We start from the raw sequence: 115,403 nt of genomic DNA, 5'->3' as shown, positions 1-115,403 counted from the left end.
GAAAGGATTTTAAAACACATATTTAAGAGAAGCAGAAAGAAAATAGGGAGAAACATTAAAGATAACAATAAAGGAATAAGTGTTCGTGCAAACAAGTAAGACAAAAAGTGCAAGTGTTGATACAAAACAAAAAAACGTACAAGTGCCCTGTCGGTGTCCCGCTCGGTGTAGTGGCGCAGGTAGAGTCGATGTCTTTACTCTCTTCGGTCTTCACGCGATGAGGGCTGCACGTGACCGCTGCCGCGGTGGGTAGACGCTTTTTAAATACGCGTCTAATTACTTAAATTCAACAGGCCCCGCCCTCAGATGACACGCGCATACAGAGCAAACAAATTAAACTAGCCCAAGAACGAATGAAGGAACGATACTACATGCGGTTTCACCATGTGACAGAGCGGAAGTAAATACAAAGCGATTTCTCAGTTTAACACAGTACTAAAACTCAACAAGACACAATTTAAATACACTTACACAGTTCTGTACGCTTCTGCTGCTAAATTGCTTCTCCAGTATCTACAGTATCTTTGCCTTGTCCTTGTGGATGTTGAGGCCTACTTCCGACGATGTGGCTGCCACTACTCTGCTCTTCTTTCCCATAGCCGACAGCAGATGCAAGAGAAGACAAATGTCGTCAGCGAAGTCCAGATCATCGAGCTGGCTCCACAAAGTCCACTGGATTCCGTTCCTACGATCGCTGGTTGACGTCTTCATGATCCCGTTGATGGCGAGGAGCAAGAGGAAAGGTGAGGGCAAGCACCCCTTGTCGGACACCAATTCGCACCTGGAAGTTGTCTGTGAGCTGCCCTCCGTGGATAACTCTACAGCAGATGCCCTCGTAAGAGTTCTTGATCAGGTTGACCATCTTGGCTGGGATGCCGTATGCCGGAGGAGCTTCCAGAGGGTCTCCCGATCCATGCTGTCGAACGCCTTCTCGTAGTCGACAAAGTTGATATACAATGGCGAATTCCATTCCAGGGACTGCTCGACTATGATGCGGAGCGTGGCATCTGGTCCGTGCAGGGTCTGTTCTGCCGAAAGCCAGCCTGCTCGTCCTGCTTCCTGTTCTTCATCAGGGTGATGGCCTTCCTGATCTCTTCTCTGGTGGGTTTCTCACAGTTGATATATCAATATGTACAGTACAATTATATGTTAGAATGTTGCATGACATTTAATGATGTGACCAGTAGGAAATACTTGATTTACATGTCTTGTTCTATTTATATGGTAAAACTGAAATAGAAAATCAATAAAACATAAATGAATGCATGAATGCAGAATAAAATTACATAAAATAAAACCAATGTTTTCAATGCAGGGCAGAAGAAGCATCTTTTCGATCCTTTAGAACCATTTTTCGTAAGAGTGTACAAAATGAGCAGTATTGAAACTAGTACAATGCATTTCATTTGCATGAAAGCAAAATATAGAAAAACAGTGAAAAGCTTGTTGTTTTTCATTTGGAGTGTAATGTATCAGACTGCACGCCACTTTTCACTCACATTCTGTTTTTGAAATTAATTTTATTTGGTTGGGACACAGGTAGAGATGCAGTCACAAATGAATGCAGATAACATTAAAAAAATCTCCATTTGAATTCATCATAAAAGTAAACATTTTTAAATTTACATTTATGCACGAGACGTGCTTTTATCCTAAGGAGATGTGTTCTTTGGGAACTGAATCTATTACCTTTGGAACTTACAGAATACTCAAGAACATTTTTAATGGAATAGGTACATTTCCAAGAACATTTTCGAAATGTTAATACACAATATTTTTTCTATACAGGTAGCATTTCAGAGTTTTGAACGATAATGTTCAAAGCTAGTTTCTCATGTGTCTGTGACCATCAACTTGAAATTGCATTGAAAATTGTTTGTCTGTAACAAGCATTTTTCCTCATAAGAAATACAAAAAAATGAAGGAATACGTCTGGTATGTATTTTGAAGGCAAGTAAAACTACGTGGCCTACCGTTGTGTTTACAAAAGACATTTCTTCTGAAACACAGACATTATATAAACTTATGTTTTCGTTCCATATAGGTTATTTTTAACACAACAGCGACACTACGTGGACTTTATAAGAATTACAGCGAGAAGGCATGCAGGAGGGTTTTATCACTGCAATGTTATACATTTCAGGCAAACAAACAATCATGGCTTGATTCATGGCAGATGTTTTATTTGTTGTTACTTTTAAGTATTGATTAGACACTAAGTTCAATTTTGTAAAGCTAGTCTATTTTAAAAATATATTCAGAAGTACATTTAGAAAACACATGACAACAGGAATGAAATTAGTGAATGCAACGTACACATAAAGCCTATTTGTACAACCTTTAGAATCATGGTACACCTAAATATTGTAATATCCTAAATGTGCCTAAATCAGCGAATCCGAGCCGTTTTCCACTGTATGTTATGTTATATTAAATCCCAAAAGTATCAATACACCCTACTACCCCTCTCACCTGTGTCAAACCTCTTCAGAGAGGCTGCACCTGTCTGCGGTTGATAAGTGACGCGCGCGCACGAAGGTACCTTGCGTCACACGCACAGGCGGAAACGCGGAAGAAGGAGCGCATTCCACGTCACTCGAGGTGGATTTGCGCGAGCTAGCCAAGAATCTAACATGAGATTTGACTCCTTTGACTCTAAAATGCGCCGGTTGTGATGCCACGATCGTTTCGGCTTCACGGCGAACGGAACAGCAGCGGGTGACCGAAGAATTCAGCTGAAGGTACGAGGTTTGTACGTTAAGCTGTACTGCGGGTGTATCGCTCTATCGCCGCTTTGATTGGCTGTTCGGCGTTTCACGGTGTTTTCCTGACGCTCGCTGTCAGTGCATCAATGCAGATGATGACAGCAACGGCTGGTAGCAAATCCAGCAAATCCATGCTTGAAAACCTAATCAGCGGCATCAGGAAGCGTTTTTTTGAGGCACGTTTGGAGTCAGATGTTCTACGATTGTCGTAATAATGCGCGAGCCCGGTCTAAGTTAGATGAGGCATAAAATGCAGCACACAACGTTGACATGAGACTTGTTATGATAAACATCAAGTGTGATGTCGTCTCGGTGGCTTTGACGTGTAGTTTAAATGCAAAACGACAATTTAAGAATGAAAAAGGAGACTAATTGTCAATCTAGTTGAATTTAGACGACATGTGCATAGGCCCTTGCATTGATTCACTGAAATTCGCATCTGACTGAGTGTCACGTGTGAAAATTAAGGGATTTACTATTGTACTGTAACTGAAGTTTAACTACAATATTTGCTGTAAAACCATAGTGTCCACAAATGTTCCCATGTTTAACTATAGTAACTTATCATGTTTTTAATATTATTTAAAGTATTCTAGTATATTGTATTGTTTAAACATTAAGTACTAACACTACACTTGCTAGTTAAACTGTCCGAAAAACAACAACATGCCTTCATGCATGGTTCATTTGTACTAATACTTATTTTTTGTATTATTCAGATTCAAAGATCTTTCGTAAAACAAATAACACAATGTATCCGTAACGGAATGTATTGCTTTATTTCTTTGGCTTGCATTAAAGTAAAAACATTTGCTATGGTGTTTGTTTACACGATTGTTTATGTCAAACCAGTTATAATAAATACACAAAGTTACTGTCATGGATGTATCTGCAGCCGTCACACTGGGGTGTGTACATGTTTTTGTTGTCTTTCATACTGCCGTGCCTACAATGTGATTTTAGTATGACATATTATTGTCAACCGGTCAGCAGTTTGTTCTTAAAGGAATGGTTCACCTTCCAACTTAAAATTCATAATTTACTGTAATCATTTGACCTGTTGTCATTCTAAACCTGTGTGATTTTTTTTTCTTTCTTTCGCAAAACAAAAAAAAAGAAGGTATTTTGAAAAATGTTGGTCCCCATTGACTTCTATTGTATGCATACAAAACCCATGCAAGTCAATGGGGACCAACAGTTTTGTGTTAACCAACATTCTTCAAAATAACTTCTTTTGTGTTCTGCAGAAGAAAGAAAGTCATACAGGTTTGAAATGACAAGAGGACGTGTAAATAATTACATAATTTTTATTTAGAAGGTGAACTATCCCTTTAATATGCTTTATTCATGTGTACCCTGTAAACAGTAATGCAGCCCTGCTGGATTTTCCTCTGTCAATCTAAATCACAGTGTCTGTTTATTCACTCATGCTAATACACGCTAAACAAATCTTTATTTATGTTTACAGGGGGTCTGCTTTGGTGCTCCATCTTAATGGGTGAATCAGGGACACGTCGCTCCACCCTGGTCTCCAGGCTTCCCATCTTCAGGCGCAATGCGAGCAAGAGACAAGACTCGCTCCCTTCCTCTCCTTCCTCTGGTGGGGTCAGCAATGGTGTCCACACCTCCTCTCCCTCCAGCACCAACTCCAGCTCTAGCAGCATGGGCAAACGGCGCAGCATTTTCCGCGCGCCGTCCATCAGCTTCCACAGCAAGAGGAACAGCGACCCGATCCAGCTCAACTTGGACAATCAGCCCGAAACGGCCCTTCGAGATGGGTGCAACCAAAAGATGCGGCACTCGTTCGGATTTGGCAGGCACAGGAAGAAGATCACGCGTTCTCAGACGGAAGACCTTGAGAAAGCCAACCGAAGCATGTTTATAAACTGCATCAGCTCAAGGACGAACGAAGGAGATGATTCGGGTTTCCATGAGGATGTGAGCAGCAAGAGGTCTTCCAAACATAAGAAGCAGCTGCTGCCCAAGTCCTTCTCAACTCACCAACGGTTTTCAAAAAACTCACCCAGTGAAACTGAACAAGCTATAGGTCAAGAAGGTGCAGAGGAGCCGCCTAAAACCGCAACCCCGGGTTCCTGGCCTGGTGAGCTAGTTGAGAGTTCTCTGCAGTCGCCTATGATTTCTGAAGACCGTACCACAGCTATCACACCTTCTGATTTTGTTCAAGTCACCGAAGATTCTGTGTCCGAGGTGGATGCGCTGCCTGCCCCCAGCCCGGCTGCTCCACCGGAAAACTTTAGCCAGGCTGTTGCTACCTCACAGGTGCCCTTCACGCAAGCCCAGGCCACCACAGATAAGCCCATACTGCCAGATACCAGCCACACAGCCAACACACAGTGCGAGAGCACTACTGCCCATACAGAACCAGTAATGCTGCAGACAGTGCAAGAGATAAACCCCAACACTAACCTGAACTCAAACACTAACCTGAACCTAAACCCTAACCCGGATCAGTCAGAAGCCAGTGAGAACGAACAAGCTCCAGAACTGAGCGAGGACAGCAGCTCCCATCCGGTGGGGCGTGAGAGGCGGTCCAGGAATGCTTTTCTCATTCAGCGAGCTGGAAGATCATCCTTCCAAAGCAAACTTGACACCAGGCCGAGCCACCTGAGAAAGCCACACACAGGTAATTTCAGGAAAACCCTTTAGTACGTCTTGAAAAGGGAGGCTGTTTTTGTTGAATTAACAAGTTTTGTGGGAAATTACTTGCATACTTGTTCTCCTGACAGAAACAGTGCTCAGGTTGTAGTATCTGATCTTAAAACTTGTTTTTTCATGTTAAGATTTAATCTCTTGTGAAGATGACCTCATGCTAGTGTGTAAGGAGTCAGATGGCATTAGTGGAGATAAGTTTATCTTAATGTTGCTCATTTAAAGCACCTCACCTATGACAAACCCAAATCTTTTCATCACTCTCAACTAATGAGCTAATGAGTGTATTCAGTTTATATTACATGATAGGGCTAACTGCATATTACCCCCTTTAATAAATTATATATTAAGTAAATTACAAGTGCACTTAAAAATGTGAAGTTGAAATTAATTTGATTATACGAGGAGACTGCAGATGAGAGATATGAAACTAGCATGTAGGAATTGAGTTGCTGGTGTCTGTTATTCTCTTTAGAAAAGATTTTGGGTCAATGACGTACAGTATTGCATTTTAAACCGTACAAATTTAAATTAAAATATATCTATTGCAACCATACAAACATTAAGGATGTGATCTACACATAAATGCAGATTAAAGGGGCCATGCAACAGTGTTTCATGACTTATTTACAGTATTAAACCTGTGGTCTTCTCATGCTTGACATGGTCAACTTGTCAAAAAACGAGTAGGATGTTTTTTCCTACATGAAAATTTGTTTCTTAACAACTTTTCTTAGTCCCTAATTGGGCAATTCTCTCGGAAAACCGCGCCCAGGGCAAGGCGAAAGCAATCGCCCGCCTATCACCAACATTGGCTGCACTGTGGGCCTGCAGCGACTGCTCGTTGCTCTTGCAATAGAGAGAGATGTCGAGGTGTGTTTGTTCACTGCATTTCAGTGATGGACGTATTTAAAGTGTTGATGAACAAAATATTTGCATTTTTTTGCGTTTTGGTAGTATTGATCTCATTTGTGTTCTATAATTTCAGAGTTGTCTTATTTTTCTTGAAAATAAATCACATACAACCAATACAAATGTTTTAAAAAGCACACTTCGAGTTGTTCCAAATCTGTATATATTTATTTGTTCTGATGAAAAGCAAAGAAAGATATTAGGAAGAATGCTTGTAACTAAACAGTTCTTGGCAGCCATTGACTACCATAGTTGGAAAATGACTTTGTATATTTTTGTTCTGTTCATTACCATTGTATTTTTGTCCTACTATGGTAGTCAATAGGGTCCAAGAACTGTTTGGTTACAAGCATTCAACCAAGTATCTTTCTCTGTTCATCCAAACAAAGAAATGTATACAGGTGTGGAACAACTAAAGAGTGAGTAATCATGACAGAATTGACATGTTTGGGTGAACTATCCCTTTAATACAGTTATTGGTCACACTACATGATGAATGGTCATTTTACGTCATTGACTCTTTCACAAAAATGTTTAACCATAAAGTTCTGTGATGTCAAAAATATATATAAATAAGGAATTTGATGTATTTATTCAGTCATTATGTCCTATACGATGTTCACTGTATACTATTAATTCAGTGACGCGTCGCTTAATCTTATTTATTAAGGCAGTCGAGCATCACTAACAACTGAGTTGTGAGTAATCCGCTGTTTATTGATCTACTCTTTGAATTTCCACCGTAAAAGCAGACCACCCAGGTACTTTAAAAAGAGTCATTTCAACATACTGTCATTTGGGACATTCTAGCTTGAAAACTATTTAGGATGGATAGTGTGTGATGTGAATTTGAATGCAGGGAGTGGTTATATGATCCACTTCGACTGCATTTTGTTATAGCCTGTGTTTTCCATTTTGAAAATTATACTGTTACATCACAAGAGCTTTCACTCCAGAATGCCTGTGGCTCAGAGGTTTATGGGAAACAACCCATGTTCTTCTGTATTGAATATCCTCCAGTGTGACCTGATATTGGCTCTTCTACTATTTTACTCTCTCTTTCACGGATCAAATTGCAGGGGCGAGTGAATTCTATACTCTCTGGGTGTTCATTTACAATTACAGGCTTGTGGGGATCATAAATATTTATATAAATAATTAAACTCTTCTTTTAGTCAAGATGTTATACCGTTGGTATCAGGGCATTCATCTTACTTTATTTCGCTTGTCAGATCTGGTGTTTTTTGTTATTGATGTTGGCAGCAGATTAGTATGAATAAACAAAGCGGGAATATTCAGAACCCCATTTGTTTTAATTGAGATGTGCCTGAGACTTTCCCAGTGTTTGTTTTGCATATTGATGAATTTTGAGTATATTCCAAGTGACTGGTATTATTTCGCATATGACTGAGTTGGTGACCGCAGGTTTGGGGGGTCTCGTGGAAGATCAGTTTAGTTTATGCGGTTATGTTAAGCAGTGTCAGCATGGTCTTGGCTTCTGAAGCCGTATGCGTTTCATGCAAATCTCATGCAGTGGGTAATTTTTAGGTTGTACCCTTGGTTTGAAGCTTCTCTCGTTTTGTGTATTCCGTATTCCACATGCATTCATATTTATCAGATTTTGACCGAGCCTCATTGAAAGACCATTATTTCTGTTTCTATTCATATAGTATGAACTAGCAGTAAGTTAGGCCTGGCAACATGGTAGCTTCCATATTTTATTTTTCACCCACTATTTGAATATTGTTTTCCATAGACATCTATATCCACAGTTAATCTCTTTCAGTTTAAAAATATTCATAATGGCACTGTATTTATTTATTTATTTATTAACTCTTTATACTCTACTTAATGCATGTTCAAATAGTTATGTCATAAAAATTATTTTAATGTAATTTTTTAGAGCTTTTATTTGAAACTAAGGGGCTAACGCGTTTTCTACACCAGACGCGCCGTGACAGGACAAAAGACAATTGAACGCATTCGACCTAATTATAATTCTGTCCATTTAAACAAGCCGTTTGTCATGTCGCTCAGGATGTTAGCTGTATGATCTTCATTTCTTTATCAAATAACAGTGTTTTTATTTATAGTATGTGTTTTCTGTGATGTTAAAATAGTGGCACATTCTGCCTTTTTTTTTATAGTAACATTAGCTACTGTTCATGTCTGAATTGTGAGAGTGACTTGTTTACTAGTATTTGCATGGTTTACAGGGGTTGAAAACGTATAACAATTCATTCATGCTTTGCATTGAATATCGTAGTTTTCAGGCTGTCATATAAGTGCTATAATTTTTATGCAATGCAAATTAAGAAAAAAAATTTGGTACAAAAACAAATTGATAAGGCAAGTAAAATTCTAGTGGCTATACTGTACCAGGCTTGCACAACAGATGCTTAATGATGATCCCTCTATTGTGTCCTTCACAGTGTCCATGTGCTGCAGCGTGAGCCCCTATCATGAGGTGATGCGTATGGAGAGACGTCTGCGGTCGGCCTCTGAGGGGGCCGGAGGTCCCAGACTTCATCTAAGCCTCAGGGACCCCTGCATGGAGCCCAACACATTATTCAAACAGCGAACCAGCTCCTCCTCTTCCAAACTGGGTAGCCTGGTAAGGCGGGTCCATTGCTTTAAAACACACAGTAATATTATTCCAATTCAGCTCAGTCAGTGCCCCAAAAGTAGTTAGTTTGATGTGGATCTGGATAAAATAACTCTGAATACATATTGATAACTGCAAGACATCAGAGAGAATCAGTGTTGATATTGTAATTCCACATACATTTTAGATTAGATGCTTCTTAAGATCACATTTTAGTAAATCGGTCATGTTTACAGCTGATTAGGAAACCTGGTGTTGACTCTGGTTTAGTCTCTCGCTGCGTCCTCTAAGGAATTAAATTCCCACCCGGCGATATAATAACAGCGCTTAATGAAACAGACAAATCCTCCAACACCTTTTTATCAATTGATTATTTTCCTTCTGCAAAAGGTTTAAAAGTCTAAAACATATATGTCCTTTTGATTTATTTGTTTCTTTTGTGAAAACAAATATAAAGCAAAAAATGTCAGCTTCTTGATCTCACCCTGCGATGCAAGCTTTGTGGAAAGGTTTCCCATTTCTTCATTATTTGTTGTAAGTAATTTGAAAAATTCACACTTGCATTCCTTTCAAGATCATGATAAACATATAAGTGATCCTAAACGTTTGTTCATAACTCGTAAAACAATTTTGGCATTTCCTTTGTTTTTAAATGATGTTGCTTGCACCTGCAAAGCTTCGGGCCAAACTAATTGCTCCTGTTTTCCACCACAGAGAAGGAAACCTCCACATCCTGTGTTATTGTTCCTTTATGCTCGCAAAGGTGCCACTGCTCATTCATCATCAAATTCTGTGGCGTCCAGCATTTGTGATGAAGTTTTCGGTAACCGTGACTGTAGGCTGACCTAAGCTTTCCCGTTAACATTATTCTGTTTGGCAGTTGTTCTTGGAAAGAGCCGTTTCCTGAGGACAGCGTGTCTGATGAAAGGTTTGTCAACAGAAGTAGGAAATCATAAGAAACCTACGCTGCAGCATGTTTTGGGTGACACTTGCCCTGTTGCAGTTTTTTTTATGCCGTGCCCGATACGGATGAAACATGCAAGCCCACATTTTAATTGCAGGATGAAATGGATTTGACTTGATCAAATACATTGTGGAGGCAGTACAAATGTTTTGCGGTCGACTGCAGTCAGAGGCGGGGCAGCGATAGAACCTGCAATAATTTTCAAACCTGGATGTGAGGTTTCACAGATGGTTGGTATCTCTGTGACCTCATATCGGCGTCTTTAAATTACGACAGGTGACGTAATATAGCACGAGACCGTTTCATAGTGTGGATTTTCTGTTTGGAAGTTGACCTCAAACAAATGTTAGTGCTCATGTACTTTTTATAAAGGTGTACATTTTTCCTCTGCAGTTGGATTTGTGTACCTTGAACACATGGCACGCGAGAAAAGGGAAGTGTTCTTTTGTCAAAGCGAGAACTTGTAGTCATGTTTACTGCCCTCATGGGGAAGCTTGCCATTTGGTGCTCTCTGTATTCCTCAAACATCACTGTTAGAGGAACAGCAGTTCCCCATTTCTGTAATCTTAAGCCAACACTCTTGTAAACCATGTAAATTTGGCTTCTGTGGCTTAATTTGCATAAATATGTTACTTGTTTGATACAGCGTAATTGTTTTTAGCTTGCAATCAACCTTTCTATTGTTTGAACAGGAGGCTTTGTCTTGCTGATGAATAAAACGTTAGGCAGAAGCCGACTCTGGTTAACTGAACATTCTTACAGACCCATGCGTTTCATTATGAGAGCGCTTCCATATTGAATTAGGTTCAATGTGTTTCCGTGTTTAGACCTGAAATAAGATATTTGCAATGAGGAATTATTGTTAATATATTGTTTAATTGTGTGCGCAGGCTCATTTAAGGACTTGAAATCTGTACAGACCGGCTGTACCACTAATGCAAACACATGGTTTGTTAAACCGGTTCCATACTGTTGCGCATGACTGGAATGTAAACATGTAATTGCATGTTTCGTTTGGTTGCGTCTACTGTAAATAGTATCGGGCTTATTATACAGCGGCCCTTAAAAAGTATTTGCAAACTTAAGTACACCATGAAACATCTATTGCATTAGATATTATATATTAATATTAAATATTAAACTAAGTGGCATTTATATTACAGGATCATGGCACACTTTCTGGACAGGAAGTTTAAGTTTTAAATGAAAGAAATCAGTAGATGTGTCGTTCAATATTAAGGCAAAGTTTTCCGATTCATTCTGGTTAGCGGTACGTGTCCAAAATGAATGTGATGAAGTACACCTGTGTGAACTTGAGAAGTGCTTTTACAGTACTTCCAATGAAAAAGACCTTGGCTGAGACAGCTGCCCAAACTTTTTGACTTTGGAGAGTTTTTTTTGTAAAGGTCCCTTTAAAAGGTAACTTGTTGGGCCTGCAAGGTACCAAAACAGGACCTTAAATGATGTAAATGGACCTTAAATGTTCGTGAAATAAGCATTGTTGTCAATAAATATTTGCATGGTTTCTGCTGTCAAAATTAACTGACATTATAAATAATGATGCATTTTCTATAATGACTTTTTATCTATAATGAATTTTCATTTGCTGCTTCAGATGCCTTATTTTTATTCTATGAATTTACACACCGCACACACAGGATTATGGGATATGATGCAGTGAAGGATGCATTTACTGTATGCTGGTGGAGGAAGTTACCCCAGTCGACAGGATCTGTCACATAAATTAGGTTCAGACAGGCTTGATGCTTTTCTATCTGTGTGTAGACTCTTAAGGTTGTAAGTAGCCGTTACGACTAGTTGGTTACTAGAAATTGCTCAGAAATGTTATTTTTGAGAAGTATCATTTTTTCACACTAGGTTTAACAGTTAGTGTATCTAATGCAGCATGGATTAAGTGTTCAAATCCAGCATGGATTAAGTGTTCACAGACTTTGTGAGAATTGTGCCAAGATTTTTGCTTAACATAGTTGCTACCGTAATATTTTTCTGGATCTTGCATCAGTAAGATGTGAGCCTCCAAAATACTGTAATAAGCCATGGTACTGATGATTTAAAACACAGGAATGAGAATGAGCATGGATGGACGAACAAACAAACAGACGTACAGATATTTATGCAGATGTGTTTTCAAACATCTAGTAGCAGATTCTGAAACATCTAGTAGCAGATTCTGGATAATTATTCATATTTATATTTTATATAATCTGATAATGCACAATCAAAAATGGTTCTTTGCTCGTAATCATTGGGGAACATTGTTTAGTGCTATATAGAACCATATTTTGGTGCTTCAGTGGTTCTTTAGGTTCATATAGAACGGCTAAAGATCCATACGGTGCAATATGGCATCTCGGTCATCCCAAAGAACCTTTGAAGAACCGCTGAAGCACAAAGATATGGTGCTTTATAGCACTAAAAGTGCTTCCCCTAAGACTACGAGCAAATAACCACTTTCAGTGCTAAATAGCATCATTTTTTTCAAATTGTGTGCAATCCTCCTGAAATAAAGTTTTTCTGTGTATTTATTTCTTGCAAGCATATGTTTTAAAGCCATTTTAAAGATTTCTGAAATACCAAGGAAGAGGAAGAGTTTTTTTACATTCATTTGAGCTGTTTTGACCTTTTTTGACATGGGCCTAAGGATATTACATTAATGAGCGAAGCGTGTTTTCTTCCAGCACCGATATGAAAAGATCGGGAAAATCAATCAGAACGCCGGGAGATGAGTGAGTCGCACCAATGATCACCTTCTTTATTCCTCGGAAATAAACGTTTGAGAGGAAAAGACCATCACCTCATCATCTCCGTTTTTATCAGACCCCGGCAGGTTTTGTCCTCTGGGGTCCTGCTGTCATGATCCGTGTATGACCAGATTGATCGAGCCCATTAACTTGATTATGCGCAAACACAACCTGGCCTCACATATTTTATGTTTACAAGGACATTTATGAATCATTACATGACACCGTTCTTCTTTATCTAAATAAGGAGCTATGAATAAAGGCCTAACACTTCATCTATATTAAAGTCTTAATAAGATCATTATGTTAGTGATGCATTATGTTCATTTTGTCACTTGGCATTGTAATAATTCACATAGGAAAAGGGCTCACCGTTTCACATCCTGGGAGTCTTAATTAGGTGCCCAGCGACCCTTTAATTTCCAACAAAGTCAAAGTCAAGGCACTTTTCTCTTGTGATACACTAGCCGGTCCTCCGCTGTGTCCTTCCTAATAGGCCGCAGAGCTCTGCTTCTCCACTTTAATAGGACATAATAGCTGCTCTTTTGCCTTTTTGTCTTTTACATGCACTTTTAAATAAGATTATCCTCCGAATCGCGTATTAAGATTTTGCTGAGTCTTCTCTGTGTATGTGAATACGCCAACTCGTTTTTATTGTTTTTATTTATGGGCTTTAAATCTCAGAAGCTGTTTATAACGCACACTAGATGGCAGTGTGACACTTTGAAAAATCTCTCACGGGCCCTGGGATACAATTTTGGTTTGAGCGATATGCAGATTTTGTTAGATTTTTAGCACTGTTTAGTTGTATACGAAGTAAGGTTACTGTGGAGACGGTGACTTTGAATCAAGTGAAATCCTCTTTTGTAGTCTTGGTCTAACAAAGAAGCCGAGATACGCAGCCGGAGCTTGGGTTGAATTTAAGAAAGTCATTATATGGCAAAATAAAGGCTTTCAAATTAAATCTAAAGGAGAGACCTTGATGAAATATATAGTCTTAAGAACAATTCAAACGGGTATTTTATCAAAAAATTAATTTCTGTCTTCACTAAAACACAATAGAGGTAAAATAATGATAGACGTTCACGATTTGATCTGACTTCTGCATGATTTTTCCTCCTTTCAGGATTTTTTGAATAATCTTGGCTCTTCCGAACTGGACGAGGATGACCTGATGCTGGATCTCGACCTTTCTGATGACCAACGACCTCACCATGGTATGTTCTTCCAGACCAGCGCCGACTTTTCCTTTTACCTCACACTCTCAAACATGCATTCTGACATTTGTCTCTCATTCATATTCATGCCATTAAGCCCCTGAATATCTTGTTGTAGTAATTACACATTCTTGTAATGGCTGAATGGCTTGAAGCAATGATTTCCGCCGTAGATTAAAAAAGGACTAGACCTACTTTCGCTCTTTTTAGCTCGAGAGGACTTGGGCAACCTTTTAGATTTTAATACCTTGTAAAATATTACAACACAAAGTTATGCACTTGTGCGATCGGGCAGATTAAGCTTGTAGTCATCTTAAATTTTTAAATGTTCTGCTCTTTCAAGAGGAGTTACATCAGCTCATACGGCGCAGCGTGTTAATGTTCACCAAAGGCGACACCTCTAGACAGATAAACACTGCGGATGTCATTGCTGATATTTGCTCAAGCAGTTTCATTGCATGGGAAATTAATATCGTAGTGCCTGTGAATAAAGTTATATAATGATTTTAACCGGAACTGGAGCAACTTTTTAACCTGTTGTGCTTCAGGTGAAGGTTGTCATGATGGACATTAAAATGTATTTAAAAAAGTTTAGCGCATGATAGTAGAAGATAACATCTTTATAATTAACAATAATACAATTATTTAATAATTGCACGAACCGTACTTTGACCTGTGTAGTTTTGTTCAAGGTTTGAGAAGGAGGGCATGTCCGTTTTGTTCCAAAATTTTGTAAAACAGTTAGGACGCCCAGCCTTTGAAGTCAACAACAAAAGATGGAGATTTGGCTTCTATTTAAAAGCGGATAAGCCTATTTATTTTGCCTCAATTACAATGCACAATAACGATTAGTTATTTTTTATTATTTTCATTTTTCACTGCACTCTGTGATTATATCCCAACCGACGAGTGACCTATTTTTAGTTTTTGACCTGCCAGTTGAGAAGTACTGCCCTCTAGGACCCTAAAGACCCATGAGAGGAGAGCTAGATTTTTTTCACAAGGTTTACATTTAAATACTCTCTTAAGACTTTCATGTGCTGCGGTTTATAGTTTATAGTGCTGTGAGTTTAGTTTCATATCTATCTGAAACATTTCATCACATCATTAACAAAACAGTTGTTCCTGTGCAAGCGTTGAATTCTTGTTTCAAAGCAAAAGAGGAAATAGTTTGACATGCAGATCTTGCATTGTTGAGGTGAATGTGGTCACCTTTGGTTTGTTTACTCACAGCCTCGCGGGAGGACTCCAGTCAATCCCTCGCATCGTGTCTGAACCTACTGCTCTCACCACTCGAGGCCCCCATGGAGCGGACCCCAGGAACGGAGCCCAGGGAGCCCCCCCACAGGTATTTGTGCGACTACCGAGCTTTTCTTTGAACCACTCAATTTCACAGATAGACTACAACAGGGGTTTTCAAACTGTGGGTCGCGAACCAGTTGTGGGTCACACTGTGACCAAGTCACTTGGCTGCTGCTAAATTTATGTTATGGTGAAAGAAACAACACCAGATAATGAACAAACGACAATTAAGAGACGATTCTTTTTTCAAACAAATCATTGATCTTAAAACACATTCAGACACACACAAGAATCTGAAGTCTGAATCAACACAAGACTCAATTGAATGAGTTAATGAATAAATCATCTGATTAATTTGTGTTGAACTGTCACGTGTTCGCATCAGTAACGTACGATGCACTACAGCATTCAGGCAGCGCCAAACAAAACATTCTGCATACGCCAACAAAGGGCGATCTTATTTTCTTGCAAAAAAAAGAAGAGTATCTTCGTCGGCGACGACAATCAAAGGCACAACCAGCGTCCCAGGAATGAAAAGGTTTGGGAACCCCGTGCACTACAACATGAGCGTTTGACAGGGAGCAAAACATGCCCACATCAACGACACAGTAATAATGTTGACATAGATCAGGGGTGGCAACCCGTGTCTCTTGAGCCGCATGTGGCTCTTCTGCCCCCCTGCTGCGGCTCCCTGCAGTCTTTATAAGGCCCTGTTTATGCCTGGTATTAAGATGTGTTTTGGTCGATCGGATCACATGTGGACAAAAGAGGCACACACCCACTTACACCTGCTGCTGTAATCCGTCGTGTAAGAAATGGAATGGTGAGAGAACATTCTGCTCGGTACGTTTTTGTTTACAAACCAAACTTTTAGGGCTTTAGCCGCCATAGTTAAAATCCTGTCTGGCGAGCGCGCTTCTCATAATGTTTACGCATGGTGTCCGTATGCAGAGAGTAGGCGGTCTCTTGTGGCTGTTCATCAAACGTTGCAAAAACAAAAGTTAACAGAAAAAAGCTGAATTCGAATTAAAGCCGAACTCTACTCTCAGCACTTCTTGCTGGGACAAAAATGTATAAATTGTTTACATCTAAATAGCATAAAATCGCCCTATATTGCCATCTAGGGGTGCAACTTGGTAACTACTACCATATATGCATAACCTGTGTTATAGTAACTGAAAGGTTACATATATTTTGCGGCTCCAGATACATTTTATTTGGTTGGAGAGGGCCCCAAAATGACACTTTTGGTCGCAAAGGTGGCTGACCTCGGACATAGATGCGGATAAGATCAAGATGAGAGTCGTCTAAGAATAAAATCCCTCTTGCTTAACAGGAAATTAATAGAATGCAGGGTTCAATGAGGAGTATTTTTCAAGACCTGCCACGAAGAGCTTATTTTAATATTTGAAACAAATATTTATAACAAATAGTTCTATCAAGTTTTAATTTGCAGTAATTGAAAAATATACTTCTATAAAGCAACTCCATAACAGCTATAAATAGCTTTAACATTTTTGGCAGAAGTAGCTGTAACTGTTGGGTAACCATTCACACCAAATGCCTTTTGAAGTTCTGCTGTAATTCCTCTAAATTCTAAAAATCTTTTATGCATAAAAAGCTCATGAACCTTGCTTCCTTACAAGTCTGCCAGTATGGATAATTATATTACAATAGAATCATGATAATTTGCTTGTATTTATGTAAGTTAGGAACTGTAGGCATGCGTGCCAGCATTTGGCCCGTTGGAGGGTAACCATTGGCATGTGAGTGAATGAGATTATATGTATAACTTTAACGTATTTAGCTTTTGTTTTGGAAAAGGTTTGCAATCTATCCTCTTTCTCACAAAACTAATTTTTTAAATTGCATGTGAACTCATGACACCAAACGCTGTATAGGTGTGATGAAAAAGCAGAGCGGCAAGGTGCGGATTGGTCGGATTTTTCTTCATGCATTCAGAATAAAACTTTTAATTGAAGAAGAAAGCAAATCGCATGTTTTTTTGTAGATATAACTATTTAAAAAATACAGAGAGGTGGCCTACTTTATTTACAATTCAAAAGCAGTAAAAAAGTCATTTTTGATATGAGATATGTAGACACATCTGAACATGTAGATCTGTGAGATCCAGGTGAAGAAGCTAGAAGAAGATAATGTTTTTGTTGGCCCTGCTTATGCTTGGCATTACCATATGTTTACAATGCTTGTGTGGTCCGTATCCAGATTTTAATTGATCAAGACAGTCGGACTGTTACATAGCACACTAAGATCACAACAGAACACATTTATGAATGGAGCATTTGAAGCGTTTCCATGAAAGGAGTTCACAAACTCAAGTAAACTTTTGCCCTCTGAACAAACCGGCTTGCTTAAAAATATCCATGATTGTGTTGACATGAGATTATCTTAATTTTTGTTTTCAGCGGATAGCCGTCCTGTTTGCTTCAATGCTTTCTGTTTTCTGAATTTTCAGACTTTCTCAAATACATCAACATAAGTGTTGACTGCGCAGGCAGTGTGTATGATTTGATAATATTCTCATCTCGGACCGAAACTAGGCTCTGACTGGCATTTTCATCCTTTGCATAATGACAGTGGAGTCATTTCAATTCAGCTGAATCCCACATGGACGCTGAGCAAATTATACTACCATGGAAATTAGCCTAGAAAATTGAATACATTTTCTGACCTTATAATTATTTGTACAGTTTTTAGAGCATACCCCAAAATAGGCTAAAACTCTGCTACAATACATCTAAAACTTGATTTCATGTTCCTGTTTTTCTTCACAGACAGTTTGTTTAATGTTTTAAAGCCTAAGTAAAGCACCAGCATTCAGCAGTATTACCTTGTAAAAAGGTTATGAGAATTACATTTTCAAACCCATATTGTGATATGACATTTTATCGTATCTTTGAGCTAGCGAAGGCCTCATAAAAGCAGCGCTGCTTTCAGAGCACGTATTTTCGCCTTGTCAGCAGGTAGTGATTGAATGACCTTGTCTTGATATCTTTGACATAGTTTTGAATGAGATTTCTAACCGAGTAGCCTTAGGAGTCAGTTTTATTTTGATTTATGTTTTATCTGTTTCTGAATTTATTTTCTGGACCCCAGGACTCCGTCTGTCTCATCGTCATGTTTTCACAAGTTGTTTTCTTTCCTCTTCTTTTCTGTTTTCTTTGTAATATTAACCATATATTATATATATTATTATTAGGTTGTTAACAGTTACAACATTTGATTTGAAATGCAACTAAGTACTGCAAATTAATATGAACTAATATTAATAAAGTATCATTTATTGTCAGTTTATTTTAGCTAACGCATTATAATAAGGTTGTATTTGTTAACCAGTGTTACCAAACGTTTTGAAGAAAATTGTTTAAACCTGCGGCAGGCACTGCCCATTGTTGTATCCAAATGCAAAACATTTCAGGTCCGCAGTGGAGGGAAACATCACCAATAATGCCTTTTGTATTCTTGTTTCTCACATAAAGCTGTTATATGGCTTCTAAACAAACCATTTATTTAAAAACAGCTTTAAACGTAGCTGGAGAAATAATTCACCACGCTTTGTAATATAATGAACCTCAGAAAAGTAAAGTAATTGGCCTTTTCTCGTAATTGTTAAATGCATGGGAGACTTTACTTAGAAATTACTTGAAAAGATACACAGGATTGCAGCGTAGTGTCATTATGGTGGGGATCTGTCAGCCAGTATAGATGTCTTTAATGGACACTGGCTGGGAGGCCTGTTTTCAGCTGTGAGTCAGCTCAGCTAGACTTGAAGATGCACTGTTTGATGGGCTATAATCCTACACCCTGACTAAGTGACAGGATATTTTGTCCCAAGGCAAGATCTTGGCTGTTGGTGTGGAAAACGCATCAACCGCTGACAAGACACATGCACCAAGGCTCAGTGTTGTGCCCTCTTCGGTTTTTCGGCTCTGGAGAAAGGCAGAAGGATGAGTTTTGCTTTTTGAAGAAATACATGCAGATGAAGCTTTATGGAGAGCTTGAGGGAAAGTCTCAGTCTGTGAGGTCAGAGTTCAAACTAAAGGAGAACTACAGTACTGTTCTATATTAATGGGTCATATGATATTATTTTTTAAGTTCTGTGAGGAAAGATTTGACCAAATATTTTTTGCAGTTTGTGCTGATAATACTTTTATAACAAGGTCACCTGAGAGGAAAATTTGTAAGCCTTTAAAATACAGTTATTTTGCTTTCCTTATTTTTAATGCACTTAGTAGGTTCAGGCGGTTGCATAAATGTAAAGAAATAAAACTCAAGGAAAAGAGAAAGCTCTTTTGTTCTGCATGGAACTCTCATGGGGTTGTTGTGTCCCCGTTAATGTTGCACTGTTTGTATACTAATATAAACAACAGCAGCAATAATTTTACTTTTTATAGAGATTTCCCAGCATTTAAGACATTTGATAGAACATGAATATTAAAATTACAATAATCCAAACAAAACAAGAAAGCCAAGCAAGCAAGGCTTTGCAACAGCCTTTAACAGTCAGTCAAGAGATAAGTAAGAGGATTAATATATAAGAGAGAGGTGATTTTTGGATTTAGACGTGACCACTTCTATCAGCCAAACCTTGAAGCTTTAATGCATCCATGCCAATAGGTGTTGTTTTCTACAAAGTCAGCACAACCTGAACAAAACCTTAAAGGTCCAGTGTAAGACGTTTTGCGGCATCTTATGGCGAGGTTGCTAATTGAAACCAACGGCTCACTCCTCCACTCACTTTCGAAGCACTACGGAGGCTGACAGAGGACTACGATGTCGTCACTTTTTCACGTCTTTCCTGAAGGAGATAATGGGTTCCATTCATTACTAATTACGTAGTTTATTTTTTATTTTTATACTGACATTTGAACCTCCCTCGTCACTTTAGTCAAAGGTAACCCATCTGACGCTGTCTTAAGAAGCGCTCTAGCAAATAATTCAGAGTGTGCAGTCCTCAAATCAGTTCATACGCAATAAAACGCCATTTATACAGACATGCAGTTTACGGAGTTCTCGTTAGCAGGCTGTAAAAGCGCTGTTATTCAGAGAAACCTCGCAGCTCAAGCCATAGTCTGTCGCAGCTTTTCTTGCTCTTTCACTGTATATGGTGAAATAAATTGTAAATTAAATATAGATCTACGCATATATATATATATATATATATATACATATATGTATGGCTAGGCCACTCCAGGACCTTAAAGAGGTCCAGGACTCCATGTTTGACGGTTGGGATGGTGTTCTTGGGGTCATAGGCAGCATTCCTCCTCCTCCAAACACGGCAAATGGAGTTGTTGCCAAAGAACTCGATTTTGGTCTCATCTGACAACAACACTTTCACCCAGTCCTCCTCTGAATCATTCAGATGTTCAGTGGCAAACTTCAGACAGGCCTGTACATGTGCTTTCTTGAGCAGAAGGACCTTGCGGGCACGTCAAGGATTTCAGTCCTTGACGGTGTAGTGTGTTTCCGATAGTTTTCTTGGTGTCTCTTGTCCCAGCTGCCTTGAGATCATTGAAAGTCCTCACGAGTAGTTCTAGGCTGATTCTTCACCATTGTCATGATCCACGAGGTGAGATCTCGAATGGAGCCCCAGACCGAGGGAGACTGACAGTTGTTTGTGTTTTTCCATTTGTAAACTGTTGTCAGCTTCACACAAAGATGATTGGCCATAGTCTTGTAGCCCATTCCAGCCTTGTGTAGGTTCACAATCTTGTCCCTGACTCCTTGCACAGCTCTTTGGTCTTGGCCATGGTGGAGAGTTTGGAATCTGATTGATTGATTGCTTCTGTGGACAGGTGTCTTTTATACAGGTAAAAAACTGAGATTAGCACTCCTCCCTCTAAAATACTGCTTCTAATCTCAGTTTTTTACCTGTGTAAGAGACACCAGGTAGCCAGAAATCCTTCTGATTGATAGGGGATCAAATACTTATTTCACTCATTAAAATGCAATTCAGTTCATAACTTTTTTTAAATGCATTGTTCTGGATTTTGTTGTTGTTATTCTGTCTCTCACTGTTAAAATAAATCTACCATTAGAACTATAGACTGATCATTTCATTGTCAGTGGGCAAACATACAAAATCAGCATGGGATCAATGCCTTTTCCCCTCACTGAAATAAAAACATAACGCTTCATTATGTAAGGTCTTTATACACATCTGAACACATAGTTTTGTATATTATATTGCATTTCTATCATTACTTCCTCCAAAAAGAACAAATTTGTAGTTTTAACCTTTAAACTCCAGAAGTCTCAAGGATATAGCGATCTATCTCTCTCTCTTTGGTTCTGGTGTCCATCAGGAGCAGGTCTGTTGCAGCAGGGGGCAGAATCCTTAGCTCTCTGTGGTCCTCTACAACAGAAGGCTGCATGTCTGGCCTTGTGCTACTTTGCATGGACTCCTTATCCAACTGTCTCAAGGTGATTCAAAGAGAAACCGCAAGGACTTAGGAGAAACTCAGGTGTGACGACAGTCTGAGCATAACTAATTACCGTGAACCAGTCAGATGTCTTTTTTAAGTGTGGAGATGGGGGTGTGATTTATTTATTTTTTCTCCTAACCTTTGATCACGGTCTCAGTGTGGCGTCATGTCGATTTCCTTCGTAGTCAGTGCATCCGGCTCAGGGAAAGTCTCATGGGCGTCTGGCTGAGTCACAGCGGCAGAACCCATTGTTGTCAATGTGCAAGGAAGCCTGTGCCATCTCTGATTGGACACAGAGCCATCGTTTCAGAGCCCAACAGCCTTCTCGCCTAATGTGCGTCCACGGCCGTGAAATATTGGAGGTATATTTCAAATGCGAGCAGCAGTTAGTCATAAACGCAAAATGGATTCTTTCAAGATGGTTGTTAAATAAGATTTTGACTACTCGTGATTCTATTAAAATATATTTTTTTATATTTAAGTCAATAAAAAAAAAGAATGAAAAGCCACTACCTGAAGGAGAATTCTTGAAACCGAAAAATATATTACCATTTAATGCCTGCATTAAATACATCAGTAAGATTGAATATATCCGGCAAATTTTCTACTTTTAAACTGACCCTGGACATTTAAGACCGGTTGAAACAAATGACTCATCCAGGCATAAATATTTGATCAAGCAGAAAGATTGCTTTAATGTCAACAAATTCCTTAAAAACACTGCCGCGCTGACATGACGCGCTGCTTGAAAAATCAAATCACAATTACGCCAGAAGGGATGATGTGTAAGAAGCAAAATCAACACTTTTATGCATTCCAGGAGTTTAAAATAAACAAACAAGCAAGGAGAGATGATGTCATCACCGAGGTCGCTGATCCTGGCCCGAAGCTAGTCGTCATTATAAAATGAGTCAAAACACAAAAACATGCTCGAGGAAGATGGTTTATGGCAGTGGAAAATCGCGGACTTTTAAACGCTACCAATTTTGCCAGAAATGCTTGTTTTCATTGGAATTTAGCAATTTGTGGCTGTCTGTTAGGGTTATGTTAAATTATTGTGGGGTCAAACAGGATGGCCAATGGACGTCACATAAGAACTATAAGCGAAGAAGAATGGTCTTAAAGTATTTGACTTTGAAGGTTTTAGTTACAAAAATTACAATAGCTGTTGAATAATAGTAAATAGTTATGAATAATGCTACTGCAAATTCATTAAAAGGTTCAGCGTAATTTATCTCTATATTGCCATCATCTCTATATCACTTATCTAAGGTCATGCCTGCAACAGTTTATTTACATTAGGTCTCTGGAACCCCTCGATTTCAATAATGACTTTGCAAATGCAATGTCATTGTAAGTCTTTACATTTACACAGCAGACACTTTCATCCAAAGGGACTTACAAATTTGGTAAAAAATAAAAGCAATTCCTACAACACAAGGACAACATAGCATGCGCAATGGTGAAATAAAACTTGTCCCAGGTAGGCTACCACAGTATAAGAAGCAATTTTTTTGTAAGGACAGAAAAAGATATGGAAAAGAAATAGAAGTCCTGTATTAATGGGTCAGGTGTAAAGGAGAAGATGTGTTCCTGTGTTCACATGTTTTGTTTTTGGGATGGCACCACAAGATGTTGTATTCTCTTAGCATTTCTCTCATCTTTCTCCTGAAAACCAAGCGTTCAGAATTATTATATTTCGACGACTGTCCAGCAAAGTTGGGTAACACAGAAACATGGGCATAACTGTGCTTTTCTTTTGAGGAGTTAAAATGTGATTAAAGAACACAGGGCCGGTCTTGCCTAATGCTAATAATGATGCTAATGACTTATGAGAAGACGTTGCTAATAGCAGTAATGCGGACCGGCAACGGACCTGAGGGAGTCTTTTAAATCTGACAGATGCCAGTACAGTACGCCAGTGCTTTGCCTCTCAGCAACCTTAAATAACACACAGCCTCTGAATAAGAGCTCGCACAGGGGGGCGTCAAACCGCTAAGTAGAGGTCATATGCATAAAAGACCCAAACTACAGTAGGATGACAGTACCGTAATAAGATAATGGCCAGATACAAGGTGAAAATGGATATTGTGTGGTGGGGTGACATAAGTGACTCAACGATTAAAGCAGAATACAGTGTGTAGGTGTTAGTCTTGGTGTAATGTGGAGACAAAGCTGTAACAAAAGCAAATTTAAAGGCCATGAGGTCATAAGTTTTTAGATACAACTTGGAGGAAGAACATTTTACAGAAATCTGATTAAAATGCTATTGCGTTGTGTGTTATGAACTGTGTTGGTGTCATAAATAACACACACTTTAGGCTCGCTTCCAAAATCTAGTGAGGTTCCTACTTAGGCAACACACAAAGGCTCACTCCCAATGCTCAATATCTCAAAGGCTGTTCAAAAATGTAGATGGCATATTTCTTTAACTTTTTTTGCCAAAATTCTACCGTAATACCACACATTTTTCCTTTTGGAGAAGACGGTCCCATAGGGCGTTGCTATGAGATTAACCATTCAAGATGGTTTACGTATTAGTTTTAAACTGCCTTCAAGGGTTAGTTCACTCAAAAGTGAATTCTTTTGAATTTCTCACCCTAATGGCAAATTCAAACCTGTATGACTTTCTTATCCAGGACAATACTTTGAAGAACGTTGGGAACCAAACAACATTGGGCCCATTGACTTCCACTGTGTGGACACAAAACCACTGAAACATCGAGTTTTAAACCACAGGAGGGTGAACAAATGATTTACCCCTTAATTCATTTAGTAGCATTTGTTTTAAAATCTAACATTTAAAATGTAACAGTGTTACAAAATATGTAATTTATGGTTAGCAGAGCACTTCTATTAACATCTATTTATTACATATGTGGGGTTTCTGTTATGAATGTGATACTTTGTCAGTTTAGAATTATTGTAGTTATTGTGGTTATGTTGTTAACGCTGCCCGGCACTGCAATATTAGCTCAACCAATTGCATGAGTTCGGTGAGGGATCTTCTTTTTAAATTTTTGCAATTCCGTTTTGTTTCCTCGAGGCCCAGAAATGACACACTTCACCTTTAGGTACTATTATTATGGAGACCAATCACACTGCCTGTTAAACCGAATTACATTACGAGGCAATGAAACGCAAAATTGTGATTGTTGCTTGAATCCAGATAATTACCAGATCTCCGCCAAGTAAATAACATCTAATACATTTTCAGACAACATGGCATCACTGATAGTCGGTTGACAGGAGACAGCGTTTAACACCAGGTATGTGTCTGTAATGTGTATGAGAGAGTTCATCTTGAATGTCAACATGGAGTTCTTTTTTCTGTCTAATGTTTCAAAATGGTGTTAACGGCCTGGGGCATTCGAGTTTGCACTCACTGCTGCAGTCTGATTTCCGTGTTAAGTTCAAATGTTGTGTTTTCATACTTCTGCTTTCATGCTTCATGTGTGCAGGGATCGATTTGTTATGCCACGCTTTGACAAACACATCAATTGACTCATTGTCTCAAAAGACAAAACAATGTGTTGGGTGTCATTGTCAGTTCTCACGGGGAGAAAGGAAGAATGAATTGAGATTTGCTGCTGGCTTTTTGCTCAAACATTGAGTTACACATGCTCTAATACTTTAATGAGTATTAGTTGAATAAGCATGTCTTTTCTTATGGCAAGTCTCAGAAAGAAAAGCATGAATAAGTTATGATCCTACAGTTTATGAAATCGTTTGTTAAATTGCTGTAGAGAAACAATTGGATGTGTCTTTTAGAAGGGATATTAAATTGATAGTTTACTCAAAAATGAATATGATGTCATTGTTTACTCACCCTCTTGTCAAACCTGTATGACTTGCACTGATTTTGTGTCCATACAATAGAAGGAAATGGGTACTGTCGCTGTTCGGTTACCAACATTATTTGTTTTGCCGTAGAAAGTCATACAGGTTTGAAATGAATAAATGATAACAGACTTTTCATTTTTGGGTTAACTATCCTTTTAAGGTTCAGAGTTTAGCTGGTTAGTTTACTCCTCTACCCCTGCTGGTAGATTTCATAACCAACCGCCTATTGTAACTGGAAAAAAAGCTATTTTCTGAGGGCATGATTTGTTTTTGTAGGATCTTAAAACTGTGGAATTTAACATTCTCTCTAATTTGCCTGTTCTTGATGTATGTAGCCATATCAGCTTTGTCTTGCTTTCACGTGGCATTTATGGCTCAGCTGATAATACAGCGGGTTCTGCACCGGCCAAGAAACTGCCATTGAGATAAAGGGGGATGCTAAAGAAGGACTTTCTCCAGGTATTATGGTCCAGTCGATCGTATAGATTGAGGAACAAGAGAACATATCCCCATTTCTCTGAACGATGTTTCGGGAGGTGCGCATGTGTGATAATAATGGACAAGTTCGAGATGGAAAGCTTGTAACCTGCCATGAAGCAGCAAAGTAAAATTGCACTTTCCTCTCTCAACTCCAAAGACGTTCGGCACAAAAGGCTCCGAAATAAACAATGCGGTAATGAAAAACGACAACAAAAAAAAAGACGGGCAGTGTTAACAGACCGGCTCGCCTTGACTGTGCAGTTTTCCCATCGGAGAGGTTACCCGGAATGGAATGCGTAATTCTTCAAAGGCCCTGGAGGTTTCTTTTGATGTTCTGTTATCTCTGTGCCTTTGAAAAGCATAAATAGTTAATTATTGTTGAAGTACTCCGATTACATTCGATCTGAAACTCAGAAACGTATGAAGAAGAGACCGAAGCCGGGACGAGATCTCTCTGTTGAACAGAATCAAAGTGTTGTAATTAACAAAAAGATTCCCTGTGTGTTTTGTGTAGAGCTGTCAATAAGAGATTTCCATTGCTCTAGATTCCCTCTGCTTCCTTTGAAGATTATCTTTCATATAAGGTATAGATGGGGACTTAAAATACAAATTAACTAGAGATTTCATTTTAAAGAAAATGTTCCTTGGGTGTCAAGTCTTTGATTTCGTGAACTGGGATGTTCTTTCCTTCATATCCTGATATACTGTAGATCCTCTATTGGAATGCAGTATCATTCCCTTAGAACGTAAACCATTTAGAATAAGTAATGTTTTGTAACCTCTAAACTGTGTAATTGCGTGAGCGTGTATATATAGATTAGTATCCTCTTTAACCGAATGAATGGCCTTGATGAAGCGGGTATGACTATCTTCTCAAGTGTCTCTCGAGTGTCTTTTCTCCATGCTGAAACCTTGCCTTTCTGTCAGTGTCGAGATGTTCTTTTAATCAGGTTTAATTTGATCTCATTCTGTTCATGAATGATTGATCTCATCATTTGGCCAGATATCTGCATGTAATGTAATGAACGAATAAAAACTAGGTTACTTCTCCTTTAAATCCTAATCTTTCACATAATTGATTTTTTTTCTCAGAAATTGATAATGTCCTTGCATTAAATGCAATTATATTACATTGTATCACATTAAATGTCCAAAACATCTTAGCAAAGCATTTTTTTACTGCTGGACTTTTGGTATTATGACCCCAAACGGATTCTTTCATGCAGTCGTTTCATCCTACCTGTTTCCCGCTTACAATATCATTGTTTTATGACTTTTCAGAGAGCAGCGGCCGCTGTCACTCTGCCTGTCCCGTGATGATGAGCCTTTGGCTGGGCTGGAAGCGTTGCCGTTCAGACTGATGCAGCAGGACTGCACAGCTGTGAAGACTCTGCTGCTGCGTCTGCGCAGGACCCTGCAGGAGGTAACGTTCCAGTCTGACAGCTGATTCATGAAGCTTATTTTGGTCGTCGTCATGTGTACATTAGTAAGGCTGGATGAGCCCAACTAGATTTATAACTCATTCAGGTCACTACATTCCTCACCAGGAACATCACATTCAGAGGAGTCAGATTGTTGACACAGGTGAAAAGTGACTGGAAATATATTACACTGTATTGGTGTGTAATTGGATCTTAATGGGTTGCAAAAATTTGAGACTCAGCAGGTAAATACATCGTTGTACATTATTTTGTACGTCATATTTAAACTTTGAATAATAATAATATGATTATATAATTAGAAATGACTAATTATTGGTTATATTAAATATTATTAACAATAATAATATGATTATATAATAAGAAATTACTAATTATTGGTTATATTAAATATTATTAACAATTATTAACCATAATTATTGTTATTAAATATTAACACAATTTACAATGATTATTTAATAAAACTGTATACACAATTTTTCAAAACACTTACTCATTAATTTATTTTGGTCACATTTTAGAAAACTTATTATTATTATTATTATTATTATAATATAGAGTACATTTATCTTAACTGCCATAAATGCTAGTCACAATTGTAACTGTACGAATTCATTTGTGACTAGCAATCTTAAATAAATCACAACTGAATACTAGTGTTTTCATAGTAGCCAACCTTTGCCTAGAATTTGTCATCTATTATGGCCTTCTTATTGCTTGCTTTCTTTTTCATTATTTGGTCCAAGTCTTCTATTTCAAAAATATTTTATAATTTTTTCTATTTATTAAATTCAAGTTATTTATTTATTTTTAATTATAATTTTTTAATGAAATGTAATGGACGCTTAGACAGTCGTCCTTTTATCTACACAATTATTTTAAGCATTTAATCTACACTTTAAGATTAAACAATTTGTTTAATTTTTAATCATCAAGAATTCAATCATTTCTATAAAATACATTTGTGTGCATTTCAGGTTTATGTTGCATTGGATTTAATTGAATACTAAAGTGACCATAATCCCCTTTAAAAAAACCTCCTTGGATACATCCCACACTGATGAGAGTAGTAATTCTGACCCAGCTTTATTTTCTTTCTCCTGTGCAGTAGCTGTGTGAACATTCTACCCCTATAACAATCATTTTCTTCAGTGAAGGTCCAGAGAACAGCTCACAACAGAGGAACATGAATATTAAAGAGGAAGTACTTTGGCCTCTTTACTGACTCCTCTCATTAACATGCAAATTAGCATCCATCAGCATTCCTAAATCACAACGCTACAAGAATCACAATGACAATGGTTCATGTGTGATTTTATTTGGGTTATTTTAACTGGTCATTTAAAACCTCATTTATTTTTTATTTTTGCCAATGCCGCTTAAACCAAATACTCAACATATAGTCAATGTGATATGCCGTCCTTCACACTTGGTCCTCACACAGGAAAGCTCCAGGCTGGCTTTGTGAATCATTTCAACAGCGTTTGACCTCTCAGACACAGTTATTGTTTAAATGATACCTTGGTTCGAGTATCTCTTGTACCTTTTAATATCATGTCGTGGCTGCTGGCATTTAGTACCTGGCCAGACATCCTGCGTGAGATTAAACAGGCTTTCTGTTGCAGCGAATCCTGTCTGGTTCATCTGCATAACTATTGCCATGTGCATACACAACCATTTTAATAATTACCTCAATAACAGCAGTGCTTTTAGTTTCGTTGTTGCAAATGCTAAGCTCTTGGGCCACATCTGCAATTGTGAAACATTTATCTTTGTTTTGCCGTTTAACCTTCTTGAAAACTTCAATATATCTTCAAACTTTTTTCAATTTAGAACAATTATAGATATAATGTAGTTTTTTTACATATTTGTTTTTAAATGTGTATTTAAAACCGTTTATCAACAGGATTTATACAAGATTATGATAATTCTGTCAGTTGGATTTTGCACTTTGAATTGTGGTCTGCGTGAAAATGCTGTTGTTGCCTAGTTTAACTAAATGAGTGCAAATGCTATTCTGAAGGCTTTGGCAAACATGTTCTTATAGCCATTGGCGGTGTCTTTGGTCAGAAAGGGTCACATAGTTGAAAACACCTTTTTATATTGTAATATTATAACCGTGTCATGGAGTGACCCCGGAAACAAGTCAGCTGAGAGCGGAGACAGCAGAATGATATTTATTATTCGTTTTATTAGTCATTTTCTTTTGAGTGCTCATTATATATTAAGATGTGTATGATCTTTGTCTTTCAGAGCACCGAGATCAGTCCTGCGAGCAGCCTTCACTCTTTACCCATAAGCCCTTGCAGTGAGAAATCGCTCCCCTTAAAGGTGAGATTTATGCTCTGTTTTAAGGATTTGTTGGAATGTGTGTTTCTGATCTATTTTATAACCGGTTATGTTACAGGGACACAAAGTATGACAATGTTTTTGGACCATGGATTTAATTTTTAGTCAAAAAGCAACAATGTAGATCGGATGCTGCCAAGTCAATCTAATAATCCTTTGCGATTTGGCTGGCACCAAATGACATAGCCGTAACAAACTCTTTTATTTGAATAGGTTAAGAGGGATAGTTCACTAAAAATGTTCAGTCATCATTTACTCAATCTCATGTTTTTCCAAATACATATTACTTTTTCATTCTTCCGAACATCACTTTTTTTTGTTCCACAGAAGACAAAGAAAGTAGCAAAAACAAAAAGAAGCAGCATTAGTATTGTTCTGAATCGCTCATTTTGTTGTACAGAAGAAAATATAATGCGTGTTTGAATTGACTTGAGGGTGAGACGTCATAATTGTTTTGATAATTCATTGAATGAACATTTATTAAGGTATTATTTTTTAGGTGACACTTAATAAAAAACACATTTGCTTTTACTTCCTTTAAGTTTTCAAAGCCCACAGATCAAATGTAACCACGGTGCTGAATGACCATTTTGAAACGGATCTCTCTCTCTCTTTATCGACGTAGTTAATTTTCTGGCTCCATTGTGCCTCTTCTAAACACACCATGTTCTTTTCATCCCAGCCTGCGTCTGTGATAAATTTGAGTTACTCTTTTCTCTACCATCAATAAATTTCTCCACTAACTTGATGAGATTTTGTTATGCTGCCTAATCTTTCAGAGGTGGACCAATGGCCGTCATCGGAAAAGGTTTATGATTTTGTGTGCGGAGCTCTTTGCTGATGGAAGAGGATTTTGTATTTCATCAGGCCTTTTTTTTTTTGAACTGCTCCAAAATCTGGTTGAGTTGAAAAACGAGGTCTGCGTCTTTCTCTGTCCTCCTTACTGACCTACATGGAGCACTTACAGAGCGACAGTTGCGGTGGCAAATCACGTGACGTACCGGCTCATCCGCATCCTAGCGGCACGCAGCGGGAAAGAGAGAGGCTCAGAATAGGAGCCTATACATTCTGACATTGTGTTCAGCTGACAGCTTAGGGGTGGGACTTGTCCTGATTCATTCCAGGGGAAAAAGTAAAAAATTCCCGATTTTAAAAATAAAGCCCCAGAATCCACCTGAGACGAAACCGTGTCACTTCTCGTCCTACTTTTAACAGTAAACTTCTCGCACCAAACATTTGTTATCCCCACCTTCTCAATAATTAGAGCCTGTGGAAAGCGTTCTCCTGCAGCAACAGCATGGCGCAGGTCGAAGAGATGGAGAAGCCAGTCTTACTTCATTTGTATTAATAACACCCTGTTAAGTGTGAATTTGATCCCCCCCGTCCAAAGGGTGTGCTGTTTTAAATACGTAACATCCCAAGTCACCCTTTACAGGAATAGGTACTTATCAGTCATGATGACTCCTCTAATGCCCACCCTCAGAGTATGTCACTTTTTTATCGAGTTCATGTCCAACTGTGATGAAAGACAGTTGGATTTAATTCTGTCATCATTTACTTACCTTCATGTCATCTCAAACCTGTATGACTTTCTTTCTTCTGCATAAGACAAAAGAAGATATTTTGAAGAATGTTGGTAACCAAAGAACATTGAAGAGATCAGATTTTTTTTTACCAGTGACGGAAAAATCTGAAGGCCAGCTGTCATTTTGACGGAGTACAACAAGGGCAATTTGTTATGCTCCGTTCTATAATTTCCTTTCATCAGAACATTATCGTGATTGTGAATGGACCGAACGGGACTGTGAGCAGCGGGAGGTAGGCTACATCCCCTGCCCTGTACGCAGTCGCAAAAGGGTGTGTGTTTCCCATTCATTAGCTTACTTGCAAATGCCTGGTCTGTTTTGGAAAACGTGTGTAGTGATGCAGTCTTTACGGAGTCATTTCCCTCAGAAAAGTGACTAGCATCTTTTTGAATAAACATTAGCTTTCAGTGAGTGGAAAAATGTCTCTCTTGGCGTCTTCTCTGTTCAGTGTGCGGCAGAAGCAGGCCATTCATGACCAAGCCGCAGCTTGTGAGTGACTACAAAACACCTGTTACAGGCATCTGTCATTGTTACTGACTGGACATGTGAACATAAACATTTGTCTATAATTATTATTTTATGTCTGACAACCGAAACATTAGATATAAATGAATATAAACAACAACGGCTTTATTGGGCATTCAGTTCTATAAAATATAGTAAGTTCAGAGAGTGAACGAAAGTTCAGCGTGCTGACTTGACGAACATACAAGTTAGCATGTAACACCATCGTGCACCATAGTGACGGGTAGTAATAGATTATGACAGATTTTTTACGACCCTGTCCGTCAAAATGAAAGAGAATAAAAAGTTTTGCGCACCCTCTGATCTGATCCCATTGACTTCAATTTTATGAACACAAAAATATATTTTGAGAAATGACTTAGTGGTTTTGTGTTCACTAGAAAAAATAGTGTTAGATGATGACAAAATAGTTCTTTTAAATTGAACTGTCCCTTCAAGTATATTGCAGTTACTACAGTAGTTAAAATATTAAAAAGGACAGTATCTTTTTCTCAGTTGATACTCTCTGTATAAGACAAGAGAGTGATAAACAGAAAGACTCTACATCCTTTCTAGGACGAGGCTTTTGTGATACCAGAAGATTCTCTATAAGGTTCTTTGTCCTTTCTTTGCCTCTAGTATTTAATCTTGGACGGACAGATGGAGATGCCCCTCATATGCAGCTCTACAGCACGGGGTAAAGGCACAGCTCTCTGTCCTGTGTCTTGCGTATCAGTGCGAGCGCATGTGCACACAAGTGTGACCGAACCCCTCTCTAGAGGTCCTTCATGGCACTGCACAGATAAAGTGGCTCATGTTAAACCTCTATAATTAAGAAACCATTTAAATATTCCCCACAGGCAGAGATTTTGGGGGAGGTTACATTAAGCCTGTCTGCTGCACACGTTTCTGAGGACGTGACCTTTTGCGATTTAACGTGAGTGGGAGAACCAATACAAACAAGGCTGAGAAAAATGGGATGTTATGTAGTATATGTAGGTGCAAAGTTTAGTCGGACTATTTATGTTGCCATATCCCGGCAGAAATTAGCAGTGAAACTTCGAAGATTGACAACGGCTCCCTTGAGATGTTTATATAATATCAACAAAAGTAGCGTATCCAAACCAAAGGCATGGAGCTTTCAAAGTAAGTGACATTGAAGCTGGTAATCCTCTTCTGATCTCTAACTCCAGTGTCGTGTCCAACCTCTTTCCCAATGCTGCCTCATCTCCAAACACAGGTTTTATGAAAAAGGTCTCTTTTTTTAGGGGGCGTCAGTGCTTTTAGGTTGTTCGTCAGGGCCGTTTTACGCTCTCGGGCCTCTCGGTCCTCCTTTACTGCCCTTGAAGCTGCAGCGTGTGCATCCCTTCCCCCAGCCTCACATAATGGATGCCGACAGCACAAGGTCGTGGGAAAGTGCCTGCTAGTTCAGGTGAAGTTTATGGAGGAGATTGAAACCACAGCACAAAAAGCACACCTCCACCTCTCAGCCGCTGCGCTTCTACACCCACACAAAAGGATGCAGATTTAAACCAGAGGCGATGGCTTGAATAACTCCGATTGACTTTTTAGAAAATATAATGTTTGTGTGTGCTTTGTGTTAAGGATCCTGGGAGAGAAGAGAACCTGTTCCTGCAACAACAGTTGAAGGAAAAAGACGAACTCATTCTCCGACTGCAGGCAGAGCTGGTGAGGATTCAGAATTCTTAGATTTCATAACCAGAGAAGCTCTTTCTTTTTTGAGGTCATAAACCTAATAAGCCTTCTGAAATTCTTTAAGCAAAACAAAGGTTAAACACCTCCATTCTCATTTAAAAATGATCTTCATGAACCGTTAATAGCGTCAAAGGTAATAGATATTAACTAGATTCGCAACTTCCATTAGCCTACTCTGAATCTTCAGGGAATGCAATGCTCAACATGGCCACTCTAGTGAGGGAAGTCCCGCCTTCCAGTAAAAACGACCAATCCTTAATCGATAAAGACTGATGATTCTCTGATGGGTGGAGCTCTTCCCCAAGTCAGAGCTGTTGAGTGAGAGTTGCGACAATGGAAGTAAACGTTTTTGAGCGTCATGTGATTCATGGAGCCTTCAGATAGCTCCAGGAAGTTGTGTATTTCTTTTAATTGTTTATTTCTTAAAAGTTTATTCATTAAACGACTTTAAAATGTTTACCTCAATTGCACTATTTAGCCGCAGCTCCATGCATTACTAGTAACTTCCGGAAACTTTTGAGAGGTTTCATGAATCGCCATTGCTTGCTCTCGCGAGGCGCTTGCCAAACTGCGCATATGTAGTAGCTGAAGTGTTTCCCACCCAATTTTAGCTTAGGAAACATGAATTATAGTATAGTTGATGTCAAGTCTAATTGTTTATCGGAAATATGCTATTTAGTTGTGAAATTTGCTCATATGGAACCTTTTGTTCTGTGCAACTTTGTTTTGTTCCACTCTCATTAAAATACCAAGATATTTTTCCATTTCATGTAAAAAACAGCTTACAGATTTGGAACGAATTGAGTATGAGTAAATAAAGATGCCATTTTTGTCCTTAGTTAAACCGTGCCTGTACCATCCTGTTGGTTTCACGCACCTTCCCTCTCCCAAGTCTCGCATTATGTGGGAAGTTATGGAGGTGCCGCTCAGCAGTTCCCTCTAAACTGAGATTATATTTGATGGACTCACTCGCTGTGCCGTAAACAGCTCATCGCATGCTTTACATGCACTGCGAGACGCATAACGTTCCCAGTTCTAGCAGCAAGGCGAGACAAGTGAAGGAGAAATATGACAGGTCAATCTCAGATTTATAGACCAGCGGTGTTGAAGAAAGGGATTGGATGGTGTGATGAGTGCAGAGGAGGGGGTAGGACAAATAAAAACGGTAGAGGGCACTAAAGAGGTTGTAAAAGCAAAAGGACAAACAAAGCACAGAGCTCATAATGCTTCAGATAGTGCCTGACTTTTATTTATGATGTGTATGTTTCATTTAGCACTGCTATCTTCTGATTGGACAAGAGAAGTTTAGCAAGGGGCCTTTAAAATCTGAGCTCAAAATGCATTATGTAATTGACTGCTGTATCCAATTGTATTGGGTGGCGGATCGCTATCTGTGCTCCCATTGGTCCGTAAAGCTTTCAATGCTATTGCACATAACGGAGGAAAACGTCAACTCACTGAAAATGAATCACCTCAGGTCACATCTATGTCTCATGTCTTTATTATTTCAACCATGACGATAAATCGCTAGTTTAAATGATCCAAACCTACAGTCTCTGTTATAGATTTTCAGTGAAAAGATTTTCCTGTCTCTCAGAATGTAGAAGTCTGCACTGCTGATATTGTTATCTATCCTCTCTTCTAAATTCAGAAAATGTTTTCGGCACTCTCTGAAGGTCACACTTCTTTTTCTGTGAGCTTGTTGGTAAATACCAAAGTGCTCGCCGCTGTTGCTCTGTTATAAAAGAACCCAGCTTTTCATACTCCGTGTGTGATGTGAGTTTTTGCCAGAGGGCTCCAGTGGTTGTTTCCCCTGTAAAGGTGGCATACTCTGTTTAATGAGCTCATTATTGGACATATGTTTAAACAAATGTGTAACGGGAAATCCGGCCAACGACGCTAGAGTGGATGGAGCGTTGGCCATTGACATTCCTGCATTAAAGATTCGGCCGCCCAGGAGACCTCATGCTCTATTTTTAGCGGGAGAAAAATCTGCGGCCACAATAGCTTAATAAATCACGGCCAAAAGTCATAAAATAATACTCACCGGTGAAGCTGGCAGCCTGCTGGCCAGGCTCGTCTTGGTCAATTTTTACTGTCTTTATTGAATGTCATTAATGAAGTATGGCTGCCCTAAATTTTTCTGCACCATATTTCTTATTTTTATTAGTCTTTCTGCCGCGTTCGAGAGTGGGATTAAGGCTATTTGATATTCAGAGTCGAAGCTCAACATTTTCTGATGATATAGCTGATATGAATGTTTCCCGAAATGTTTTGATGTAGTTATTCGGCTTTGATATAAAGGTGCCGTTTAACAGCTCTACCCTGCTGAAATAAAAGTGCCCTCAACTGGTTTAAACTGGTCTTTCTCAGCGCAAACAAGCAAGGAGCTCTGACTATCAAACGGTGTTTTTTTGTTTTCATAACATGTAATTCAGGGTCTTACAAGTAATTGTCTTTTTATTTCCATAGGAAAGTGTCCACGCTGCTCAGAAATCTCTTTGCCAAAAAGCTGACAAAACCACTCAGACAGATCTTTTAGTCTCAGAGGTGAGTTCCCATTAAAACACGCTACGCAAGCTCCTGACGACGCTGCTAATGTTCTGAGGTCATTGAGCTGGATCTGTTTTTTTCTAATTGAATACCGATCGTACATCTGTCTTTTTTATTTCACTGCCTTTTAATAAAGGGCACCGAAAGTTAATTCTGGGTTTTTGGACGAACCATAACAGTGGAGATTGTGGCGTCAAATGTTACACACACACTTTTCCATATCAGGTTGTCTGCAGTTCTTTTCGGGATCATTTAATCTCAGCCCACACTTTCTCACCCCCTGCCCAATAATTCCAACACTCCTTATTATTTGTTTTAGTTCTTAATTTTGGATAAAAGTAGATGTTTTCTAGTTCCCATAGGCACCTCTTAAAACTTGTCGATGTCGATGCTGCCTTATTGCAGTGAGTCAGCAAGCTGTGCTCATTTAAGTGCATCAAACTTTAAGACTCATTAAACAGAGATTAATGCAAAAGCATCACATTTTACAAAACCCAGCATTTAAACTGTCCTCTCTGTTAATGTTTTTTCCTTTCGAGACACTTGCTTATAAAAACACAAAATAACATTTGATGGTTTGGTCAAAAGCTCTTGAGAGATGCATCAGTTTTCTTATATATATTCAAGCGTGTGTGCGTTTATGTCTCTCTCAGCGTTTGTGGTGTTTGTGATGAGCTTATCATCGCTTTAATAAATTGAATTTGTTGACTCGCTGATGGTTGAGTTGGTAGATTCTCTTTTGAGGTTTCTGTCATAAATTATGACCCTGGAGTTGAGGGGACCTGACAGCGGCAACATCAGTATTCTTTCAGTCCCTTTACAGCCAAATGGCTTTCAGTTGAACCACTGCAGCGACACGGTCCATTTTCCCCCCTGGCATTTAACATCTCTTCAGACTTGCGCTTTGTATTCCAGCTAATATGCGTATGTGATGTGAATCCGGATGGCTTCTTCGTATTGCTCGGCCACTCCATCAGACCCCGGCATTGCATGCTGTTGATGAAAAGTGCTCTAAAAAGCTGAAATATTAGAAGGAGTGCTCATTATGTAGCCGACGCATTAGATAAGCGGCGTTTTTGCAACAAGCCAGCTTTTTTCTGCCGCGGTCCCAAAAAGACCCCATGTGGAAATGGTCGTGTGGGAGGATGTGGGTGGATCTTCGTCCTGTCTGCCTCAGATGTACCGTCGTTGGATGAGCACACGTGAGCAAGCACGAGACCCTTCTCCGCAAGAGATGAGTTCTGCATTTTCACCCTGCGCCACGTAGGCTACGCCCGCTATATGGGTTACCGCATTGAGGACGCGCAAATATCCAAAAGTGTGTCTACAAGTGGGCCAGCTATTTCTAAGGCTTCTTCAACAGGAGGAGGTCATCTGTTTCCTTTTTTTAACTCATGTTCTTTCTCTTTCGTCGTTTTTTCTGGAGCACCCTGCTTCTCTCACCAGCTGAGCTAATTAGCTGAAAGCGAGAGGAAGAGAGGCTTCTGGTGCCCGCTGTTGAGTCACAGTGCACCAGGGGGCCCAAATGGCCTCTTTCAGAAGCGCCGGACAGTGATACGGATCCGCTGTCTCTCTCGCAAAAAGTACTCAAAGTCCCCTTTGTCTCTGCAGTCCTGATGCGCAGCGGGAAGGAGTGGGTTCGTGCGGAGGGGCTCCTGTCTGGACAAAGAGGCACGGCGTGATGGACAGGTGCCAACCTGCTCATCTGTCCAAGAGCAGAAGAAATTATGCGTAGTATGGCAGAATGATGGATAATGCTGCTGTGCTGTTATGGAGGCAGTCGTGGTGGCGACAGTCGTGGCCTAATGTTTAGAGACTCGTACTTGTAACCCAAACGTTGCCGGTTTGAGCCTCAGTACCAGCAGGGATTGTAGTTGGGGGGATGATCAGCACTCATCTCTACCTTCAATAGTGAATACCGGTCCCCCAACTGCACCCCAGGCGCCACCAAACAGTTAGATTCAATGGAAAGTTATTATGCTTCTTCCGCCGCAAGTATCTGCAGCCGCCTGACAACAGCAATGCATTCTGGTTAGAAAATGTGTCTGACTTTCATCACCATTGCAGCCACCTTACGATCACGTGTGCCATTAAAGTAACGTGAGAGCAAACAAGACCAGCCACCTAGGTCAGGCACTGCAGTTGCTCAAAACCAGCTGCGAAAGCCTTGATGATGACCCACTTTATTCTGATTGGCCAGAATGTTCACGTGTATATATATGACATGTGTTTATTCTGACACACTCGGTTACAATTATACTCACACAAATGATATCACGTGTTATGTTGATTGTACTGATCTTAATGCAAAAACATAGGTATTCCTATCATATAATTTTCTTTATCACTGATGAAGTGAATGTCTCGTGGTCTGCTGTAGATTCAGCTCCCTATGGGAAGCACGAAGTGTCCGACCTGACGGCTGTTTTTTTCTACGCCTGCAACCGGCAGATCTCGCCAGTCTGGTGGCAGGCTAGTATGGGTCAAATTCGAACAAGCATATTGAATTGTCGCTTTCGGAAACCTCGGATGTCCAAATTCGCGGAAATGAAAGACATTGTGCTTTTAAAATGATAAAAAAGTGAAATTTTTAATAATTTTATTGGTTAGATATTTGCAAAAAGGTGATCTCTGTTCCAGTTTCACACTATTTTTCAATAACTTGGATTTCAGCATTTCGAGACTAGAATTTTCCCCGACGGATGTGATGGTCGCTGAAAGGTCTTTCGTCTCCCGTGAGATGTCTCTCTCTGCTGTTATGTCTGTTTACACTGCTTTATTATGCCGGCCTAAGCCAGTTAATATTAAGCTCTGCCCTCCATACCGCCGTTCAGCTATTTAAATGAAAAAGCACTTAAGAGCTCATTTGCTCTGGCATCCCTCCCTTCCGCAGCAGAGATATGAAGTTTTATGGATTAGTTTCTGTTTTTTTGCATTATTTCCCTTAGTCATAAATCTTTTTTATACAAGTGACAGTTCTTATTAAAATGCTAGAATATTTAGCCAAATGAACCCCCTTCCAGCCAGAATAAGTTAAATTTTGCCTGCCCAAAACTGTTGGATTCATACCAGTGAGGGAGATTGATCAGTGGTCGGATTTATATAGCTGGAGGACACCTGTTAATGGAGTTTACTGGACATCTCCCATCGTTCTGCTTTCCAGCCTTGATTAGAGGCATTTCAAGCCAGTTTTGCAAAGAAAATAAAACTACAAGCAATCTCTTTATTGTTTCCAATGTATTTCATTTTGCTTATTTATTTATTTTGATACATTTGCACATTAGGGGTCCACCCTGTTTCACAGAGTCATGCAGGGGCCCATCTGATCGCTTGTGCGGGGGACCTGTTATGCTAAACTCTCAACTTCATTGCTCAAAACGGCATGCTTATCTCTCTGCATGGGTCAGAGTGTGAGCGCAGAGCCTCATAGAATGTCACACCTGCTGGGTGGTAATAGCTTCCTGTTCTGGTAACATTGATAAACAAGTTAGATATTTTGTTTGCTGTTTTTTACTATATTTTCATTTAGTTTTTAAATCCTTTGTAACATTGGAAATGTTGTGGAACCCTCTTTACCTATTTGGTCAAATGCACTAAGGTATCTAAACATTTCATGCTTCTTGTTCACCTTTGGATGCAGTGCTCTTCATGTTTCACCTTGTCCTCTCGCTTTTGTATAGGCCATTCAAATCCGTGCTTGCTATTATCTTGCATATCTCAAGCTCTGTGTGATCACCTCTGGTTGGAAAGTGCCCGAGGCCATTGAGCTTCTGAATAGTGAAGTCACCCTTCTTGGTTTTACCTAGACCGCATCTAGTTTTACTGATTTTGGCAGCATTCTAAAACATCTTTTGTGGATTTAGTGACCTACAGAGGCAATAGATAAACAGATAAACTTGGGCCAGTGCATTAATGAGAGACAGTAAGCAGGTGAGGTGAATTAATGATATGTACACAACCTCAGAGAGAGCGAGGTCTGCCTCGCTGGCCAGGTTGACTGTTGCTCTTGTTTATGTGTTGTTTGGTTGTCTGCAAACTGTGCTTCAAAGACCTATGCTTTGCTTTCAGGGCCATTCTCGAGGCAATGCTTCTGCAGGTTCCTCTTGCAGGAGGCCATGTGAGTTCACTCGCTGTCTGTTCTGAGATGTTTCCACCAGTGCATGGCATGATGTTCTGTCACCCAGGGTTTTGTACTCCCTTACCTTCACTCTCTCTCCTTTTGCCCTGTTGATTCTTAACCCGCAAACTGTTCCTGACACAAACCTGTGCCAATGCCTGCCACTCTGACTTAAATTTTTTCGGTTTATTGGAAATATTACACGGCTCTTTTGAAGTACGTCTTTCTGATTGGTAATTCACTGCATATTCAGAAATGAATGTAATCTACTGTAAGCAGTCACTATACGGTACAAGTAGAGTTTACTTGGAAAAAACAACCTTTACGTTGCTTGTATCTCTTATTGGAATTTGCTTTGTTTGAAATACGTTTTATTTTCCATTACATGTTATATTTGCCATTGTAGACATGCAATTCTGATTGCAGAAGACTAAATAAATGTGATCCTCTCTATAAAATCCAGGCTGCTGCTGCTGTCAGACTGAAATCTTATATAAAATGAATTTTGAAGAAAGCACTGCATGTTAAAACACTGTGTTGTAAAAGTCAACAAGCTCTTTTAAATACTTTAATAGTTCATATTGCAAAACCCACAGACAAACATGAAGGGTGACCAATAGTTTTGATTTATGAAAAAAGGTACAAGGTTTCAGTCTGACAGTGATGATTTGAGCATCAAAGTAGTCATAGAGTGCGTTTACATGCGCAACATTAACAAATATCTATCAAAAGCTAATAATTCACGCGTTTAAACGCATATTAGTAAACCGGCCACGCAGCAAACCGCATTTACATGGAAAATTGAGACTTGATTTGACAGATTTCTTGCGTGCAGTTATGTCATCATCGATGGTCCGTCTAGTATTGAAAAATGAAGCGGGAAATCGATCTGAAGCTGTATTTTAATATTTCCTCTTGTCTGCAGAACCCGCAAATGCAAGAATACATTTTCATTTAGCTGTTTCTACATCAACTGCATTATTCGATAGGGTACTTTTACGGGCCGATCAGACAGAACATGTTTTTTTATTGACACTACATCTGCTTATATTTGAAGAGTTTGGTTCCAAAAATGAGAACTCAAGAATCATGTTTTTATTATGTTAGTTAGCTGTATTTTCTTTTGTTAATATGGCTTAAAACAAAACAAACCAACTGCAGTTTGATTGATATTAACTGTAATGCGCAATCCAAAAATATATTTTTATGAAGTTATCTCATTTTGGAACTAAACTCTTCATTTATATGATATATATGGTTTATGTAGAAAACTGTAAACCCCCAAAAAATGATTGGCTATCACGGATCTGGTCATAAATCGTTTTTTTAAGTAAAAGGAAGGTAATAATTTAAACTTGAATCAATATTTAATATCCCTCTATTTCTTTATTGATTTATTTGGAACGCAGTCGTGTAATAAGTATTATAAATCACAAAATGCAGGATAGTTCAAGACCCACCTTTATGAGTTTATTTTGGGATAATGACTGTCTGAAGGTACTTTCTTCTCTACTTGTTGCTTGCCTGTTCTTATCTTTTTGTCTGTTTATCTCAGTTCCTTCCACATCAGATATGTAGCACAGGTTATCACTGTGCGCTGTTGAAGACTCTGAACTTGGAAGTACACCAGCCATCCTGTTTGATGGCCGCACTCACAAATGGCACTCGAAGATTGCTTCGAAATACCATCTGCAGCCCAGACACTTGTTTTGCATATTATCTCTTTTGTGTTTTTACTTGGAGCTCTCTAACTGTCCATCATGTATTACTCATATCCAGCCTCAGCCAACTCTTTTTATCTAACCTGCAGCCAATGTGTGGTATTGTGTGTCTGCCTATTTTGAATCCATAACTTATTAATCCCCAAAGCTTGAAAGAAAGTTTGAGGAAGCACATAGAGCCACTCGAACGTGGACTGCGTGCGTATTGATGTAATCCACGTATACGGTAAAAGAGTGGTAACTCATCATTTCATACGCCCGGGGCGACCGGAATGGGAAGATGAAAGCTCTGTGTTTACTCAGGTGGGGAAGCTTTCTGCAGAGAAGCAGAGAGAATCTGACGCTTTGATCCTATTTGTGTGTTTGTATTGATGTGTACAATTGCGTCTGCCGTAATGCTTTACAGAGTGAAAAAACATTGTGCTGAAAGAGAGTATCTGTACTGTGTTTCTTTGCAATATTGACCTATTTGTTAACTGCAAGAGGAGCACCTGGGATGATACTGACACTGTTCCAGAGAATGCAGGCTGTGTGAGATCTGCAGGCCGTGGAATGAGATTCGTTCTTTTGTTCTGGCGTTAGCGTTTAATTAGCAGAACACTCTCTCTTAGCAGTTGGGCCTTTTATGTTTTTGCCAAAACTCTTTATTTTATTTTATTTACGAATACAAGCAAACATACCAGGGGCCGACATACCGTTTCTTAGCCCAACCAGCATTGCGTGATATAAACTGTAGTGTGTCTAGACTGATGCATCGTAGTTTTATGTATAGTTCGTTCTCTCCATGATAAACACCCCGGGGAGTTCACGAGCCTGTGATGGTGAGAGAGCATTTGAAGTGTTGCTCGGTTCATAATTAAGTGCGGCTCTGTGCCGTTACACGCGGGATAAGATTGAGATAAGTGAGCTGGACAGATGCCAGGATGTAGTCGGGTGGTCAGAGCACCAACATCTCTCTGTCTACTGGTTCTCATTCAGTGTATTTAAGATATCATCTAGGGCTTGTAAGTGATGACAAATATTCAATCCATTGCTAGTTTTCCTTTGATCTTGTAATCACTTTTCATTTCACAATGTGTGTATGCCGAAGTAGCGTGAAACAATGACCCGTATATGTTTTAATCCACTGCACTTGTCATTGTTCTGGTTTACAGACTTAGGTTTGTAATATATACAAACATGACATGTAACTACATACTGTAAATATTTTGGGATAGTTCACCAAAAAATTTAACATTTATTGTCATTTACACACTCTTATGTCTATCCAAATCTGTCTTTCTTGTGCAGAAGAGAAAATGAGATATTTTGAAGAATATTTATAACCCAAAAACATTTTGCCCAATTTCCATATTTCAATTGAATTTGCAAGGCTAGTTTATGAACTTGCAAGACCTTTCTCAAAATATATTATTTTGTATTACACTGAAAAAAGTCATATTACAAAATTATCCTTGCCTCATTCAAAACGTGCATAAGAACTATCGCTTTATGGTCAATGGATTGAACAAAGCCGCACATTTCAAGGCACTTCAGTAGATATGTACTTAAGCTCCTCTGATTCATTGTTGTTGCATTTGTGTATAGCAGACATCAGTCTGTGATTGGTTACAATGCTAAATCACTACCCTTATGCGAGTACAACTTTCGCAGCAAGTAAATAAAACAATATTGACATTTTTACAGTTAAATTCAGACTCTGGAAGGAAGTACAGATGAGGCATGGAAGGCAGAAAAGAGGAGACCTGTATCTTAGTGACCATGGGATTATGTGACGACGAGAAGAAGAGAGAGGGCTGTGAGCGAGTGGCTGAAAGTCAGCCAAATAAGAGGCTGGATTAGGTTTAACACAAATACGATTTAAGACGTGAGAACGTGGATAATAGAGACAACACATGAGGCTGGTTGTTACAATGGCCCTCCATCTGGACTTTCATTTGAAGAAGCGTCAGGTGGAGTGAGAGTGTGTGGGTGCTGCTGTGGCGTTAGAACATTCACCAGCAGGAAATAGTTAAAGCTCTAAAACACAGTGGGAGTGTGCGAACATGAGAAATATTGATCTGTCAGGCAGTGTATAGAGGTACGAGGATATAAATCTTACTGTTGTTTTTTAAATGAAGCTCAAGAAGTCCCATCAAATTTTGTGTCAGCATCAGACAAACCAAAGAAAGTATGCAAAGACAATTTACTTTGTCTAATGCAGGTCATAGACTGTTCTTCGGTTTAATGTCATGTGTTCACTGTCTTTTTGAAATGTTGTTAAAATAAGTCTAAAGGAGGTTAGCAACAGTTGCAAGTAGTTGGGTTGCTGAAGCATTCAGTATTTCATCTGACCACGAAGTCAACACACGATTGGCGATGTTTTTTTCTGTATTATCTTTAGAACAGAACGCTCTGCCATAATTTAAATGACCTTCCACAGAGAATAAACTAGAACATGCGCCAGACTTAGTCAGCCTTATTACGCCGATAGTCAAAAGTCTGGCTTGCGAGACTACGTCTGAATTATTGAGCAAAATTACAGCACTGAATAATTTTATTAGTGACGAAAATTACAAGGCATGAAAACGTAGTGAGAAAGAAGAGGTGATAAACATCCAGGGTCTGCCACTGGTTCCTGTGACTAAATTTCACAATCCTTTGCATGTGATTTGTCGGTTGTACCTTGTACCTCCTTCAGATTTACAGTAGGTGGTACGGTATTTAAAGGAACAGTTCACCCAAAAATGAAAATTCTGTATAAGTTTCTTTGTTCTGATAAACACCGAAAGATATTTGGAAGAAAGCTTTTAACCAAACCTTGGAACAACTCGAGCGCGAGTGAATGATGGCAGAATTTGTTTTGGGGTGAACTGTCCCTTTCTAGAATAATTCAAAATATTTTTTCTTTCTCAAATAGTTTGTCGTTAGCATCCTGTCCACTGAGGAAAGGAGGCCACCTTTTGTGTCCTTCCACCGTCCTTTTAAAGCTTCTCTTAAAATACCTTTTCTCGCTCCACTATCCTGTATAAACATGACCATGATAACTTTGTCAAGGTAAAAACTGTGATCTTACGCCCCGACAGAAGGTCTGAGTCCCTGTGGATACGTCCGACTGGAGACTGCCCGCAGGGTGTTCTCCACCATTAACAGAAGGTGAGAGCTGGTCCAGCCTATTCGGACCCCTTCAGGGCTGCTCTAATAGAACGCACAAGCAATGCCTCACTGTGGACAGATGGCCGTGAGAGGCAGTAACGGTGAGCCACAATAAAGAAGTTCATAAATAATTATATAAACGGTGACATTCGGTGTTAATGGAAATCAGAAACTCACGTTTATTTTTATCATAGTCGCTCTTCAGCCGTGCCTGTGATTTGTGTGATGTCAGGAAGAAAAGTCACATTCCATAGCACGGGCTGCCCAGGAAACAAATTAGATTTTTGCACAACTCTCCTTTGGAATATTTATGAGATCCGGGTGTTGCGCGCAGCCCACAGCAGTGGTAAATATGACGCAACCTCTTATTTGTGTGCTTATTTGAGGATCTGGTGGATCGATCATTTGCTGCACATAAGTTGAGTTTGGTTCTTTTATTCGTCGAGGAAGGACATTGTGATGCTGCAGGACGGGCCATGCCAGACCTACATAGGCTTCGGAATTCAATGAATATATTAATTTACTTCCCTAGCAGGGTTCAAAATGTCTTCATCTGGATTTCACAGGCAATAATTGATGGACCCATATCGCCTTAGCAGAAATGCCTCAAATGTTAATAAAAATACGCTGTTTTCTTTGCATTAATATATCCTTGAGCCTCGTCTCTTTCCATCCACACCACACTTTGACATTGTCTCCCACCCACGGCCTTCAATAGCATCTCCCGTCTTACTTCCAAGCCTTTCCATCTCCCTGTCAGACTCAAAGCCTGTTTCTTCACCAACCGCGTTACCAAGCTTCGCCCATTACTGTTTTATTAACCTGTAAAACAATCCAGATAACAGGATGAGCAAACCTAGGAATTATACATTTATTTCTCAGTCTCTCACTCTTCATTTTCTAATATATATTTAAATGCAATTTGCTCTCTGCAGCATGTAATTAGGTCTGTGAAAATTGGTGAATTGGATTTGACTTTGTTAAGCGTCGATTAGTGCAGTCGGAGCCTCCTTAAAAACACTTTGTCATTTCCCGTTATCATAATTAAATTTTTAAAAACAATTCCTTTTTATTGTAGCAGATACCTTATCGTGAAATAGCGTACGAATGTCGCAAATTGCATGAACCCATTTTAGTTGACCCGTTGCACCTGACATTTTGTTTGGTGCTTAAATGAAATGTAGTGAGAAATGCTACAAGAGACGGACTTCTATCCAATGCAGCCTTTTGCTCCCTGCCTTCACAGTCTAGTTTGATCCACACAACGTTTTCATCTTCTGTTTATACATACATAAGCACTAATGCACGTCATCTTCAAACTGCCACAAGCCATTGTTTTTGTTATCATGTAGACCTTTTTGATTTTCTCTCTACTTCAGTTTTTTTTCTTTTCAGTCATTTGTACGCACCATGTTCATCTGTCTCTGTGTTGTTTTGTTCCCCCTCTCCCCTTTTCTTCCCATGGGTGCAGTAAACAGAAGCAGCCCGCGCAGGCAGCACGACGCAGGTAGGGTCGTTCTCTCTCTCTCTCGTTCTCTCTCTCTCTCTCTCTCTGTGTCTCTAATCAAAGGAACGCTGCTTTTCTTCACCAATCCTCACCTTGGCTCATTACTGGAAACCGCAGAGCTTTTAAATTGCATCAACAAATAATCACACGCAAATGTCTTAATTGCTGTGGAGCCGTATATGAAATTACGTTGATTGTTGCGTGCTAATCTTATCAGCTCTGTCCTAATCGTCTCTGCTGGGGATCTGTTGATTGCTCGCTTTACTCAAATCCACACACGGCCGAAATCTCTCGCAGCTCATTCGGAAAAGTTTTTCGGAAGGCTCCTGTTGGTACTAGGAGGCAGGCTCTCTCTTTATAGATGCTTCAGATCAGAAGGTGCGTTGTTAGCACGACGTCGAGGACTGCGATAAAACAGGAAAGATTGAAAAACATCAAATGTGAAAGGGATGCCAGGAAGTCATTTAAAACCCAGATTTGTGGGGGATTCGGGTGAAATCGAGGAAGACACGCATATATATAAATATATATATATATATTTATGGAGCGAGCCTCCGACGCTCTTTCTGAAAAAATGTAAATAAGCTGCAAATCACACCTATATTTATTTCTGCTATATCTGCTGCTTGTAGTGGGTGCGGGGAAAAGATAGACCTTGCTGCTTGCTCTATTAGCTTTTTATTTTAGTAATGTGCGGTTTTAGTTTTTAACGGTAGTCAGAGATAATGTGAACGTTCTGTTGCTGGGATCGAATTATTGAGCTAATGGCATATTGTGCTCTGTGATGTGCGGCACAAATCCTCTGACAGTAATATTTTGGCGAGTAATGAAGTTGTACTGGATGGAAAGTTACGAATACGCTTTGTAGAGCAGTTTGTCCGTTTGGGGCTACTGCAGAAACAAAATGGCGAAATTCAATGTAAGGGGACCCGCGCGATGTACATAGATAGAAATAGTGCATTCTTAGGTAAGAAAAAAAAACGTAAAGCGTAATTTTGTAATACACCTCTCAAGACATAGTTGTGTATATTATATTGCATTTCTGTCAATAGATCCTTCAAAAGATTACACGTTGGACATTAAACGAATCTGAATATACAGTATATGTTTTTTTATTAATTTGACGGGTTGTTCAGTACATTTGTTAAGTACTGTAAACCTATTTTACACACATTTTATTGTATTTAATCTTATCCCAGCAAGCGTGTCAAAAGTGAGCTGGGCCTCTTATATCGGAAAAATTGGTTGATGGCAGCACTGTGCAGAGGTATGCAGGGACAACTGTTCCATAAATTCAGGAAGTTGCCCGTGAGTCCTGCTCGCTGGCAGTCTTTTATGGAGAGATGCCAAAATCTGGCCTCTATTGATCCACGGCCTGTACCCTCCTCCACAGGTAACACGCCAAACCACAGGAATTAGTGCTGCTTAAAGTACTTTACGATCTCCAGGCTTTTACGATACTCCCGCTGTCAAAGCTCAAGGGCACATGTAATGGAATTACATTTATGATATCAGAAACTTGGCATTTGGTATTAAATATTGGGTTTTTGTAGTGTACTAAGAAAAGAAAGAAGATGAGCAATCATCTCGTAGTAATATTGTACAGAGTTCCACAGATTTGCCCCGCAAAAGATGACTGACAGGGTTTGTCAACCCAAGCGATAGCATGAGAAATATAACTGTGCCATTGAGGTAATAGCTGACTAAGAGTGAGGAAAGTGACTTGCAGTCATGCATTTAAATGAATATTTAAAAGAGTTTGGACAGTGAAGTATGAAGCCCTGTTTGTCGAGTCAAATGGTATCAGATACCATTATATCACATATCATGTGTCTGTCATTTTAAATAATACATAGCCACACACTGAAGTAACTTATTGTGAAATATTGCTGTCATACGCTGAAATATGCTTCATATGGATGGAATACATTGCTTTTATTGATGTGGAGTACTTTTGATCAAATACACTCTCTGTTTACTCTGTGACTGTCTGTAAAGACCGAGAGAGTCACATGATCATGACTCAGTTGTGAATTTACTCCTTTTATTCAGCTCCATTTTATAAAGTAAGATACCTGACTGTCTGTAACTGTCAAACACTGCCGTTTAAAGTATCGTAATTGCAGTTTCTATTGATTTTAACCTAATACTAATAACTTCACTTTTCTACTATGCATTATTGTCACTAGTGGACTCTTACTACCAATAGTTCATACACACGTGATTGGCTTTATTCTTCTCATTAAATTTGAATACTTGTAATGACTTTATTTATTGATTTTCATGTTACAAAGTAATAACAATATGAATGACTCCGTTTCCAGACTTTTGACCTGTGCACAGTCGCAAATTTGAATTCGAAGCATGTATAGACCACTTCACAAGACATAAACACTGGTCCAGAAGCTCTTCCGGTGTCATCTTATATTTATTTTATTTTTAATCTTACTTGTATATTAAATCTCAAAGATATTCGTTTAAGGTTTTGATTTGGTAATAAATGTTCTGTTTGTTGTATTTTGTTCAAGCGTTTGTTTAGTGTAAAAGATCTGAAACAGAAAGTTCTTATGGACCAGCGCTGGATCAGCATTGCTTACGTTTTCTGAAGTGGCCTAAATAAACATTTGAAGAGTTCATTTGCAAAAACTGATAATTCCGTTTTAAAAAGAAATTGTATTGTCCATTCCATGTAATATCAATCAAATTGCAGTAAAACATGATACGTATTTACTATGGTAACATGAATTTTTCTAATTGAATCCGTTTTTGCAAATAAACTCTCCATTTATTTACTAATAATTCAGCTTGCCCATCAACACCTTTGTCCTCAAACTTTTAGTGGCCAAATGCTATCGGATAAATAAAGGAAATGGTAACATTAAATTAAAGCTTAGCAAGTGACAGATGTGTTTTCATTCTGCACCCCTGAGGAAATGGTCTCTTGCCAGGATTGTTTCTTTTAATAACCTTTAGTTGAAGTGTCGAAGGTCTGTGCTGCTGTAGTAAGTTTTTTATACAAAGTGGTTTTGGGATTTTATAAAGTGATTCCTTTAAAGAGGAAATGGAAGCCCTGCATACATCGTTCAAAGGATGGGCCGTAAAGTAGTTGATTTTATGTGGGTTGTTTAAAAAAAACCTTAACAATACATTAAAATGGGAAGTGTTCTGTGAGCTTTTCGGCTTTTTGCACATGCATACAATTGATGTCATTATATTATATTGATGTGTGGATTGTAACAGAGATACCTTCTTGGTTAGTGTGTAGTATTCTTGTGTGATGTAACTCAATCTTTCACTCATTTTCATCAGTCTTTGATATTCCATAATTAATATTAATTCAGAGTGGATTTGGCTTGAGCCGTACCGAAAAAATGAACCCTACATTTACCTTATGCCTTTGTGCGTTTCAAAAGACTTGCTCTCTCTCCTCTATCATTATTTGTATGTATTTTGTACATATTTCAATATGCATATTAGAAATACAGCAACATGATGTATTGATGTTCTCCCCACCCCTAATGCATATTATATCCCGTCTCACTTTTTTGAGTGAAGGGTAAACTGGTGAAAAATGAGTTTAACTTTACGTAACTCGTCAAGTATGGAAATTCCTCACTGATGATCCCTGAAATTGCTAGTGCGATGGCATGCGCGTGTGTCAGGAACAAAAGAGTTATAGCTCGTCGAGTTATTAGTCTCTGTCCTTATGCAATCCTCATGCAAAACTTTACTCCTGATTATTCATGAATTCAGCGTTTCGTGTGCCGTTTTATCATTATTTTAAATTGCCAGGATCACTTTGCAAGTCCCATGTGTGTGCATTTATTTATTGGTGAGTTTATGGTCTAAATCACAGCCATTTGCTGTTGTTGTTTCTCCCCTTATGTGTAACGTCCTATTAACACCATATCCGAGGAACAAAAACGAGCCTTTACACTTTACTCTCGCTCTATCTCTCTCCTGCAGTCCTTCAAATCTCACCCAGGTGTATTGTCATCCAGAGATGTAGCGCACATCTTTGAGATTTAAACGAACGGCCGTGCTGGTTACCTGTCTCCATATGGATCCTATTAAAACCTCACGCAGCCATCTGTAGTTTAACCACGCTGTGATATCTCAAAACCGCTTTCCTTAGCTCTGCTCCAGTCTGCCAGTCAAGCACGTGATCCTCTCTCAGTTTAGATTGTACGCAGGGAGGCGCGGCCCATCTGTATCGCACCACTTCCGTGTCCCATATGCATTTTCATCAGTCTGGGAAGGTAAGCTTGAGGAACTTAAGTTAACTCTAAATTTACATGTTGGATTTAAACTATTATGTGGGCTGTGCTCGGCTCATGCCTCCAAGCACTATCCAGTCTTGCCATATATAGAACATGACCTGCTGCTCACTCCATACTGCTCTTAAAGCTTGCCAGTATCTTACGAGGCTAGTCATGTATGAAATGCTGCCGATGCATCATTTTTATTTATTTATTAATGTTTTAGAAACACTTATGTGAATGGGTGTAGCAAAACATAACTTATGGTGTTTGAATCTGTCAATTATTTGTTTAATTTGTTTGTGTGCCTACGTATTAATTCGGAAAATGTAATTTTTGAATATGGTGGATTTGCCTGGACCTCATTTTAAACAGGATTCTGAATTGCTAGGTTTGCTTCTCCATGATGTTGTCGGATTTGTTGGTTTTCTCTAAATGATCGGGATGCACTCCTGGTTATTCTCAAACCAGCGTTGGGTTGGCATTTTATTCAAATTTTGTCATGCTGCTGCCTTATCTTAAACTTTCTTACATTAATCTACACTCCATGCACAATAATGACAAAACAGAAAACAGATTTGATACAGCTTTGCAAATTTATTCAAACTGAAAAACTAAAATAAGTATTCGTACCCTTTTCTAGGACACTTAGCTTAAAAGCATTAGTTTTGCATGATTATGTTGCTACATTTCAATTGGAGTTAACCTGTGGCTGGTATGATCTGGTGCAACAACTGAAAATGCATATCAAAGTAAAAACCAAGACATGCCAGTTGAGCTTTGAGACAAGATTGTATCAAGACACAGAGAATGGGGAAGACTTCTGAAAACAATCTGTTCTATTGAAGGCTCACAGAAGCACATAGCCACCATTATCCTAAATGAAAGAGGTTTGGAACCACCAGATCTCTTACTTGAGCTGACCTCTGGTCCAAACTGAGCCATCGATGGAGAAGGGTCTTGACCAAGAAGCTGATAATCCCTCTGGTTGAGCTCCATGATCATATATGGAGATGGGGGAACGTTCACTGCAACGCCAGTGGCCGGACTCGAGCCTTTGCTCAGTGAAGACCCATGAAAACTTGAAATATGTACTTATTTTAGTTTTTTAGTTTTAATAAATTTGCAAAGCTCTTACGAATCTGTTTTTTGTTTTGTCATTATTGTGCATGGAGTGTAGATTAATTCAAAAAAAAGTTTTAAGTAGTTTAAGACAAGGCAGAAGCATAACAAAATGTGAATAAAATGAAGGGGGATGAATACTTTTGCAAGGCACTGTAGATGAACCTAACTGGTGGGTTATAAATTACCTTAGCTGGGTTGTTTCAACAAACATTTCTGGGTTGTTTTAATTTATTTAGGGTCAAATAAAAAAAAATTCCGGGTAAATGCGCAGTTCTTCCAACAAACATTCTGTCAGATCTCTGAAGGATGAGCTTTGTTTGGTTATTTACATTCTTCCAAATAAGATGAGACATTTTTTACAGGTTTGGAACAATCTGAGGGTGAGTGAATGATGACCGAATTTCATTTTTGTGTCTACCCCTTTAATTTAATCCAATGGTTTTTGACCCAACGCTGGGTTGAGGATAAACCAGCATTTTTAAGAGTGTGGATCTGGCTGGTAATCATAATCCAGTTATGCTGGTAGGTGATGTACTCCTTAGAAACACGTTGTGTAAAATACATAATTTTCTCTGTATTTGCTCTATAACATGAAAATGTTGAGAAAACTGATCAGATTGTTTGTTGTTCCCTTTTAAATTCAATTAGTGATTGCTATTTATAACTCGGGAAATCAAGAATCCATTAGTTCGAATCATAAATGTACAACAGAGTTCTGGTGTGATACTTAACTGACAATACTTTGATGCTGTTATTTTTTTGGAGTGTCATAATTTAAATCCACCGCAATCGGCACATTCATCAAAAGGGTGATTTTGGGTTTGAGAACAGGCTGTATTTAGAAATTAATTAGCATTGTGTTATTCCGCAGACTACAGTGAGACGAGAGCAGAGGAAAAGTTGGGTGGCAGAATCTCATATGCATCAGAGAGACGAGAGGCTGGGGCAGTGCTGGCCTGTTTGTGTTTCAGAGAGGAATCTACTTTAACTGACCTGTCTAAGGCATTGCAGTGTGCTTTTGCTGTAGGAGCCTGTAGTCCTCAGAGCACTGTAGGCTAAAAAAAAGATTTGCACCTGTTGATAGCACCTTGAGCATTTTTTGGTTGTTTTTGTGTGGCCTAGTTACATACGAGTTGAGCTTACAGTAGAGTTTGTGACTTTAACTGTAAATACTTTTAAATGAATCTATAGATGATGGTCCTGACTCAAACAAAGAGGCCAGCCATGAGGATTACATTTTATTTTCGCTTTAATGAAATCATTTTATGAATTCTTTAAAAAAAGGTATCTTAAATGATTAAAATTAGCTGCAAATGATAGATGGAACGAATCAGAGCCATTGAAAGAGAGAGTTACATCAACTCCGTTGACTCCATTTGAGCAGTTTTTTCACAGGAAGGGCGGTTCATGGAGGCTCTCAATAGTCTCAAAGACGCAAGTCATTTATTCAATTAAAAAAATGAAAGAAATAAAGCATTTCAAGAGAAAACATAACTTCCTGGAACTATCTGACGGCTCCATGAATCACGTGACACGAGAAAATGTTGCACCTTCGTTGGCGCAACTCTCTCTTTCAATGGCTCTGGGGCGAATGAAAGATGCTTTGACAGAACAAGTACAATGCAGTTCCCAATTGGCCTATTTGTATTGTTGTCTAAAATCAAAGCAGTTAAAGGGATTGTTTACCTAAATATAAAACGGCTGTCATCATTTAATTGCCTGTATGAATAATCTTTTGTAAAATACAAAATGAAGCAATGTTCCCATACAATGGAAGTCAATGGGAACCAATGTTACCAACATTTTTCAAACTATCATCTTTTGTGTTCTGCAGAATAAAAGAAAGTCATACAGGTTTGAAATTACATGAGATGTGAACTATTACTTTGTTATATTATTAATTAAATTCCTTATTAAAATTTATATTAAATTATATATCGCCACTGTCTTTCTGCAACCTCGTATATCCTTTTGTAACCTGCCTCAGCTCTAACTGTTGATGGCTAAAGACTGGGAGATACAGATATGTTTATTTTATCAGTGCCTTAATTACCTCCTGGACCAGAAAATCAGAAGTCTAGATCGCTACAGGAGAAAGGGGTATTAGCCATATGCATCGAGTGACAGGGTAAAGGATTCACACAACCAATAGGTAAGTTTTTTTTTAAGCGTGTTATATTGTATTGAGAGGGGAAAAAAAATATATATATATTGTATAAATAAAACAAAAATTAAATTGTCAGCAACACACAAGATATCAACAAAGGTTTCAATAAAGTCCTTCACTGAACAAATCGCAGTCTCTGTTTTTGGGTGGCTCGCCCCTACCACTGAGGTTCCCCTCTACCTCTACAAAATGGGAGGAATCCCAGCAGCAGAATAGGTTTTCATGCAGATCTCAACCAGGAATCCATACAAAGAAAAAGGACCCAGCCTATAAAGGCCAAAAGAGGGTTATTGAAATTTCATACAAATAAAATATATTTCTAAATGTAATTAAATGCATATAAACACATATACACATATACGTGGTCCTAATAATTGTTTTAACAACTCTTACTGTGCATTAAATAACTGAACACATTTCTCAACATTAACATGAGATAAAATGCTTAACATTTTTCTCCCCACCACTCACTCAGAAAAAACAGAGTGGGGATAATGTAAACAAAACACCTTAATATAAAACATTTTTTCTTAACACAACATACATGAAATTAATGCCTCGTAAATCCATATTAACATTAGCAGATGCACATTTCAACTCCATTTATCAGGCTAACTTCAGTAAAGTTTACTCACCAGAGGCTCAAATACATATATACACACACACTCCGGGTACAAGGCAGAAAAGCACAGCTCTCATCAGTCCAGGTTCCGCTTTTAAGAGACAGGGACACGGGAGTTCAGTAATGCGTAACCTCACAACGGAACTTAGCGAAGTACATGTGGCTAATAGCATGAGCTAGCGCCATGCTGCTAATAACAACTCACGTTCTCTTTCGTCTGTCACAACCCCGCGGTCCGCTAATAAACCCACGGCAAGAAAAAGCTTCACTCTCTGCGTCGACGATAAAAATAATTCAGACTTGGAATATCTGGCTCTTTTACACAAACCCGTAATATCTGCAGCAACAGGTTAGCATGACGCCACCTTGACGTTGGTCCGGCAGAGAGAGAAAAAACGACGACAGCACGTACACCTCGACGGCGTCTCCTTGGTTAGGCTGTGTTATATCACGTGAACTCCTCATGTCACCCGAATCTTTTACAGTTAAGAAAGGCACATTCGCCACATTTTGAAATAAACAAAATATTCTTTTTAAACAGACTATCCGTTTATTTTAATTGCTAACAATCTATTAATCAATTTACTGACATATTTAAGATTTTAATCCTAAATTCTATTTATTCATCTTGTGTAAGATTTTAAATCAACTCTGTTTATTTATCTGTCACAAAACAATTATGAATTTATTAACGTATTGATAAAATCAATTAACTGATAAACTGGACTTCTAATAAGGGCCTAGTAACCTGGGTTACACCCTCCCCTTCTAAAGGTGTGTATGTCCCATTACACCCACATGACTATGAGTTGGCCTTGGAGTTACTTGAGGGGTATCCGCATAGCCTTGGTTCTGGAGTGCGTCGGCAAAGGCAAGGTTGAGGCCTTGGAAAAGTGACTGGACTATAGACAGCAAGGGATTTCCCAGTTGACCATACTGAAGTCGCTCAGGTTGTTCTCTATGCCTCTGAGAACGTCTGGGAACACTCTCTCCCCTGATGACTGGAGAGGTTCTTCTTCCAGATGTCCCAGCTGCTGTTGCCTCATTGGTCCTGTCCACAGACACATCCTCACATGGTTTATTGACAAAGCTTCCTTCGTCTTTGCTAATGTCACTGAATGACAGGTCTGAGAAAACAGGAAGGCTTTCGTCCATAATGTTTGGTTCTGAGGGAGGTTCTGACATGCTCAACTGGACAGGTAAGGTCTCATCCTCTTGTCTTGAATTGTCAAAGGGGGTGTCCTGAGAGTTCCCAAACAGAGCTCTTCTCACTTTGGGGGGGTCAGTTTCTCTGTGCCTTGAGGTGACCTCAGCCTCCGGATCGATAACTGCTGAGGTTCCTTTCCATCCAGAACAGTTTGATCTGTCAGAGCTTGGCTCATTTGAGGTGTCATCCGCAAAAGCTGAAGGTTTCTCCGAATTGGATGGAATGATCTCCACAGGTATCTGCCGTACTGTCTCTCTTTCAGGCCTCTTTTCTCTGTTCTGTTTCTCAATGATTGATGTCTCTGTCCTTTCTTCCAAGTTGACAGGAGCAGGAAGCCTACCGACTGAAGACCTGTTTGGTTGTTTTGTCTCTCCAAGACTTCTCTCCCTAGCAGGTACTGTCTCTGGCCGGGTCAAAAGACGTGTTTCAATAAAGTCAGTGTTCAGCGTCTCTCCAGGTAAGTAGCAATAGTAGTCATTGTCTTCTGACTCTGAATTATCATCTGCCACCTCAGACTCGGCTGTGACTTTCATTCTCGACTGTCTCCTTGTTCTGGGTCTGCTGATAGTCTGCTTCAGAGGTTGCACGGACTCAGCCACAGGTAAGAATCCACACGGCAGCAAGAGGTCACGGTGTAAGGTGCGAAGTGGTCCATCTTTTCCTTCTGGTTTAACAGTGTACACCGGTAGGTCACCAGCACGTTTGACCACCACGTGAACATCTGGTTCCCATTTATCGGCCAACTTGTGTTTCCCTCGTATCCGAACATTCCTCACAAGGACACGATCTCCTGGTTCAAGAGTGGACTCAACAACTCTCCTGTCAAACCGCTGTTTGTTACGCTCAGCTGTTTTTGAGGCATTCTCTGTGGCAACTCGGTAGCTTTCCTCTAGGCGGCCCTTTAAGTTATGCACATACTGGGAATGTGACTTGGGTTCACAGCTGGGAGGTAGACCAAACGCCAAATCAACTGGAAGCCGGGGTTGTCTGCCGAACATCAGTTCGTAGGGACTGAATCCGGTCACGTCATTCCGTGTGCAGTTATAGGCGTGCACTAGAGGCTTGACAAACTCCTTCCAATGAGATTTGTCCTTATTTTCCAAAGTGCCTAACATCTGGAGGAGGGTTCTATTGAATCTCTCCACTGGATTTCCCCTGGGGTGGTATGGGGTAGTCCTGACCTTCTGAATACCAGCGATGGAGCACAGTTCTTTTATGGTGCGAGATTCGAAATCTGGGCCCTGGTCACTCAGAAGCTTTTCCGGAAATCCATAATGCACCAGAAAGTTTTCCCATAGACACTTAGCCACAGTCTGTGCCTTTTGATTTCGAGTTGGGATGGCGACTGCGTACTTAGTGAAATGGTCTGTCAGTACCAATATGTCCTTTGTGTTGCTCCGATCAGGCTCCACCGATAGAAAGTCCATGCAGACCAGCTCCAAGGGCCTGCTGGCCTTGATGTTACACAACGGAGCTGCTCTCTCATTTGGAGTCTTCCGGCGCACACAACGTTCACACGTCTTGATCTTCTGCTCTACATATGTTGACATTCTAGGCCAATAGAATCGTGACCTCACGAGGTCGAGGGTCCGCTCTATTCCTAGATGACCTAGATCATCGTGTAGGCCTCTCAGTGCTGTGGCTCTAAGTTCAGCTGGTAGAACAAGCTGGTGTGTGACTTGTCCATGTTCTTGCCTTGCTCTGTATAACACTCCATCTCTCAGCTCTAAACGCTTCCATTCTCGGAGCCACAAAACAAGTTCTGGAAGCTCTTGTCTCAGGGTGGGTGAGGGCATGTCTCCAGATTCCTTGTGCTCGATGACCACTCTGAGATCAGGATCGGCTTGTTGCTTTGCCTTTATCTCCTCTTCGGTCCAATGACCAATTACAGGGAGACCATGATCACTTTCCTGCTGGAAACCACTGGGCAGAGCATCGGAATGGATGGCAAGAGACTCGACCAGTGTGACTGATGGACAAGTGGAGTTTTTGTGAGACCACTCAACATCATGTCTCTCACATATGGCCTTCACTGCATCTGGAAGAACAACATCTGGAGTATCCTGATCCTTCAGGTAATGCAGAGTGAACTGTTTAATTCTTTCACGCTCTTTCCTTGAAACAAAATCATCCTGGAGCTCCCCATGTGGTCGACGAGAGAGTCCGTCTGCATCTTGATTCTGGGTTCCAGCTCTATACTGGAGCTGGAAGTTGTATGTCGATAGAGTGGACAGCCACCTGTAACTCGTGGCATCCAACTTCGCGGAGGTCAGGATGTAGGTTAAGGGATTACTGTCAGTGACAACAGTGAAGTCAGTACCATACAAGTAATCACTAAACTTAGCAGTGACAGCCCACTTTAGAGCGAGGAATTCCAGCTTGTGAGCAGGGTATTTCGCCTCACTCTTTGTCAATCCTCTGCTCGCAAAAGCGATAGCCCTCATCTGTCCGTCTTGTTGTTGATACAAGGCCGCACCAAGCCCTGTCGTACTTGCGTCAGTGTGAAGGACGTATGGGAGTTTTGGGTTTGCAAATCCCAAGACAGGTGCGGTGGTGAGCTTGTCAATGATCTCCTCGAATGCTTTTTGACATTCTGAAGTCCACCTCTTCCCAAAGGATTCCTTCGGATGGAAGTACAGGTGAGTTTTTTCTCTTCCTTGACTGTTTTTCCTGAGAGGTGGGTACCCTGCTGTGAGGTCGTTTAGAGGTTTGGTGATCTTTGAATAGTTTCTCACAAACCGTCTATAGTACCCAGAAAAGCCCAGGAAAGAGCGCAGCTGCTTGAGGTTCTCGGGTACTGGCCAGGTCTTTAAGGCTTCGATCTTCTGTGGGTCTGTCTCAACCCCGTGCTGGGAGACAATATGACCAAGATACTTAACGGAGGTCTGGAAAAACTTGCATTTTTCTGGTGACAGTTTTAACCCATACTCTTTAAGTCGGTTGAGAACCTGTAATAACCTTGACTCATGTTGCTCCAAGGTGTCTGAGAAGATTATGAGATCATCGATGAAGACCAACGCCTCCTTGCGGTTGAGATCTCCCACACATCTCTCCATCAGTCGCTGAAACGTACTTGGCGCGTTGGTAACCCCCTGTGGCATTCTATTAAATTCCCAGAAGCCCAGGGGGCACACAAACGCAGTCTTCTGTTTATCAGCCTCTTCCATTTCGACTTGGTAATAGCCTGATTTTAAATCGAGGACTGAGAACCATTTTGAGCCAGTCAAGAGGGAGAACACTTCCTCCAAGTTTGGTAGGGCGTAAGCATCCTTTATGGTTTGTGAGTTGAGTTTCCTGAAGTCGATGCACAGCCTCACGGAACCATTTTTCTTTCGCACGACGACAATGGGAGATGCAAAGGGGGACTCAGACTCACGTATGACGCCAGAATCTAGCAGCTCTTGAAGATGTTTCTTAACTGCATCTACATCGTGTGGATGGATGGGTCTGGGTCGATGCTTGAAAGGAGTGTTGTCACTCAGCTTGATGTGATGTTTTACTTTGTTGGTATGACCAAAGTCCATGTCATGCTGAGAAAAGACTTCATGCATGTTATTGAGCAGCTTTGTGATTCGCTCTTTCCACTCTGGTGATAGAGGGGAATCCCCAAAATCAAACTCCATCCCTTTGGTTTCAGGAGCGGTCAAATCAGCTGAGGGTTCCTTCCCCATCACCTGTTGAACGGCGTGAATCTCAGCCAACACTGTCCTCGGAGGGATGGTGATGTCATGTTGAGTCTCATTCCTTAGCAGAATTGACATTGAGCAAGGGCGCTTGATGGGTAAGGTGCACAGGGAGCTAGCAACCAGCAGTCCGCCAGGAAGGGACGACACAGATGCGGCCTCTACAACTGCCCACTTATCCTGTTGAGCACCACTCATGTGGACATGCCCTTCCACAACGACTGTGCTGCCCGCTGGCACCACTTCGGGGGTGTTGCTTCGCGCCTTGATCAGCCCAAGAGCTCCAGCACTTGCCTGCTTTTCCCGTACTTCAAGGATTTTCAAAACCACTCTGTAGCCAGGAAGGGATGACTGAGGACGACAATCATACTTTTCAACGTAGCTGGAATAGAGGACGTCTAACGAATTGGTGCCGATGAGGATTTGAGGCACACTGTTCACGTCAGGGACAACCAACACTAACGTAGGGACTTCAGTCTCTTTTCCCAAAAACTCCTCTGGAAACAGCAGGTTGAGTTCTATGTACCCAAGGTAAGGCACAGCCTCTCCATTGGCTCCCTCTATTTGCAGCTCTACATCCAAAAGATCATCCAAGGACTTCAAGGAATGATGGGACAGGTGAGTCTGGAAAAATGACAGCGGGATAGTGGTCACCTGAGATCCTGTATCTAGTAGGCAGTTAACTTTGTGGTCTTCAATAGTGACTTGAGCAGTGCATTTTGTCCCAACCAGCTTGGGCGGCAGTATGGTGGAGGTGGTGTTAGCATTACCACACTTGCTAGCCACTTGCTTTGTTTTTCTAGGGCGTTTGGTTGATCTCTTAGTCCCTGTTTGCCCTGCAACAGGGGCTTCTAGTAGTTTAACTGCTGGGTGCCAGTGCTGCCATTTTGCTGGTCCCATTGCCTTTGTTTCTCTCTGAGCAGCTGTCTCTTTTCCTCGACGAGAAGGGGATTGGGTTCACTCTCACAGTTGACTGCCAGATGAGCATCTCCACCGCAGCGGAAACAGTACCATGGACGGGGCCTACTGCTTGCTGTTGGCCCTGAACTGAACTGTCCGCTCACTCTTTTGTTGGGTGACTGGTGTCGAGCTGTTATGGAGAAGTCTCTTGAGAATGCAGGCGATGGTATCTGATGACTTTGAGCTTGGGGTGGGCTCATCTGTGCTTGAAGAAAGGCAAGCTGATGTTTCAATGCCTTAATCTCTGTTGCTTCTAGGTGGTCACTTTTAGCTTCATGAGTTGCTTTCCTCATATCAACTACCTGTGCTTGGATCTCAGCAATCTGTCTCTTCAATGTGCTAATGTCAGTTGTGTCAGGACAACTAACTTTAGCTTTTCGTGAAGTTGCAGTCTGCATGACAGCAACTTGGGCTTGTATCTCATTAAGTTGTTTCTTGAGGATGTCGGTATCAGTTACTTCTTTCTCAGGTGTAGCACAACTGCATGCAGCTAACTGTTGTGCTGCAGCTCTGGGCTTTGGAACAGCAGGACTTGGCTTGTGTAGTCCAAGGTGTTTTTTCATGCGGTTATGTTTGCTTGCCTGTCTGTCTTCCTCTGTTCTGATCAGAAACACCAGTTCAGCAAACGAGGGCGGAGCATTTGTTTTCCGCTCTAGTTGGAGATCAGCGATCAATGCATCATTCCAGCAGCCTCGACAGAACTGCTTCAGGAGGTAGCGGTTTCGTTCACTCTCTGCGATACCACCACGCCTGACCACAGCACTCAGAGCAACTTGCAAGCGGTTCAGATAGTCAGAAGGCTTCTCGTCATTGTTCTGCAGTGTCCCCATAAACTTGGCCAACAGCTCATCTCCATCCTCCACTGAGCCATAGACTGAGTCAAGTAGCTGAAGATACACTGATGGCAAAGCCTGAGGGCTGACATGCTTGATAACATCAGTAGCTGGAGGCAGTAAACTGTCCAAGATCTTGCGTGTTCTGTGCAGGTCGGAAATGGAGGGATCTGCCAAGAATAAGTCAACATTTGCTCTCCAGGTATCAAAGTCAAGTTCACTGTTTGGACGAGGAAACTTCCCAGAGAAGGGTCTGAGGCGAAATGAAGAGTGCATGGGAGACATTGCTTCATTAGTTCTTACGACATGTTCAACAACAACCCGTTGTACAGCAGGAGGATTAACATCATTCATTGTAAGTACTGAAGGTGTCACTGCAGCACCGTCATTACCACTGGCTCTGATGGACAGGGACGCTGTATGTTGAGTGTCAAAGTTAGCAGCCATGCTAGGCGATGGAGCGGCTGTCAACACGGCAGGCTGCAACTGACCATTTACACTGGTAGGTAAGGATGTTACCTGTGGACTCCGAGTAGCGGCCTCAAGCCTTTGCACAGCTGGGGTTGATGCTGCTTGGACATCGCCTCTCAATCCACACTGACTACGCCTGGGTGAAGGAGATGGTGGGAACACAGTTGGTAAGTTCCTGACTATTTCAGGGGAGACAGATCCAAGCAGAAGAGAGGGCTGTTGCATGACCTGGGATGGCGCTTTAATATTCTCACTCTCATGACAAACTGCATCAGAAGTGTTCAATTGAGAGTCTTCGACTGGTGCAGTGTCAGCGGGGAGGTTCACACTTTTCCCGGCACTCATCTTCATCAGTTCCTCTTGGAGTACACTTTCAAACGACTTCCCACTTTTATCAGCAATGGCCTGCAGTTCTTCAAGATACCCCTTGGTGGCGCTGCTGCTAGCAGTGCTAGTGTAAACACTATCTAAGGAGCGCACCTTAAAGGTAACATTTGCATCAGCTGAGCTCTGATACTCTTTTGGCAATATAGGTCTAAATGTGTGCATTGCGGAGCTACTTGCAAATTCCACAATGGAGAAGAGATGATACTCTGATTTTGGATCATCAATAACTAGCACCCTGTTAATAGAGCCATAGCGGTTGAGGTATCCCTCAAGCTCCTCATCTAATCCAGTTTGAGTTAATCCATTAACAATAACTGAGTTGCGAACATTTATCTTTTCATCCTCTACAATATCCATTGTGCTATATTGCTGCTTACTCCTTTTCTCTTGTCACTCGATAATACTCCACTTCCTCCTGGTTGGCTCGCCAAATTTCTGTAACCTGCCTCAGCTCTAACTGTTGATGGCTAAAGACTGGGAGATACAGATATGTTTATTTTATCAGTGCCTTAATTACCTCCTGGACCAGAAAATCAGAAGTCTAGATCGCTACAGGAGAAAGGGGTATTAGCCATATGCATCGAGTGACAGGGTAAAGGATTCACACAACCAATAGGTAAGTTTTTTTTTAAGCGTGTTATATTGTATTGAGAGGGGAAAAAAAATATATATATATTGTATAAATAAAACAAAAATTAAATTGTCAGCAACACACAAGATATCAACAAAGGTTTCAATAAAGTCCTTCACTGAACAAATCGCAGTCTCTGTTTTTGGGTGGCTCGCCCCTACCACTGAGGTTCCCCTCTACCTCTACAAAATGGGAGGAATCCCAGCAGCAGAATAGGTTTTCATGCAGATCTCAACCAGGAATCCATACAAAGAAAAAGGACCCAGCCTATAAAGGCCAAAAGAGGGTTATTGAAATTTCATACAAATAAAATATATTTCTAAATGTAATTAAATGCATATAAACACATATACACATATACGTGGTCCTAATAATTGTTTTAACAACTCTTACTGTGCATTAAATAACTGAACACATTTCTCAACATTAACATGAGATAAAATGCTTAACATTTTTCTCCCCACCACTCACTCAGAAAAAACAGAGTGGGGATAATGTAAACAAAACACCTTAATATAAAACATTTTTTCTTAACACAACATACATGAAATTAATGCCTCGTAAATCCATATTAACATTAGCAGATGCACATTTCAACTCCATTTATCAGGCTAACTTCAGTAAAGTTTACTCACCAGAGGCTCAAATACATATATACACACACACTCCGGGTACAAGGCAGAAAAGCACAGCTCTCATCAGTCCAGGTTCCGCTTTTAAGAGACAGGGACACGGGAGTTCAGTAATGCGTAACCTCACAACGGAACTTAGCGAAGTACATGTGGCTAATAGCATGAGCTAGCGCCATGCTGCTAATAACAACTCACGTTCTCTTTCGTCTGTCACAACCCCGCGGTCCGCTAATAAACCCACGGCAAGAAAAAGCTTCACTCTCTGCGTCGACGATAAAAATAATTCAGACTTGGAATATCTGGCTCTTTTACACAAACCCGTAATATCTGCAGCAACAGGTTAGCATGACGCCACCTTGACGTTGGTCCGGCAGAGAGAGAAAAAACGACGACAGCACGTACACCTCGACGGCGTCTCCTTGGTTAGGCTGTGTTATATCACGTGAACTCCTCATGTCACCCGAATCTTTTACAGTTAAGAAAGGCACATTCGCCACATTTTGAAATAAACAAAATATTCTTTTTAAACAGACTATCCGTTTATTTTAATTGCTAACAATCTATTAATCAATTTACTGACATATTTAAGATTTTAATCCTAAATTCTATTTATTCATCTTGTGTAAGATTTTAAATCAACTCTGTTTATTTATCTGTCACAAAACAATTATGAATTTATTAACGTATTGATAAAATCAATTAACTGATAAACTGGACTTCTAATAAGGGCCTAGTAACCTGGGTTACACTTTTGTTATTTTATTTTTATTTTTTGTAATTGTCACTGGGTTTTGCAAATATTTAACCAAGTAAAAAGTATTAAAAAGTGCTTAAATGATTAAATACAGTGTTTTTTCCATTTCATGAAACACTTTGGAAATACAGTACGAGGTTTCAGAATGACAGCAACGATATTATTTATATGAGTGCATATATTATAAAAAGTATTTAAAATATGTAAACTATCTAATATGGAGTTAAAGCGCAACTGTGCCAAAAGTTGCATTGATGCGAAATTAAATTAGCTTCATTTGGCTAGCATTGGGGAAAATCCCATCCAAATCTCCACGACATCTGTTTGTATCTAAAATTAGAGCGTTTCTGCAAGCAAGCGTTATAGCGTAGCCAGTAAGTCACAATGTAAAGTAATCTCAAAAGCAATTTAAGTATTTTGGGCTCAAATCAAAATAAAGCACAAACTTTATCTCGGAGCCATCACAGCAGTTATGTTCGATGCTTGATAAGAACAGATTAAATGTGTCTGTAGAATGTAGATGAAAGATCAGATTCACAATTGTCATTTAAAGCTGCACATGTTCCCAAAAGATTACCCTGTGCGAAAGTATACAAGACGACAAATAGATTAGATCTGTACCGTCCTAGAGCATGTTTAATCACCACACGCATAAAGTCATTTTTCAACGCTCATTAAAACATGAATGTTTGTGTTTCCACACACTCCTGTTCTCCAACTCTTCAGGGTCTATTTCCATCCAGGCTCTATAAGATATACCTTTCCTCTAATTATGTTTTAAGTGAAAAAAAAGTCAAGGCTCAGAAGACTTAGCTTATTAAGTTCACATTACTGTCGCATGAAGAAGGCAAATGAACATGTGTGAGGTTTTATTGTTTCAGTATTTTACTCGGTGTCCTCAAGCACATCATTAGGACGATATATCACAGCACAGCGTTGTTTGTTGAAGGGGTAGACCTGCTGAGAGAAGCTGATGATGTTATTTACTCCAGAATTTCACTGCTGCTTAATGGCGGAGGGTTTTCACTATATAGATTATATTATAGAACAAGCACCGGTGATGTGAGGAAAGAGCAAAATGAAGACAGACATCAACTTCGGATACAAATCCCCCTTTATTTGATCAACTTTGTGGATTCCCATTACGACAAAAAAAGCTGCCAGGACGGTTTCAGAAAAATGTTGTGTTGTGAAGGGCGTCTGTGCGGCGTCATTCTTTAGATGTGGCTCCCCGTGCATGGTCATCCCCCACTCAGCATGGCTAATTGATGCAGCATCTTGCTGACTGCTACCTGCGTGTGTGTGTATGTGCGCGCACTAGCATGTGTCCATCCTGGCCCTGTGCCCAGGATGAGACTGCATATCCATCACTACTCTAGGCCCAGCTGAGGGACCGAATCTGCACCTCCCCTCCCCCTAACCAGTGGACAGATTCAGGACACCTCGGGTTCATTAGTCATAGGAAAGTAGGGCAGGTGCTTCGCGAGCGCTCGGCTCCCTCTCCAAGATCCCCTATCACAGTCTCAGGGTGAAGTGTGACTCACTTATACGCCACGAGGGCCACTTCGGCGTGAGCCGGGGTCTTTCCTGCTCCGTGCTGAACGCAATGGGACCCCAGCAGATAAACGTTGGGGGTCCTTCTGCTACAGGATGTGAATATTTTTATCTCTTAGAATGTGAGGGCCACAGCCCTCTGCATTTCATATAGCAGTTTAGTGCAGCATTAATGAAAAGAGCTGAAACATGAATATTAATGAACAATTGCTTTGCAGGCTGCACATGCGGAACTGCCCCGAGGTGCACAGTTGTAATGTTTTGCCGGCGAATACGGAAAAGTAATATGCAGATCAAGAAAATGTGATAGGAATAAATTCTCTTTGTTTTGGTTTGTGTGGAGCGTCTGCAATGAGGCAGCCCATCCATACATTTTAATATTAAGAGCACTGGAGAGCAAACGCAGTCTTGCGAACGGCAGGCAATTAATATATCAAACATGATATGGACGGTTATTTTAGTACGACTTTCTTCACTGAGCCTTTACGAAAAATTTGGTAAGGCTAACCTTCCAAAATGTTGCTCCTCTCTGTTGCTGGAAAATTGTGCGTTGAGAATTATTTAGTAGAAATTAATTTGATTAAATTGTGAGGTCCCTAAAAATGAGTCTTGACTTAGACTTGTATGCAATTAACTCTGAGCATAGAATCCAAATTAGAAACGGGGGAACGCAGTCTCAGCGTCTACAGGGAGAAATATTTTCTCGGAACATCACAACACAGAGATAAAAAGATTCTCTCGTGTCCTGTCTGTCGTTTTTTTCTCCTGTTAAAATGAGAGGTGATTTGTTCCTTCATTATAGACGGCACTGTGAAACACAGGACAACATGTGGTTTATGAGGTTTTAACAACATTGATTGGTCATCGAGTACACAGCAAACTGCTAGTCCTCAGGTAGAAGTTTAAAGAAATAAAACATGGTGATTTATTTTATAATGTTGTAGAAACAGTTGGCTGTGCATTTATTTTATAATGTTGTAGAAACAGTTGGCTGTGCATTTAGTGTACGGGTTGTAGTTAAGTATGAGAATAATCAAATTCTGGTTACTATAGTTACTCATTAACTATGGAAATATGTATAATTTATAATGACGGATAATACATAGTCTATTAATAAAAAATAAAAAAGAGTACAATATTAATGTTATGGATATTATTTAGAAAATAAGCATCATTCTCTTGCATTTAGAAGTCAACGGGTATCACCGTTGTGCGGTTACAGACTTTCTTCAAAATATCTTATTCGGTGTTCTGCGGAAGAAAGTCATACAGGTTTGGAATGACATGAGGGTTAGTAAATGATGAAAAGTCAAATTTTTGGGTGAAATATTTATCCAAATACATTATCTTTAAGATACATAGAAAATGGAAAGATAAAAGAAAATGTATGCATTTTATATCGCATTTTGTACTTGTATGTATATTTTTTTTCTCAGCCATGATTAGTCATCCTCATCCTCCTTTCCTGTAGAAAAAAGTATAAAACTAAAAGAAGTGTTGAATTATGGTTCAAATCTTTCATGCCTGATTATCTAATGGCTCTATAAGAACAACTGAAGCTGGATCGATTTTGTCTTTGTTTCCCTGTATATCTCACTTTTATAAGAAAATGTGATATTTTACTTGATGTATTTTGTTTTGTCGCAGCCTGAAACTCAGAGAATATTGTTGGTGAACCATAAGTTGGTCGATTTAAAAGGTGTAAATATAATAAATATCTCGCTGTTTTCTGATCACCCCAATCACCATGACACAACGATATTGGCTGCAGTACATACATTATTCACTTTTATTGTCATTTTTGACCTGTATTTTCCTTTTTCAGGAAACCTGTCAACTTGACACAAGTATTAAAAAGTGCTTGTCGAATGATTAAATACTTTTATTGGTAAAGGCCCTGTGACAAACATTAAAGGGTGACTTATAATAAGGATTTAGGGCAAAACATAAAAATCACAATATATTATAATACGATGTTTCCGTAGGACATCATCTTTGTGTGATTTGGAGACTTTGTATATTGAGCATAATTGCAGTATTCTGGTTACATAACCTACAATTTAAACGCAGTATTAGGAGTCATGCAAAAACAACCATCGGCTCAAGCAGTCATGTGAGTGGCAGTACCATGGAAAATGGTGGTGGTGGCTGGCAGTAGGTGTAAAAGGACCAGTGCCCAGCTTCCTCTTCTTTTTTCCCTGTTATCCTCTCTTTGTGTCAGTGAATACAATAGTGGTAATTAATAAGGGCCGTGTTTTGAGCTAGACTGACGTGACTGAGGAGCCGGCGGCAGAGGCCCCGACTGTAGAGCCCTCGAGGTGAGTTATATATGAGACAGGCGTCCACAGGGCTAGCTTTCTCTTCACTCAGCCGGCCACGAGTGACGTTTGACAGCTCCGCTCAGGAGATCCAGGGAAGGACATAGTGATCTCTTTTTTTTTGCTTTTGTTACCTCTAGCAGTCTTCTCTTTTCTTCTGCTCTCCATGTGTTCCTCTGAGCAACAAACACTTTTCAGTCATTCCGGCTGATGTTGACCATATGGGTTATAAATGGTAATTAGTAGTTGGACATTGAAAATTATTACAGGCTTTATTGTCAGTTTAAAATGTATATTTGGTGCTAACAGGCTTTCTTTAACTTAGTTTTTGTTCTCTTCACCATGGCAATAAAGCTCCATCTAGGCTTTAGCACGCAGTGCGACTGCTCAAACCTGTTTAAATGTTTGCCAAAATGTATGCGTTTTGCATTTGTCATAAAACGGGCCCCAGACCACAGACAGAAATTTGTAAACATGGAAATGTAAAATATTTTTCTGCCAGCATGTTCCACCCTGTTGGAGCTCGCAAGGAAGTTGAATTTCCTTCATTTCAAGATGTCCCCAGGACGAGTAAACAATATCAGAGAGGCTGAGTTTGGGGTGTATTTTAAAGATGCATTTTCGTCCAGTCAGAGTAGGCTGGTGGCCTTAAGGCCTTTAGAAAAGAGAGGGGATGAATGTGGGTTTCTGACGCAGGTGTAGGATGTACTGGTGTGAGAAATGAGATGCTGTGAAGTAGGCAAGCCCTCCAGCAGTCCGTGTACCACTGAAACGGGATGAGGGCCTCGGGGAAACTTAGTGGGTCAGACGAAGTTGGTGTTTCACACTGGTGTTTTTGTGCATGAGAGAAACACATAGACCTTTTATTTGATCTTGTATGCTGGACGAAATACTCAAACAAGAAATTATGTTTTATTAAAAAAGGTCTGGAGGAGCACGTGCAGATAACTTACCCGGCTAGCTTGCTATGACCAATCTCACCATTCAGAAAATTAACCCGGCTGGCTTCCTATAACCAATCTCACCAATCATCTTAAGGCCCGGGAGAAAACCCCTACAAGAAGACAAGACACCTTACCCGCATTCTCTCTACATTTCTGCAGCATCCCTCCTCCACCCCAACTCCTCACCATCAGCCTATTTTTACTGCAGTATAACCGGGGGGGACGAGCTGAGTTCGGACACACACCGGGCCCAGGACCCTCTCCCTGGACAAGGGGCAGGCGCTCAGAGTTCATAGGAGCCCTCACTCCCCAGGACCGGACGCCAAATATGCATAATATCCATCCCCATCTGTAGTTGTTATATGTGAGGCGAACTCGTGAAAAATTGGTAACAGATATTGTACAGGCTAATGCAGCTGAGAACATTCATCTTTGTTCATGCAATGTTTAACAATTCAAATCGGAATTGCTTTATTAAACAATTATTATAGTGTCAGATTCATGCAAGAAGTTCCACTTTGAGAAAGATGTTATGTTGTGAAAAGATTATATGAAACTTTCCACATGAAATAAGCTTTTTTTCTGCCAGAGAAATGTGTGTAAAACTATATTTTAGGGACAAAGTTTTAACCAAAAGTGAACAGCCCACCCATTCGTTGTCCTCATTCATAAAAACACTATGTACTGTATACATAGTAGTACATACCAGCCAATCAAATTGGAGAACCGGAAGTAACATTTGGATAGTAAAATCCATCATGTTATTCATGTGTGTATTGCTATAATCTTGTTATTCATGCATGTTGCTTTAGTTCACCTTTTAATTGTTTGCTCAGCTCTGGTGCAGATGTTGACATTCGCATGGATTTAAGCCGTTGGTCTGACTTCCATGTCTCATTGCACGTGACTAATTTGGCTTGAGGATGCGTGTCCTCATCTACTTTCACACCTGACATAAAAGTCTAGGACCGGGCTGCGCAAAACAGGTCATCACATCGATATTCGCTCAAGCCTTCAGCCAGGCTCGGCATTACCAGCCACGAGTGGATGACAGCTCACCTCTCTGCAGAGTGACACCAGAGCAAATGGATGCCAGCGGACGAGATGCGCAAAACAACACAGCCTGAGGGCTCTCAGACCTTTGGCTCCGTGAATCATGTTCTACCTCCACGCCGTCACAGCCCAGATGGAGCGAAAATTATGCATCATGCCAGGATGCTTATGGGATGCTCAGCTCAGAGAACCATGTTATTTTTTTCTGCAGCGTTTGAGGCTACAGATCTCTGTGATTGGTTTTCCTGTTGTCTGTATGGAGAGATTTGTTGAGTAGATGATGCCCAAGCAATACGAGCTCAAGTGCGAAGAGCTGAGATTTCTTCATTGCTTTGTGTGTTTCATCATATTGATCCCAAAACCATCCATTGACAGTTAATGGAGCACGGCAAGTTCTTACGTGTGGGTGCGTGGAGCGTTACACGCATGTACACACAAGCAATTTAACAGGTGGCTTTACAGTGACGCAGTTGCAACAAGCTCATCGGCTTCTGAACATATCTTCCAGCTTATCTGATAGAAACTCAATTTACCAATGTTTTTTTCTACATTTCACCTTTTATGTCAGACTTGCTCCCTCCAAGTTCTTTCTTGATGTATGTTTGCCGTTATTGTTTATCTTGGGCCTGTGCTGTCATGGAGAACAAGACAGGAACTATAAAGAATCGTATCTTCCCTTAAGCTGACAGCTGTTGGAGGGGCTCATTGGGGGGGATCCTTTTGAAGTACACTCGGTTACTCCACACATCAAATCATCCCACATCATCTTGGAACAAGGATCGTCTCATTCCCTTGAAACACGGTGATCCCTACCCCGCACGGCCTTTCAGTTCCTCACTTTCAGTTTTTGTCATTTTTGACTCTTTGCTTCCGTTTTGTTTTATATTTTGGAAGGTTTTTTTTCAGACCTCGAATATCGATCACTCTTTCTCTATCGATCAGTGTTTCGGCGCATAAATGTGCAAGCTCTTTTTGGAGCTCACATTTCTTGCACTGATTCTCCCTGCAGTGAAGCGCTGCTCGCATGACACGACAAGGCTCAGGGCACTAAGCTCCATAAAAATCCATCGTTAACACAGAAGATCAAAGGTTAAAATCAAGGTCAATCAGGTATGCAAGGGATTTCATTACATTTAGTCAGTTTTTTTCCTTTTCCTTTGACTACAGTTGTATGCAGCAAAGAATTTGCAGCTCCCTACTTCATAATCTAGTCATGCAGTCTCAGTTCATGCCTCAGTACTAGCAACAACTGTGAATGCATCAAATCAGTGTAGTGTAATGTATTACATCTAATAATCACACAGTGAACACTGTATCAGTAATTTAGCTGGTTTTATTTTACCTTTGATTACTTTAGTAGTTTATTTTTTATTTTTGAATGTTAACTATTATTGATATTGCTGTGTGCCTTGAACGCTCTGTGCATAAATGCATAAATGTAAATGTAAATAGATAAGTGCACAAACATCAAGCACTATTTATTTATTTATTTAGTATCTTCCTTTTCAATTAATTCAGACTCTACTATTTTGACATTAAATTTGTTAAACGAGCAAGGTGGAGATTTTAGGAGCATCTAGCGGTGAGATTGTGAATTGCAACCAACGGCTCATTCCCCCCTCCCCTTCAAAGCACTACAGTGGCTAACACAGAACTAAGATGTCGCCATCTTTTCGCTTCTTTGCCATTGCGAATTATGATGAGATATTTTTAATTCATTATTAAAAGTTGTTAAAAGTTTGTTAAAGTGAACTGTGTTCAGTATTATTTTTGATGTAGTATTAACCTCTTTAGCTCTGGTTTATATTTTGCATCTGACCCTAGCCACATACATTGGAGTAAATTGATTGGTCTCATTTTATAAAAATTTGGACAATTTTCTGCTATGTTAGTTTAAAGTGTTAGATCTGTGAAATATAGAGTGATATTTTTGTTATACGATTTGTTTTGTGAGTTTCTGTGATGAAAATATGAAATTAAATATAGCTTTTGTGACTTTCACGGGGGAGTCGGGATGAGTTTTAGGAAGACAAATTCCCACCTTATTGTGTAATTTTATGTCAAATTAAAACGAAGCTGATAGGACTGGTAAGAAAGCTGAGCGTTCTAAGCTTTCAAAAGATACCATATATGTTTAGTGCTGTACGAACACAAGATGTGATTATGTAATATTGGACCGACCCGTGGGTTTAAGAGGTTAAAATTGCTTTCGAGAATTTATCACTGGTATGGTCATCAAAATGCTGACAGTTACCTGTCATGAAACCCCAGTGCTAATTGACAGCTGTGGTACCCAATGAGCCCATTTAAAAATATTTAGACCTGTCGGTCTGTTCACAGGTGAAGAGGACATCTATTTGTCCTCAAGCCCTCCCCAAAATGCCTAGCTTCATTGTCTTTCTCTCTTATTCTCTGTCTCTCCTTTGGCACTCTGAGAAGCCTCTCTTCATCATGTTAACTTCAGATGGATGGAGTTTCGGGAAGTACAGGCTGACACACCTCTCGGTCCATCATTGGTTGATTCTAGTGTCTGGCATGTGGTAGACCGTGACAAAGCACAGCAGCTCACCGCACTCTAAATTGTATTTAATTGTTTCCTCTCTCTGTTGTTGTCTGAGAGAAAGTGAACACATAGTTCTTATTTAATGCAAATTCTGGAAGATGACTAGCTATAGCGTGAACCATGTGCCCAGCATGCTCCATGAGTTAAATATGGGGTTTCTGCACAAACTCTTGAGTGTTTATTTAAGAAAGTCTCTGCGACGGTGAGGTAGGCTATTCGTCGGGTCTATTTATTTTGCATGTTTCTGGGTAAAAATAAACAACAAAGAAATACATTCTTGTTTGTCGAGACACAGACGAGACGAGACGCGCCGCTCGATGGTTTCTCCTCCCTGAACCTATTATTTTTCACAGAGGATGAGAATGGGTTGTGCTTGCTTGAGTGGATTTAATTTTTTTGGAAATGCACAACCAGATATCTATACACCAGCCACAGTTATCAGTCCAGTACTATACATAATACACAGGGATTACTCTGGAAATGCCCGAGGCTCAGACACCGATGGTAACGTGTTTGTGCAGGAGTGTGCGTACACGTTTGTAGGTGTGCTGAAGTGTGGAAAATGAGTAGGCTGAATCTTGCTACATCCAGCCTACTGCATATAATCAGCCCGAGGGCTTTTAACAGAAACGTGCCATTAGCGCAGGACAGGCTTCTTCACAAACTAATAAAGACCCAAATGGATTACGGCCGTTAAATCTGTCTGATTTACCCTACTTGCTAGTTTTCCTCCGGATGACACTGTAGTGGAGCACGTGTTGATCTGGGGGTTCTTTCCAGAGGAAACTCCACCACCCCCACCCTGGTCACCATCTAATTTACCACGTACTTGGATTGACGTTATAAATCGTCCTGAACCTCTTCCTCTTGTTAAAGAGACAGTTCACCTCAAGCTGTTCCAGGTCTTTATAAATGTGTTTGTTCTGATGAACACAGAGAAAGATATTTGCAAGAAAGCTTGTAACGAAACAGTTCTTGGCCACCATTGACTACCACAGTATGAACATTTTCTTTGTACATTTTCTTTAACACACATATAACACAAAAGAAGATATTTTGAAGAATGTAGGAAAGCAAACAGTTCCGGGGCACTTTTGACTACCATTGTAATATTTCCTACTATGGAAGTCAAGAACTGTTTGGTCGCATGCATTCATCCAAATATCTTTCTCTGTGTTCATCAGAACAAAATAATTTATACAGATCTGGAACAACTCGAGGTTGAGTAAATAAATAAAGATGGTTATTTCCTTTTTGGGTGAACTATTTGTTTAAGGAACCATCTACTTTTTTTACCTGTCCGCATGTTTCCCTGCACGGTCTGCCACATAACTTAACAATTCAATTACTTCCTCTAGTTGAAATTCAATTTCACGTCGCAGCTGAAGTTCTCGCATTAGCCACATCACATTTAATCAGCTTTTGCTCAGTTCGTCAAGTGCCGATTAACATCAAGTAACAGAGTATTACTTTCTGCCAGGTTGAGATATGAATCAAACAATGGCGCAATATGTGTTCCGTACTCATTTAGCATTGTGAGTAAGAGAGGCGGTTATGTAAGAAGGCAGCGTCGTGTGGAAAACGAACAGGTGGCTCGTGCTCCTCGGCTCCAGACTTTATTTCTTGTGCCACCTCCCTGCAATGTGTGCCTTTTGGCCTTCTCTTCCCAAAAAAAGCCATGGCTCCAGTTGGTCTGGAAACAATTAGAAAAGGTTGTAGAAAGCCAAGGAGGCTTTGTAAAAATGTCAGCGAATTAAATCACTTAATTTCCCATCTTTGTTTCAATAGGCAGTTCATCAAAGTCGACCAACAGGCCAAAACAACAGCAGCAGCCTTGCAAGGGAGCGACGGCCAGCACGAGCGCTCGCTGCAGACCAGCACGGGCGACCCGCGGTGGAGCGGGCGACTGCTTGTGAGGACCGGGCCTGCGTCACTTCATCAGTGAGCCAAGTTGGGGGAGGTTTGCGGGAACCAGGCCGGAGAGCTGTTGAAGGTGGGCAGACGTCATCTGAGGTCCCCGCGCCCCGGAAGACGGATCACACAGGGCCGTCTCAGATCCCTCGGGCGGTTGTAGGAAGCAGCACGAGTCTGCCCGGCAAGGCCAGTCCTTCACGCAGCTTGTCTTCAGACAGTGAGAGGGGACCTCGCAGTGAGTGGGGGCCTCTGCCCAGACTTCAGTCCTCCTTTACTGGCCGTCTGGGACAGCCGCCCCGTGGTCCACTGTCTTTACATATGTACAGCCGAAAAAATGTCTTCCTGCAGCACTCTCTGCATACAGCTGAACTGCAAGCTCTTGCTCAGCAGGATGGCTGAGACGACACACACACATTGACACAAGCCTCAGACCGATACACAATCCACACACACACTCAACTTTGGTGCAGTTTCTCAGCGATGTGACCACGAGTACCTTCTGAACCACATGTACTCAGTTATTCTGCACAGTAACTAATACTGTTTTCCTCTTAAATCTCAGCTAGACTTTAACTGTACATTAGGACTCTACCTATTCATTAAGAAGTGAAATTCTTAATTTATAATGTGTGAAAACCAATCCGTCTTACTTTTTTTTGTACACACTGCACTACTGTATTCAATACTTTGGCTAGATTTTTTTTCACTCGAAAGATCATTATATTGTACAGTCCTGCAGAACAAGCAGGTACAAGTATGTGCAATTTAGGATTTCAAGATGATAACAAGGTCCAAAAATGGTTTTGCCAGTCTGTTTTTGGCAACTAAATGGAACTCAAATGTTGCAGTTCAAAGAATAAGAGACCACTCCAAAACTATTCTGAGGTTTTCTAAATGGACTTTTTATAGGTGTGTGTTGAAGTAAAACAATCATTTTTGTTATGTTCTGTAAACTAGCAACAACATTTCTCCAAAATTCCAAATAAAAATATAGTTTTTTATTTGAAGAAAATGAAAACAAATGGATCCAAATAACACAAAGATGCCATGTTTGCAGATCTTGGGTAGTGGAAAGAAAACAAATTGATATTCATGTTTAAACATAAACTGGACTGGAGTTGGCACAATACATGTACACATTCTGTTTAAAAGCATTCATTTTTCTGCTGCTGTAATTGTTAAATGATACTCGATTCCAATTCCTGTCAAAACATGAACACTACCAAAAAGTACATTTTAACTTTTTACTATGTCTGTATTTAAAATGATAGTTCACCTAAAAATTTAATACTGTCATAATTTTCACTTGTCATTTCAAAGCTGCATGACTTTCTTCTGCAGAACTCAAAAGAAGATATTTTGAAGAATGTTGGTAACCAAACCATTCACTTTGATTGCTGTTGTATGGACACGAAACCAGTGAACAGTTACTGGCGCTGTTCGGTTACAAATATTCTTCAAAATATCTTCTTTTGTGTTCTGCAGAAAGAAGAAAGTAATACAGGTTTGAAATGACAAGAGGGTGAGTAAATGATGACCGAATGTTTCTTTTTGGGTGAACTTTAAGACTGCTTCATGTGGAAACACATGAAATGCTAAGTATTAAGCCACCACAATAACAATAGCTTTCACCTTTTTGTGACGGGTATGATCGACAGAGACCAGTTCATGTCAGCGTGACAAAAGTAAAATTTGGACCATGTAAAAACAGCTAATTGACTTTTTCAAAACCATTTTACATTTACAAGTCTTAACCCGGACTCACAATCATAAAACTGTCTTGTTAGATTAAGCCTAATCAGTTGTAACGTTTGTATTCGCGGGTCACATAACCAGCCCAGCACGATATTTTGCACCAGTAAACACAACTCCAGTAAATAAGACCCCTGCATATATTGCCAAACCGTTGTCAGTGGAAGAGAGCGCTTCAAACCTCTTGCTGCTGGTGAGAATTACCCTCGTGTTGTCAGACCCCTTTTAGGGAATTTAACACTCATTAGCCTCTTCTAATTGCAAGCTGCTTTTTTCCTGTTTCCTTTGGCTGCGAACAGAAATGGACGTAGAGAATTCTTTTGTACAGTGATTTTAAGCTAAAACTGATTTGACAGCGCTTGTGGAGAGATTCAATGATAAAGCCTTAAGTAATAAACACCGCTGCCTTCGCCGGACAGTAGATCATTAGACGGATTTCCAAGGCAGCTGGTTTTGAAGAAAGATATTGTTCTACTTTTCTGTAAAGCCTCTTGTAGAGAAAGGTGTTGTAGATGATGTTGGACAATTCTGTTATCATTCACCTTCATACCGTTAAAAGCTGTATATGATGCCGTCTTATGAGGTCCCGAAATAAGATATTTTGATAAATGTCTCTAGTTTTGTTTCCATTCAATGCAAGTCAATGGGGTCCAATGTTGTTTGGTTGACCAATATTGTTCGAAATATCTTCTCTTGTGCTCTGCAGAAGTAAGTTCAAACAGCTTGGGCGTTAGTAAATGATGAAATCAATTTCATTTTTGGCAGAACTGTCCCTTTAACTTGAATGAATTTTGGTTTTCTTTTTGAATGTGCAAAATGATTGACGGGCAGAAAAAATCAAAACGGCAAATCTGTTGAAACGAACCAAATACTATAAAGGCCTGTCATTGTGATACTATATTTCAGTCCCCCTGATTCAGTGTTTTCAGATGTTTCTGCGTGCCATTCCTTAAAAATCACTTACAGCACTTTTAATCCATTTATTTTTGAAAAACTCCCATACATATAGATAAGGCTTTGATTTCAGTTTAATACAATAGACTAATAAAACGCAACTAAACCTGTTAATATCTCCAATACTGTACATGTAAAGCTGCCATACACATCATCATAGAGGATGAGTTGTTGAAAGAAGTAATGGCCTCATTTACGCAGCGTTGGGATAACATTGATATAATGTTGGGACAGTGTTGACCCGGCTTTACGGATCAGGAGCTCCAACAAGGACATGTGGAGGAGAAGGAAACCCTAAAGAAACCGAGTGCCATCAATCCAGCAGGTCTGCTCCCTGAGGTCCACTGCTCCAATTCCAACGATCCGCTGGGAACGCCATCGCTTTCTATCCCAATCCTTCTCTCTCTCAGACCTACTTCCAGCTTTATGTGCGATCAGGCCCAGGGAGAGAAAAGCTTTAGCTCCGTCACACTATTACTCCTTTGATATCGCACTCCCCTGACCGGAAAGTGTTTGTGTTGCGTGATTTTGGAATGACCTCACGAGGGCAGAAGCTGCTGGAAGTCAATCGTGGTTCGAGCTCTTAGCAATACTGTTCAAAGTTCTAAAAATTCTGTCTGGGACTGTTGGATGTTAAGTGAGCGGTACGAGAAAAAAAGGAATGATCCTCGTTCTTTGCTAAGCCTGCACGTGGCTTTTAAATGCACGGCATGACTTTAAAGAATGGACGTTTATGGGTTCGAATATAAGATTGTGTGGAGAAAGCAAGCGAGAGCAAGAACTCGTTGATACAGCATGTGACTCTGCTGTCACATTTCTGAACTCTTGAACACTTTGAATAAATATTTATTTGGCCTTATTTATTATGTAAAAATTGAAAAACAAATATCAACTCTTTGGGTTTGGGCTTTTCAACCTGTGTATAAAATGTGTATTACCAGATTCTGTTAATACATCAAAGTCGTCTTTTTGAAATGTTGAATTCTTTGGTTTAAGTATGTACAGGGTTCACATAACAACAGCACTTTTAAGATATTTCAACTGTAATAAGATTTTAAATATTGTTTTCATGTCCTCCTCTCTCTCTGGTGGTTAACAATCATTTTCACTGTGTAATATATTCAATCTCATTAAAGACATATATTTCAAAACAAATGGCTGTTGTAAACTATTACTTGCAAGCCCTGTCTTTATTTTCCACATTACTACTTCTGTAAAGTATTTTTGTCAGCGCTTGCAGCATCAAGACACCTGTTCATTAATGTTTGACATCATTTTTAATGTACACAGAGAATACTCCGTAAGCAATATCACATTTTACAATCATCATCTCTAGGAAACTAGGCAGGAAAATGCCATTTCTTTGATGGCTTGCAGCAGTTTAAGTGCCCTGCCCTTGATTCCTGGCGAAGAGGGAAAATAAATGTCATCCTTCTCAAAACGCCCTCTAGAAATTGCTTATTGTGTTGCCTGTAATGTATTGCATCAAAATATATGTCCCTAATCCCCATGTGACTCACAAGATGTGTGTCCATATCGGTCCGTTTCAGTTCAAGCTTTACAGTTCACTTCAAATATCTGAGTTTCACAGCACATATAGCTCTTTCTCTTATTCAGCCATAACGGGTTTATTTTCAGCTAAAAGGAGACCAAAAAAGACCTTCAACTTATAGGCAAAGGTAATTGCATTGCTCTGCAGGGAGAGAATTTGGCACTGGGAACTTTGGGAATGACAGGTGTCGTTGTTTTGGTGTGGGGTTTCTGTGACTTTGATGCACAGAGGTGTTTCTCTGTCACTGTTCATCAGTGTTTCCGTGGAATTGATGTGGTTATGCATGACGCCTGCGTGGAAATGTCTTAAAAATGTTTCCTTAGTTGCCAGAAGTCATTTTGCACATTTGTGGGCATTTTTCACGATGTTTCTTAAAGTTTGCACTTTACTGGTTGTTCATTGGTCTTCATTTACTCGAAACGCGTTATAATTCAGTTCTGTGGGGTGGCACATAAATCACACGCTAAAAATGATCCTTGGATTGAATGAGATGTCGATTTTTTTCTAACTTGTGGATATTTCATCATTTATGTTAGTTAAGAAAAGAAGCAGAAGTTGCTGTTAGAATAAACTTGATACTCTGTTGACACGCCCACAACAATTGCAAAACCGGAAAGCTTTAATTCAATTGGCTGACTTAACACAACTTTAAGGTACAAGAACATGTTTCGTAATTACCAGGTATAAACTGTATATACACTTATTTTAGATCGTACGGTGAAAAGATGACCGGAAATCATACACTGTGGGACAAAAAGTATGAAATTTTACCTTAAGGGTTCCTTTTTTCACCGGTACAGGTATACTAAACATAAAATGCTGTACCTTTTGGGTATTTGGGACATATTGTGTACCTTTAAAGGTACAGTAAAATCTTTTTGTACCCCTTACATGTAAATGTGTCTTTTAAGGTCCTATGGGACAATTATGTAGCCAAAATGTACAATATTTTATATTCCGTCTACATGTAAAGGTGGGAAAAATGGGGAACGCTCAAGGGTATCACCCCAGCAATGGTGACAGGTATTATTTTGTACTTTTTACTTCTCACGATGTATAGAGTGAGTGGAACAGGAGTTGGGAAAGGACTACGATCTGGGACTTGAACTCGGGTAAGTTTCAAAGGTTAGTGCAATAAGATAAATTGCATATGTTATATCAGATTTTTTATCATTTTGGTGATATTGAGGAAACTAGATTACCAAAAGAAAAAAAATTACTGTTTAATTTAGTTTAGTTTTCTATAGTGTTTTTTGTAGCATTTTGAAAATATTTTTTATGCCAGTCTATAGTTTAATTCATCTCAGATAAACCTGCCGCCAGCATCTTAAAACAACAAAACAAATCTCTTGGTTTGTCAGCTGGCTTTTTCTTGGCCAGTGAAGCAGCAATGTGGGCCACACCTTTTACATGAGAACTAATATAAACGAATTTGGTCGAAGAATGGTTGGATAAATTGTGTTTTGGCAGACTGAACAGTGTTAAGTAAAAAAAATAATCACTTCAGCCAACCATTCTTGGGCATTTATCTTAAAGAAATATATCTTGGGAATAAAAAAATGTAATTGAAAACAAACACTAATCCAGTGTTCTTAGTTAATAAAAGCTACATTTTATGACACTATAATTGTTGTATTTCGGTGTCCAAAACGCTCTGGAGCACGGGGCCTTCCATCAAGAGTAACGGCATCGAGTTGATTCCCCCTAAACTTTGGAAGGTCGTAGTGGGCCAATAAGTATGCCTGCTGCTCACTACACCCCACTGGCATGCCCATCTCCCCACGGTGCCCTGAGCTGTGCCCTCTACTCACCCTGCCCAGACACGCTGGCATGCTGAGCCATTGTGGGAGCAAGAAAAGACAAGCTCGCTGGCTTACTTTTCCCCAAGGGTGATGCTTTCTTTTAGATAACTGAGGAATGAAACAAAGCAGTAGGATGAGAGAGAAAACAGCCCACACAGCTCCTAGGTGCTGAAGAGTGTCATTTCGTTATACAATAAAGTGTGTTGCCATGAGTGGCGTGGAGCTTCTTGATATTTTATTAGCATCATCTGTCCTGGCACGTTGATTAAACTACATCATGGTTTAGCCTCAACTTAAAGAAGGTTTAAGATAAAAGACGGTATACAGTCTGTAGGACACCTCCATTTTATATTTAAACGCTCTGTGCACAACCTCAGCAAAACAAATGGAGGGTGCCGGTAATGGCAGATAAATTTGATTATTATTCCTTTCCTTCCCGGATGAGAGAAAGGGAGCGTCGGAGGATTCCTGTTACCGTTGGCTTCTTGCTCTAACAGGAATTCAGTGATGTTCATAGGGGCACTGCATTTAATATCGCCTTGCTTTGATAGCATGTTTCTTAAATTGGAAATGACCCTGGGATATAAGGAATAATCAGAAGTGTAGCACAGCCTCGGCCTCCGCCGCTCTGTCATGGGAGGGCAGCGGGGACTTGGGGCTCATTTGCTCTCAGCGATTATCAGCAGGTTTCTCATAGCGAGCGGGTGAGCGAAATGACTCTCATTCTCTCATATCTATCTTTGACTTTCTCTCTTTGCCTCCTTGATTGTGCGGCTGCAGTTTTGTTCCCACTCGCCCCCATTCATTTACTTTGTGTTTAGCAATTTTGCGGTAGAGCCTTATCGGACTGAGATACTAAAGCACACCCATATCAGATAGGCGCACAAGCAGACTATATTGAAAAAAAACTCTTGAGTGTGGTGCTATGAAGAGGTGCATCCTGGGATACGTTTCTATAAGGTATTTTGCCACCCATGGAGAAACATCCATTTTGCTTCTTCCGTCAGAAAGTGGCAGAGAACCTTTCAGCTGTGAATGTGTCTTTCTCACTTCCGCTCACGTCCAGGACTCGTAAAACCATCGCCTGAGGCAACACTAACACAATGAGACTGAACAGTCTTTAACACCTCCAAAGTCGCATTACATATTACCCCAAATTGCACACCTCAGGGCAGTTTATTGTTCCAGCTATAGATTCAGACGGATAAGTGCCTCGACAGGCTTAGCTCAGCATTGGCTATCCACTTCTCACGTCAATCCAGGCTAATACCTTCGGGTTCCTCCCAGGGTCCTGAGTCTCTGATACTTTTCGACCTGTTTTATCTTCATTAGCTCCTGGCAAACCCACTCTTAATATCTGACTGCTGAAGCAGCAGCATGTTGGTTCAAAATGGACTCCTGAGAGGCATTACAGCAGAGAAACATGACATGTATTTTGTTGATTGTTATGACTGATGGACTATTGTGTACTTTATCCGTGTCACTATAGGGCAGAAAACACATCATGCTAAAACTGGTTCTGAGAGTAGCTCTCTCAGCATCTCCAACTACATTTGTACACAACCGTGCAAAGATTGAGGTTGCTTCACTAAAATGTTTTTCATGAATTTTTCTTTTTAACAATCTTAAAATAAAGGCGCTTCACTATGCCATGAACAACCTTTAACATCCGAAAAACCTTCCTGTTTTTGTTTGTAACAAAACTTTCCGTTTGAAGAATGGTCCTTCAGGTTATAGGTAAGAAAGAGATGGTTCTTTAAAGAACCTTTGACCGAATGGTCAAAAAATACTTCTTTTGTTTCATCGCTGTGAAGAACATTATAAGTACCTTTATTTTTAAAAGTGTACCCAGGATCAAATAGTGCACTAAAATACTCTTTATTTAATTACACTTGGTATACTTCCATGAGTGTACTTAAAGTGCTATATTTTCACACATTGTGTTTGTACTTAATATACTAAAAATATAGTTTTAAGTACTTCTATTCATGGTGTCTGAAAATAGCACAGTTGAGTACACTTATATCTTAAGTTTATCTTAAAACTAATTTGTATATATTAAGAACAAAAATTACCACTTTAAATTCATGTGTATTTTTCAGTGTATGTTTAGTGCACCTTTATTACCTGGTTATGCATGTTAAATTTTTACCACAACCTATCTTGGCTAAAAGAAAGCTATCTATTTTTACTCATAGATTTATCGCTTTGCTTCAGATTTTGCTGTTCACTAGCATTACAAACATAGGAACAGCCAAAATAAGATTTACTCTAACTGTGTTTTGGCTGAAGAAAGTTAGACATGTACACCTATCATGGCATGAGGGTGAGTAAATTATGGGTTAAAATCATTTGGGTGAACTATTCCTTCATCGTATGTCTGCATATCACAGTTATTTACTTCAGTTATGTTTATAATTGTGTCGACAACTTTGTTTCTCCTGTTAAAAATCTAGTTTTTGAAATGGATGACTTAAAAAAAGCAGCCAATAATAGCCCAGCACAGATAAAAACTGATCCAACAGTTTTGCATTTAAGGATATCTGAAGAAGAGCCAAGAAAAAGTCCCAAGAGTACATTTTTGTACATTCTAGAGGCAACTTTGAATATGCTAAAATATAGTTTGGAGTTATTTTTATATGCAACAGTCTGATTCTTATCCTTGCATTTGTTATTCCACAGTATTGATACAGTAGTCAAGCACACAAAACTCAAACAAAACCATCTCAACCTTATTTCTCTCTGTCATTCTCATAGTAGCAAATATCTTTTGGAAGCTTGGAAAGTCCAACCTCTTTCTTCATGTTTGTACCCTTTCCCTGTTGCTTTCTCAGCTGTGTCATTTCAAGCCTCTATGGACATTTTGTCCATGCAAATGGCTCTTATCAACTTCGTAGTACTCAGCATTTCAATCCGTCCACCCCAAGATAGTTCAGTTCATTTCAGCCTTTTTCCCCCTACACTATGTTTTCAGGGTCAGTCAGCCAGAAAACCAATTATTCAGCCTCCCTTTTTCACCTGAAGGAAAGCGAGAGGGGTTGAGGCCTGTAGTGATCCCCCAGACCCACATAAGTCTAAACTTAGTGTCTTTTCTGTACATAATGAATTTCGTCTCCTGCAAATGAGTGTTAAACTGGAATCACTGTATTCCATCTTGCAGAAGAGCCAAACTAAATGATCATTTGCCTCCCCCCAAAATACTGCAGTTTTGAGATGCGTGAGTGTGTGACCCAATTTCTTCAAACACACTGTCACCCTGCTAAAGGAAGAGTGAGACACTTTGAGACTGAATGGCAAGATGCAATTCAAGAAAAAATTCTGGGCAGCTTAGCGAAAATGGCTGCCTTTGCATTGGGGGAATTGATACATTTATACACTCCGAGGCAAAATAGTCAATTATTCTGACAAGAGAAATGGAAATTGGATGTTGGTTACATGTTATGTTCCAGTGTCTTCAAAATGAAAGGAAATAACCTCCTTTGCCTGTTGATAGTTTAACAGTACAGTTTCAAATGGGTTTGAGAGTGTTGACAGCCTCATTTATGTTAGGGATCCACGGCAGACGGGCAAGATTAGTTTGTTCTTGTATTGAAAGTCTCAGTTTGGCTCAAGTCTCAGAGACTGTGAAGACATGACTTCAGGCAACACGCACTGAAAGGACGAGAGTCAAAGCGAATGCAAGGTGTTCCATTAATCATACGAGGCAAACTCAACGCAAGTGCAGTGCCAGGCTAGTGGATTACGTCTGTTGGCCCCCTTCAGGCCCATGGTCGATGAACCCCAAGGGAGAGACAAATCTGTCCTAGCTCAGCACTTAAACATGTCTTTGTGCCCTTGAAAAACCCAAGCCAAACTTCATGACCGAAGGAGATTTGTTTAACATATAAAGAAATCCGTAGCAAATTTGTGATGTGCCTGAGGAGACAACTCACCTGCCATTGGGTAAAGTGAAACAAACAATCTTGTGTCAGAGGCCGTAATTTATCATTGGCTCGCACAGATTATATTTTTTTGTAAGAAGATGAAGAGATGGACTCTGAAGCTGCCGTGGAAGTGTGGTGGGGTCTCTCTCTCTCTTATTCTCAGAGGACAGAAAATGATTGATCTTATAAGTGTCTGAGTCCTGGTGCAGCAAATGTAAATAACCTGAAACTCATCTTTATTCAGACCTCTCCACCTACGTATTGACCCAAGCACTTTGCACAAAACCGAACACGGCAACACCATCTCTTTATGGACATACGACTAAAGCTGTCGATATTTTAGTAATGACATTATTATCTAAAATGTGATCTTTCTTCCCAGGGAGCAAGTCAATTACCCTGAATTCACATCAGTTGTGCTGCTTTTATGTCCAGACCCACTACATGTGTTTGCCAAATGCTTTTTCTCCAAAACAGAAAATCAAAGTGTTTTTAATCCCGGAAACTCTCATCACTTTTCCAAATCTTTAGTTAAATCACAGCATTTATTGAAATGAAAGGGGCAAGTCAATTACTCTGAATTCACATCAGTTGTGCTGCTTTTATGTCCAGACCCACTACAAGTGTTTGCCAAATGCTTTTTCTCCAAAACATAAAATCAAAGTGTTGCATCCTGGAATCTCTCATTACTTTTCGAAATCTTTAGTTAAATCAAGCATATATTGATATGAAATGTGAGGCAGGTCAAATAGAAGGGAGCCCTCTGCTGTTTGAAAACAGGTACTTGCGGCCATTTATCTCACACATAAGACAGCCACAGAGAAAGTGGGGAGCTGCGCAATTTGGTGATGAATAACATGTATTGTTGTCGCTGTACATCAACAGTGCGTGCTGTGAGACCTGTCTAGCGGTCTGTCATTCAAAAGAATGAGCGAGTCAATGATGTTCGTAATATCCAAACTGACTTGAATGGGAATCAGCACCGTGAGGTGAACAGCACTCTGCGGCCCGTGACAGTGTAGCAGAGCCGCGCTCGATGGAAAGAATCCAGCGGACCCCCGTGAGTGAATAGGCTCTTATCTGGTTCGCAGCTATTTTATGATGTCTTCTGAAACACTTGTCATCTTAGCCCAGCAAAGACCAGGCGCTGGCATGCGGGTTTCGTCAATGGAATCGCATTTTCTGGAGGGAGCGAATAGCTAAAAATTGATCCACCAACTTTTATGCCCCGGCAGCAAATTACACATAACGACCACAAATCACAAAGCTATTTCAGCCCATTTATGACCAGTTAATGCTATTTAGTAATGGGCTAGAATTTCAGCGAAGTGTGCAGGAAAAAGTTGCAATTGTGTGTTTTATTTCTTGCCTTTTATTTGAACCAGTGATCTGCTGTTAAGTGGCCTGACTGCTCGCGGGGTATTGCTCGCAGGTGGTGCTATAAATAATGCATAGTCTGTAACATATAGAAGTTGAAGTGCTCCCTCTTCATTTTGAGACAGAGGCTTTTGAAACGGATTCTCATACAGTCTATCAAACTCGAAGGTCTCAGCTTTAATGTTACAATAATCTGTCGCTAAATTAGTATTCGTTGCGTGCGGTAGCCGGCTCTGTCTGGGTTTCAGTATATTATTAAAGTGTATTTTGAATAATCTTTTGGCAAAGTGAATTTAACGACTTTAAAACTTGGTGATAGTTGTTATGAGTTTAAGCATAAACTAAGCATAAGCGTGTTATCATCTCAGCCATTTAAAGTCACCATGCAATCAAACAGGAATGTTCTAAATGTTTTACACAGTGTTGCATTGATTATTATAAATCATTTATCCGTGCACACCATTCTTTTTTTTATTCATCTGCACATCAAACACGTTAAGCTCCTCTCCCGTCTCAACAAAAACTCTTCACCGCATGACGTCAGCAACAATAAAGAGGTAGGACTATAGGGACAGTCCAATCTCCAGGCATTTTTAGCCCTCCTCTCCAGGCCCAACTTACAACAAAACAATAAAAAATGGAAGAGCAAAATCACAACTTCCGTTTCATGGTGACTTTAAACAGTTCCCACCTATTCGCTCATTCTCCAATACAAATCTATTTTTGAAAACCCTGAAAGCTTTGCAATATGTTTTTTTGAAGTTACAAGATATTTTTTGTTGATGGAACTTTGGGTCTCTTCACAGATCTAAAAATGAATCCTCCGATGTTGGGAGACCTATAAATATTTGGTGAGGATATCAGGACAGCAGCTGGTGCCAAAACAAGCCCCACAACATCTTCTAAAGCGCTTCTTATCTAACTCTCCACCCCAACTCCAGCGAGTCAATCTTAGGGCATGACATTGTGCAGAGATAAACCTATTATCGTTCTGTTTTTCTTGCTCATAAATAATTCATTTCCAGAAATCATTGCGTTGGTTTGCTTTGAATGGCGGAGTGTTTGCATAAAGCAGAAAGGTTATGAAAATGTAACTGGCTACTCAGTTTTTTTTTTGCATAAAGAGGAGACATTTTTATATAGAGTGAAAGTGAGTTTGAGAGGGTTGCCAAATGTATTATTATTTATTATTTCTCTACTCTAACTGAGGACTGGCAGTGTATAGACTTCATGCATGCATGACAACTTCCTTGCACCAGACAGATTATGCACTTTGTTTACATGGCATCCATTAAGTGACCTATCAATATTTATGTATGTCTGCAGCTAAATAAAAGGACGACAGGGAGTCAGAGGTGAACTGACACCCATCAAGTATAATTCTACATTTCTTTACATGAATAATGGAGAGCTATGGTGCCATATATAGTATGCATTAGGCAAATTATTTTGGTATCTGCAGGTTTCTGTTATAGAGCGAAGCCTTGCTGTGTTATTGACCTCTATAGTGTTCTGCTGGGATACATTGATATTCTGCCTCTCCCTTTTTGTCTCACGCCTGATCCAATCACTGTGTTTAATGAGGCATTGCTCTCTCTCTATGGATTTTAGCTCTATGGATGTATAGACAACAGCTACATATCTCTATCTCCCTATGGGTTCCCTGGGTGAATCAACAATGTCATTGAATGGATGAACAGGTCATTAAAGTCAAGCTACAAAAACATATGATTTGTGGGTCTGAAATTTTGACAGCTAAGAGAAGGGTCAGGGTGTTGACTAAAAGATACAACTTAATTGTCTGTTTTGTCTTTTATCTGCTAAATTGACATCTCACAGACTTCTTTTGGGGGTAGAACAGTCAGCACATTACCTGAAAGTCAGATCCACAAAGAAGAGAAATTGAATATGAAAAGTACAAATAGAACTGGGCATATGAAGGACTTTGTTTTATCTGCCTGGTTGAAAATAACTTATAAAGTGTGGACAGCCCCTGGCATGATGCTATAAAACGGAACTGAGTGCAGATCCACTTTGTGTCTGACAGCAAATTTAGTTTTGTAAATCATTTAGTAAATGCAACTGCACATTGCTCACTTCTTTAGGAAGGGACTTTGCGAATATGCTAGAAGGACCATTTTGCTTCCCAAAATAACCTTTCAATCAAATTGTCTCGAAAGAATGATCTCATCCTCACCTTTTTGTTTAGAACCTATTTCCACTATAAAAAGCCTTTCAGGTTCGTTGTTGAACCATACAGCCCAACAAAGATCCTTCCAGGAACCTTTAGAGTAGGCTATAATAATGCTGTGAATCTTTCGGGTTTATACTAAATGATTTTCAGTTGCCGGACAAGGGAGGAGCCATAGTCTCAGATAAGCCCTCTCCATTACCATGAAACTACCTCCACCCACTCTGTGGATCTCTCTCGCTCTCTCTCTCTCTCTCTCCCTCTCTCTCTCCTCCGTGTTAATTCAGTTCTGGACAGCGCCGGGTACTGATGCTGCTGCCCGTGTAGTCGCATCTATCCCGGGGGCCTCCTCCCACTCATCACAGCTCGAGAATCCGCATATACAGGCGTTCATTCAGTGTCGCAGAAAAGTCATGTCTCTCTGCAGCACTGCATCGGAATAAGGGCACAGGGAGGAAAATCTACTTCAGATGTATTTCAGCTGAAATAGCAGCGACGTTCGCGGTTGCGAGTGGGAACCCGTTGCTTTCTGCATCCGCGCAAAAGGAAGTTATGTTCGTGTTATTCGTTGGTGTGATGCTGTGAGATGCGTCGTGGTTAGCGCACGGAACCCCGATTTATTTCTGCCGGTCGGGAAAATAATAAAACGATACAGTAGCCTATATGAGACAGATTTTAACTTCGTTTTTTGTTGATTTCTGGATGTGCTGGAGTGCGTATACCTGGAGATCTTGAACATCAGGATGTTTTAACGCGTGCTGGAAATCTCCAAACTGGGAAGATTTCGTTTTAGAGAAGCATCCAAGACGCATAAAAGCATCGACAGCGAGCAGTTTAAAAGGAGGACAACCAGCATCTCTGGACGGGATTTAAAACTATCGTCATTTTTTTCTCTACCTATTCGGAAAATAGATTTTAACAGAGGGAGAGATGAAAGTTTTTCCGGCAGTGTTGTTTCTGATCACATTTTGGAGTCTGGAGTGGGAGCCAGTGCTTCCCGATTCAATTATTCACATCGGTAAGTTCAAACCTCTAATACACCGTAAAATACCATTGTTTCTCTCTATATCCCATCATACATCATGTTCACTTCAATTGCATAAACGACCAAAAACCATACCATTGCATTCCATGAAAATATAGAAAATGTGGTGCGTGAAACGAAAATGAATCGAGTTTTGCGTCATAACTGACTTTATGTGTGCATGAAAATGAAACAATCATTTGACTTTCAATGCGATTGTGACCATAATATCAGGTTAGGGCATGAGATGAACATCTCCATCTGTTCCCATCAATGCGTCCATTATGCATACCGTGGCTGAGAACAGGTGGTTTGAGTAAAAACGATTCCTCACGACGCCGCATTGTAAGCACGCAACTGCGTTACCACGTCGTCTGGTCGAGCAGAAACTTGTATTAGCAAAGATTAACAGGGTTTGTGATACTCTCTAAATCGATTGAAAGGGAAGCGCGAACAGTCGAGTGGAAGGATGTATGAGGCATATGCGCGTGCATGTTTCAGCGATGGGTACGAGGATTGGCAGTGCCGCGCGAGATCGGATAAGGTCCAAAAGGTCTTAAATCAGGGTTGTAAAAAGAGAGGGTTCCTCCGAAGGGACACGGTGTGGACGTGGAGGCCAGGGTGCTGGGGATTTGGCAGGAGTGAATCTGGCGTGAGAGCATGCGCGTGTTTAATTGAATTAAGGCGTGATTTATGCTCTAAACAAATAAATATGCGTCACGCCGCATGTGTTTGACGACGCGGCGCATGGCGAAAAGTTGCTGAGATAAGTCGCGCGTTTTATCTGGCTTTATTAAAACAAAACAAAAATGAGTAAAGTCTGATTTGACAAATTTAAAGGAAATGGCTGATGCGAATTTTAAAACAGTGTGTTCTGTGTTGGTAGCCTATTGGCTGTGCTGGCACAAATCTGTCTCGCCACTTGATGAATGCACCAACTAGTTTATTAACAAAACATTCATGTTTTAACTTTTTTTGATGCATAAGTAACATGTATTTCATAGTATCGTGCATTTGGACTTTAAAATATTCTGGATATTTAATCAAAACTGTTATGTGCTATATTTGCTAAATATAGCCCGTAATATTACACAATTATTAATCTCAAAACGTGTTTCACGGACGCCAGACCTTCTCTGCATCCTAACGCTCAGACAGTTTTGACTGTCATTAATTCCTCCTAATCTGTTTTGCCATAGAAACGTGACGTCACACGGGAGCGAAAACTACAAGGTTTTCCGCTCGAGACGACCGATGACGGCGTTTTATTGCACGCGCTTCTCTTGATTTCAGGCGTCTTTAATGATTCGCACACCGAGAGAAGTGCTCTGCATCGCAATGCCGCAGCTCCGTTAGGAGTCCATTCAGAAAGTCACAGTGATTTATGCCTGTGGAAAGTCTGGAGTTTGCAGCATTATGTGGGTGCTCGGTTGGCACCCTCCTCGGCACCCTTCAGTACCAACAAAGAGCGCCGACAGAATATTTAGTGTAAGGTTTGAAGTTGGTTCCAGATTCTTGATTCACTCATTATTGCTAACGTTTTGTTAAATTGTGTTCACAAAACTATAGTGCAGAGGTTTGTGCAAGCTTCCATCGTTTCCACCTATGATCCTCTGCCCAAACTCTTGCTATCTGTTTGCTCTTTGCTCCTCCAAGCAGGATTTTGGCAACATTTGAAACTTAGATGAACATTTTCAGCATTCTATTGGTTTCAGAGCACCTCATGAATCTTTAACGAAATACTGTTTCAATTAAATGAAGTCCACTCAGCCACCGTGTGTTAGCAATCGATGTTGAGCCTGTACTAGATTTCGTCTCTGACAGTTTAAATCGTGGATCAGAAGGATTTGACATATTGAGATGCACACTTGGACACTTGGCCTGAAACTTTCTTGCAATAACACGCACGGCAATAATTATTGTTAACTACATGTAAAGAAGACAGAGAAAGAAATCAAAGCAGACGGCCGGGAATGAACCCATTATCCCTTTTCACCACGCAGTCATGGTCGGTTGCAGGTGAAACTCCAAAGCCAAAGGAAATTGTAGAATATAATCCTGAGCAGTGCTTGGTATGTGGGCCAGATGGGTGGTGTCATTGCTGTTTCTATTTTTGGACATAACTGCTATGGCCTCCATCCTAATAACATGGAGATAATGAGATGTGGAAGCCTGGAGACGATCTTTCATAGCGTTGCTTAATCTCTCTCTGTCCTTCTTTCTAGTCACACAGTAAAGAAGCGCAGGTAATGAGTAGCTGTGCTTGTAAGGTCTTGTAATTACAAGTGTGCGTTGAGATGTGTTTTTGTTTTGACTGGATAGCTGTATTGTGCCTGCTCAGGTGTTGTAACAGATAATGAAAAGTTGAAACTCGAGAGATAGAAGGCTTTTGCAAAGATGATTAGGTTTAGACTGAGGTTATAATTCTGGCATTAGCCAAAGAATACTTTATAATAACGTTTGACGGATTAGTCAGTGCATTGTGCAACATTGAATGCCTTGAGTAATTTAGTTGGTGAAATGATTATGCTGAAAGGCCCGCAAAGGGGTGACAAAATAAAAGTTGCCCTCTTGGGGTGCCATTTGCAACATTTACTCTTGAATTTGTCCCGGACCGGTTTGGGACCTCATTTACGCTTCTAATCGAAATAACTGCACCGTGGTTCACACTTTCGGGGTTTTCTTGACACCTGTAAAATTTAATTGCCGCTTCTTCAATTGACGTTCCCTCTTAGTCCTGCAGAATTATGGTGTTATTTGAAAAATCTGCATGAAATATGTATGTCGTAAAAAATCTGCGTTTAGTTTTATTATACTGAATGTTTAACCTCTAATAATGTGCACACTGTGTATACAGGATTAAGCACCCGGAAAATGAGTGACAGCCATATTTACCTGCAGAGTTCAGTTATTTTCAGAAATGACTAAAACCGAAGTCTGTTTGCTTCCACCAGACCTGCAGTCTCAGGGTAACTCGTGCATCACATTCCAGAGAGAGTAGGCTACGCTGTTTAAAACAAGTGGCTTAAAAAGATTAAACGAATCACGGTTAATTTATCTATGACAAAACAAGAGACCGCACTTCTTTTTAACATGTAATTTTGTTCTTGTAGACAATAAAGACATAAAATAGAGAACAAAAATGATATTTGCTTTTGCTTCTGAGACTCTAGTAATCTCGCATGAGTCTCTTCAAAAGCGTTTTAGCTGTGCTACAGATTGCTCAGATTAGCCAAGATACATCAAAGTCTGTGTTATAAAGTCACACATTTCCATTTCAGCTCTAATATATTTGATCAAAATCTTCCAAGACCATATTATCTGAATTATGCTTTCATTTTGGATTTTAAAGCCTGCTCTTGTACTGAAAGACCTTGGTAAAACTAAGACCTTGATAAAGTCTCCTTAGATACAGCCGCAGGAAAAATTTAGAGACCATTACAAATTTTTATCGAATCAGCATTTCTAGATGTATTGTGGCCATTCTAGTCCAGTGTCTGTTGAATTTAAACAAAGTCAAACCTCAGAAGTGACATTAAGAACATCAAGAATGACAGCACGACAAGACACATGAAAACTGTGATAAAAATTGAGGTTATTATTTAAATTGATCATTACCCAAACATATACCTTTACTATTACATTTTAATCAGAAAAACTGATTTTGAAATAGGCTTTAAAAGACCAACCTCTAAACAATACAATTTGTCTCTGGAATTTTGGGCGTCTCAACGCAAAGTAATTTTCTGTGTGTTTAGTAAACAGGCTCCCAATGAACTGAAACGCAGCGCTACGCTGAACATGTCAATCAAGTCTTTCTACAGGCTTTATGGTTTATTACAGAGAGGCAATTACAAAACATGCTCTGGAAAAGTGTTTTGATTCCCCAACTGCTACTCTATCATCCTTTATACTCCCATTCAAATGCCACGCTTGTATTGTGTTAATGTCAGCCGAACACAAAAGTATGGGTGGTTCCTGACTAACAAACATCGATTCTCCAGGAAAGACGCTTTATCCATTTAAAGGTTCGTATAGAAACTAGAGTCATTCAGACATCAATCTCCATATAAACAAGTAGTTATAGCTTACTGTAATACTCTGTGTAGCCACCTTTCAAGCTCTCCTCTTAAAGGAGCGAGTCCCCTTTGAGAAGTTATGTCTCTGATCTCTCTCGCTCTTACAGAGGCAGCCTTGGGCCTCTTCTTTGACGTCTGTCTCTCTGTCTGTGTATCTTTCTCCTACGGTCTTCTTTCGTACCTGCTCGCTTGGTCCTCTTCAATGTTTTTCTGCTCTGATGTGCTTGGAAAGCACACGAGAAGTTTGAGGGATGCATTCTTTTAGCATGGTTACAGGCGCTCTCCTGTAGGAGGCAGTAGAGAGTTTGATCTGTGAATTGCAGTTGTGTCAAATGCCTGTGTGGTGAATCATCTGCAGAAAGGCTTTTGTCTCAGTATTTACTGCAGAGAACATATCTTTCTTTTTTTGCATGCAATGTACTGTTTACATGCTAATGACTGCCTTTCATCTTATCCTAGATCACTTTTCTTTAAAAATACTAAAAGGGAATTATTTTGTAGAGTATGAGGCTGTTCAGGAAAACTTAATGGTTTAATTCAATTCTGAGTAATTTGTGAGATCATGCGAGTTTCTTCTCATGCATGGCCGAGTCTAGAGGAGTGCAGAGGAATGAAGGGGGGATTTTAATTTGGCCCCTTCAAAAATGTCAAGCTGACAATTAAAAATAAAATCAATAAAAAGTAACGATCTGTCAATTTAATCACATAAAATGTGAAATATTATGCATGATGCAATGAATTATGATTATATTACTAGAAAAAGTCTTGCCCACATGAATATCTTATCCCACTCCGCCAGTCCAACCAGACCAGTACCAATCCTGTTCATAAGACTCAGTAGAAAGGTCTCATTTGCAGGAAACTTCAGCAAAACTATCAATTTGCTCTTGGTTTACTTTCATTTCTGTCTAGTAGAAACATTTAGGACATTAGGACCCTTGGGATGTTCTTGTTGCTTCCCTCATCATGTGCAAATAAAAGTTTTGTCTTCTCATTTGTACAAAATATTCTGTGTTCTTACCGTTCCACGTAATACATAGATATAGCCTATAGATATTTTTGAGCATGTGAAAACAAATTATGAATTGTGCAGCAATCCTTATGCAAATGCCTTATTCAATTACTCTGTTCTAAGCATAAGTCATGTACATCTTAAAAAGTTAATCTTTAAATCCTCTTTAGAAGAAGCCTGCTCTTAATCGTGTGGATATTGTTGTTTGGTCTCACTAATTCCTCAGATTTTTTTCTGACCCTGCATTTGTTCTTACTAAAAGTCAATTTCCTACTTATGTCACCGGAGACTCTTGTCTCATTATTTTAGAAGCCTCTACTTAGGTCGATAGGTGAGAAGAACACCTAACAACGAATGTGGCAAATGTGGCATTTTTGTCAGAAACCCTTGCTGCTCAACGGTAATTGTGTCAAGGTTGGGTCAAATAAGGGAGATGCTATTTAGATTGAAGGATGGGATTTTGTCTGTAATGTTTTAAATCAGATGTGTTTATCTGGAGCAAACAGGAAATGAAAAACAGGACGTACTGCAAAAACAAGGAAAGCGGCATAAAATGTAGTTGTTTAAAAATGTAGTTGTTTGTGTGCCTCAGTAGTATTAAAAGCTGTGAAACCGCTGTACATTCATGCTGTGAAAATGGAAATCAGTGGGATGTTGCTTCTAGACACTGCTGCTGGATAATAGGGCTTTGTTCCAATAGGCAAGACTGCATCGGCTTCTGTGCTTGGAAGCCAGCCAGCGCAGGGTAGAGCGAAACACTGATCTTCGGCTCTTGGAGATTCTGCACTTTTGTCGGTTCGCAATGTTGCTCTTGGGACAACCTCCATTTCAATTTAATGCCCCATGAAAAGAGGATAAACCCACCCTTTAGTGCAGGAGAGAGGAGAAAACATGTTTGCTTTGAGTAGACTTGTGTTATTCAGTTGTTCATCATTGATATCCTTAAATCATTTAAGACGTATAACTTTTTAATAACTTTTAATATAAGATGCAAACATAATTTCCCTGTGGGAGTAATGTCGGGATGGCCATCCTGCACTGCTAAACACTGGATTGGATTTAGGGCTGTCACTCAAACTAATGACACATTCTGCTAACAATGGAGCCATAAGTAACATTATTAAATTGTACATTATAAAAGTGTCTCTAAGTTACACAGGGGTGCAGGAATAATTTGAAAATGTACAGTACACAGACATATACTGTATTATGTAAACACAAACTTTTATTCTAGATGCGTTTAATCACGATTAACTTTTGACAGCTAAAAAAGACAAAAACATTTTACATTTATAGAATATCTATTCATAGGTATGTGTTTTGGGTATGTGTAAGTGAAATTATCATTTTGATTTATTCAGAGTACATCGCTCCATATTTGCAAATAATTTTTATTTGCATTTATTTGCAGAAAAATTACAAATTGGTCAATATTTCAAAAAAGAAAACGTGTGTGTTCACATACATGTTGAAAAAACAGAATACAAATGTTTTTACACTTATTTTAGGATCAGTTTAAAAATAAATATTTCATGGAACGATCCTGTTTTTTTCACAACTTTGATGCATCTTTGACTCTCAGTATTTGACCTTGCTGTTGGGTGGATGTCATTCCTGAGATTTGTTTCTGTGAAAACTCAACAGACACTGCACTGTAATTGCCACTACAGGTGAATAAAGGCAAAACTGTACAGTCTATAATTAGCCAGGCTCAAGTGTATTAATTTGCTAATATAAAATTTGTCAAATGTTCATAGCTGATTTGCTGAAAAAGATTATCGTTACACTGGTCCATCGCTTCAAAATAAAAGTGCTTTTAGTAAGCGAATCACTGTAGCGTAGAGTTATCTCCCACTTGGTTAGCATCAGTGATTCTCAGCTAGTTCCCCACCTGCTTTCATTACCTCACACGTCTCAACCATTTACAAACGCTCCCATCAGTCTTCTCTTCACCTTTGATCCCGTCCCAGTTTCACAGCTCCAAACGGCTCCTTTGACCTACTCCATCACACCCAATTCTTCCTCTGAAAGCCTTGAGCGTCATAGTAATTTGCAATGTTTAATATCGTGTGACCACCCAGTCAGACCATCAAGCTTTGATGTCCTCTATATTTACCTCTGGTTCCCTTTATAACGTGAGTGATAACTGAGAGGATGAACCTTGATCTCTGTGCATTTTGTACTTATGTAATGCTTCCAAGACCTTTACCCTGTTCGTGAACGCAACATCCATTCACATTTTTCTTAGTCGGCATGAGCAGTTGTGTTGTGGCTATGCACTGCTGGGTAATTCACACATGCAAAGCATCGCTCGTGAAAGACACCATATGGCTGTTATGACCCAAATACACTTAATATATAAATCACACTTACTGACACTGGATAGTCACTTAACATTTTGCAACAAGACATTTTTATTCATCTGTGCTCAAAATGTCTCCAAGTTCAACAAAAAAAAACGTTCCTACAGAGTTCAGGTCCATAAACGTTTTTTCCCCTGCCGTGTTATTGTCTGATAATTGGCTTGCGGCACCAAACCGGTGCTATTATAGTGCCGATTTGAGAGCCGGGTCAACCAACCTAATAGAAGAGGAAGCACGAGGAGAGAGAGCCTAAAAATGGGCGAGCGGGGACGGCATGACGCAGTGTTTGTGTCTTCGAGTGAAATTAGCACCGCTTTGTGGATTGTTTGATCCGCTGGCAATAGCCTGTCATTCTGTCACCAAGCCAGTCCGCCGTGCAATTTGCCACAATGTCGAGCTACGATCTGCTCGCCTCTCGTTTTTTAAGTTCCCCCATTATGCTCACATTCATGTCGTCTGACGGGGAAATTGCCTTTCTTGTTATCGGATATCGGCCTTCACACAAAGCTCAGTATACGCGCCTTCTCATGTTAAAAAAAGCAGTGCATTATGATAAGAAGCTGGGCGAATAAACTGCATGGGTTTATAAGACCTGTATGTTATAGTTACAGTGCCCGAAGGCGGAAAATTATTCTTGGCACCTGAAATTATAGCAGGAATCTCCGTCACTGATATTGTGGACTATAATCACTATGCGGATGATTATGTAAAAGCTGTATTCTGATTCTATTCCAAGCTATTTTTTAATAGCAGCTACAATAGAGACCAGGAATGATACAATATTGTTGCAAGAATGAATGTTGTGATGTTATATTGGGGGCGTAATAGAATTTCCATATGGAATAAAACATATCTGAGCCTGTCGCTGTTAGCACTTGTTGCCCTTTCCAAAGCTGTGACATTTTCGCTGGTCGGTTTATCCCTTGTTTCCTCTGGTCAGTTCAAATTGCGCTACTTGTTCTTTTGTGTCCCGCTGGGAGATACTGATGTAGTCTGGACTCCCCTGAGAGAGTAGACGTTAAAATTGGATTCTAATACGGGCACTTCCTCGTCTCAAAATGCACCGCCAGGTTCTTCTTTATTGCAAAGTTATCGGTCTCACCCTTTCCTCTGTACCACATGGAATAGGAAGCTAATAGAAATTCGGATATGACTTAATTTGTATTGATTGCTGTGTTTAGCTACTCTGTTAAACGGATCTGAATAAACAGGAAACCCATGGGCTGATGCAAAGCCTGGAAATGGACCTTTTTTCCATCTGAATCATTGAAAGACCCCACCCCCGACATCCTCTCTGACCATTCGTCTTTCCACTGATAATTGGATGCTGGAGAAAGCGCAGTGAGAATCTACTTTACATAGCTTTTTACACCAGAACGTAAAATTTCAGTGCTCTTCCATATTACATTTCAACGCTGCGTGAGTGGATGAAATATTCAAATTGGAAAATGATATTTAACATGGCAAACTTTCCAGAAGTATGTGAGAAGAATCGCGTCTTCTCAGTCTGCAATTCCTCACTCATGTATTTCTGCATCTTTGGGGTAGAGGTTCTTTGAACTTAAGCTTACAATATCAGTATCACATATGAAAATATCACATTGTTATGTCGTGTCAACAATATGTACTAATGATTCTTTGGAATGTGGAATGTGGAGTATCCTTGACATCTATAGTCTTTTAATGCCCTTTAATGGGAGTCCACTACATAAACCTCTGCATTTAAAGCCATTTAAAGGTATATTTTCTCATCTTCATGTCATTCACAATCTGCATGACTGTTGTGCAAAACACAAAAGAAGATACAGTTTTTTGAGGAACGTTGGTAACCAAACAACATTGGGGCACCATTGACTTCCATTGCATGGACACAAAACCACTGAGAGATTTCTCAAAATATCTTATTTTGTGTTCCGCAGAACAAAGAGTCATAAAAAGGCATGAAGGTAAATAAAACATAACAGAATATGTGAACTGTGCCTTTAATTCACTGAGCATCTGCAGTTAACTTACAGCAGCAAATCAAACTAAGGAATAATCAGTTCTTCCGGCATTATGTGGTGCTCTTCTGCTGGACTCTTACACATGCCATCACACAAATAAAAATGCAATTAAAACGAGTGACTCACATTGATGTTGATACTGTCAAATTCAGTGATCTCCAGAGGAAATATGTCACAAGAGATGCTTCAGTCGCTTGTCATTTTTCTCTACGTGATAGGCTGCTGTGCACTTTGATATTGATGCAGAGCTTACATCATATAGTGTTAGTGTGCATTGGTCTTTGTGTGTAATAATATGAGATGGAGAGAGAACACAGTGAATTTTATAGGGGTGCACTAGATAATATTATTGTGCTTGTGATTTGTTTGCAAGCACAGCTTGGCCTTAGTTATTATGTTTCTTTTTCCAGCATCGAGAAAGAAGTGCACTTATTGGCCATGTAAATAAAGCAGTCAAGGCAATATTTTTCCAACTACTTTCAAAGGTGATTGAGTGTCTGTAGAAAAGTCATTAACCTAAGTCTTAATTATCAGAGGCACGCCTGTAATGTTCTCACATAAGACAGATAATGCTTTTGCAAATAACCATATAGCTAAGGGTGGTAATACATTATTACGATTTGTATTTTGTCCTCAAGACAATTCCAGAAAAAATATTCAGCTCCCTGAACATTGGCAGGTGGAGCATAAACCTTTTTTCCCATTTCTGATATAGATAAGCAGATTCCATAACACATGGAGATTTTTACAAAATTGAATAAGAATTATTCTTATACAAAAATAAGAATAAACTTAACAATCTGATTGATGTGAATTAACTGTTAACAAAAGTATTATTTATGACTTGGTATTATTTATAAACCAATTTAGGTTACACAAGCAAAAGCAATTTTTTTATCATTTTAGTTTAATTTTAGCAAATTCCTTTTTAAAATCATTTTTATATCTTACATTTTTATTCATAGATTGAATTTGTTTATATTTGGGCCAATATTTAATTCTATTTCAATAAACAATTTTTGTATAGTTTTAGTTTTACGAAACTATATCAACCTTGGTTTCAGCTATACATTTTTACTTTTCACAGTGTTCACACAATCTGTGTTTGGGATCAACAACTGTATTTTAAACAGATTTTGCTCTCCAATTGTCCATTTCTCACTATAACAGAAACGAGCAGATAAACGTGTTTGTATGAAGGTCTCTTTGCCACCTACAATTATAAAGACTTAGAATTTAAGAGTTTAAGTTTTATCCAAAGGTTTTAGAGAACTGCTCTCATTCTCTCAGGTCTTTCCAGTTCAAGTGTTTCTTTTTCTTTTACCGAAACACCTAACAGGACTTTTTAATCCTACTCTCTGACCCTAGTTTTGTTCATACTGGACATACTGTATCAGTTTATCTCAATCTCAAAATTCATTTTCATATTATTAGTGACATAGTCTTAAGAATGACTAAAATGACTACTTCAAACAACAGCCGCAAGTTACAGGTCTTCTGCGTAATCTACACTTTGACTAATCGCTGATATCACTCTTGTTTTCCGCTTCTAACTTTTAAGAAAAAAATAATGGAATCAAGTCAGTGTTTATTATCCAATTACTGTCTCCTGTGAGTATGAAGAAGTGCTTTATCCTTCCTTCACAGAACAAAGTTAATCAGTAGGACAATGGCAGAGTTTGATAAATGGAATAAGCGAGAAAGTAAACATAAGTCGAGCCATTTGTTTTTCTCCCCGAATCAATTTCAGAAATGCCAAATGGGCAGCTTTAGCACAGCCCGGCTCTGAGACACATTAAAAAAAATATGAAAACAATACGTTCTGATGGAGCACAGAGGAAAAGCAAACAGACTGATTTAATTATGACATCGCCTGTGGTATCTGAGGGATGACGGGCACTAATGGTCGGGCCCGGCCTCGCACGTCGTGTAATGTGGGACTGCTTTGTTTATCTTTTTCTCTACTGAGGTGACGATCTACAGTAAGCAGAACACGGATTAATGAGATGTCATTTGATGATATTGCCAAGAAACCACCAGAGAGAAACTGCATCTACTGTTGCGTGTTTCTCTATCTGCTTTGGTGGAGTTTGTGTGGTCTGAATTTGTGTGGCTTTGGAAATTTGCTTTAAGATTTGCTTTTGTGTTGTGAGCTTCAGATTGTGGAATAGCACAGATTACTCATATAATGAAGCAAACCATTCATGTTTATGTGTTTGTTATAGACATTGGTGAATTTAAGTGGAAGGTCTCAGACACCAGAAATCTCCTTTAGAAATATAGATGTAGAGATAAGAAATATGAACTTATTATAGATAATAATGAGATATTCTGTCATCACTTACTCAAACCTGTCAAATCTGTATGAGTTTCTTCCACAAAACATATTTTGAAGAATGTTGGTAATCGAACAACGGTGGCACCAATTCACTTCTATTGCAAAGACATAAAACCAATGCAAGTCATTGGGAACCGCAATTGCTGTTACCAACATTTGTCAAATTACTTCTATTATGTTCTGCAGAAGAAAGAGTCAAACAGGTTTGTAATGACAAGAGGGTGAGTAAATGATGACATCATTTTCTTTTTTGGGGTGAAGTATCCCTTTAACTCTAAATTATTTAGAGAACAAATAATCATTGACATCTTTTGCTTGCGTGACATTGAGCCCACTTTGTTTAGAGAAATATATTCATAATCAAGACAATCTTGGCATGGAAACGTGTTTTTTATCATCAGCTTATCACTCAATACAAAAATAAATGAAAAAAACAATGCTCATTTATTTCACAACTTCTTGACAGATAATGAGTGGGTGCATGAAACTGAAGTAACCTGTCAAAACCTTTGGATGTCAATAAAAAGTGAACGCTGGTTAGAAGTGAGTTTACTACAAGTTTGTGAAAACTGGTCCCTTTGCTGTCAAAAAGTAAAATTCACGTCTGTTTTTCCCATCAGGTGATGATGTTTATCTCGCATTCGCAGAAAAACAGAATGAATGTGTTGCAGATGAAAGCATAACATTATCTGTGACAGATTAGCGACACCAGTAACTGGCTTGAGATGCAGGTCTTTCCATCACAGTTTATTTGTATACAAACAAATGCAATTTTTTGCTCATCTAAATGACTAGAGGGCAAAGAACTGAATGATTGATGGGATTTGAGAACAAAGAAAAGTGCTTTGGCTCTTCGTGAAGGGCATGCAATTCTCGTTTAGAAAATATACTAGAAAATGGCTATAGTATATAACCATAGTTTTAACCAACCCTTTTTACTATATTTTTGTTGGTTTTATGTAACGAAACCAACATTGACACAAATCAAAATATAAAGATTTGTCACATGCAGGAATCACAATAGTGAGTAATGTATCCTTTACAAACTTAAAGGTCAAGGGTGTGAAATTTTGCGGCATCAAGTGGTAAGGTTACTAACTGCGACCAACCCACTCCACCCCTCCCATTCAAAGCACTACGGTGGCTGACACAGAACTAAGATGTTGTCACATTTTCGCTTCTTTGTCGAAGGAGACGTACTTACAAAGCATGCTCTGTAGAGCAGTTTGTCCATTTAGGGCTCCTGTAGAAACAACATTGTGAATAACATGTAAGGGGACCCCATGGTGTATGTAGATAGAAATAGCTCATTCTAAAGTAATAAAATAATAATGCTTCATTATGTACGGTCTTTATACACTTTTGAATACATAGTTAATAGTCTATCAACATATCCTCCAAAAAATGACATATTGAACCTTTGGAAAGGAAGAGAATAAGATATAACGTTTTGCATGGACACTTGAGCCGTCTGCATCATTGGATAACGTCTATAAGATGTTAGCATGTGTGCATGTCAAGTTGAGCCGATTCAGTGAGAAACGAAGCTTGCACGAAGCCCAGGTTTGGCTCTCTCATCCTCGTGTACTTTGATACACCCGAAACGCCGCAGAGATATGACCTCTTCCGCACTCTCTGTCGCTCACTGGCACCCTACTGCAAGGCTACAGCAGATTTACACCAGCGCCGTGCCAGTCTAGTCCTGCCTCATTTGATTAAAGTCTTGGCGTTGGAACAAAAGAGAGCGGATTACTCTATTGATCCAGAGAGCGTTTCGCGACGTTCGGCTTAGTTCAAATAGAAAGCAATATATTTGGTATTTATTAATGGATTTACATTTTGAGAGTAATTTAAGAATGATATGTGGTACGTAATATTTAATCTCACGACTGCCTACACATGCATGTGAGAACATTGCTCCTTTCAACCCTCCCACATGTGTCATCCCCCCTCTATCTCTCTTTTACCTTCTTCTTTTTAGAGATTGTTATTTGCGTCTGGAATACTCAGTGGAAATGCCTATTGAATTCTGTTCTGGTCCGAGAAATGCAAGGACGTTGTTGCGGCATGAGCAATGCTGATGTGAATTAAACGTTTATGTTGCGCTGCATTGACTGAGCGCTGTCACATCACCAGCCACAGGGAAATGATTTTCTTTACTTTCTCACTCACCAGAATGGAGGACAGTGTTGAGATCCTCAGCTTTTGTGATGCAAATGGAGTTTTGTTTGAAAAATATTCCACTTATGGCGTCCTTCAGCATGACTCCCCAGCCGGCGGAAGATCTTTTATGAAGGAATTGCTTTGGAGCATGACCTTGATGTTATTGAAAATCACAACTCTTTAAATGAAGGATTCAGACACGGTCATAGATGAAAGAGAATGGGTTTCATAGTTTTGTTGTCTCTTTATTTTTGTGATCTGTTTTTCAGAAGAAATATTATAATTCTATTTATGTGTAATTACAGTTTTTATAGTGGTGGTCAGAGCTGTAGTTAAGGACGTTGACGCTTGTATATTCCCGCATTCAGTTCTTGATTTACTGCATGTGTAAAATGGCAATTATCTGCAGTGGTGCTGTAAATCTAATATCATAAACGCTTGACTTTACAGCAGTCTCTTATTGGTTTGTCACGGTGGAATTTTAATTTGTGGGGCGTACTCTCTAATTGCTCTCGTGTTTCAGAGAACTGGATTATTTTTCGCTCCTGGGATTCTCTTGGAGAGAAGATAAAGGTCAAAATATCATGTGTTCGACATGTTTTCAGATTGAATAAATATTCATGTAGAAGCCTAATAATCAGTTCATTTCATCTCGCTGAGATGTTTGTACATGTGTTATGTAATGAGTATCCGGGTTTCTTGGGATTCAAAATCACACGGTGGGTGAAATGAAGGTGCCATGTGTTGAGCATAACCTGCAAGGAGAAGAGCAGAGAGAGTCCCTTTGAAGAGCTTCCTCAGATGAAGACCTGGGGGTCTTGCCGGTGTAAGAGACAGGGGTGAAATCGCTGTTCTGTGCCTGAGAATGCGGCCCACACCATAAGACACGGTAGCGCCATTCAACTGTCTTCCGCCTTCATTTGTATACCTTATGGAAAACATATAAAGGAGTTTCAATGCCTGCCACATCATCATAAAAGCCAATTTCTAAATAACAGAATCACAGTGGATATTCTTGACTTCCTCCCAAGACGGCAGTGCATATTGAGTAGTATGCGTTAGAAGGAATACACATAATGTTTATGTAAATGTTTCATAGTCTGAGATGGGAGGAATGTGATTCCATAGAGTGGTTTATTTCAGATGCATGTTTATATATGTTACATAATCCATGCATAGCAGCAAAGTGCCTTATTGAAATACAATTTTAGTAAATTGTAATAAAAAGCCATGGTCTTTACTTTGCAGTAAAAGATGCATTGCACATCCAAGTTACTGTACATTTTGCTTTGCTTCTCTGCTTTAAAGGTCCAGTGTATGACATTTAGCAGCATCTAGTGATGAGGTTGCAAATTGTAACCAATGGCTCACTCCACCCTTCCCTTTCAAAGCACTATGGTGGTGACATAAGACACAACGTAAATGACGTCACGTTTTTGCTTCTTTGCTGAAGGAGAGCAGTTTGTCCGTTTGAGGCTACTGTAGAAACAACATTTGAATTCCTTGCAAGGGGACCCGCGATGTATGTAGATAGTAATATCTCATTCTAAGCTAATACAAACATAATGCTTCAGAGGTGTATAAAGACCTTACGTAATGAAATCATAGTTCTGTATATTGCATTTTTCTAATTAGACCCTCCAGAAAAATACACACCTGACCTTTAAAATGATGCAAACTGTGAAAAGCGCCAAAGAAACAAGTTTGAATTGAAATATAATACCACCCTTATATATTTTGATATGTATGTATGCTAGAGTTGTGTAATTTTTACATCAGTCTTATTTTGCTGTTAGGCTACATGAATTTAACCGTGGTTAGCATAAACCAGGAGAAGGAAGCCACCTGAGTCGCACTTGAGTTCAACCATGATGAAAACATGTTCACATCCCATAGTCCTCAGATGGAATAGCGCGTTCCAGCGCTATTTTTGGTGTCCCTGCTGAATCTCATTGGTCTTTATATCTCTCCTCAGGAAAAGGATATTCATGTCCCACTTAAAACATGGCGACATGTAGTATCACGGTGATGAAATGCAGTAGGATAGCTTCTGGTTACATCATGTCAAAGTCTAACAAGAGTGTCTGGATTAAATGTCTATAAATAATGTAAACGAGCTTAATACCTTATTACCCCTGTTTAAAGTTAAGATCTTAATTAAAAAAACAAGCTAAGAGGAGGCTCTTGTGCTAATGTATTGGTCTTAATCTAAGGTTTGTACGGTTTACGGGAAACTACTGAACTGCATATAATAAATCCAGTGATGATGTCCTCGGTCTCATTTTATTCTTTATGTCTGTCTGGTTTAGTTCTGCATTATATCGATAAAGTTACAGTAAAGGCAGCATGTTGTGCTGGAAAGACATCACCCAATCCCTTCAGTCAGACTCGCATCACACTCTCTGTTTCAGAATATGCCAGTGCTTCTGACATTATCAAAGATATGGGATTGTTCGGACGGTTTTATTTTTACATATACAGCCCATTCTATAACAATAGGATTTAATCTGTAGGGGAAGTTGCTTTACCCTGCGGTGACATAGTTTCCGATTCATGTGGGATGTTCAAACTCATACCGTTGCGCAACGTTTTGTTACGGTTTCGACACGTTTCCTGGAAACGGGTTGCAAACGGTGTGCAACAGTGTTTGAGATACGTTTTCTCTTGTTTGGTGGGTGTTTCAAGAATGTCAGTCCAATCCGCGGAAAAATCTATGTAAACCGCGCGGTATTAAAGAGACCGCGTGGACACAATGGGTCCAAGTAAAGTCACAATGGGTCCAAGTAAAGTCAAAATGGGTCCAAGTAAAGTCGTTTAGCCGCTGTAGCTCGGTATACGCAACAATTGAAGATATCAGAGGAGATGTATTTAGCAGTATTCAACACGTATTTATACCGAATTCATTAGGCTCCGAAAATCCTTCAAAAAGAACACAAAGAATGGCCTTCTTAACTCTTGCGAAATCACAACAGGGTGCTCAACCGCACCACCGTTTCAGTTTAAAAAAGTTTTGCCACATTTTGTCATGGCTGAACGCAGCCTTGTTGTCCAGGCCGTATCACGCTTACGAAGCATAAACTGAGTGTTATTTTATCAAGTCAAAGGTAAAGATAAGGCACATTTTTCTTCACAGTGATTTGACCCGCCCGCAATAACACTACCGTGCATTTTCAAATTCAGGCACAAGCCTAGTGCTGTATGGCACAATTCTTTTGAGTGAAGTAAAACTCTCAGATCTGTTATTTATTTTATATCTGCTTGATTTTTATATCAAATATATAATAATAACATTCATTACATTTATTTATTTTGAGGTGGTACCACTACAGTAGGTGGTTCCAAGCTCCTCTGAAGAAACACCCCTCTAATGTTACATGATCCGCTGTGGTCTCCAGGCTAAAATCTTGATTTATCCCTCATCTGTATGACCAATTCTCACATATCTTTTTCAAAGCCAAAAGCATCGAGTTTCTGGCCGATTTTTCACAGCAATCATCTGATCTCATTCCTACAAGTGTGCGGGAGCTGTTGAAGGTTAATGAGGAGCATTGGGGCGAAGATTCTTCCAGCGACGGCATCCAGCGGTATACCAGCACCAGATGCTCTCTTCCCTGGCTCGACGACACGGAGAGAAAGCTCCAGGCATGGAAATCTCACTGTCCTACATAATGCATGACGTGAGATTTTTCGAGTAAACGAGTAGTGAATTTTTCATCACAGACCGGCATCTGTCTTCCTCGAGGAACAAACGACGGTCAAATGGCTAAAGAGGTTTAAGGATTAGCTCCATGCATTGTGGATCATGAAGCTCCAAAGGTTCTTGCATAATTGAAACGGGTTTGTTCTTACGACGAAACCATTTCGTATTGACAAGCGGCCAGATTGGGAAAAAGATTAGGCTGTGATATCTAGAGATCACAAGATTTCTGAAATGGATGGTTTTTATGAAATATCTCTGGGTCTCCCTGTTTAATTCTCTGGTGGTGAACATTTCTGAAGCCTTTCAACATGATTCAAATAAAGTAAGTTGTCAGACACAGAGCAAACACTGTAGTAAAGCACACGAGCAAAAATATTAAATCCCACCATATTTGCTCCAGAAATAGCAATGCCTGAGATCACTTGTGATAGTGGATTACTCCTCTTCTTTAAGGATCAAAGAACACAGCAGATGAAAACAAATATTAGATGACCTTTTTTCTTACAATTGTAGTTTACATTAATCCTCAATTATACTGATTCAAGGGTGGTGTGGACACATTATATATCTTATCAGTAAGACCCATAAATATAAATGAAGTGATGTAACATTAACCTAGTGTGGCTAACAAATAAGGGGCTATAAAGGCTCGTACAAAAAATATGCATCCTTAAAATATATTTCACTAAGTATACTGTCATGATTCTGCCTACTCTTGTCTTGATTTTCTGGTCTAGGGGCAGAATCATGACAGACCCACGTGTTTTATGTGGAGAGAAACATATTATTGTCAATCAGGACATAATATGCGTTCTCTCCAGTCTCGTCATTTGGCCCCGCCCCTCTCGTTCCTAGTATAGCTTTCCTCCTGTGTCTCATTACCCACACCTGCCCATCGTTATCTCCTTTGTTAGTCTCCCTATTTAATGCCCTCTTGTCTTTTGTCTTGTGCTTGTTTGTTGTACATGTTTCCTGTCCTGTAAATGGTAGTTCCTTGTTTCATGGTCCTGGTCCTGTTCTTTATTTGTTATTCCTAGTTGTTTATGTTTTCCCCTTGTGGGAAGTATTTGGTTTCAATTTTGTATCTTGTTTTGTTAGTGTTTTCCCCCATTGTGGGTGTTTTTGTTCTTGTTATTATTAAAGTGTACTTGTTAACCCCTTCATCCCCGTTTTGCTGCCTGCACTTGGGTTCTCCTACACAGTTCGTGACATATACTTCAGTAAATTTTGAGTATACTTTATACGGTGAGTATTCTTATAATATTGTATTGGTAATATAAGCTGTGTCTCGTTTTGAAAGGCTACGTCCTTGTGTCCTCCAGAGTAATATACGAAAGATTCTCAACTTAGAATTAAATGAGACGTCTTTCGTAGGACATAGTGGCAGAAAAGGAAACCGGAAGTACCACGTTGCCATGACAACATGTTGCAGTCGCACACCTGTTAAATTAATAAAAATGATTTCTACATGATTTGAAGTGGTAAACGGTTGGTTACTTCTGCCCTAAACAATGCCAAAAGAGTAAAGCAAATGTACTATTTTAAAAATCAAAACGTTTAAAAATCACTAAACCCTTGTAAACCTATTTACTACACCTGCCTCCTAAGATAAAAAAAACCTGACACAAATTTGTAAACTGTTAACATTTAAACCACATATGATTGAAGGTGCTGTAAAAAATGACAAGTACAAGTATAGGCCAAATATTCTTAGTTTTCTGTCAGTATGAGTAGTGTAATTTTAAATATTTAAGAAGAAATAAAGAGTATTTCTGAGAAGGCCTACAGAAAAGTATCTGAAAGTATTCTTTCTTTTAAGTTTAAAGGAAATATACTAGGATCATCCTAAAATAAAGTTAACTTTGGCAGAGGATAGAACAAAACTGTTTTCAGATTGGATGTTGGGCGCTGAGCACCGAACTTATCCTAAAAGGGATTGTTTTCCTGTTTTAGTGGATGTATTACGTTGAGAGCTGGTGGGACTTAGACCATGTTTTTTTTTCTCTGTCACGTTGTTTATCTTACCGCTAGTTTAGCGTAGCAGCTAGAGGAACCGGAAGACTCACAACGAATCTGTTTGTTTTGAACGGGAGGTAGGCAAGTTTTGTTTCTTTTCAGATTTGTGTAGATAGGGCCGATTTGTTTAAGTTTTCTCACCACGCTCAGTTACTGTCCAATTTTTATTAAACCTATTATTGTACCATCATCACGTCTCTATGGTCTCTTTGTATGTTGCGTGATGCCATTTTTTTTTCTGTATTAAATGGAGACGTAACAAGTCCACTGGTGACAACTATAGCTAGCACCATATAAAGGTAATGAAAGTAAACATAACTTTTTAAAATGAGAGATATGTCTCCCCCAAAGACAGCACAGTTTGAAGCAATGCATTTGTTTTAAAGTGACAGAATAAAGAACATTGTCCAGGCTGATATATTATCTAATATTTTGTTATTTTAAAATGATTTTATTAGACTGATACTGTTATCCAAAGGCTGCTCGATTTTAACTGATCTCCTCTTCAGATACAGCATGACTCATTGACTCCATATCATCCCACCACCTTTGTATTAGTGTAGTACAGTGTGGTACCTGCGTACTCCACTTCCACTTCACTTTCAACTCTTTTACTGTTAATTTCTGCAGCACTTTGAATGAATCTTGAATGAAAATTGAACTTTATGTAACACCTAAAACTCCCTTACTTGAATTTATCATTGCCATTATAAGCATCCTTGTCTGCAATTCCCAAAAGATTTCTTTGCATGACTGAGCTTAATTTAAAAAGCCCTTCGTGTGATGAACACATTTTATAGACCCTATTTTAATTTTAAATAGGTCTGTCTGCTCCCTCTTGATATTCTGTATCAGTGATTAAATCCATTCATCTCATCAATCCAGTCAATTTTTCATTGTCCCCCAAAAAAGTCACATTTTGGGAAGCAGTATTATTTTATATATATATATACTGTAGGTGCTTTGTAAGAATTTTCTTGGACAGTAAACTTGGCTAGCGGCAACTACTTTACAGAAATAAGACACGTAATTAATATTCATAAGTAAAACCGATAAGATTTATAATCTTGCAGATTTAGATCATTTCTTTACACTCCCTTCATACCTCCAAATCTCTTCCAATTTAAATTTAGATGATTAAGAAATAACATGAAAAGAACCAATGATTCCTGCAAGGTTGTAAGAGGGAAATGCCATTTCTGCACCTGTCTGACCTTCACACTCTCAGTGGGAGACAAAGCAGCAAATGAGAAGATTCCACATTTTTAGAACAAGAAGGTGTGAGAGGAAAAATAAAGTGAGCACACGATGAAGAGGTGGACAGGAGGGTCTACTTTATGAAAATGAAAGATGAGTGTCGTCTGGTAACGGTTGAAGGGCATTTAATATAGTGGAAACGTTTATCACAAATAAGCAGTACCAGAACACTTCATGAGAATGTCATGTTTTGTTCCTTTTTGTCAAAATATTAGAAATGAACAACCCTTTAAAGGTGTTCATTTTTTGGAGGATCTACTGACAGAAATGCAATACAATATGCATTGTTATTTATATGTACAATATAATATGAAGCATTTTGTTTTTATTACCTTAGAAGGAGCAATTTAATCTTCATACACCGTGGGACTCCTTGCATAAATAACTTATCTCCTTTGAAAATAAAGTAAAAACGTGACGGCATCTTAGCTCTGTGTCAGCTGCTGTAGTGCTTTGAAAGGGAGGGGTGGAGTAGGCTATTCATTGCAATTCACAACCTAACCACTAGATGCTGCTAAATTTCATACACTGGACCTTTTAATGTTTACGAAATAACTAAAACGATTCGATTTTTTTAACTTGATAAATACTATATAACAAATCCACTGCTGGATGTTTGTTGATTTGGCCCTCAGATACTTTCTTATTGACACCTATGTGCAGCATATGTGTATTTATGGATAGCTGGTGAAGGATAGCTCATAAACTCCCTGTCTCAAGGACACACAGGCACAGGAGGAGACAATAGCATGTAGGTGGAAAAGCGGTCTTGTCTTACTTTAACATATTATTATGCTGGCTATTTCACTCCCAAGTTGGAGTGAAGGAGTTTGATCTGTGGCCGTAACTCATATACAGCTGGTGTGGCCGATACGAGGGGCGCATCTCTGTAAGTAATGACAACATAAAGGAAATTTACCATCCTGCCACTCAGAGTAGAGCTCTGATATACACACAACACCCTGAGGCCCATCCAAACACAAGAGGTCATAATTCTACCAACATGCTTGTGAATCATAGTGGAAATAGATGGTATTGGAAAGGGAGGGTGCAATTTGAAGGAAACAGTGGACTTGGCCTTGAGAGCAAAAAGTGTGGTGTTGGGTTTTAATGTTGATTTTGTTGACATGGCCATTTGCTGTTTTGCATTGCCACGATTTCAGTCTTGTTTCCCATCAACAGTGGATCTTTGCTCTGAAAAGCGCTCTCTGAATACGCAAGGTTTTAAAGATTTGTTCCTTTTTACAGTCACTTCCCGAAAATGCACCTAACATGTTAATTTATTGTATGAAATTTAGCGACATCTAGCGCAGAGGTTACGAATTGAAACCAATGTTATCGCTTTTTTGCCGAAAGATAACCTATTTGCAGAATACGCTCTGTAGAGCATTTTTTCCATTTAGGGCTTCTGTAGAAACAACATGGCGAATTCCATGCAAGGGGACCCGCAGTGTATGTAGATAGAAATATCTCATTCTAAGGTAATAAAAACATAACACTTCATTATGTAAGGTGTTAACTGAAGACATAGTTATATATATTATATTGCATTTCTTTCAGCATATCCTCCAAACAATTACACATTGAACCTTTAGAATCGAGGTCAGTTTATAAAGTGCATCAAAGCTATTTTAACTTAACATTATGAATAATAAAGTTTTTTTCAACATTCAGCATAATCTTCCAATTAATTAAATATTTTTTTCACTTCACCAATCAAGCGTGAGAACAGTGACAGTTGTGGTTCGGGTGAGCGTTGTGGTTCAGTTTTCATGCATGGCAGAGTCTGTCAATAAGACCGTCCTTTAATCATTATGTCTGTTTCCACCTAATTTCAATGATGTCATTTCTCTAACATCATGCCATTACTGTACCAAGCACATGCTCATTTAAACAAATTAAAAATAAAGTAATTTTTGATCCTTTTTGGTTATTATATTGCATTTATGTATTATTATTATTTTATGATTTGCATAAAGCAATTAAAGTATTAAAATATCCTAATATTAAATGCACAGCGTTAAGGAATTTGCAAATACACAATTTGTCTCTCTAATATTTCTGTGAATTCTATTACCCAAACTAATATTCTAATAATATCATACCATTCCAGTAGCTGTTGGGTAAACAAGTGAACACAATAAATCCGCAGTAGCGTACAATCGTGTAAGGATCAACCGCACAATGTTAGGCTTTAAATGAAAGGTTGAACTGTGTTCTCTGGAGTATTTTGTGTTGTTTTTGACTGCATTGCCGTAGGCTTCACAAGGTTGTCTGCAGCCAGAGACCATCACATTTTCTGTTCAATGGAAACCATTAATGCATTTTTGGTTGGTGATGTCTGTACGGACCTTGATTAAGACCTTGTGTTGAGCATAGAAAGAGACATACTGTACAGTGGGTTGTTTTAGCTCATACAAGCACGCTGTGCACGATGTTAATAATTGAGAAGGCATCTGTTCCAATTAATATGCCCCTTCATATCAAATCCTCATTTAAATATCAAAATCTGGGTCACACAGTCTCTAAAGCATGACGGGATAAATGAATTGGCGTTTTTGGATTGTTTGTACAAGTTGAGCATTGCAGACTCCCTAATTTCTCCACAGACTTAAGAGCTTACAGGGGAACTCGGCAAAAATGAGTTTAAAGGTACCAGAATGCGACACATTAGCCTGCACGCTGGTGTCCTTTGAATATGGTGAGGTAAATTAATTACACCGTCTTTGTGATAAAGGAACGTCATTAACCTCATATTAAGTTGATAGATGCCATAACAGATCCTCAGAGCTGTTCGGGAAACGGGAATGTGGGCATGATTGAGAAATTCCTCGGTGGGTGAAATGTAGAGTGCGTTTCTTACGCAGAATATTAAGTTGGAGGTTGCGAGACACCCGAGAGTTTCGGCTTCCAAAATCCTCCACCTCTAATTGCCTTCCAAGCACAGCAACCCGTCCTCTCCCCCATGACCACATCCATGAGTAAATCCCTCCAGCGACAGCGGATGCCTCAACTCCACACGCCGCCTGCGTGTGAATCTGATGTTACAGGTGACATTTGCCATGGTTATGTAAAGCATAACCCACGTTTGCTCTTTAAACTGACTGTTTTACGTTTATGGTGGTTGTATTCGCAGAGATATGAATCAGTGATGACGCTCCAGTCTCATATGCTTCATTGAGCAGCTTAGTTGTTTTTGTTTTTTATTGTGCCGCATTTGATCTCGAGCTGGATATGATTAAAGAGAGAGATTGGAAACCTCAAAGAAGACAGAGAGAGAGAGACCAAGGGCAGTATGACTCCATCTGTTTCATAAAGCATCTTAAAGGGGCCCAGCGCCGCTTGTGTTATGCTCACCGCGATAGCGGTGTCGGATAAAAAGCGCGAGCTGACACCATTTGGAGGTGAGACGCTCGACAGTATTCTATCAGGGTTGTCAATAGCAAAGAGGAGCTTTTATTCTGAGGTTTGGCAATTCACTGCCACCTGAGCTGAGCAAAACCCCACTGTGGTGGGATGTGCTTTCTGATGAACACAAAACTCTCAGACTTCCTTTTATCCTGCCTCGCCGCTCCGAGCACATGACATTTCCTATATATCACAGATGGTTTGCATCACAGACATGAACGGTGTGCTGCGCTGCAGAATACGTCAACCAGTTCAGTGGAGGTATGACATCATCTAAAGTTACAATATCACACGCTGCACAGGTACACTATACTACATAAGACAATAGTGTAGTTAACTATGCTCTATTCAAGACACTTCAGTCATTCTATTTGAATGTTGAGACCACAAATCCAGTTGAAGGGCCAGCACAGATAATAGAGAAGAATAATAGAGAAAAAGACAAAACTTATAAAACAAGTAAGGATGCAGAAGTAATGTGCTCATTAAGATAGTTCTGTAGTTTAATTTCATGCGATCTTAGTTTATTTATGAAAATGGAATGATTATAAATAGATGTAAATGCAATTGTATAAAATATTGTAAAGCATCATTTTTACTCCTATTAATTTTCTTTGAGGACAGTTTATATTAAATTTCTCTGGGGTGCATTTCCCGAACCAGGATATAACTGTTTCGCTGGTTAACCACCATAGTACAATGCATCGTTTGAGAAACTAACTAGCTACTCATGACTGTTTCTCTGAAAACATAGTAACTTTGTCGCACATCTGTCATTTGAACAACACTACTTCAACAACACAGTTGATGACGTCACATAGGTGCTGGAGTAATACTGTCTTCTAACTAATCAGTTCAGATCGATTTAATATCATACTATTGCTGTAAATAATGTACACTGCATCTGAAAAAAAATTGTGATCGTATTTTTGGAATATTTCCCGATTTTGAAGTTTTCTCCTACGTGACCAGCGATTCCCCAGGGTCCTAGAGCACGTAGGTCCAGGATAGTTGACAAAATATAAGATGTAAAATTTAATTTGTATATTTAGAGTAGGCCCTTTTCACAATGACGTGATTAAACTTTCACCTTTTCGCAAAGCAGTGTATCACAACTTCCGTTGCCCTCGCACTAAAATTTCACAACGGCAACTGAAAATACAAGTGGTCAAGACAAAGTAAGATTATTATTGTGTTTAGTATCAGGCATGTTAATAATTCGTAACGTTATTGACTGACAGAACACGTGTTCGAGTGCTTATCCTAGCACCTTCGCTAACGCAAAAAGAAAACAAAACACTTACCTTCATAAGTAGACCTTCATCGAAGAATTTGTATCCTTTATCTAGGATTTGATCTTGTCGTTAGCGTCTTGTCATCTAGCCGTATTTGTGGCAGCTGTGTAAGGGACTTGGCAAACTCCATAATGAAGCGGAAGTGACGATACACTGCTTTGCGGCAGAACGGAAGATGCGTAACGTCATGTGAAAAGGGCCTATGATGGCTATAGAATGCACTGCATGTTGCTTGCTTACCTTGCTCAAAAGCATGATGTATGTAAGTCTACGTGTGATAATAATAAGGGACTATGCTTCTAACCACAGCTTTAGACCTGAAGTTCCAACCACACAACTTTGCGATGCTGCTTGCGATTGATCGCTGGAACAAGGGTTTCGGGAAACACTTGAATAGTTGAACTATGCTGGAACTACGGAACTTGCGACCATAGTTGGCAAACTATGCTTTCGGGAAACGCACCCTGGCCAACTACACAAACCTCCTAACTACACTGGCATGTAAAATGATTGCCTACGTG

General features: G+C 39.6%; 1 protein-coding gene across 3 annotated transcripts; it reads left to right on the top strand.

Moving 5' to 3' along the window:
• The first annotated feature begins 2,542 nt into the window (after positions 1-2,542).
• ccser1 (coiled-coil serine-rich protein 1) lies at positions 2,543-78,526 on the top strand. Of its 3 annotated transcripts, XM_079467818.1 has the most exons (11): positions 2,543-2,741; positions 4,234-5,409; positions 8,780-8,961; positions 13,805-13,895; positions 15,129-15,243; positions 27,251-27,392; positions 29,662-29,739; positions 33,453-33,536; positions 36,036-36,113; positions 46,561-46,596; positions 74,548-78,526. In XM_079467818.1, the coding sequence occupies exons 2-10, from the start codon at positions 4,260-4,262 to the stop codon at positions 46,561-46,563; spliced, it is 1,923 nt and encodes a 640-aa protein (XP_079323944.1). In that variant the 5' UTR covers positions 2,543-2,741; positions 4,234-4,259; the 3' UTR covers positions 46,564-46,596; positions 74,548-78,526. The 3 variants fall into 3 exon arrangements, with proteins under 3 accessions (XP_079323944.1, XP_079323942.1, XP_079323943.1); XM_079467816.1 differs by lacking the exon at positions 46,561-46,596 and having other exon boundaries at positions 74,548-78,520; XM_079467817.1 differs by lacking the exon at positions 46,561-46,596 and having other exon boundaries at positions 2,572-2,748; positions 74,548-78,520.
• The last annotated feature ends 36,877 nt before the right edge of the window (positions 78,527-115,403 follow it).

Source organism: Barbatula barbatula (assembly GCF_947034865.1).
Source record: "Barbatula barbatula genome assembly, chromosome: 11".
Classification (NCBI taxonomy): Eukaryota; Metazoa; Chordata; class Actinopteri; order Cypriniformes; family Nemacheilidae; genus Barbatula; species Barbatula barbatula.
This window is presented reverse-complemented; position numbering and strand designations above follow the sequence as displayed.

Excerpts from the sequence above, each read along its gene's own strand:
- ccser1 (XM_079467816.1), top strand. The coding sequence starts at position 4,260 with ATGGGTGAATCAGGGACACGTCGCTCCACCCTGGTCTCCAGGCTTCCC. Across the intron at positions 8,962-13,804 it reads CTTCCAAACTGGGTAGCCTG|GATTTTTTGAATAATCTTGG; the intron begins GTAAGGCGGGTC and ends TCCTCCTTTCAG. Across the intron at positions 15,244-27,250 it reads CCCAGGGAGCCCCCCCACAG|AGAGCAGCGGCCGCTGTCAC; the intron begins GTATTTGTGCGA and ends ATGACTTTTCAG.